Here is a 144179-nt window from a genome sequence, read left to right as displayed (position 1 = left end):
CAGATGCGCGGGCATGGCTATCCCCTGTGTCTGACATCAGACGCAGAGGGCGGGGCTATCGGGGCGCCCGCCGCGGCCGCACACAGGCTGTCGGCGGGCTAGATATGCCCCTGGTTTAAGCAACTTGAATCAAATTATGTAATTTCCTCTTTGGAACAGATAAGACAGTGTGATATACTTTGCTAGTGGTCTTTGGGGTCTGATTAGGTTTATAACCTGCATGGGCTCTCTCTGGCCCATTTCAGCTGAAACTGTCCTAGTATCAATAAAAGCAATTTAAGAAACTGCTGCTTGTGTTTCACTCCTCCTGTGTACCATTATGCTGCTTTAAACTTCGTTACTATCTTAAACTTTGGGATATCTATTATATTAGGGTTTTTTGATCCTACGGTCCAGTCTTGGCCACCATGGTCTAATGTCTCTACTGACTCTGTTTCTTCTTCTACTCTCTGTGCTCATAATTTAAAATTTTCTTCATCTGAGTCTTTGATGGATAAGCCCTCTAGTCCTGCATTGTCAGCCAATGCAGCTTCTTTTTTGCCATCTGGCACTGCTGAGTCACAAACATGTTCTGCTGTTGATTCCCTACCTTCTTCTTGTTCTGGTTTAGTATGCATTGATGCTTTTCTCACCAGATCATCTTGTCTGTAACAGATCATCTCCTGACTTTTCTGGTTCCATAGGTGTAGCATACATTGGACGAGGGGGTGCAAGTGTCCCTGGGCCTGGAGGGTCAAAGGGCCCACAAGGGCCCTGCTGCTCCGCCCGCTGCCATTTCCCCTCTATTTACCTGTGGTGGTGGCGGCGGGCAGGCTTCTCCCTCTGCCCCAGCCAGCACGTGGGCCCCCTGCCCTGGCCAGCCATTCCCTGGCTGACGCACTGGCTTCTCTCACGCCTGCGCAGTTTGAGTAGGGAGAATACCACATGCAGTGATGTCAAGTGACGCTCTCTCTACTCAAACTGTGCAGGTGTGAGAGAAGCCGCCATGCCGGCCAGGGAATGGGGAGGCCCAAGCGCCGGCTGGGAAAAGCCAGCTAGCCAGCCAGCCAGCCTGCTGCTGCCATGGGTAAATGGAAAGGGAAGCGCAGTGTGGCTAGGCTTTGAAGTAGGGGGCATGGTTTCAGCATGCAAAGCGCACACAAGGGAGCCCCCAAAACAACTTTGTCCCCCAGCTGCCGGGAGCCTCCCTACACCACTGTCTGGTTTGTCTATTTTTTCTGGTTATAAGTCACCTGGAACTGTTTTCCAGGGTGACCTTCACCCATTTCCCCCCTGCTTCATCTGTACCCTCCTATCTCTCTTCTGTGGCTTCTGGCTTGTCTCCTCCTACTTTTCTTTAATATCTTTTTTGTCAGTTGAGTTGAACCTGTATCTTATACTATATTTAGACTCTGTTTTTCAGTTATTATGCTTGTTCTCTGATTCCTATGTTTTTATTTTATTTTTTCCAATTTTTCTTATGTTCTTTTTAGTTTTCAGTTTTTAATTTCGTTTTTTGTCATCTAGGGCTCCCTGGCATGTAATTATTCCTGGAGATGGTTTTTCTGATGATGGGGGGATCGAGCAGCCTATTCTCACAGTGATGGGCTTTGGGGGGTATGGCGGGAGGAGGGGAGCTTGTCACCATAGAAGAAGGAATCCCTGCTGTCTTAGGCAGGCCATCTCTTCCATCCCCCCTCCCTCCATCTTGGGTCCAGGTGTTTGGATTGCTGGTGTTCATGGCCTTAGGATGCTGATGTTTAATGCCAGGTCAGCCTATAATAAGGCCTCCTCCATCTTTGATCTCTTGTTGGAGAAGCAGGCTGACCTGGCTTGCTTTACTAAGACCTGGTTGGGCCCAGATGGGGATGTTGCCCTATTGGTCAGGGGCACTGCCCCACAGATAATTGGTTGTGAATGCCTTCTTGGAACGCTGGGCCTAGGCGACAAGATTGGGCTTCTGTTGGTGTACCAGCCACCCCGCTGCCCAGCAATTGTCCTCTCCAAGCTTCTTAACCTCATGATGGGGCTGGTGGTTGAGACCCCTAGATTTGGGAGACTGAAACCTTCCAGCCCTCGGCGGGGCCTTGGTATTTGCTCTGGAGTTCATGGCCTCCATGACAACCATAGGCTTGTCACAGGTAGTCACGGGCCCGATTCGTGTGGGTGGACACATTTTAGACCTGGTCTTTGTCTCAGAGCAGTGGCGTCGTGATCTGAATACGTGGGATATAGCCATCTCTCCTTTGCCATGGTCCAATCACTCCATGATCTGTATGTAGATTACTGCTAATACCTTGCCTCCGCAGGGGCAGTGGACCTACTAGATGGTCCGCCCCAGGCACCTTATGGATCCTGATGGTTTCCAGAGGGCTCTTGGGGATATTCCCAGCAATCTGATGGGCATTTCTTCAGCACAGCTCATCGAGGACTGAAACATCAAGGCCACTGGATGAGATTGCCCCTAAGTGGCCTCTTAAGATTCGTGGATCTCAGCTTCCTTGGTTTACTCAGGAGCTTAGGGAGATGAAGTGCCTTAAGAGATGCCTGGAGCACTGCTGGAAGAAAATTAATGCTGAAGATGACTGAGCACAGTTACTCTCCTATCTTTGGGAGTATTCCGAGGTAATAAGGGCATCAAAGTTGGCTCACTTCTCCGGCCTTATTGCATCAGTTGATTCTTGTCCAGCAGCCGGCCCTTATTCTGGATCACCCGTTCCTTGCTTGGGGATGCAGATCCAGTGGAGGTTCCATCTAGCTGCTGTGATGACTTTGCTAGATTCTTCGCTGATAAAGTCGCTCGCCTTCGACGGGAGTTGGACTCCAATTGCACAGGATCTAATGAGATTATGGAGACTTTGTCTTGTGATATCATCTGGGATATTTTTGAGCTTGTCGAGGCCAAGGACATGAACAGGACTCTCTCTGGTATGGGTGCTGCAAGCTGTAGCCTGGAACCCTGCCCCTCCTGGCTTATTAGAGCAGCCAACAGGAACGTAAGATCCTGGCTTCGGGAGTAGTGAATTCTTCTCTTCGTGAGGGGTCTGTGCCAGCAGCCTTAAAAGAGGCTGTGGTGCGCCCTCTCTTGAAGAAGACTTCTCTCAGTTCTGAGGACTTTGATAATTATAGAACAATCTCCAATCAGAGAAAAGATTTGGAAGGTCTATATATCTACATGTATAAGGACTATGGGCATAATTGACCTTCAGCCACACTTTTTGGGGTCTAGAACACAGACAATTTCTTCAGTAATTGTGTGTTTCATTATATATGTTTAATTTATCCTTGTTTCATGAAAGTTGTGTGTGTGAATAGACTCTTATACATGGTATATATACTACCTAGTATATGTTTTGTTCTCTGGTCCATGTATCCTCCATTCTTTCACCTTTTAGATCTCTCAGCAGCTTTCAATACCATTGACCATGGTATCCTTCTGAAGTGCCTTTGAAAATGACCTGAAATCTTCAGTTTGTCCAGAATGCAGCAGCCTACCTGCTTATGAGTGCTAGAAGATATGATAATGTGACACCTCTCTTGCGGTCGCTGCAGTGGTTACCTATTTGCTTCAGGGTCCAATTCAAAGTGCTGGTTCTCACCTTTAAAACCCTTCAGGGCTTAGCTCCTGTTTAGCTTCAGGACCGCCTCTCCTGGCCAGTCCTGTCCCATCCTGTGAGATCTTCTCAGGTTGCCCTTCTTTTGGTTCCTGGTCTTAGAGAGGTCCATAGTACTAGGGCCCATGGAAGGGCTTTTTCTGTTGCTGCTCCCTACTCTGGAACTTAGGGGTGTGGACCGGACCGCGGACCTGCGGTTCGGCACTGGGGTGGGGGGTTCCATTAAGGGTGGGGGGGCTTTACTCACCCCTCCCGCGCTTTGCTGCTTTGGTGCCATAATTATTTTAAAAAATGCGCCGCAGAATCGCTCGCCGCCCGCTCGCCGCTCCGGGGGTCCTTCTTGTCTTCAAAATCGGGCGGCAGGATACTTCCCTGCCGCCCCCGAAGCCCCCTCAAGCCATTTTAGCTCTTTAAATCTCGCCCCGGACCGAGTGCTATAGCGCTCAGGCAGGCGGCGGGGAGATGTCCGTCCATCCGCCCGCCCCCTTCCCTGCCTTCTGCGAAGTGCAGGGAGCCTTCGCAGAAGGCAGGGAAGGGGGCAGGCGGACGGGCGGACATCTCCCCGCCGCCCGCCCGAGCGCTATAGCACTCGGTCCGGGGCGAGATTTAAAGAGCTAAAATGGCTTGAGGGGGCTTTGGGGGCGGCAGGGAAGTATCCTGCCGCCCGATTTTGAAGACAAGAAGGAGCCCCGGAGCGGCGAGCGGGCGGAGAGCGATTCTGCGGTGCATTTTTTAAACTAATTATGGCGCCAAAGCAGCAAAGCGCGGGAGGGGTGAGTAAAGCCCCCCCGCCCTTAATGGAACCCCCCACCCTAACCCTCCCGAACCAAAACCACCCCTTGCCCGGACCGGTTCGGAGGCCAGTAGAATGGCCTCCGAACCGATCCGTGCACACTACTACTGGAACTCTCTTCCCCCCCAGATTCGGTCTGCCTCCTCCCTTTCAGCCATTAAATCCTTATTGAAGACATTTCTTTTCTGCCAGGATTTGCCCTTTAATTTAAGTTAATAAATAAATAAACCTTGGATGCTGTTCTTGCTGTGTACACAACCCTGAGTCTGTGGATTGGGCAGTATATTAAATCTTTTATAAATGAATAATGAATAATAAATAAATATGCTGTTTTCAGGAGCACAATGAAAGCCTTGATTCCTAGTGCCAGCTTTGTAGGGGCAAACATAGAATCTATCTATCTATCTATCTATCTGGGATGTGCGGGACCAGTCCGGCAGTCCATGGTCCGATGGTTTGGTCCAGGGGTTCGTGATCGAACTGAACCCCCCCCCCACCCCACCGTTCCATCCGGACAGGAACTGAACCACCGGACTGGTCCAGCATAGGTCCTCGAACTTTAAAAATAAAATAAAATTAAAAGTAACTACCTGTAGCCCCTTCAGGGGGACTTACTGTAGCTGTGTGTGTGGGGGGGGGGGAGGTTCCGCAAGGGTTCCCTCTCCCCCCACTGGCCTCCCTCATCACTGCCGTGGCCAGGTAAAGGAAGTCTTTTTGGCCCTTTCGGCCCCCCTTAAACCGAGCGGTGGCCATTTTGGCCACCTCCACACATGCGCAAATGCCCTTGCTTTACAGAGGCCCGAAAGGGCCAAAAAGACTACTTTAACCTGGCTGCGGTGGTGATGACAGAGGCCGGTGGGGGGTGAGGGAACCCTCATGGACCCCCCCCCGTGGCTACAGCAAGCCCCCCGAAGGGGCTACAGGTAGTTACTTTTAATTTTAAATTGTAAGAAAAGGTTTTAGGACCTGTGCCAGACCAGACCGGGTGGGGGAGGCCGGACCGAACTGGCCTGGTTCCATTCGAGGTCAGTCCGGCCTTGAACCAAACTGGGCTAGATTGTTCCGTGCACACCCCATCTATCTATCTATCTATCTATCTATCTATCTATCTATCTATCTATCTATCGTATTTCAATACCGCCTGATAGACATATCTCTAGCCCAGTGTTTCTCGACCACTGGTCCACACACTGATGCCAGTCTGTGAGGCATTGGGTACTAGTCCGTGAGGAATCACTAATAAAAACCACACACCCCAAAACAATTTTGGGCTGATGGGGGCCACCACCGCCAGGAGCTCTCTGGTAGGGATGTGCACAAACTGGTGCTCAGCCAGTTCAGCAGTGCGGGGATTACCTTTAAGGAGCAGGGAGGGTGCTCACCCCCCCACACACTGTGTTTCCCCCACTGGTGCTGTCTCCAAAACCACTGGAACAGGGCATCAGCAAACCTCCTTGCCAACCTGGTCAGGGTTGGACCAGAAGTGGGCAGTGCGCATGCATAACATGTGCACGTGAACTGGCCAGTTCCAGTCCGACTCTGACCAGGAGACAGTACCGGCAGGGGAGACAGTGCCGGAGGGGGAAATGTGGGGGGGGGGAGATGAGCACCCTCCCTGCTCCTTAAAGGTAACCCCCTGCCACTGAAATGGCCCAAACTCCAGATCTCCGGACTGGTTTGTAAACATCCCTACTCTCTGGAGCTCATTTCCCGGAAGCGCTCACTACTGGAAAACGTTCATTTTGAGGAAGTGAAATGAACGTTATCCAGCAGCAAGGGCTGCCTGCATAGAAATGAGCTCTGGAAAGCTCGCCTGGGCTCTGTGGATTCTGGGCCCTGCCCGCTTTGCACATATCACATGCAGATGGGCAGGGCCCGGGCGAGCCATGGAGCCCGGGCGAGCTCTCCGGAGCTCATTTCTAGGCAGGCAGCCCTCGCTGCTGGATAATGTTCATTTTGCTTCCTCAAAATTTCTGCAGGGACGAGCACACATGGAACCAGTTCTGATTCAGACTCAAAGTCTATAATGTCCACTCTATTAAAAAACAAGAGATATGTTTATTCATAAATACAATGCAGATTACTTTTAGTATGGATTTATTTGCAGCCCTGGTTCTTCACATGTACCAAATGTACCAAATGTACATTTGTACCAAAACCTCATGTTCCACTGTATTATCTAATAAAGCAGTGAAACTTGGTCATTTAGAAACAAAGCACAAACCATTTGTGAACAAACCTAAATATTTTTTTTAAATAAGAAAAAGTAGAGTTATCACTACAAAAGCAAGTATTAGTTCGATGGTTTACTGTGGATCATTCATTGATGAAACCTTCTTATTTGGTTGCATTGCATATTGCGAAATCTAAAAAACCTTACAGCATCAGCGAGACTTTGATAAAGCCGACGTTTGTAATGATCTTCTAGGATCTTCTGCGTCAAAGAAAATTTAAGATTTGCCTTTATTGAATTATACAATGACCAGGAGAATTAACAAACTTTCATCTGATACTGAAGAACAAGCTATTGAAAAAGTTAAATTGTCAAAGGTATTTTCATTACAGCTGGATGAATTGACTGACATTTCAAACAAAGCCATATTATTGTGTACATAACATTACATAACATTAACTATGAAAGTAATACATAACATTAACTATGAAATTATATGGAAGAATTGTTATGTTGCTGCGAATTACCATCACATACAATGGGAAATGATATACTCAAAGCATTGAATGAGTACATGGAACAATTTCAACTTGTCTGGAAAAATTGCATTGCTATATGCACAGATGGTGCTGCAAGTATGATGGACAAATATTCGGGTGTTTTGGCAAAAATTAGGTCAGTCGCTTTCTGAAAACATGGTGCACACTCACTATTTTATTCATGGCGAGCACTTAGTGGCAAAGAAAATATGACCAGATGTGCATGAAGTATTGGCACAGTCAGTTAAAATCATTAATTTCATCAGGTGTAATGCTTTGAATTTGAGGTTGTTCACAATTTTGCGTGATGAAATGGGGTCTAAGCATACTCAATTAGTATTACACACAGAAGTATGCTGGCTATCTCAAGGAAAAGTTTTGATGAGGTTTTTTGAATTAACGAAAGAAATCAAAATGTTTTTGATACAAAAAAGGGGCAATAACAATTATATCACATGCATGTGAAATGTAGAATGGATTGCAAAAATTGCATATTTAACCAATATTTTTTAATTTGATAAATTCTCTTAATTTAAGCTTACAAGGCACACTGACAACAATTTTTACTATGGCTAATAAAATTAGTGCATTTAAAAAAATAGAATTGGGAATATATGAAGGAGGAAACATTTTTGTTTAGGAATATTCCTGAATAGAGGAAACATTGAGACATTTTTCTCTATCTAAGGAGCCCCTGGTGGCACAATGGTAAAACTGCCGCCCTGTAACCAGAAGGTTGCAAGTTCGATCCTGACCAGGGGCTCAAGGTTGACTCAGCCTTCCATCCTTCTGAGGTCGGTAAAATGAGTACCCAGAATGTTGGGGGCAATATGCTAAAAATAATTGTAAACCGCTTAGATAGCTCAGGCTATAGAGTGGTATATAAATGTAAGTGCTATTGCTATTGCTATCATTTCTTCTGACAAGTGTCTCAACTTTGATCATAATAGCAACAAGATTTTGATGCAGAATCATCTCAAATTATTACAGCAAAAGTTTCTGAAGTTGCAGGAGAGAGAAGAGGAGAGACAACATCTGCTCCCAGGTAGATCCCAGGGTGTGAGACTGGGTGCCTGCCTGTTTGCTTCTCCTGCAGCCCCCCTGTCTGCCCCCCAGGACTGGCTGCTGTGCTGAGGTGGGGCCTTGCAGGATTGGGGCAGGAGAGGAGGGTGACTTGGCAGTTTCCTGCATTCCATCTGCCTAGAGCTGCCTGCTCAGGGCTATATAGGCTTCTGCCAGTGGTGGCGGGGTCGTCACCGAAGGGGTGACACCAAAGGGGGTTGCCCCTTTGGGGGAGCCACTTTGGGGGACATGAGGGTGAGGGTGAGGGTGAGGGTGAGGGCCAGGTCTCTTGGCCTAAGTATTTGTATATGGGAGGGGATTTAATAGTGGAGCTTCTGTTTTAATTTGTCCTGGGTGAGACAATCTTAGAATGTGTCTGGGCTTAACTGGAGATGGGGAGACAGGGGGTGTGTCCACAGACTGTGGGGTGGCCATTCCGGTCATGATGGGAAACAGAAGAAGTAACGTTGGCAGGTCAGTGGGCCGTTACAGGGGAAGGGGACTTGGAAATCTAATAGCTGTTGCCCCTTCCGGCTGTCCTGCCAGCTTTTTGACCTTGGGGAGCAGTGCCGATCATCCTTGGAACCTCACCTTGCTTGTCTGTAATGCCAGGTCGGTCCAGAACAAATCAGAAACCATCCATGATTTGATTTTGGTTGAAGGTGCCGACCTCGTATGTATTACAGAGACCTGGCTGGGGGAGGCTGGGGGCGCAGTGTGGTCCCAGCTTCTTCCTCTAGGCTATTCTGTTGAGGAGTGGGTGAGGGACTGTGGGCGGGGACGTGGAGTGGCTGTTGTCTATAAGAATAATGTTTCCCTTACCAGGATCCCTGTTAGAGTGTCAGACCATATCGAAAGTGTGTACTTAAGTCTGGGGACCAGGGATAGACTGGGACTTCTGTTGGGCCCTGCTGCTCGACAGAGTCCCTAACCAAGCTGACGGACATGGTCTCGGACTTGGTGTTGGAGTCACCCAGACTTGTGGTGCTGGGGGACTTCAATGTTCACTGTGGGACTGATTTGTCCGGGGCGGCTTAGGAGTTCATAGCGACCATGACGGCTATGGGCCTATCCCAAGTGGTCTCGGGGCCGACACACATTGCTGGTCGCACGCTTGATCTGGTCTTTCACTCTGATCAGGGTGGTGTTCCGTGGGTGTGGGATCCTGTGATCTCCCCACTGTCATGGATGGACCACCATCTGGTTAAGGTCGGACTCACAATCACTTCCCACCTTCACAGGGGCAAGGGACCTATTAGGATGATCCGCCTGAAAAGGTTATTGGATCCAATAGGATTTCAAGAAGCCTTGGAGGGATTTAGTGTTGGCTCTGCTGGTGATCCTGTTGATGCCCTGGTGGAGAATTGGAACAGCAAACTCACTGGGGCAGTAGACATGATTGCTCTTAAGCGTCCTCTCCGACCCACTTCAAAATTGGCCCCTTGGTATACAGAAGAACTATGGGGGCTGAAGCGGCGAGGTAGACGACTGGAGCACAAGTGGAGAAAGACTTGGCTTGAATCCCACAGATTGCAACATAGAGCTCATTTGAAGGCCTATGCTCAGGCCATACACGCGGCAAAGAAGCGATTCTTTTCTGCCCGTATTGCATCCGCAAGTTCACGTCTGGTGGAGTTGTTCAGGGTTGTGAGAGGGCTAGTGAGTGCCCCTCCTCCCTTGAATCAGAATCTGGAATCATCGATTACCCGCTGTGATGTGTTTAATGAATTCTTTGTGGAAAAAATCTCTCTATTCAGGCTGACTTACACTCCGTCTCCACAATTACCTCAGTGTCTGATGTGGAGGTGTCCAGCGACTCCTCTTGTGTGGTTAGGTTGGATCAGTTCCAGTTTGTGACTCCTGAGGATGTGGACAAGCTAATTGGAATGGTGCGGCCTACCACTTGTTCTCTTGACCCTTGTCCGACATGGCTTATACTATCTGGCAGGGCGGTTGTTATAGAAGGCCTGGTAGGGATTATAAATGCGTCTGTTAGGGAAGGTGGGATGCTTCCTTGTCTTAAGGAGGTGATTATTAGACCGCTTCTGAAGAAGCCTACCCTGGATCCCTCAGACTTGAACAACTACAGGCCCGTCTCCAATCTTCCATGGCTGGGCAAAGTAACTGAGAGGGTGGTAGCCTCCCAGCTCCAGATAGTCTTGGATGAAACTGATTATCTTGACCCATTTCAAACTGGCTTCGGGCTGGCTATGGGGTGGAGAGTGCCTTGGTTGGCCTGATGGATGATCTCCAATTGACAGAGGAAGTGTGACTCTGTTGGTCCTTCTGGACCGCTTGGCGGTTTTCAGTACTATCGACCATAGTATCCTTCTAGAACATCTGAGGGGGTTGGGAGTTGGAGGCAATGCTTTGCAGAGGTTCCGCTCCTACCTCTTGGGCAGGTTCCAGATGGTGTCCCTTGGAGACTGCTGTTCTTCAAAATCTGAACTCTTGTATGGTGTGCCCCAGGGCTCCATATTGTCTCCAATGTTGTTTAATGTCCTATGTTCCTATGTCTACATGAGACTGCTGGGAGAGATCATCAGGAGATTTGGTGCAGGGTGCTATCAATATGCTGATGACACCCAAATCTATTTCTCCATGTCAGCATCATTGGGAAAGGCCTGCCTGGAGTCAGTGATGGGCTGGATGAGGGATAATAAACTGAGACTGAATCCGGCTAAGATGGAGGTACTCATTGTGCGAGGTCGGAACTCAAGAGATGATTTTGATCTGCCTGTTCTGGATGGGGTCACTTCCCCAGAAGGAACAGGTACGCAGTCTTGGGGTGCTTCTGGATCCGAGCCTCTCCCTGGTGTCCCAGGTTGAGGCGGTGGCCAGAAGTGCCTTCTATCAGCTTCGGCTGATACACCAGCTGCGTCCGTTTCTTGAGGTGAATGACCTCAAAACAGTGGTACATCTGCTGGTAACCTCCAGATTGGATTACTGTAATGCACTCTATGTAGAACTGCCCTTGTATGTAGTCTGGAAACTACAGCTGGTCCAGAATGCGGCAGCCAGGCTGGTCTCTGGGTCATCTTGGAGAGACCATATAACTCCTGTATTGAAGGAGCTACACTGGCTGATGATATGTTTCCGGGCCAAATACAAGGTGCTGGTTATAACCTATAAAGCCCTAAACAGTTTGGGCCCTGGGTATTTAAGGGAACGCCTTCTTCGGCATGAACCCCACCACCCACTGAGATCTGCTGGTGAGGTCCGTCTGCAGCTGCCACCGGCTCGTCTGGTGGCCACTCAGGGACAGACCTTCTCCGCTGCTGCCCCGAGGCTTTGGAATGCGCTCCCTAGTGAAATAAGAGCCTCCCCATCTCTGACAGCTTTTTTAAAGTCTTTAAAAACACATTTCTTCACCCAGGCTTTTAATTAATGTTGTTTTAATGGTTTTAATGCTGTTTTAAAATATTATTTTAAAATTTTTAAATTGTTGTAATGTCTGTGCCCCCCCCATTTTTGTCTTAATGAATGTTTTACTTTGTTTTTATTCTGTTGTAAACCGCCTAGAGACATAAGTTTTGGGTGGTATAAAAATGTTTTAATAAATAAATAAGTTTGAGGACTACTATCCACCAGGTGAGGATCAGCGAAAGGGAAATCTATGTGTGCAAGAACCATTTCTGACACATATCCAAAATAATTTGACCATTCAAGACTAAGAAATGTTGCTGGAGCTGTCATCAGATGCTGGTCTCCAGTCTGCCTTTCAATCAATACCCATAGCAAAGTTTTGGATAAAACTCAAGGATGAGTATGAGATTCTCCACAAAAAGGCAACGGAAATACTCCTCCTGTTTTCATCAATGTATTTATGTGAGGCTGGATTTTCAAGAATGAGTCTTATTAAAACTAAAACATGCAACCAAATTGATGTTAATAATTGTTTCCACTTGGGCCTGATGACCACCGCACCACAAATAGAGTGGCTGGTCAAAACTAAACAAGAGCAACTTTCACATTAATTTAATATCTTATGTGAATTTTTTAATGAGTATATAAGCAAAATACAGTTTATTAACTTAAACTTGAAACCCCTTTACTAATGCTGGTCCAGGAAACTGTGCATGAAGAATGTACTCCAAAAACATTGAGAAACACTGCTCTGGGCCGTGTACTGGTGATGAAAATGCACTCTCAGTACTGCTTTTCAGCATAAGCTTTGCTTTGGTATCTTCACCAATAAATAGCATATTCAGGTATTGGAAAATGGAATGGGGTGGCAGTCTGCAGTTGGTGAGGAATCCATGATAGCATTCCACACAATTAGACAAGGTTGAAAACTGAACTGACATATTATAAAGTCAAGGTGTTTAATGCTGCATGGAATAGTCAGGTAAAAATATCCTTCCCAGAGCAGACACAATTGTCGCTAAGAGTCGACACCGACTTGATGGCACTTAATCAATCAATCAATCAATCACTCCTGTCTGCTCCTTCTCCATGTTGGAGTATTTCCTAGTACCTTTTCCCTCTACTTGTGTCTCCCCTTCCCCGTGTTACTGAGTTATTGTTCCTGTCTGTGCTACCCCACCTCTCTTACATAGTTCCACATATATTGGTACAGTATTCACATTTTAAAGTTAATTCTAGTGTCTGTCAGAAATGTATGAAATCTAGAGGTACTATGCCATTCTCTTCCAAGCTTTGTATGTTATTTCTGATGGGCCCACTACTTAAGAATTAGCATAGGTGATTTAATGTATTTATTTTTTAGCTTTGGAATTATCTTCAATAGCAAAGGCCTTAGCATTTATGTTTAAAATATATTTCTCAGTTGCATTAGAAATTATACACAGTGGCCGACATCCTAACCAATGAAGGATGAAGCATTGGTGCTTCTGAAAAGTCCAACCCCTTTTGTTGTCAACCACAAGTGCTTCCCCACTTGTGCTGGTGCTTCCTTATTCAGAATGTCAGCCAGTGACTTGCAAAGTCAACCAAAACCAACATTAAAAAGTAAAAACAAAACACAAACCAGCACTCCCAAAACTACAGGCCTAACAAGCAGCAGTAAAATACTAAAGCAAGTCCATATATGATGCTGCAGAGGTAAACAACAACAAAACTTTATGAAGTACTTACTTACAAAGTATGATGCGTCCCAATATTTATATGGTATAAAATTGGCCACTGGATGGCAGCAGGTATTCATCATCATGATTATATGCAAAACCAGCCTGATTAAATTCATGTCAAATGTCCTTAAAACAAACACTTGTTTAAAAAATTGTTATTGGTATTATTGTTGTTCACTGCCTAGAGTCTTTGGAGGAGCCGGTATACAAGAAATTTTTAATAAACAAACACAGGTCCAGCATAACTGCAATGCCAGCTTTGTGCAACCCCAAATGGGTAAATTGTTGTTTTTTAAAAATAATAATCCACGCATCATGCTTATGAGACATAAACTTCTTTTCACATAAGATTATTTTCTACAAGGATTTTCCCTCCATGTAGGTGAAATGTATATATTCAACTAAAGACATTATCTGTCAAACATTGCACTCTACATACAGTTTTCCTACACAGAAACATCTGATGCATGATGTCATGTAGACTTGTGGATTGTGATGAATATGATGAATCTAGATGGTCCAAGTATGAATTCCTTCTAAGTTACCTGTTGCCTCTGCTTCTTATCCATCACATGCAGAGAACAGAAATGCACCTCATTTGGTGGCTGTGATGATAAATGACTGTTAGTCATCTTGAATAAATGGTTGTCAGGCATCTTGGATAACAATACTTGCTAATTGGCCTAGAGGCACCTTTAACACAGTGGCATTTGTATATTGAGTAGGAGGAGAGCAATTGTCCCAGTTCATTTCAGCATATAGCACCTATCCAGTGGGTGTTACCGCTAATGCCCGCTTTGTGTGTGTTTAGATTGTGAGCCCTTTTGGAGCAGGGAACAATGTTCTCATATCTTTTGCAATGCAAACCACTTCTGAACTGCTTTCTTGAACAGCAGTATATACACATCAATAAAAACAAAAGCATTCTGTTAATTGAAACTGTATCTATATGAGAACATTTTGTTTTCCTATTGAATTAGGACAGTTGCTGAGAAATTGAATCAAATCCTCTGAAGAAAACATTGAAAATGATACCTGAAGGATGAATCCCTGCCCTCCTACAAGCAATCAAATGATCTTCAAAAATGTTTTATGAAAACTAAAAACACATTATTTTAAATGTCTGGAATTAGAACTATTAAAAAGTTAAGAATCTGTTCCCTTGTCTGTGAGTAAAGGTATGCGCCCAGAACATTGAACATGCTCTCCGCAGACATGGAATATGGACATCTGTTATGTGAACACCTCCCACATCAAACAATGGACACCACGGTTGTTCAAAGAGAGGCAACAAATCTTGTACTAATAAAGGCAGTGATTGTTCCACCCTTTCCTCAACATTTCATTTCAAAACTGCCATTGAGACACAGTAAGCCTGTTCAATTTTAGTCAAAAGCAACTTAAGCAAGCAGAATTGTATTAACTCTTAACACAAAATAATGACCCACATGCGCAGGGTAATGCAGATAGTTCGGCACCACCTGCATCCCTGAATATGTCTGTTGCCCACCGTTCGGTGTAGCAAGAGGAGAGCGGTGTAGAAAGAGGAGAGCGGCTCATGTTCAAAACATGGACGGCCCTCCCACTTGCAGTGCACACTCAGGCGCGCATCCCCTCACTCCTCCCAGAAAGGGCCCACAGAGCTCCCTCCAGGACTCCCACAGCTGCTGCTGCTGCTGCCAGCCACCTTCTTCCACAGCTCACTGCACCCATTCTCCTTCCATTGGCAGCTCTGAAGGAGGCTGCTGGTGGCAGTGGCTGCTTGCCCAGCTACATTAATCCTCCTTTTATCGGTTGGGCATCCAGCCAATGGAAGGATGACGTGCGCAGCTAGGCAAGTGTGACCAAAGGAGGTGACTAGCTGCTATAGGAGGCTGAAGGTGGAGAGTGGAGAGGTTCTGCGGTTCCTCCCAGAGGCTTGGCGGCTCCTCAGTCAAGGGCTTTCTTTGAACCTGTGGGCACTATTACAGCTCTGCCCCTGCTGAGTTCTTTCACCTCTGATGTAGCAGGCACATCTGCTTTTAATGTTACTGTTGTGTCTAATTTGTTTTTGTCCAACACAGCATGCGACCTCTAGTACCTCTCTTTGCTGTGGCCTAGCCACACCCAGTCCCAGCCTTCTATGTAGGCATTAAGGATCCTCTCCCTGCATGCATTTTTCAGGCACTGAGCTGCTGATGGGACAGGAACAGTCTCTCCCACTGTATCTGAAGCAGGCAGCAACACTGGGATTTCACCTGGGTGCTTTCCAAATGGCAGCTTAAAATTGCTTTGCAATGTATAGGCTTGGTATGTGCATGTATGATCTAGCTGGTTTCGATTACGATCTTGCCCCTCACTCTGTCTCGTTCTCTTCCCCCCCCCCAACAACCCCACTACAACTCCCCCAGTGAGCCCCTGTGGTGCCCTTGTGCAACTTTACTCTTCTCTTCTTCCCTCGCCTCCCCCACTGCAACTCCCCAGCTTTGTAATCTTCCTCCCCAATTTGCCTCATGTGTGGGGGTTGTTTTCTCTACAGGTCCACTAAAAAAAAAAAAATCACAAACCACTTCTGAAACTCAGAATGCACTAGTAACAGCAGGGAGTCACTAGTAATTCAGCATTGGTGACAGTGGGAAGGTGTGGTGGACAGCGAGCCCCCAGAGGACTGGTTGTGCCCGTGTGCAAATATACTGCAGTGGAGGGGGAAGGTTAGTGGAAGGCCACAGCAGCTTCAAGGGTAAAAGCCATGGGATCTTACATCACTTCCTCCTGCAGTCTGGAAAGCAGCCTGGCCCAGTCACACAGGTAATTGGGGCAGAGAAACTGATAGGGATGAACCTGTTCGAGGTCGAACCAGTTCGGTTGGACCATTCAGGGTAGCACTGACCCCCCCCCCGCCAGTTCATTCTGATCTCAAAACGAAACACATCCCCCCCGACAGTTCAGGGGGTTCGCAATTTTTAAAAAATTAAAAAAAAAACACAACTTTTTTTACCTCTAGCCCCTTCGGGGGGGGGGGCTTCCTAAAGGCCATTTGCACATGCGCAGTGGCAGAAAAAATGGCCACTGTGCCGGTATACGAAGGTCTGAACAGGCCAGAAAGTGCGGCTGAACGGGCTGTGGCGGTGATTACCGAGGCCGGTGGGGTTGAGGGGGAACCTTCACAGAAACCCCCCCCATGGCCTTTAGGAATCCCCCCAAATAGGCTAGAGGAGGTGTGTGTGTGTGTGTGTGTGTGTGTGTGTGTGTGTGTGTGAAAGTATTCGCAAATGCCCCCAGACCAAACCAAACTGGGGGGGGCGGGGTTCGAAGTGGGGCTGGACCGAAGTGGTCCAGTCAGGTTTGAGTGAAGTTCGCACTCAAACTGACCTGGGCCAGCCATTTCTGGGCACACCCCTAGAAACTAATATAGTCTCCAGTTTCATGTTAGACCTGCAGTAATGTAATAAAGATTAAGAACAAAAAAGGTCCCTCCAGTGTAGAATACATTTTTAGAAATGGCAGTTGCTTTGGGGGGCAGGGGAAAGGGGGGGGCATTTTCAAATCTTGTACCAGGCCCCACTCCAATTTTGCTATATGTCTAGATCTCATTTTGTCAATATTTTCCCTGCTACTTAAGGTAGTCTTTTTTCTGGAGAGCATTCAGATATCTAGGAAATCCAAGCATCAACCTTTTTCAGATTAATAAAGAATAAATATTTGCACTGAGGAACAAACAAGGCTGTATCAGATGCACTAATAAATTTCCAAGTATTCTCAACAATTAATATAAAGAGTACTAGCTGACCTGGTGCAGAGCATCTGTGCCCCTAGATCTCCGTCTCTCCCCATATCCCTTCAGTCATCCCCCACTTTCAAACCCAGTTCATTCTCCTCCCTCCAGACCCAGTTCATTTTCATTCAGCAGCCAGTCTGGCCACTGCTTCCTCTTGCTGCTTGGCGGTCAGGCCGGCCACTGCTGTTGGAAAGTTAAAGGACTTTGCGCTGTCTCTTGCCTCAGACAGTGGAGGACAGACTAGTAAGTCAGAGGGCAAGAGGGTCAAGACATTTGTCATCACTTCTCCACTGCTCTGATGCTATCCCTTTGATGTGTAGATTGCTAATCTCAGGGGATTCAAACTTCCTTCCTCCTTCTCTCTCTTGCTACCTGCCCGCCTACCTTGCAACATGGCAAGTTCCTCTGACCTCTCCCTGCACCAAATGTGCAGAGAGGATGCAGAATCCATCTGTATCCAGCTAGATAGATAGATTACAGATCCTAAATCCTCACTTTCCTATCTAGAATGGAGTTCCTTAATAAATGCCTTTTATATTGATTTGAAACTATGAATTGGCTCCAAGTTACTTTACTCTCAGCACACACGCATGCCTAACTAATCTACTGCTGTGTTGTGCCTCTGTGCACTCTGCTATATTGAGAAAGGGATTCTCTCACCACAGAGAATTTCCAACAACTGCTTCCTGTCACCGCCTGGTGGCCAGGTCGGCCACCGCTTCCTCTAACTGTCCACTTGCCTTCCTCTCCCCCTCCCCTCACTTGTGAACTCTTGCGAGAGCTGCCACGCATGGGTTTAGCCACGGGTACATCTTAGCAAATTTATATATATAGATTTCCATCCTTAAAAGGTCAAATGTCGGAAGTTAGCAATGTATGATCTGTATATCATCATCATTCTTCTTTATTATTAAGGTCTTCAAAATTATAGCATAAAAAGGGAAAATAAAACAAATATCTAAGAGACTAAAATAAAACAATAGAACAAAATAGATAGTGACGTTAGCAACTGAATGTATGAACTTAGCCATTATTTGGCGACATCTGGGCGCTTTATTTAGTTATTGTTAAATTTATATACCACTGTTCATTAAAACAATCCCAAGGCAGTTTACACAAAAATTTAAAACAAGACTATAAAAATGACACAATTAAAATCTGCATACTTATTTCTTGTAGACAGGCCATGCGTGGCGACATGGTAGGAAGGAGGCAATTGGCTGAGTTTGCAAGCAGAAACACCTGATTGGGCAGTGGGGATTCCATATGCAGATAGGGAGAAGGAGCCTGTGAGAGCAGAAGCACCATGGTGATTTGGCAGTGGGGATTCCCTATGCAGATAAGGAGGAGGGGCCTGTGATGGTTAAGGTCAGTTGGAATGCAGCTGTTACTGGTTGGAAGATGTTCTTGATATAAAAGGATGGCAGACAGGGGTCTGCAAATAGACAGGTCATGAGGGAGGAAAGAGCCCCTTCAGGAGAAGGAGGATGTCGTTGTGTAAATGAACAAAATCTGTTAATTCAGGGAGAGAGAAGGAAGAGTGGAGAAGCGTGAGTGGAGGAGAGAGAAAGAGAAAAAGAAGGGAGGGGGAAGAGAGACAGAAGGAAGGGCAAGGGATGGACCTGAGCCTGTCAGCAGCCTGAGGGGACAGAGTGGCAATGGCAGCACTGGCAGCAAGGAAGGGTCCAGGCAACCACTGCTGCTGTTTGGTGCTACTGAGGCCATTGTAAGAGGGAGGCAGGCAGGCAAGGGATGGGCCCGGGCCTGTCAGAAGACTGAGGGGAACGAGCGGCCATGGTGGTGGCAGCAATGAGGAATGGCCCAGTCAACCACTGCTGCTGCTCCTGAAGAGAGGAGCAGGAGCGGGGTTCGGGCTCGGGTGGGGAGGTCTCTGGGGATAGGGGGCTGCAGCTTGGCCAATAGGCAGCAGCACTGCTGCATCCATGGCCAAGAAGGGTGAGGGGGATGGAAGCAACGGAACGGAGGAGGAGCAAGCATGCAGCTCAGGTGAGGGTGGGGAGATCTCTGAGGTGAGGGGAGCAATCAAGTACTAACGTGCAGATGCTCTAGAGTGTGCAAGAGTACCAGCATTGAAGCGGAGAGAAATAATGGCAGCGGTCAGGATGCAGAGATGGAGGGCCGGCAGGCGAAGCCCATCCGGCCAGAGGAGGTGGGTGGACAGCAGGTGAAGCCCTGCCCGCCAGGAAGAGGAGACGGTGGCAGGGAGAAATAATGGCAGCAGCAAGGAAGTGGGCAGACAGCAGGCAAAGCCCTAGCAGCCGAGAGGAGGAGGTGGGGGAGGTGGTGGGATGGCCTGGCCCTGGTCCGCCCAATGGGGAGAGCTGCGGGGGGGAGCAAGCGAGTGAGCTGCGGGGGGAGAGCGAGCTAGCGAGCTGCGGGGGGGAGAGCGAGCTAGCGAGCTGCGGGGGGGAGAGCGAGCTAGCGAGCTGCGGGGGGGAGAGCAAGCGAGCGAGCTGCGGGGGGAGAGCAAGCGAGCGAGCTGCGGGGGGAGAGCAAGCGAGCGAGCTGCGGGGGGAGAGCAAGCGAGCGAGCTGCGGGGGAGAGCAAGCGAGCGAGCTGCGGGGGGAGAGCAAGCGAGCGAGCTGCGGGGGGAGAGCAAGCGAGCGAGCTGCGGGGGGAGAGCAAGCGAGCGAGCTGCGGGGGGGAAGGCAAGCAAGCTGCGGGGGGGAGCGAGCTGCAGGGGATGTCACAGGCTCAGTACACAACTGCACAGATGCTCTGTGCGGGGTCAGCTAGTATTAAACTAAAATATAAAACAAATCTGACTAAAACAATTTAAAATACAAGCATAAAAACAGTACAAAATACAAAGAAGCCATTGTAGAGACAATCATATAAAAGCCTGAATAAAAAGTCAACATTTAACACGCTTTCTAAAAACTGTGATGGAGTCCGAGGAAGGAATGGCCACTGGGAGAGCATTCCAGAGTCTGGGGGCAGCAACAGAGAAGGCTCTGTCCCGCGTGCACGACAACCGAGCCTCCCTCATTGTCAGTACCCAGAGCAAAGCCCCCTCAGATGACCTCGTTGAGCGGGCAGCAACCCTTGGGTGCAGTCGTTCCCTCAAGTATCCTGGGCCCAAACCATTAAGGGCTTTAAAGGTCAAAACCAGAACTTTTAATTGGACCCGGAAACAAACTGGCAGCCATTGCAGCTCTTTCAAAATGGGTGTGATGTGATCCCAATGGGAAGCTCCAGATAAAACCCTAGCTGTCACATTTTGCACTAGCTGCAGTTTCCAAATATTTTTCAAGGACAGCCCCACATAGAGTGTATTACAGTAATCCAGCCATGACATGACTAAGGTGTGGGTAACTGTGGCCAGATCTGCTTTCTCAAGAAAGGGACACAGCTGGTGCACTAGCCGAAGCCGTGCAAAGGCACTCCTGGCCACCGTCTCAGCTTCCAAAAGCAGAGTCGGGTCCAGTAATACCCCCAAGCTGAGTACTTGCTCCTTCAAGGGGAGTGCAACCCCATCCAGAACCGGTAAAATCTCCTCATCCCGATTGGCTCTTCTACTGACCAACATTATCTCCATCTTGTCTGGATTCAGTCTCAGTTTATTAGCCCACATCCAACCCATCACAGCCTACAGCCTCCGATTCAGGACATCCACTGCCTCCCTAGGATCAGGTAACAAGGAAAGATAGAGCTGAGTGTCATCTGCATATTGCTGAAAACTCAGTACAAGACCCCAGATGACCTCTCCCAGCAGTTTCATGTAGATGTTAAACAGCATGGGGGACAAAACCGAACCCTGTGGGACTCCACAGGCCAGTGGCCATGGAGCCAAGCAATAGTCCCCCAGCACCATCTTCTGGACCCTCCCCCAAGAAAGGACTGGAGCCACTCCAACGCAGTACCTCCAATTCCCATACTCAAGAGGCAGTCCAGAAGGATACCATGGTAGATGTATCAAATGCTGCTGAGAGGTCAAGCGGAATGCTGAGAGGTTCAGCAGGATGCACTCCCCCTGTCTAGTTCCCGGCATAGCTCATTCACTAGAGTGATCAAGGCAGTTTCAGTTCCATATCCGGGGCGGAAGCAAGATTGAAAAGGTCCAGATAATCCGTATCATCCAAGACCTTCTGCATCTGGGACACCACCACACACTCTATCATCTTGCCCCAAAAGGGAAGGTTAGAGACCAGCCTATAGTTGTCTGGGTTGGAGGGATCAAGGGAGGGCTGTTTCAATAAGGGTCTTACCATCGCCTCCTTGTGGCACAATGGCATCCTGCCCTCCCTTAATGAAGCATTAATTAGTAATCAGATTAGTACAGGCAGATGGTTGGATTAGCTTTCCAGATTAGACCCTCCAATGGGGTCACATCGGATCTTGGAAGTGTGCATTCACACTTCCTGCATTATGACACCGCAGTCCCTACGTGGACAGCAGAATGCCATTCACATTGCTAATGCCTTGTCTCAAATTTAATCACTGCAATATAGAGCTCGGACATCGTATATCCGGTGCAAGGAAGTTGCTGTTTTTTCGAGTTGTAGTTGCTGCGCAGGGGCGTAACGTGGGTAGGGCAGGCAGGGCACGTGCCCTAGGCGCTGCCAGCTGAGGGGGCACAGAAGTGCCTGCCACAATGCATAAAATGTAAAAAAAAAATTAATTTTTTTTTTTAAATTCCAATCAGCCAGCGGGGGCGCCACACTGGGCAGGCCCACTGCTGCTCACTGTCACCGCTGCTGCCACAGCCACTGCCTCCTCTGGTTCCGGGAGGGCAGCACCGCAGGCCCCTCGCACTTGCACAGGCGCACGCACAGTGCTGTGCACTGGACTCGAAAAGCAAGAATCTCCAAGACTCCGACAGAGTCCGGGCAGGCGGTGGGGGTGGGGGCTCGCTGGTTCACTTCACTCAGCGCATGTCCCTGTGACCACGTGGGTGGATTGTTGAAGAGAGACTGTGCTGTTTGCAAACTCGTGCTGACTGCGTGTGCTGTGCTGTTAACTGTAGCCTGTGTACTGCCATTTTTGACCTGATTTTATTTTGCCCACCACTGCCCTGCTTCTGGCTGGCTGCATTCTTTGATTCTACTCCCTCCCCAGCCCCAAAGTAAGTAAACTGACTATATCTCTCTCTCTGACTCTTCTTCTGTGTCTCACTCCATGTGTGTGTCATGCCGTCTTCTTCAGCAACAGCAAATGACTGGGAAGAATGCAGGAGCTGCACAATTTTGGGGCAATGAGAAGTGATTGCAAAGAAGAGAAATGCTGCATTTGCCACTTTGCACCTTTCCTTTTCATGCTCTTTGTTTTGGGGGAGCTAGCCGGCCTGTGTGTGGCCGCGGAGGACGCCCCGATAGCCCCGCCCCCTGCGTCTGATGTCAGGCGCAGGGGATAGCCACGCCCCCGGGTCTGACGTGGTCTGGCTCCCAAACGGAGCCTTGAGGCTCCGTTCGGGAGAAGCAGCTTAACTGCTGAAGGGGCCATGCGGCCCCTTCAGCAGTTAAACAAAGGCTGGTGCTGTGTTTGCAGTGCAGCCCAGGAGCGGCTCTTCCCTGCAGGGAAGAGCTGCTTCTGGGCTGCGTTGCGAACGCAGCACCAGTCTTAGCTCCTGAAGGGGCCAGGTGGCCCCTTCAGGAGCTTGTTAGGCTGGTGCTGTGTTCGCAGCACCAGCCAGGAGCGACTCTTCCCTGCCTTTGCAGGGAAGAGCCGCTCTTGGCTGGCGCTGCGAACGCAGTGCCAGCAGCCCCCACTTTGGAGCTAAACTACCGCCCGCAAGTCTGACGTCAGATGCAGGGGGCGTGTCAGGGCCGCGAATGGCGGCTCCTGATTGGGCACGGCTCACGTTCTTTGAACCCGTTTGCCCAATTATAGCTACGCCCCTGGGGAGCGGGGCACAGATGGGGCGTGCACCCGCCTGCCTGCTTCTCCAGCGACAGCAAACGACTGGGAAGAATGCACGAGCTGCACAACTTGGGGCAATGAGAGGAGCGATTGCAAAGAAGATAAATGCTGCATTTGCTACTTTGTACCTTTCCTTTTCATGCTCTGTTTTTGGGGAGGGGGGCACAGATGGAAGATGGGGGAAGTGGTGCAAAATGTAATACCTATGTATTGCCTTTCTTCCATTCTCGTTAGGATGTGTAAAGCAAAAGAGTAAATCTTTCCGTTTTGTGCAGCACCTTTTCCTGCCTATGGATCCCAAGGTTATTTGTAGCCCGTCTGTAAAGGGCATTCTTTCAGAATAGAGTTTACTTGAAAGGAAGACGAGACCCAGCGAGCGGAGCAAAGAGCCCCACCAGGCAGTGCTGCCTCAGCAGCAGCATGCTTGTCTCGCTTGCCAGCTACTGCAATCCCCCCTTCAGGCTAAAGCCAAGTGGAAAGACAGAGAAAGAGCAGAGGGGGTGGGGGGAGGCGCGCCCAAAAGGCTGGATTGCTAAGAGCTCCGAAGGGGGCGGGGAAGGGCTATAAGAATGCCGCGAGACAGCCTGAAGCCAGCAGCCACCTAGTACGACGAGCTGGGCTGGCTCCCCTCCCCACTAAGGGAGAGTCTGCATTACTGAGCCCCGACAGAAGACCAGAGATACTGACAGCTTCCCCAGAGTCCAAACCGAAGAGCTCCTCTCAGCGAGAGGGGGGGAAGGCAGGGAGGAGGTGAGCTTGTTAAGTTAAAGATCAGTTAGCACCGCTCTGAAATGAAATATAGTTCAGAGAGTCACTAGTCTGTAAGAAGGGAAAGGCTTGATTGTTGATATTGACCATAATTCCTTGCAGAATTATGCAGAAAAGTAGTACTAGGAAGTTTATTCCTGGCTGTGAGGGTTTCTTCGCCTCAGATGCTTTACTGAAGGAAGTAACCCTTCAGACTTTGCTGATGTGCATAAGACTTTGCTGATGTGCATAAGCTGATGATTTGTAATATCTGCATTGTGGTGTTTTTTTTTAAGTATTGCCTTAGCAGTGGAGGACAGGAGGTGATGGTGGTGGGAATCACATAACAATAGGATTCCTTATAACGTTAGTTTCATAAGTCACAGGCCATTACACTCCTCCCCTCATGCCTTTCTTTCAAAGGTCATATTCAGAACAGGTCCCACAGCATGACAGGCTAACTTTGCTGAACCTAAGCAGGTCTGGGTGGGACTAAGTGTCTAGATGGAGATCACTTAGAAATCTTATCTATGATAAATTGTATCATGAGTCATGGAAGACAGAAGTGATATACATTGACTAGCTAACAACACTTCTTAAAATATAGCTTCTTTTGCAGCTTTCTAGATGAATAATCCAACTCTGACAGAACAACTTCTACATAAACAACAAACATTCACAGTAATATTCCCATTTTTTTTAATCCCAACCTCAAATGCGCTAAACTTTAAACATTTAGTTTAGAAATCAGTCCAGTGGTATCTGTTTATCAAGGGGTCACTTTGCATTAAGGACTGTCAGACCTCACAGACACCTATGTAATATGAAGAACATGTATTGTTTCAAGCATATCTAGAATTATGCCTATATATATGGAAGTCTCTGACAAGCAAAGCAGCAATTCATCTATCGAAAGCCCATAAAGCTTTCATATCTCATGTCTCAATAAATACCGATGCCTTTAAAAAAACACAGCCCCTAGTGTTTTTTTTTAAAGCCCCCACAGCAGCAGTCTGGGAACACAACGAAGCTTTATTCCTGCACAGAGAGGTTACTCTTAACTTAGCCAGAGCATCCCAAGTAGCAGGGCTTGTGTGCCTAGTGTGCTCTCTTCTCTATTGGTAAATGCTTTTTGCCTTCCAAAACTATATCCCTCATGGACATATTTTGGAAGGCAAAATCACAGAGGCAGGGGAGAGCAGCAGAAATTGTTTCCCCACCCAGGCACACAGATGCTGTTGCTGCTCAGGAAGGCTCTGGCTGAGTTAAGAGCAGCCCTCTCTGTGCAGGAATGCAGCTTCTCTGTGTCCCCAGACTGCTGTTCTGGATCTTGGCCACTATGGTAACGTTATCTGGAAGATGGGTGTCAGATGTCTGGATGGGGGGGGGCGCAATTTCAGTGCTTGCCCTAGGCGCTATTTTCCTCTGTGATTTTCCTCCAACGCCTCTGTTGCTGCGAGACTGCTCCCTCTGCTGTTTACATTTTCAGTGAGACTTGCCTGAACGGAGGCATTTTGCTGCTCTTGAGCAGCTAGTCTGGAAAGCGCCACAGTCTAGAATAATCTCTGTTCTTTACCTAATGAATTCATTCAGTGAGCACGAATGAAAAGAAATACCTTCAGTATGGAATAATGTGTGTAAATGCATCTAGGACTACAGCCTTCAAATAATTTAGAGCATATTTCTATTCCCGTTTGCCCCCCAAACCACTCACAAAAAGTAATAAAAGTTACAAGCGCTGTGCAAATTACAACAATCCAAAATGGCAAGATATCAATAATGTACGGCTCTTTCAAATTGTAATTTGAATTGTGCTGGTAACTTACAGTACATTGCATTCACCTTTATGAGCCACTCTGAGGGCCTTTTTGGCTATAAATTATTTCAAGGTTGCTGTTCCATGTGCACTTACACACATCACAGTGGTCTATCTCCTTCTCAGACTGGAAGATCAGATGAAGCCTTGCTTGTTTTGTTGTCTTGATGGAGTCAATAGTGTTGGAGATGCAGCTCCTGATGGCATCGAATCTTAGCACCAGCAACCCTATTGACTACTAGGGGCATTAGGGGTAGGGACAGCCAGTAAGCACATTCTCCCTCTAATCATCCTTTCTCCACACCAGTTCCCCTTTGTTAGACTGATAGTCTTGGGTTTCATTCTCTCACCTGAGAGAGAGACTTCCGTCTTCTCCCCTTCCTCACTTCTTGTATGAAGCTAGCAGCCGAGCATGTAGGTCTTACCTATCTCCCTGATGGATTTCCTAAATAAACTACTTTATTTGGAATTTTTACTCCATGTCTCCAGATAACATTAATTAGCAGTGTGCTTCCTGTGCACTGCTTCCAATTACCTGTGCACTTCCACTGTAACAGATAAAGAAATCTCCCCAACCCCAAGTTCTCAAACTAATAGTAATGTTACTTTGTTATTAGACCTCCAATACTTGATAATTAGAATTGTTTTGATTGTGTGTGTGAGAGACTTGTTCAAGATTTTCTGTATATTATGGTAAGCTAACTAATAAATCCTGATTTTTTAAAAAGAATATATTTCTCCTTTTTCTTTTCAAGCAAAAGTGTGGGCAAAACACCTTGATTAAAAGTTGTTAGCGCCACCAAAGACAAGACAAACATTGCTTTGAAAGCAGGTTTGGGTCAATGTGGAAGCAAGTCCATACTGATTTATTGCCAACCTACCCAGCTATTTCCAGTTTTGACCAGCAGCAAATGGTCAAAATATCCTTTCCTCCAGGAAATTGAAAATTCTATGCCCTGTCCCCAAGAATTGCTGGAGATCCAGCACCAGATGGCATGATCTTTTGCATCAATAACCCTAATGACCACTAGGGGCATTGGGACTAGAGATAGTCAGTTAAGGTCTCCTTCTCTTTCTTGTTCACCTCTCCCTCTGTGACCCCTCAATTGATAGAATGTACTTGGGAACTACGTAGCCTACCTATAAACTCTTACAAATTTGGGTGCCCCAGGCTCAAACTTTAAATATTACTTATATCCAACAAGAATCACCTGTTAGCATCCTAGACAACACTCACTTTTCCTGGAAGTATAGTGCTCTTCAGTCACTCACCATCTTTGCATTTAGCAAATGCCAGAGGGCTATAGGCCACCTCCAGTCGGAGAGGTGAAGGCTCTCGCCTTCAGGAGAGCCTTAAAGATCCATCTTTTTAGTCTGGCATTTAATGATATCTAGTCTTAATTTTGACTTAGTTTATTTTAATTTTTTCTATTATGTGTTTTTGATTAAAATATAATCTGCCCTAAGCCAGTTTAGGAAGGGTGGAATATAAATTGATTGATTGAATGAATGAATGAATGAATGTTATTATTAGCCTCACACAAGGTACCAAGCACCAGGAGTTGTTTAATGCATTTCAGATGGATGCTTTCCAGTCACTGCTTGCCATTTGCATACCTAATCTGTCTGGTTTAAGGAGGACAGATATTGGAATTGAATACTTGAGAGAGTCATCAACTAGCCAGTCGTTAGGCATCAAGGGGAGGATGTATTCTGCATTACTTGGAGTTGGAATTGCTGTTATTCCAAGACTGAAGATGGGCTCCCTCCACGTTCCAGTCACTTTTGGTTTCCGTTTTGCCAGGCCTTTGTATAACTTCCATTGCAGATCTTTAAGGCTATCGAAAGTTACATACACTCCTGTTTAGGAAAAAAGCAAACATTGGATGCACACACTGCATTGCACATTTTATTTTACTTAAAAACAAAAGAACGGCAAACACACAGGAAAACATGCTACATTTGATTAAAATTGTGGATGCCAGATACCCATTTGTATGGATGCTTGGGACTTGCTTTACTTTCTGGGAGCAATTGGAATTCTGCTGTCATTGTTCCCAGATTTCAAATGGGAACTGTAACAACCATTGCAATTAAACTGGTGCAATTATATTCTGTTGTAGAGTTTGGAACAGCCACCTAATGGCGCAGCGGGGAAATGACTTGATTATCAAGTCAGAGGTTGCCGGTTCGAATCCCCGCTGGTATGTTTCCCAGACTATGGGAAAGACCTATATCAGGCAGCAGCAATATAGGAAGATGCTGAAAGGCATCATCTCATACTGTGTGGGAGGAGGCAATGGTAAACCCCTCCTGTGTTCTACCAAAGAAAAACCCCAGGGCTCTGTGGGTGCCAGGAGTTGAAACCGACTCAATGGCACAGCACACTTTACCTTTACAGTTTGGAACTGCTTGGAGTAATCTTAAGAAAGAGACTCAATAAATTCATGACAGCTTGTGATAATTACTTTTTCTCAACTTGCATCTTAAGTGTAGGGCTGTCACCTGGTTAAGAAAACCATGGAGTGGATCCTATGCATATTTATTTAGAAGTAAGTTCCACTGTGTTCAATGGGACTTATTCTATAGTAAGTGTACTTAAGACAGCAGCCTTGATTGATTAAGTCTGTACATACTTTAGGAAGAAATAATAGTTCCAAAGCAAGAATTATAATATTTAGAGGAACACATGTGTTGTAACAAGCATCCTCTTAGAGCAGGCATTCTTTGTGAGAAAATGAGGAATGCCTTGTACCTACCTGCAGTTTTCATAAGCGTGTTTGTGCTTGTAATGCATGTGTGTGCATGCATGCACACATACACCAATTAATCAAGGGCTCCCTTAAAAGTGTTTAATTTATTGATATAACTGATTAATCAGTTCAACACTACAGATTAATCAGTTCAACACTACAGTCCTCCTTAAGGGCATATCACTTTGAAGATGCATGGAGGCTTCTTATTGATGGGGTGTAAACTAAGCAGACTGGCAGGGGCGTAACAAGGCTGGAGTGGGCCCAGAGACAAAATTTTAAAATGGGCCCCTCGCTGATACACACACACACACACACACACACACACACACACACACACACACACACACTTCACAATATATAGTCATGTGACTTGCCTCTGGGGGGGCCCTCGAGGCGTGGGGGCCCCTAGGCAGCCACCTCCCCTTGCCTAATAGTAGTTACGCCCCTGCAGACTGGCTTTAAACTACAACTTAGCGGGAAAGGAATGGATGCCATCCTTGAGTGTAACAGATAGGCATTCTAAGACTTGTATCAGTAGATGATCTATAGGGAAAAAGAGTGAAAGAGACCAAACCCCACCATCTCTATCCTTTATGTATGATGGTAATATCACAGCAGTGGTGTGCCTAAGATTGGGAAGCAGGAGCAGCTGCTCTGGATGCAACTTGGAAAGGGCCAGAAGCAGAATGAAATACCATGTAACTGATGGTCTTTGATGATATTGATACTATCAACATGCAATGTTTCCTTTTCACTATGGGATAATGCAAGTTTGTTTTCAAGATATCAGATTAAAGGACAGACAGCAGCTTGCTCAAAGGCTTAGCAAAGACAGCAAGCCTGACAAATTTTTACTGTTGCAGTTTTTAATAAGACCTGTGCCTGTAGCCTAATGCAGTAAATCACATTCAGTCATTAAATCTTGGTGGTGAGGAAAAGAAAACTGAAGACATGTGACACTTGACAGCAGCGCATGTTTTACAAAACTGCTCCCAAGTGCAAGCAGTCTGAGCAATAAGAGCTCTGAACTTCAGCAGCAGCAGTGATTATACAGGCATAGTGGTGCCTATAGCTAAGGCTAGAAGTAAAGAAGTGCATTCTGCCATTATACAACCTGGAAATTCTGTTGGTCCTAAAACCCAAAGCATTTATCCAATCCACCTGAAATTTGGCATGAAGTAACTTGGTTACAAGTGGCACCAAGCTTCCAAACTTGGTGTAGATCTGTTTATCATTGACTGAGATACACAAGTTTAAAAAGTGACCTCTGAGAAGCAAATTTGCAAATAAAAGTGCCCTATTTTATTACCTATATCCTGCCCTTTCAGCAAGCTCAAGAAAGCTATTTGCAGAATAGAGTAATACACCTCCCTCCCGCCCCATCTCTTTAAATGCATCCAAAAGTTCAGGTTAGTAGGAGGGTATGTACATTTGCCATTTTGAAAACAAACCAGTCAGTATTCCTCATGTTCTTAGCCTTTAATGTCACCATTATTGCAATGAATGGCAAAAGAGGGAATCAACATTTGTGTGACAAAATTCTTTTCTGCAAAGCAAGCTGGGGGGAGTTGCCTTCTCGGCTGAATGCAGAGGTGGCATTCTATTGATCATAAAATCCAAACCATGAGTACAATCCACCTGAAGTTCAGAATGGAGTAACTAAATGACAAGCACCACCGGCCCCTCAAAGTTTGTGCAGACATTTTGATAAAAGACCAAGAAAATTGCCCCCCCAATTGAAAAATGCATTTTTAAAATCCAGAGTATTTGCACAATGACAACATATGCTTCCAGCTCTTAAGATCACAAAAACAGTCCTGCTGGATCAGGCCCAAGGCCTATCTAGTCTAGCATTCTGTTTCACACAGTGACCCATCAGATATCCCTGAGAAGCCCACAGGCAAGAGATGAGGACATGCCCTCTCTCTTGCTGTTGCCACCCTGCAACTGGTATTGAGAGGTATCTTGCCTCTGAGGCTGGAGGTCTTCCTTCATTCCCCATTAAGTTTACTCCACAAGATCCAATAAGAGCTGCCCAGTCATGAATGGTTCTTTTCTATTTGTCTTACAGCCTGATCTTAAACATATTTACTCAGAAGTAGGTCTTTCTGATTTCAGAAAGGACTTGCTTCCTGGTCGTAAAAGAGTAAAATTTCAGTCTTTTAAGCTGTTACTCATGAACCACTTGCACCACAGTTCTTTCATTTAACCCCACCAAGTTTGCATCATGTGGTAGATTGTACCATATTTACCTGAATAGAAGACAACCCAGAATTTAAGACAACCGCCTTAAAAATAGAGGTTATGCCTATATTTACCCAAAAGGAGGACTCTGAATTTAAGACCAACACCCCCCCCCCATTTCTAACATCAAACAAGGTAATACAAATTAAACATCAAATTTAGGTAAATACAGTACTATCCCAAGCTTGCACATTGTGTCCTGTGCTTGCATGGTAGCACTCTTAATCATTCCTAATTGTATTTGAATACAAGTTTGCTAACCTTCAGTTGTTCGTGATTTAGCAATGGGTAGTTTTTGCGGTGCGGCCTGAGGTAGTAGTTTCTTCTTTCTGTGTATCAGTGTAAAGTACTGTATCCTGCATAATATCTTTCCTCTAAGACATTGGTTTTGGAGGACATCAATTGGCAAATGAATGCATTCATTAATTAAAACCAGATAAGGAAGCAAGTGTGTTGGTGGCAGTACTCCAAAGCCATGTTTTTGTTGCCGTCTAAACATATCACGTTTGCTTTTTGACACAGTCAGATGCTTGGAATGTACAGAAGTGCAGGTGTCTTTGTCTTCTTGCATATTTTTTGCTGAATCAGGACCTTTCTTTATGACATCATCATGTGGCACACTAAGGCAAATTTGATCAGATTTCTGGGACTCTGAGAGTGTGTTATCATGTTTTTCAGTCTTCTTGAAAGATTTTACTATGGAACAAATAATATGGAAAAGAGAGGCATGGGATTCCATAAAAGCCATCCCATCAAAGTGTTTCTCTTGCCCTTGTTTAATGTTTGCAAGGGCCAGCATCAGTTCCGACACCTGCACGGACAAAAAAGGAAAAAAAATCTTTGTTGCAATAAACTAATAATGTTTATATTCTACCTTTTAACATAAGGATACACAAGGTGGCTGACAATAATTAAAAGCTACAGTGCAGAATAAAAACAAAACTAGTAAAACTAATTAGGAGAGCAGCGGAAACCAGCATAGACAGCAAAACCTGATCCATCATCAGCTCCAGTCCAAAAGCTCCCTCAAAGAAAGTCAACTTTGCTTGGTGCCTAAAGGCCAGTAAAGCCAAAATGAGACAGACCATGAGAGTGGGAGTTCCACAGTGTTGGTACTATTATTGAAAAGGTCCTGTCTTTTGTGTGGTCACTATCATACATCTGATAATGAAGCAGTGGTGTAGCCACCAGTGGGAGGGGGGGTGTCAAATGTCCCTGGGCTATCAGGGTCAATGGGCCACCAAGGGACCCCCTGGTCCTCCTCCTACACTCAGCTATCAAAGTGCTTGCCAGCTGGAAGTGTGAGGAATGACCCCTCTCCTGCTCCTTCCCAGATGGTACTTTGTTTGCTGACTGTGTGCTTGCTTTCTCTCCCTCGCTCAGTGAGGGAAAGAAAACAAGCACCCACGTGGCAAAGTGCCAGCTGGGAAGGAGGAGGAGAGGAGCCACGCATCCTCTTGGTTTCTGGTCATGACCCCTGCATTGACATGCATCTGACATCGATGCAAGGGGTGTGGCTGGCACACGCACATGCATGGTAGAGGGGGCCACCGGCAAGCCCTCTAGGCCCCTGCAATGAAGGGCACATGGAAAAGTCTTCCAATGAAGATCTTAGCTGGGTCATGGGAAAGGTGGTTCTTAAGGTAGTCCTAGGTCATTTAGGCCTTGGTGTGTTATCTCCTTTAGTGGATTGGATTTAAACAGCAATAAATAAAAGAGCTTTTGACTAAAAAGAGTTCAGTTTTTTTAGCATATGACAGTCACATGGAACTTTTTTTTGAAAGTGTATTTGGCTTCCCATATATTTAGTGATTGCTGTATTTTAAAGACACATCCTTATAAGAAACAAAAAGGTTGGGAGTTTAGAAAGGATCCCTGGAAGAAAGGCAATGGAGCCAGAAGCAGGCTGGAAAAGCTTCAGCAGGGCACTTTCCAGATTAGACCTTGCAACGGGATCACATTGGATCTTGGAAGGGTGCTTCCACACTTCCTGTGTTGTGACATTGCAGTCCCTATGCGTACAGCAGGGTGCCGTTCACATTGCCAATGCCTTGTCTTGAATTTGATTGCTGCAATATAGAGCTAGTATGTCGTATATCCAGCGTAAGGAAGTTGCTGGTTTTTGGGGTTGTTAGTTGCTGTGAGACTGCTTCCTCCGCTGTTTACGTTTCAATGTGAATTGCCTGAATGGAGGCATTTTGCTGCTGTTGAGCAGCTAGCCTGGAAAGTGCCCAGGGGCTGGATTGAAGGTAAATGTGTTTAGCAATAAAACATTACATTTACTTCTTAATCACTATGCCTTTTATATAATGTATCACAATGCATTTCCTCAAATCAGTAGCAAACTTAAAAGAAGTTCCCATCTCATGCTGCTGTTATATCACATTGGTTCTGAGCTGAAAAAGCATAAAACACCAGTGTAAGACCAGTGTACCTCTGACAAACATGATTGCCATGTTTGTGAAGCACGGTTCCAGATCTAAGAAACATGGTGTTTCAGGGATGAGTTGGCTAGGAGGTATCTATTCTAGAAACTTCAGAACTAATTAGAAAGTTTGTGACTTTCTAATTTTTCCAATTGTGAGTTTCTAAAATTGTATGATAAATTTACAAACACCTATGCATAAGAGAGATAAAGAAAATACAGGAAGTGGAAAATACTGCAGAATTGCCTGTCACTCACTTTGCTGTGGCTTGTTGGTGGCTTGCCATCTTTCACTTGACTCATTGTGCTTACACTTTGGTGGAAAGGCAAAACAGCTCAGTTCTAGAAAAAAGAGAGCAAGATGTGAGGTTTTATAGGACAAATTAGGTTGTTGTAGTAAAAGCTTTCCTGTTCAAGAGCCTGTGTCATCATACAAATGAAGCAGACATGGGGATAATTATATGTTACATGCACACACAGGTTGTGGAGGTACATTGAAGGAAAAGCACATTAATATGATGAGGCCTAAAGACAACAGAAATGGAAAGAAGGAATCCTGATATCTGGAATGTTATTTGGTTACAAGGGGCAAACTGACAGATGTGCACCACATTTATACAATACATAATCTGATTTGCTGGAGCATCAGAGCATGAATACTGAACAAATTGGATGAAAAAATATTAAGAAATGACATGAAATAAGAAAATATGTGACAAAGTATGTAATAGAGCCATATACAGTGGGTATAGGAAAGAATCACCCCCTTTGATAGACCTTAAATTCTGGTTCCCTTACATCCTGAAATGAAAACACAAAGAAAATTCCCTTCACCAGCTGTACTTATCCAATGCAACCTATAACATCCAACTGAAAAACATCACAATTACAGTCCAGAAAATACTTCTCTATCAACCTTGCACATCTAGACGGAGCAATATTTGCCCACTCCTCCATACAGAACTGTTCAAGTTCGGTCACATTGGATGGTAGGTGTTGGTGGACTGCTATCTTCAAATCTCTCCACAGATTTCCTATGGGATTTAGGTCTGGGCTCTGACTGGGCCACATGAGGACGTTCACTTTTTTCTCCTTCAGCCACTGTGTGGTCAATTTTGCTGTGTGCTTCGGATCGTTGTCATGTTGAAAGGTGAAACTTCTGCCCATCCTCAACTGTCTGGCAGAGGGTAGCAGGTTTTCTTCCAGAATCTGACGGTATTTTGCCCCATCCATTTTTCTTTCTACCCTAACGAGAGCCCCAGTCCCTGAGGCAGAGAAACACCCCCACAACAGGATGCTGCCACCTCCATGCTTCACTGTAGGTATGGTGTGTTGTGGATGGTGAGCTGCGTTGGATTTACTCTAGGTGTACTTGTTTGGTGTTGAGGCCAAATAGTTCAATCTTGGTCTCATCTGACCATAAGACCTTTTTCCATTTGGCATCAGAATCTTCAAGGTGCCTTCTGGCAAAGCTCAAACGAGCTTTAATGTGGCCTTTCTTGAGAAGTGGCTTTCTCATTGCGACCTTCCCGAACAAGCCACATCTGTGGAATGCTCGTGAAATTGTTGTCACATGCACAGAACAACCACTCTTTGCCATGAAGTCCTTTAACTTCTTCAGAGTGGCCATTGGCCTCTTGGTAACCTCTCTTACCAGTTTCCTCCTTGCTCTTCCATCCAGTTTGGAGGGCCAACCGGATCCAGGGAGGATAGCAGTCCACCAACACCTACCATCCAATGTGACCGAACTTGAACAGTTCTGTATGGAGGAGTGGGCAAATATTGCTCCGTCTAGATGTGCAAGGTTGATAGAGAAGTATCCCAACAGACTCAAGGCTGTTATTAAAGCAAAAGGTGGTTCAACAAAATATTGACATTGGGGTGTGTGTGTGATCCTTTTTCAATCTCAGTAATTCTTGTTTTTTATTTCTGACACTTTTTCTGGACTGTAATTGTGATGTTTTTCAGTTGGATGTTATAGGTTGCATTGGATAAGTACAGCTGGTGAAGGGAATTTTCTTTGTGTTTTCATTTCAGGATGTAAGGGAACCAGAATTTAAGGTCTATCAAAGGGGGTGATTCTTTCCTATACCCACTGTATGTCCTTTCAGTGCAGCGTGTAGTAAGGGAATGCAAAGAGTGGCAGTCTTTTCCTCCTTCTGTTCCAAACAATAAGCAATTATTCCTTCAGAGCACTTATATCTCACATAAAACCCATTGGTTCTATATGTACTAGGTAAGTATGTTATGCTTGAGCAAGGGGGGCTTTGGACTATGCTTAATTCTAGGGATGTACAAATCAATTTGGATTTGAATCGATTCAATCCAAATCTGGTCAATTTGGTTGATGAGCTCAAAATGAATCTGCCCAGACACTCCTGGCCAAATTTGAGTTCGAATCCAATCACATCAGATCCAATTTGATTTGAGTTCCTCCTATTAATTTCCCCAGATTCCCAGCTTGCTTGCTTTTTTAAAAGCTGAGCTCTAGCCCTTATAGAAATTGAGTTCTGGAGCAAAATGTGCAGTCACTATTTTTCAAGTGTTTGGATTCTTTGATGTCTAATAACCTTTCCTCATAATGAACCCTATGAGGATTTATTGCACACATTCATTCTTCTATTCATTTTGACTATCTTTGGACAGTGCCAACTGTCAACTGCCATGTGCCAACTACACCCCACCCGCAAGGCAGTGGGGTACTACTCAGTTTATGTTCTAGGAATTTTTTCAAGTGTTTAGACTCTTTGATGTCTAATAACCTATCCTCATAATGAATCCCTATGAGGTTGCATTACACACCAAAGAGTCTAAACACCTCAAAAATCCCTAAAATATAAACTGAGTACCCAGTGGCTTGTGGGTTGCGGGGTAGTTGACACATGGGGTTCCACTAATTCCCCACCCCCCATGCAAAGCAATGGGGTCAAAATGAACAGAAGAAATGAAGATGTGTAATGAAGACACCAAAGAATCTAAACACTTCAAGAATGCCTAAAAAATAAACTGAGTACCCCAGTGTGTGTGTGTGTGTGTGTGTGTGTGTGTGTGTGTGTGTGTAGTTGACACATGGCACTTGGCAGTTTACACTGTCCAATGACAGGCAGAATGAACAGAAGAAATGAAGGTGTGCAATGAATCCTCATAGGGATTCATTATGAGGAAAAGTTATTATACACCAAAGAATCCAAACACTTGAAGAATAGTGACTGCACATTTTGCTCCATAACTCCACTTCTACAAGGGCTAGAGCTTAGCTTAAAAAAAAAAAAAGCTGGGGATCCATGTTAGGTCTAGGGCAACTTTGACTCCCCATTATTTCCTATGGTGAAAAAATACAAAACCAGTAAAAACTAAAAAGCAAATCATTAAAAATCAACCAAGAGCCCCACTGCTTTGAAATTTGAGTGGTAGGTGCCACCCATGGGGACCTACCAACCACCCAAATTTGGTGCCTCTAGGACCTTTAGAAGTGGGCCAAATCAATCTGAATCCAAATCAAATCCAACTAGAATCAAATCTGATTAATTAATTAATTAATTAGATTTATATACCACCCTTCCAAAAATGGCTCAGGGCAATTTACATCAAAGATTTGAGTTTGAATCAAATCTGGCTGATTTAATTTGACCTCGAATCACAAAAATAATTGATTCATGCACATCCCTACTTAATTCCCCTCCTAGAAATCTGAAAGGTGTCCTTTAAGTGCAAGACTATTTCTTCTAGTGTGGGGACACTTAAACCAATATGAACACAAGTTATAACACAGATTGTCTACTACAGCTGCTACTGTTATAACTCCAGTTCAGTGTTACGATATGACAACCACATAACCAAAACTCGTTATTGACAAAAGATGGGGACAGGTTGCAATAGGCAGCACATCTCACTTTAACTCATCTTGGAAGTTCATGAAATTGGGATACTATATCTGTCTGTTGACCAAATACAGTAGTGGAGCTGGTCCCTACATCTCTAAAAGGCAGAAGATCTCCATCTCTGCATTCTGATGACTATTGAAATGAACTAAAAGCAGAATCCTATGCATACTTACTCAGGAGCAGGGCTTTTAAAAAAGAAATTTCAGAACTGCACAATGGTATGTGACTGTAATTCATGGGTAGTATGTGCTGCTACAACATAGACCTCAACATTTTCCTTGTCTGTGCATACTTTGCTGACTAGTCACATTCCATGACATTAAGAAGTCTACATAGTGTGTGGGGGGGGGGGAGGGATCCTCAGAACTGAAAATTTGGCAGCACTATTGCAGAAGAGTGTTATATTATTGGTGAAGATTCTTTGAGAAATAGCAGTTGAATTTATGGACAGTGTCTTTGGCAGCAGAAAGAGAAATGGGTATGTCTGGGTTCTAGAGGAGCCTGGACTACTCACATAACATTTCTCATTGTTATCAGTCACTTTTTACATCATAACATACTGTAACTTTAGTATGACTTGAATTTTTGAGCATGCACAAATATTCTTTTAAAATGTCCCTTTTGGTTTTGGGAATGGCACCCGTTGTGTCTGTGTGCACATTTTTAAAAGCCCTGGTCAGAAGTGCGTTCCACATAGGTAAAAATGCATGAGATTATAGCCTATAAAGAGTTAATTCAGGACTGTTGCCATGGCGAATACTGGGGAGGGGCTCTTCCAATTGTCTCTACCCCTTTTACATGCACAAACAAAGGACATGCAGACAACACTCCACCCAATTGCTCAGAAAGAAAGAAACCAACTTTGACCTTTCTGTGTTCTGACCAATGAGTGAAAGTCATTGGGATAACTGACAAGCCGTAGGCACTTGTTTTTCAAATGCATACAACTGATGTTTGTTTTATTAATTTGCAATATAGTTAAACAAATCACATTAAGCTACCTATATTATGTTCTGGCTGTTCCACATTGATATTCTCTCCCCTTCACCCCCAATCTCAGGAATCCTCACAATAAATTTTGTAGCGATGAGCCCAAGTTAGCTACACCGAGTTTTTAGTGAGTACACACCCTACTCAGATTTTTTTTCCCCTATACAGCAGGAAGGACCTGAAAACCTGCCTTTTTGCCAAAGATGTTTTGTGTCTGTTCTCCGTTTAGCATCCCTCCAAACTGACAAAAGACTCACCGTGCAGTCTATGCAAAAAACAACTTCTTGGAGCATCTGATCTCGGAGCAATACCCAACAGGAAAGATGCATTCAGTTACTAGGAGAAAAGTATAGAAAGGGAGGGGAAAGCGAACAGCTTGCCAGTCCTGGAGACCTACCGTAGAACAACTTGCATAACAGGAAAGGGGCAAGAGGAATAGAGACACTGGCAGAGAGAGGAAATGTTTTTGCTACGAGAGAGAGAGAGAGAGAGAGAGAGAGAGAGAGAGAGAGAGAGAGAGAGAGAGAGAGAAGAGGCTAAGAAACCTAGTGGAAAACATGTGAAAATGAAAAGTTTAAAAGGGACAGAATGAGTTGGATGCTTTTCTGAGTTCAGAAGCAACTCGGCACCAAAAGCAAACTTTGTTGTCAAGAAGAGCCAGGAGCAGAGCCTCCACTGTGCAAATGGGTTCAAAGAACCCGCCCCTGCCCCACTACTTGAGCGAGGGCATGCCCAAGCTGTGTGCAGGCACCCCTCTTAAAGTCTCGGGCCGGTATAGTGACGTTCTTTCCTACCAAGTGGGTTCAGGCCTCACCAACTAAAGATAAATCGGCACAATCAGTACTGAAGCCACTAGTTGGACTTCTCACATGTTTTGGCTTTCCGGAACGCATCTTGACAGATCAAGAATCAGTGTTCAACAACCAGGTATTGGGCCATGAAGGTGGTAGTATGAGGATGAGGAGATCAGTTCCAAAACCGGAGCTGGAGGCTTGCCCCCTAAGCAGCAATCTTGACCAGGCAGCTGTAGGCAGTGTCACAACTATCCAAGCACAGGGCGGATCTCTGCGCACTGGAACCATGTAATTGTTGTTGAAGGGAACAATCTTTACACCAAAGTTACACAGAGCAATTTTCCATGCAGACGATATGAGGAAATGCTGCGTCATGTGTTGCGGATGGCTCAAATGAGGATGGCTCAAAGAAGAAGAGAAGCGCCTTGGTAAGACCAATGAACAGCAGTGTTATTTAAATGCTTTTTGGCAGGGGTAGTTGTGTCATTGTAGCTAAATACACAGGATAACAACGTTTGATATATCACCTGCCTTCCCCCCCAAAAAAACAATATATCTTCTCTAGCATTTAATCAAGGTCACTAGTGAATGTAGGAATGGGCAGCATTACTCCTAAATCAGGCCCTCAGTCAGGCCCTCCTATGGACTTTCTATGAAGTCCATAGAAAGGTGGACTTCTTAATCCATCTTAAGACATTTAGGAGTGCAGGTCTGGCATGGGTTTGGACGATGCTATTGTGCAGACAATGTAGACTGTCCCCCTATGAAAACTTCTTCTCCAAGCCTGTCTGTTCAGGAGTCACATTTGAGGACTGTGTTCAGGAGGTCTCATGCTTGCATGAGTGCAAAATGTTAGAAGTGCTTGTAATCCCGCCCCCCTCCTTGGCACCTTCTTAGTTCCAAGCTCCAGCAATAGCACACCCTACACAAAAATATGCAATGCTGCAGCATAGGTGCACGCAACACATATGTGATCTCTTCCTTGTTGAAGGTGGAATGTCCATTGGGGAATCACTACACACACAGTGGATGTGTGCCTGCAGGAGTGGCAGTCAATTGGAAAGGAAAGAAGGCTGAGTGTGGAACATGCAGGTGACCCAGCAAATCTGCAAGCAGTTTCTGCACCGCTGATGCCTTGTTTCTGTGCTCTCCCTACCTAGTGGAGTGGTGATGAGAATCAAGAATTTTACTATGAGATTAGTAAAAAAAACACCTTGTGTGTATATGTGACAAAACTCACTGATTTATTGAGTTCAATAGGAATGGGCAGTTGTGTGGTCACATGTCCAGCTTCCATATACTGCACAATAATGTCCAAACCACCAGCAAAGGACTAAGCCTTCGCAACCACTCAAAAGTAAAGAGTTCAGAATGTTTAATTGCCCGTGGTAGTGCAATATGACAGGGATGACTGACAGCAATTAAAGCACTTGTGTAAATCTCTTCTGTGTGTAATTCTAAATATTCCAAAGCAACAGCTGCCAGTTAAACATCATCCTACAGACACACACACCATGGCACATGCAGTATTTTTAACATGGTCCTTGAGTGCACAAACATTAACAAGTTAATATATCATGACAACACATTGGAGCCAAGCTTGGCCAAGCTAAGAAAAGCCAGCAGGGGTAGCCTCGTGCATCAGAGTGGAAACATGGTCTGATTGGAGTCCATTGCAGGACTAGAACGCAGGACCTGTGCGGGCAAACAGCAGTGCCTCTGTTGCAAACCCACACAACAAAAGCTCCTTGCCTGCTCATAAGGGGACCTGACAGTTGCAGTCAGCAAAGCTGCACGACTGATAATGAATCACATTGTTCAGGAAACCATTTCAAACATCTTAAATGTAATTTTTAAAATGTAGCTGAATTACCCATTTAATAACCAAACCTCGAATAGCTGCACCTGTGTCCAATAAATACGTTGGGGGTAGTGCAATCTGAAAGGGACAGGGAAAACTGTCAGCCTTGTGCGTCTTTGAAGAGCACCCTTCAGAAAAGCCCTCCTGGTTGAAATCTGTGGGGTTAGGTGCTGCTGAACACTGCTAGTCCTTCAGAAAAGAGCACCCAGCAAATCTGCTGGGTCCCAGCACAGGAGTGGGAGCATAATCCCTGGAAACTGACTAGAGTCCAGGACTGGAACCAGGAGATGTGCAACCTGACAGGGGAAACTGACAGCCTAGTGCATCAAAGATGAGGACTCTCAGAAAAGCCTGCCAGGGTGGTGCAATCTGACAGGGATAGGGAAAACTGACAGCCTCATGCATCAGAGAAGAGGACCTATCAGAAAAGCCTGTCTTGTTGAAATCTGTGGGGTTGGTGGAATAGGAGAGGGTGCTGAACACTGACAGTCCTTCAGAAAAGAGTACTCATTGAAGTTAAAAACAGGGGTGGGGGGAGTGGGACCTGCTGGGTCCCAGCCCAGGAGTGGAAGCATGGCCCCTAGAAACTGATGGGAGTCCAGGACTGGAACTCAGGATCTGTGTGTGCAAACAGCAGTGCCTCTGCTGCAATCCCACACAATGAAAGCTCTTCACCTGCTTATAAGGGGACGTGACAGATGCAGGCAGGAAAGTTGCACAATTGATTAGGCTTGCCTATTTTCCCAAAGCAACAATTTTAAAAAATGTTTTAAAGATAATGAATGGCATTGTTCAGAAAACCATTTCAAACTTCTCAAACATAATTTTTAACAATGTAGTTTAACTTTTCATTTAATTACCAAACCCCTAATAGCTGAATCTGTGCCCAAGACAAAACATCTTAAACATAATTGTTAAAAATATAATTTTTAATATTTTAAAGATAATGAATTGCATTGTTCAGGAAAAAAACATTCCAAAAATATTAAACATAACTTTTAACAATGTAATTCAATATGTCTCATGTTCATGGAATTTGTTCCAGGGTAAGAGTTTCTGATATTACAGGGCAAGAGTCTCTTCAAGGTATGGGCAACTGAGTGGCTACACACAGGAAGACTGAGCATGAACATACAACACGGAGGTTTATCAGGAATGGAGGAGGAAGTAGTGAAATCTGATGTGGTAGGGGAGAATAAAGCTAGATTGTCAGAAAACCATACAGAAAAGGGGTTGTTGAGAGGCAGGAGAAACCGTTGATACACCGGGCAGGGGCTGCTGCAGCTGCCCTAACCAGCAGGAGAAGATATCCGGCCACTGGAGATCCTTGCCTACACAATTTCCTGAACTGCATTGATGCTGAGTCCAGAAGACTCCAGCGAGTTGCTCTGAGGCAGGCTGAGCAGAGCAACTCTGTCGGAGAAGGGAAGGCAGGGGCTGCTGCGCCACTGCCAGGAGGGAGCAAGGGATGAGAACAAGCAACCGTGCAGCAGCTCAGCAGCTCACTCCAGCCTAGCTCTGACTCACTCAACTCTCTGTGTCAGAGGTCCTGGAGGAGCAGCAGAAGCTGGGTGGGGCCGAGGGAGGGAGAGAGGGAGCTCACTCAGCTAGTGTCATGCCCTTACTTTCGAATAGTGAGGAGGATGAGGAAGTTGGCAACCCTCCAACAGAGCAACAGGAAGAGAGTTCATCTGTTGGGCTGCAGGAAGAAACGGAGGCAGGCCAAGTTGAGGCTGCAGCTCCTGAGGGGCCATCAGAAACTGCACAGGAGAAGCGGGGTGGGTGCAGAGCCAAGTCCTGAGCCAGAGAGCACGCAAACAATAACACCCCAACTGCAGAGATATAAGCATTGCCAGTGACAGCTGGAAACACTCAGATGGAGCAAGCGGCTGCTTAACAAGCAAGATAAAAGCGGAATTGTTGGCAGCTGATTGGAGGAGGAACCTAATTAGTCAAAGCACTATAAATCAAGGCCAGCAGGCAGTGAATGCTGCTGGAAGCAACAAGTCTCTTTGAGCCTGCTACAGCTGAACTTCTGATTAAGAGGAAACCCCTGCTTTGTGTTGGCCTCTAGAGACCCAGGCTTTTCCTGCTGCTACTCTGCTAACCTGACCAAGTCCTGACAGCTGCTCTAGCTGTAACACCTCCCCCAGGAACACCTTGCACTCCTTTTGCTCTGGAACGGTGCTATCTGGTGAGCAGACTGAGTTTGTGGGGGAGACTGTCTGAAGCTGATACTTCCAGTAAAGTGTTCTCTTGTGTTTTCTTTGCAGACCAGGGAGGATTTCAAGGAGCTGTTTCTGACCTTGACTTGGATACCAGACAGACAGGCTCCTGACAGCTAGCTCATTTGGCTTTCCAGCAGCCTTCTGAGCTTCCCTTCACCAGCTCAGTGAGTTGCTCCTCTGACTGAGCAACTCTCTGTCTCAGTTGGAAGCAGATCTCCCGGGCTGGAATCAACCCCAACAACTTTTTTGCCCAAGTTGGGCAGGGTGGGACCAGGGAGAGAGCAGGAGGGAGAGCGAGGGAAACTGGATGTAGTTTGCAGGAAGGACATCCTGGGCTGGAGTCAACAATGCTGCTGTGATGGACTGGACTGGAGTGGATGAGGACAACTTAAGAATGCAGCCCAGCCAGCCTAGAGGGAAAATATTTTTTCATTCTCAAAAAGTTATGGTACCCAGCTTAATATCAGCACACTGTGCTCTGCATACTGGCTACTATATCTTTTTGTTGTTGAATGGGGAAGGAGTCCCTCCCAAAGGGAGTATCTGGTTTTTGTCTTTTGTACTCCAAAAGGTGGCTATTAGCTGTCTGTGTGTTTGGGGGAGGCATTATAAAGGAATTGGAACCCCTTGCTACGGTCCATTTCTGACCTCTTGCTGCCCGAGGCTCTTTGGCATCCTTGTGCCTGGTGGGTTGTGCATTTTGTGTGTGTGATATGCTGTGGGGGAACTAGCACCCGAATGCCATGAATGGATTGGCTCTTTCCATGCCTGGCACACATAGGGGCATTGGTGGCACATAGGGGCATGCCCCATGATTGGTGCAGACTAGTAGTGTTGCCATGGGTAGTGTTGCTATGGATGTTGAGAAAGTGACTGGTTGAGGCTACAACTTTCTGAATTGTTTTTTTAAAAACCACTTCCCCCTTCTTCTCCCATTTTGTCCTGGGAGTGCACAAGATCCTGAGTAAGTTACCCTGAAGGTTTATTAGTGTAAGTGGTAATCGGTATAACTGGGACTATAGAATTGCTCTGTAAGGACTGGAATGAAACATCTGAAGAAGAAGAAAAATTCCACCAGGGTCCTAAGAAATGAGTGTGGAACCTTTCATGACATCTCATAAGTCTTTTTTACCCCTGTGGTATACCTGAAAATAAGGGGATTGTTAGGTGTTTACTTGGAAGGAGGAAAGATCCCGGTGACCCTTCTCCACTTCCCAGTGGTGTGTTTAGTGTTTAAAACTGTCTGAACTGTGAAGATCTTTTTGATTGGGGTGGGGAAAAAATAATTTTTAAAAGAACAAAAACCCTTTGACCCTCTCCTACATCTGACCAGCAGAGGTGCCCCTAAAAAAAAAATTCACGGTTTACTCCACCCAAAACTTCCAATCCATGTTCCCAATAGCAGGTTTTTGAAGGTTTTTCCTTATTTAATTTATTTATTACATTTTTACCGCCTTTAACTAAAACAATCCCAAGACTATAAAAATTACACAATAAAAATATTAAAATGGAAATTTAAAATACCAATCTAATGAAAAGTTAACAGGTCTCTCAAATGCATGGTACAGATAGGAAGTGTACTGAAGTGCACTTGGTATTCCACATAACAGGTGAATAGCTATAACTGTACACTGTATACAAGAGTTTTTGTACAAGCATTAAAATGGTTATAAGAATAGGACACACTCATCAAAAATGTTAATGGTAAAATTTGGCAATATCAACATTCTGATTTCTTCATTTGAGTCCTGTTTCTCCCCCAAATAGCCCCACAATCCTGCCCTGCACTCTGAGTGTAGACAACCAAGTTCATCATACACCACCTACTCTAGGTTAGTAGCTAGTAGCAACCTGATTTGTGGTGATGGTAGTTCCTAACAGATCAAATCCTAACTGGGGTGTGTGGGTTAAAAATTACTTATAACTGCATACTAAACCCGGCCCTAGAAAGTGGATTTGCTTACTTGCATGAGCCATCTGGAACTTCTTGCTACTGCCTGGATATCCATATCCCCAGTCAGACAGATGCTTGCTGCTTCTTGCCCCTATAGCAAGAGGAGGTATTTGTGGGGGGAGGTTTCTTTTCCCTCTAACCCTCTTTCTCTTCTTTTATATGGCACCACAAAATAAGCAGGGGGGGCATCTTCAATTCCTGAACATGGGCCCCTTCAGGGCTTGCTGCACCCTTGAGAAGAGCGGAACCAAGCAGTAACTGCTCACATGCACCTTATCAATTGATGTAGGGAGACAACTGAGTTCTGGGGCTGGGAGGAGGGCGAGATGGAGATGTTCCTCAGGCCAATCAACATTTTCAAAATGTTTTCATTATCACATCACAGCTTCACCTTTAGCAATCTGCATTTATGAATGATACTTAGATGGATTTTTAAAAACCAGGCTAAACTTAGGACTTGATTTATCCAAAGCATCCTGGAGGAAATATTCACAAAATGGAAGACAGCAGAAATAAGGAAGGCTTGCTCGGGTTGCTGCCCACCTCCTACCTGAAGGCACAGGCCCGTGGATGAGGATCTCCAAAGATAACATCAAGGCATGGATCCCCACCCTTTCGCACTCATTTCCCACTTTAGTTTAGTTAGACTTGTTTTGAAAGCAGAAAGACATATGCTCTGCTGGTCAGTACCTTTGTTAGGTAATACAGTATGGGTCTGTAATGTCACAAAGAGTCCTATTTGCACTGTGAATTTTGATTCCTGCCACAGTTATTATCAGTTCCTGCTCTGAATTATGCTGCTATGTTTTGGGGCTTTTGACTTAGCCATTTGTGTTGGTTTTTATTTATTTTGTAATTGCTGATATTATGATTTTATGTTGTCTACAGCTTCTTTTCAAAGGCCAGAAGAAGGATGGTATAGAAAAGATTTAATAAGTAAATAAAATGAATGGCCATATAAAAAGGTGTTTTCTTTTATCGTTCCCCCAGTATTTGAGGTATTTGTAGCAGAAGGCACAAAGCAACTGGTCAATACAGCAATGAATATGCTTGATTAGCAAAATGCATAATATTCAAATTAGCCTGCCTCAACATAGATATATGTTCTATGCCTTTATGTGTTTGTTAATACACTTATATTTAGGATTAAAACTATCTGGAATCACAAATCTATATTCTTCATAAAAGGGAGGTAACTTATGATGTAAAAATAGTCTGAATAAAACCTGAATAAATCCAGATAAAATATCTACAAAGACAACAAACAAAATATACTCTCCATGGTTAAAAAAAGCCCATCAAATATATATAGAGAGAGATCTGCAAAGATATGAAGTATATATTAACAAATACAAAAGGGTGTTCCAATGGGAGTCCTAAGTTACATGGGAATTAACAAGCTTCTGTATCCATAGTGTAAAACAAACTCTTCTGCATGTCGCTTGTCCTCCCATGCTATGGCACAGCACAAGGAGGTACTTAATCCAATTTAATGTCTCCTACACCAAATGTGTTTTGACCTTTGCAGTCTTCATCAGTGGCATTGGTACTGAAGAACTACATTTCTTGTGGTCCCATTTATTTATTCATTCATCCATTCATTCATTATTAATTTAATAAATCTTTATACCACCCACTACCAAAGTCTCTAGGCAGTTTACAGCATAAACAAAACAAACCAAGAATGTAACAGTTAAAACATGATTCTACATTGCCACTCTTCGCCGCTTCATGCGATCGTGGGGTGGGGTTGTGCTTTCGGCCCCTTGAGGCAAGCATGGAGGCCACCATGTTTATAACCCATCACTTGATACGGGCCAGCCAATAAGGATGCTGGAGCAGCCACTCCAAATTAAGCTGATTTTGATTTCACAATGTGATGATATAAAATCACTTCATAAGTATAAAATGTCATTTGTACTTTTAAGCTCTAGTCTCTTCATGATTAAATCTAAAAGCTTATTTTGTTGCGCTACAAAAAAAATGAAGATTACTTGAGGTTTCTCCTCTTCCTGTGAGTTTACACACTTGCCACTTGTCTGCCAGATCTCATTGTGTCACTTTTGCAGCAGGAAAGTCAAGGGTGACCAGAATAGTCATTTATGGTGTTTCACATTTTGTATTCCAGTCTAAAGCAGAGCTTTTCAAACTTTTTTAGACCTTGCCTCCTTTGATCTGTCAAATTTTCCAAGCACTTCTCCTGTATCAAAACCTCTGATGGTGTGATATTTTACAAAAGTTAGCAAATTTAAAAATGAAATAATAGGTCAAAACCTACACACTCATTGTGTACATACTCAGAACTTAATAAATTTTGGGTAAAATAATAATAACTAGCTGACCGGGTGCAGAAGATATTGTCCTCCTTTTGTCCCTCAGTACTGGCTGCTATTAGTTTCTAGCTGTTCACTGTTATTCTCTTTATGTATTTCCTTGGTAACTGGTTATGTTATATATATTACTCCATGTTAGGTTTTTCCATTATCTTATGTTTTGGTTTGTTTCTGCTTTTTGAGCTTTATAGACGTTCACATTATTGAGGTGATTTGCCCCAGTTCTGCAGGTTTTTTTTTAGCTCTTTATGAATTTCATGGTTTTAATTTAGCTATTCCTTTGATGCTAGCCAGTCAGGGACAGTCAGCTTAGAGCCCTGCCGGCCTCATTTTGTTCTTTTGCAGCCCCACTTTTGTTTTGGTCAGTAGTATCTCCACAAGATTGTTTTGGCAATTATCATTTATGTTCCAGTATCAGTTGTCATCTATGATTTCTGTTTCTAGTTATCATTCTTCTCACCATTGTTTGATTGGTTATTAGTACATATTTTTAGCTGTTGTAATGAAATAAATGATCTCTTCATACATTTTTGTTCTAGTCACGGGTGGGTTTTTTCTCCTTCTGTTTTTACTCCTCAATCTGGCCATTTGCTGAATCTGAGTCTCTCCCTGGACGGGGTTGCGCTGTCCCTGAAGGAGGTGGTCCATGACTTGGGGGTCCTCTGGGACTCGCGGCTCCTGCTCAAGCAGCAGGTGGAGGCCGTGGCCAGAGATGCTTTTGCCCAGCTTCAGCTGGTCCACCAGTTGCGGCCCTATCTCAGCCAGTAGGCCCTGGCAACAGTAACTCATGCCCTCATCATCTCTCATCTGGATTACTGTAATGTGCTCTACCTGGGGTTGCCTTTGAAGATGACTCAGAAGCTTCAGTTGGTCCAGAATGTGGTGGCCCGCCTGCTTTATGGACGCTAGGAGATATTATAGTGTGACATCTCTCTTGCGGTCGCTGCATTGGTTACCTACTTGCTTCTGGGTTCAATTCAAAGTGCTGGTTCTCAGCTTTAAAACTCTTCAGAGCGTAGCACCTGTTTACCTTCAGGACTGCCTCTCCTGGCCAGTTCTGTCCCATCCTGTGAGATCTTCTCAGATTGCCCTTCTTTCGGTCCTTGGTCTCAGAGAGGTCCGTAGTACTAGGGCCTGTGGAAGGGCTTTCTCTGTTGCCGCCCCTTCACTTTGGAGGTCTCTCCCCCGCCCCGCCCCCGATTCAGTCTGCCTCCTCCCTTTCAGCCTTTAAGATTAAGATCTTATTGAAGAGGTTTCTTTTCCGCTAGGCGTTTGACCTTTAAATCTCTCTCTCTCTCTCCTTTTTAAAATCTTGGATGCTGTTCTTGCCTTGTACCCTCGCTGAGTCTGTGGATTGGGCAGTATATTAAATCTTTTAATAAAAAAATTAAAAAATTCCATGTCCAGGATCCTCTGTTTGGCTGTTTTCACCTTGTCACAGCCCATAGCAAGCAGGAGGGATGGGGAGAAGCCCAGTAGTGCCACTTGGTTGTATTTCCCAGGAGATTGGAAATTGTTCTGCAGGGTTAGTGGGACCAGGCCCCATGGGCAAAGGACTAGTTTGATCCTGTGGTTGAGAACAGTCATACAAACTTCAGCCTCAGCTTTTATCGAAACCAGTTTCCAAACAAAGAGCAGCATTGGAGACACAGCAAGACAACTCTTAGGACTTTAGATTGGACACGTTCCAGTGCAAGAAGATTGGAGGGGGATCCTGGGTGGGAGCCATATAGTAATTGTGCCAGAGGCTTGGCCACATATAGTTTGAGTGCTGCAGGTACATAATGGCTGCCCCTGGTCTTAAGGAACCTCAAGATGGCAGCAGAGATCCTCTGTGCTAAGGCAACGTGGTCACAGTGGGCCTTTCTTGAACCAGAGGCATGAAGGACCACCCCCAGGTATGTAAAACAGGTGAACTGCTCAATTCTGTGTCTGTCTATATTCCAGTGATGGGTCTTAGGTCTTCTGGCGAAGGCCATGACCTTAGTGTTTTGGTACTTTATTTCATGTTGCTCACTCTTGCAGTACTGTGACAATGTCTCCAGCACCCTTCTGAGGCCTCCTCCAAAGGACTGAAGCATCGTCTGCATAGAGTAGGATGGAGATGGTTCTTACAGCCAATTTGGAAGGGTGGGAGTCAGGGTTGTTAATTCAGGTCTCCATGGCATTGATGTAAAAGTTGTACAGAAGTGGGGCCAGGATACAACCCTGTATGACTCCCATCTGTGTTGATATGGGGTTCGTAAGGTGTCCTTGGGGGCTACATCTCACTCTGAGTGTTGTATCAGTGTGGAGGGCACAGATCAGATAAAGCAGACATCAATCAATCATGGTGAATAGGAGTATGTACCCACCTGCTGTCAAAATGATCTTTCTTTATTATCTGGACCCTTTTCAGTCTGGCTTCCGCCCTGGACATCAGACTGCCTTGGTTGTTCTAGTGGATGACCTATGCTGAGAACTAGGAGAGCCAGCATGGTAGTGGTTAGAGTGCTGGACTAGGACCGGGGAGACCCAAGTTCAAATCCCCATTCAGCCATGAAACTAGCTGGGTGACTCTGGGCCAGTCACTTCTCTCTCAGCCTAACCTACTTCACAGGATTGTTGTGAAAGAGACATCGCTCTGGGCTCCTTGGAGGAAGAGCGGGATATAAATGTAATAGTAATAATAATAATAGACAGGGGGAGTACATCCCTGTTCCTGGACCTCTCGGCGGCTTTCAATACTATAGACCATGGTATCCTTCTGGACCGCCTCTTGAGTATGTGAATTGGAGGTACTGCATTGAAGTGGTTCTGGTCCTTGGCGAGGAGGGTCCAGAAGGTGGTGCTGGGGGAACTACTGCTCGGCTCCGTGGCCACTGGCCCGTGGGGTCCCGCAGGGTTCGGTCTTGTCCCCCATGCTGTTTAACACTTACATGAAACCGCTGGGAGAGGTCATCCGGGGACTTGGACTGAGTTGTCAGCAATATGCGGATGACACTCAGCTCTATCTCTCCTTGTCACCTGATCCTAGGGAGGCGGTGGATGTCCTGAATCGGAGGCTGGAGGCCGTGATGGGTTGGATGTGGGCTAATAAACTGAAATTGAATCCAGATAAGACGGAGGTACTGTTGGTCAGTAGAAGAGCCAATTGGGATGAGGAGATTTTATTGGTTCTGGATGGGGTTGCACTCCCCTTGAAGGAGCAAGTACACAGCTTGGGGATACTACTGGACCCGGCTCTGCTTTTGGAAGCTCAGGTGGAGGCGGTGGCCAGGGGTGCCTTTGCATGGCTTCAGCTAGTGTGCCAGCTGTGTCTCTTTCTTGAGAAGGCAGATCGGGCCATGGTTACCCATGCCTTATTCACATCACGGCTGGATTACTGTAATGAGCTCTACGTGGGGCTGCCCTTGAAGAATATCCAGAAACTGCAGCTAGTGCAAAATGCAGCAGCTAGGGTTTTATCTGGAGCTTCCTGGTGGGAGCACATCACACCCATTCTGAAAGAGTTGCACTGGCTGCCAGTTCATTTCTGGGTCCAATTCAAGGTGCTGGTTTTGACCTTTAAAGCCCTTAACGGTTTGGGCCCGGGATACCTGAGGGACTGCCTGCTCCCAAAGGTTGCTGCCCGCTTGATAAGGTCATCTGAGGGGGCTCTGCTCTGGTTGCTGACAATGAGGGAGGCTAAGTTGTCATGCACTTAGGACAGGGCCTTTTCTGTTGCTGCCCCCAGACTCTGGAATGCTCTCCCGGTGGGTATCCGCTCCTCGGTCTCCATCACAGTTTTTAGAAAGCATGTTAAATCGTGGCTTTTTACCCATGCTTTTATATGATTGTCTCCACTGCTGGTTCTTGTATTTTGTACTGTTTTTATGCTAGTGTTTTAATCTAATTTTTAAAAATCAGATTTGTTTTTATATTTTTAGCTCAATATTTTAATATGTCTTTTTTATAATCTTGTTTTTAAATTTTATTGTGAGCCGCCTTGGGATTTTCTTAATGAAATCTAAACGCCTCCTCCCGGCACCAACGTCTCATCCACGCATTGAAACCCCTCAGCGCTGCCTGTCTCACTGTATCTGCATGTGGAACAGGCAGCATTTCTGAGAATGCTACCTTGTGGGTCCTGGACTTGAATAAGCTACCCATCAGCTGAAATTTGGCTTCCAGGTCCTCCCAGCTACATTTCCCCACATCGTTGGTGCAGACGTGCACTATGACAGCTGTCTCCTCCCCATCACTGCCTAACAGCCTATCTAGATGCTGTGTGATGTTCACAACCTTTGCACCAGGCACGCAAGTCACCGTGTGGTCAACACATGGGTCACAAACCCATCTCTCTGTACCTCTAATGATCGAATCCCCCAGTACAAGGAGGCCCCCACCCCCGGAGGAGTATCTTCTGTGCGAGAGGATATGGGCTCATCATCCACGGAAGGGGTCCCTTCTAAAGGAGCATTTCCCTCTTCCTCAGACCAATGTCCTCCTTCCCCGAGACCTTCATTATCTCTGAGAGCAGTGGAGGTATCAGCCCTGAAGTGGGATGCCTCTGCTATGTCCCTGAAGGTCTCATCTTCATGCCTCACTGTCTCTCTGAGCTTCTCCAGATCCGCCACCTTGGTCTCGAGGGAAAGAACTTGTTCCCTGAGAGCCAGGAGTTCCTTGCACTGAGCACACACCCATTATTTCTGCCTGTGGCGCAAATAGTCATAGATGTGGCACTCTGTGCAATACACTGGGAAGTGCCCCCTGCCCTGCTGGCTTTCTAGATTTGTACTTCCCTTATCTTAGGAACATAGGAAGCTGCCATATACTGAGTCAGACCATTGGTCTATCTAGCTCAGTATTGTCTTCACAGACTGGCAGCAGCTTCTCTAAGGTTGCAGGCAGGAATCTCTCTCAGCCCTATCTTGGAGAAGCCAGGGAGGGAACCGGAAACCTTCTGCTCTTCCCAGAGCAGCTTCGTCCCCTGAGGGAAATATCTTGCAGTGCTCACACATCAAGTCTCCCATTCATATGCAACCAGAGCAGACCCTGCTTAGCTATGGGGACAAGTCATGCTTGCTACCACAAGACCAGCTCTCCTCTCCCAGGCTCCTTGTGATCACAGGGGCTTGTTCCAGGCTCCCCCGCACACTTCCCACTAAACTCCTGCAAAACTCCAACATCCTGTTTGCTATCCCTGTTCGCTGTGTTCTCGGGCCTACACATCTTATGTAGAGAGTAGGCTTCCAACTGAGATACAGGATCAGGGTCAAAGGAATGTGACTTTTCATCTGCAGACCTTCCACCCAACACTTCCTTAGGCTAGAAGCTTATCAAATGCTGCATATGTCCCCCCAAACTTCATTCCCAATCACAGGTTGCATCTCTCCTTTTAGACCCTAATCCTGCATCCTAGCTATGTGCAAGGAACTGTCAGTTGCCAGAAGCCTTGTAGGGAGAAGGTGGCTTTAACATCTGCTTCCCAGAGACAGTGGCTGCCCAGTGGTGAGAGCCTGTGTGGTTGCTGTCTGCTGTTAGCTTGCCAGCCTGTGTGTGCCCCTAGCATGTGGGGCTGTGGCTGCCCTGCAGGTAAGTCAGCACACAGATCGGGGCCAGAGGGGGTGAGTCAGCAGTTCCTGAGGGTCAGCTACTCATATTAGCCATCTTTCTGGGCGTATGGAAGGACTGCTGCCATGTGGCGGTGGGCCCACCACCGGCAGGGTCGCCCCCTTGGGGGAGCCACCTCGGGGGGCAGTGAGACCCTGGTGATATTTTTTGGCTTCCGTTGTTTTTGGATCCTAGGTGTTTCAGATGTGTCTTGGTTTGTCTGGGGGTAGGGAGACGGGGAGAGGGGGTGGCCACTGACTCTGGTGTTGCTATTCCGGTGGTGGTGGGGAATAGAGGATGTAAAGTTCGCAGGTCAGCGTGTCATTACAGGGGAAGGGAAGTCAGAAATCTATTAGCTCTTTCCCCTTCCGGCTGCCCTGCCAGCTCTTTGACCTTGGGGAGCAGTGCAAACCTCCCACACATTCTCACCTTGCTTCTCTGTAATGCCAGGTCTGTCCAGAATAAGTCGGACACCCTCCATGATCTGATTCTGGATGAAGGGGCAGACCTGGTATGTATTACAAAGACTTGGTTGGGGGAGGCTGGTGGCCCAGTCTGGTCCCAGCTCCTCCCTCCAGGGTACTCTGTTGAGGAGTGGGTGCAGAGACATGGGCGGGGAGGTAGAGTGGCTGTGGTCTACAAGAACAACCTCTCCCTGACCATGATCCCTGTGGAAGTGTCTTGCCATATTGAATGTGTGTGCCTAAGTTTGGGGACCAGAGATACACTGAGACTTCTCTTGTTGTACCGATCGGCCCGCTGCCCAATGAAATCCCTAACTGAGCTGACGGACTTGGTCTCAGGTTTTGCGTTGGAGTATCCCAGGCTTGTGGTGCTGGGGGACTTCAATGCCCACCTTGGGACCAATTTGTCTGGGGTGGCTCAGGAGTTCCTAGCAGCCACGCCAACTATGGGCCTATCCCAAAGGGTCTCTGGACCGACGCACATTGCAGGTCACACGCTTGATTTGGTCTTTTACTCTGATCAGGGTGGTGTTCCATGGGTGGGGACTCCTGTGATTTCCCCATTGTCATGGACAGACCACCATATGGTTAAGGTTGGTCTCACAGTCACACCCCACCTTCAAAGGGGGAGTGGCTCATTAAAATGATCTGCCTGAGAAAGTTATTGGATACAATAGGTTTTTAAATGTTTTTTTCTGAACTGATGTTTAAGATTGTTAAAAATTGTGTTTAATATGTTTTATGTCCCCCCCCCCGAACAAAACATTAAAATATTTTGGTGCTTTGGGAACATGGGCAAGACTAATCAATGGTGGCGCTTTGCTGACTGCATATGTCACGTCCGTTTATGAGCAATGTAACTCATTATCTTCAAAACATTAAAAATTTCATTTTTGAGATTTAGGTGTAAGATGTTTCATCCTGGGCTAGATTCAGATATTAGCGGTTTGGTTATTAAATGAGAAATTAAACTACATTGTTAAAAATTATGTATAAGATTTTTGCAATGGATTTTTTTTTCTGAACAATGTCATTCATTATCTTCAAAACATTAAAATCATCTTGTGCTTTGGGAACATGGGCAAGCCTAATCAATTGTGCAGTTTTTGCTAGCTTCATCTGTCACATCCCCTTATGAGCGGGTGAGAAGCTTTCATTGCATGGGGTTGCAGCAGAGTCACTGCTGTTTGCACGCACAGGTCCTGAGTTCCAGTCCTGGACACCAGTCCAGATTGCACTGCCCCCAACATATTTTTGGGGACACAGGTTCAGCTATTAGAGGTGTGGCTCCACCTACCCCACAGATTTCAACCAGATGGGCTTTTCTGATGGGTCCACATCTCTGATTCACAAGGCTGTCCTGAGTTCCAGTCCTCCACTGGGATCCAATCAGTTTCCAGGCACCATGCTTCCACTCCTGGGCTGGGCCCCAGCAGATCGCACTCCCCCCCCCATCCCTTTACATCTTCAATGGGTATTTCTGTATGATGTCAGTGTTCAGCACCCTCTCATATTCCACCTACCCCATAGCATCATTCTGTGGTGTGTCTGTGTGTGCATGCACAGACAGTAAGTAGGTGGTGATGCTTAACAAGTTGGTGTATTGGGGTGGGGGTTGGAATTTTAGATCTCAGGGCCCCAGGGTTGATTGCCTCCTGAAACTCTTATGTCCCATAGCTTGCCACAATTTGCTGCCCTTAATGGGGCACGATAGCTCGGCAATTCATCCATGATTTAGGAGAGGAGAGCTGGTCTTTAGGAGAGGAGAGCTGGTCTTGTGCTAGCAAGCATGACTTGTCCCCATAGCTAAGCAGGGTCTGCCCTGGTTGCATACGACAGGGAGACTAGAAGTGTGAGCACTGTAAGATATTCCTCTCAGGGGATGGAACCGCTCTGGGAAGAGCAGAAGGTTCCAAGTTCCCTCCCTGGCATTTCCAAGAGAGGGCTGAGAGAGATTCCTGCCTGCAACCTTCGAGAAACCGCTGTCAGTCTGTGAAGACAATACTGAGCTAGATAGACCAATGGTCTGACTCAGTATATGGCTGTTTCCTATGTTCCTATTAGTTTCTGAATGCATGCTCACAAAAAGATCTTTTCCTGTCTGGGACATTTCTTTAAAATCCCAGAACGACTCAGACGTCTCATGACTGGAATCCTTTTATAAGTCTATGGGACATTTTGCAAGTTGCTTGCTTCTTGCTTCATCTGCTTAGGATTGGTAAGTATGACTTCTTAACATTTAATTTTCCCTTCCAAGAATGCTTAAAGATGTCAGGATGCATGCATTTCTGTACTAGAATATCTAGCAGATTTTATACTAGAATGGGGAAGGTCTATAGAAAAATTGCAAGGGGGACTCTTGCATGCTTATTTTTGTCCTCACAACAGCCCTGTGAGGTAGCTTAGGCTGGGAGATACATGACTGGCCTGGAGTGAACCAGTGCTTTGAGTTTCATGGATGAACGGTGAATCAAAATTAGGTCTCCCCGGTCCTAGTCCAACACTCTAAGCACTACATTTAGGCAGTGTTGGCTAGGAGAGGAGAGCTGGTCTTGTGGTAGCAAGCATGACTTGTCCCCTTAGTTAAGCAGGGTCTGCCCTGGTTGCATGTGGATGGGAGACTACATGTGTGAGCACTGCAAGGTATTTACTTTAGGGAATGGAGCTGCTCTGGGAAGAGCAGAAGGTTTCAAGCACCTTCCATGGCAGCTTATTCAAGATTGGGCTGAGAGAGATTCCTGCGTGCAACCTTTTTGGAGAAGCTGCTGCCATCCAGTGTAGACAATACTGAGCTAAATGGACCTATGGTATCATTCACTATATGGCAGTTTATGCATCTCCAACCTTTTCCCCATAGGGAAAGCAGCCTTGTAACTCTGCTTGGGAGGTAACAGCCTGGCCCATAGTGGGTTGTGCTGGGTGGCAATGCCCAATGGGTGGCAGGAATCTGTCACCAAGATTTCAAATAAATTGGGCAAGGATGATTTTTATTGAAAAGGTTGAAGTTTACACGTCTTTAATCTTTTCTCCATAGGAAACAATGGGAACTTCATCAGCCCCATAACTCAACTTGCGAGGCCCCAGGGTGGGCCGGAGCAGGTTGTGGTGTAGTGCACATAGGGTGCCACCCACTCACAATCCCAGGGCGCACTGGGGTTTGTTGTTGCAATGTCTGAGGTGTTCTTCTGAGAGTGGATTCAATGGTAGGGAGTGAGTGAGAGTGGACTCTCACTCATAGTAGGGAATCAGTGAGACTACATCTATTTGTTCAGATTATTTTCATCACAGAGATCAGCACAAAGAGGCAGCAGCAATGGATCCATCCCCTGTCTGCGGCTTCACAAAGACCTCTGGTGAGTTTTTAATTTTTCTTATGCTTATCCTGGAAACGTGTATTGTGAGTGAAGTAGGGCAGAAATAACAGATAGTTTCTTGTCTGATGTAAGCATACTATCTTCATCCTCATCACACTATCTACAGCTACTAGCAATATGTTCCTTATAACTTAAATCATTGCATGATTCCATGACAATCTGAATTATTTGCATTGAGTCTGCAAGCATAAGTAACACCTTTTTTACAGTCATTCACCTCTATAAATGGACGTAGCTGATTTATCAACCCAAGCAGATAAAAAGCCCTACTGGCCACGGCCTCAGTTGGAGAAACCAGGGAGAGCTTTTGGTCTAGGAAAACTCCCAAGCTAAGTACCTGATCTTTCAGGGGGAGTGTAACCCCATCTGGAGCAGGCAGATCGGTTGGCTAAGAGAATTATTACTATAGATTGTTAATAAAAATGGCTGACTGTCCCCGAAGGTATAAAGATCTAAAAAGAAACACAGGATAGACATCAGCAGCAGTCAGTAGGGATGTGCATAAAACCGGTTTGCCCGGTTAGGTTTGAATTCGAACCGGGTTCGAACCAGGAGGGGGTGGTTCGGTTTTGGTTTTGCTCGAACTCCCCTCTGGTTCGGTTTGAATTCAAACTGTTTCAAACCTGTTCAAACTGGTTCAAACCTCCAAAAGTGGGTGGGGTGGTAGCTGGCACCCATGGGTACCTGCCACCCAAACTCCAAAGCAATCGGACTCTCATACAATTTTTTATGAATTTTTGAATTTTATTTTATTTTTTCTCATAGGGTATAATGGGACTTGAACCAGACCATTATTCCCTATTGTGGAGCACCCAGGGGTGCCAACAACCACCCAAACCCCGAAGCATTTGGACACCCCTATGATTTTTTTATGAATATTTGAAATATTTTAATTGTTTTTCTCATAAGGTATAATGGGAACCAAATCACCCCATATCCCCTATTTTGGAGCACCTAGGGGCACAAAATTGGGGTGGGTGGTAGGAACCCAGCGGTGCCTACCCACCCACAAAACCCCAAGGCAATCGGACACTCCTCTGATTATTGGTGGATTTTAAAAGTATTTTTGAATTCCTCATAGAGAATAATGAGGATTGCAGCAAATGTATAGCTTCACGTCGGAGGGAAAGGGGTGGCCTAGAGCTGAGTGTGGTCGGTGGTAGTTTCCAAGGGGGGCAAGGAAGCTACCAGAATTATTTGAAAGGAATTGGGCAAAGTGCTGATTTTAAAGTGACTTTTGAAGTTTATGTGTCTTTAAGGTTAGCAATGAGAGTGGATTCATGGTTTGTCATTGAAAATCTTATATGCTACCAAAGAATCTACACTCACAACACTTCAGAAACAACAAAACCCACTACCCCATGGGTTAGCAACCCATGGGGGTGGTTAGCACCCTCTGTGTACTCTGGGCCACCCCAGCTCCCCACAAGTGGCTTTAAGGTTTTTCTCCATAGGGAAGAATGGAGGCTTCAGCAGCCACGTAACTGCACTTGGGGAGGGGGTGCTGGGGTGGCCCACAGTGAGGGTGCCAACCGCCCATGGGTTAGCAACCCATGGGGCACTGGGTTTTGTTGTTTCTGAAGTGTTCTGTGTATAGATTCTTTAGTAGCTTATAAGATTTTCTCTCTCTTGCAAATGCACTATGCCGGGGGTGTCAAACTAAAAGTTGGTGGTGTGCAAGATTAGATTCTGACACACTTCTGGTGGGCCACACCTAGCCTTGTGCCCACCTCAAAACACCTACCTTCCATCTCCTCTCTGCTCTTTCTCTCATTCCTTTTCTCTCCCCCGCCCTTAAAGTTGCTCAATTCACTACTTTCTACTCTCTTAAAAAAAAAAATCAGGTAAATAATATTTTGTTTTACTTTTAGAAGAAATTTGGGACATACCTGCTAATACCTACGCCCACAGCTAAGTAAGAACCTGTGTGGTGTAGTGATTAGAGTGTCAGGACTAGGATTGGGGGACTTGTGTCCTCCATTCAGTCATGAAACACACTGTGGAACTTTAGCTGAGACACACTCTCTCTCTCTCCCCTCCAAACCTGCCTCACGGGATAGCTGTGAGGACAGTGGAGGCTCTTCTCTTAGGGCAGGGTGGGCAATGCCCACCCGCCAAAAATGTCCAAAGAGACTAATAAAAATGGTCCAAAATCAGTAATAATTGTCAGCCATTCCATCCTCTGCCACCATTTTAGGTCTGACTGACTCAGTCACTGCAGCCCTGCACTTCCCTGCATGTAGCTTGAAAGCCTGCAGTGCGGACATATAGTGGGCGTTGGTAGTAAAATTCCTTAGACACCTATAAGAGCACACAAAACAGTTTCAAATAACAGTGTTCACTAGCTGAACCTACACAGAGCATCTGTGTGGTAGTTTACTTCCTTTTAGGGGTTTAGTTGGGAGAATTTGATTGGTTGGTTGTTTCTTTTACACTTCCCCCCGCCTCCTGCCCCAGTCTCTCTTCCTGCCCTCCCTCCACCTACCTCCTGCCCCCTCTCCCTGCCTCCTGCCCCAGTCTCTCTTCCTGCCCTCCCTGCACCTACCTCCTGCCCCCTCCTCTCACCTCCCGCTCCAGTATTTCTTCCTGCCCCTCCCCCACCACCTGCCCCAGTCTCTCTTCCTGCCTTCCCTCCACCCACCTCCTGCTCCCTCCTTCCACTTCCTGCCCTAGTCTCTCTTCCTGCCCTCCCTCCACCTAGCTCCTGCCCCCTCCTCCTGCCCCAGTCTCTCTTCCTGTCCCCTACCCCCACTTCCTTCCCCCTCCCCCACCTCCTGCCACAGTCTCTCTCTACCTGCCCTCCCTCCCGTCTCTCTTCCTGCCCCCCTACCCCCACCTCCTTCCCCCTCCCCCACCTGCTGCCCCAGTCTCTCTTCCTGCCCTCCCTCCTCTGCAAGCACTGTCAATCTTGGCTTATGGGAAATTTGCACGGAGCATTGTCGTCCTGTGAGATGGCTCAGTCAGAAGTCTGGTCATGATGGGCAGGCTGAGCCTGGGAACCAGGTGGTGGTGGTTGACTTGCAGCTGTTCATCAAATTAAAAAACTTTTTTGCTTAATATGTGCAGCAAAAGTGATCATGGAGCGTAAGGAAGAAGACAGACTGGAAGCAGTTGTGCACTCCACAACACTATATGTGTCATCTCTTCATGGACTGGGTCAGCATGGATAGCTTGGGGATGAGGCAAGTTCATATAACCAAATGTCAGTACTCCTCAGTTTATGAAGCATGTATGTTCTGTCTGAGAATTAATGAGTGAACATGTGCTTGCCTCAACGACAGGTGATCGATGCCTACCTGGCCTGCATCACAAGAAAGTTGGGCAAGAAGGTATGCAATGATGCGTTTTGAGCTGCAAGTATGTCTCCTATCGCAGCAGCAACGTCTAGTGTATTCTTAACATGCATTATATGTGCTACATAAATTAATGTCGGGATCATCTGCTAAAGGAACTGTAACCAGTTTTGATTAAGGATGCACAATCATGCCATTCCGAATTACACCTCTGTAATGTTATGATTGATACATTGCAAGACTTATGATTGCAATGGTATGCTGTCTTCAACAGGTCTTGGCAGTGAATGCTGTGGCAGCCACAGAAGATAAGGTAGTAACAGCTGATCTATCTTGTTTTCCCAGTGTAACAATTCTGCAACTGCTGTGAAGGAAGAGTGCCAGAGCACAATGTTCCACCCATGCAGCCAGCCGTGGTCATGGGCAGATCAACTTATCCACTGTCTTAAATTTTAAACTGGACTACTTTGCTGCTCCATGTGGTCCACACAGGAACATAGGAAGCTGCTATATACCAATTTAGACCAGCATTCTGACTTGGTATATGGCAGCTTCCCATGTTGCTATGTTCCTATGGACCTGTCCAGCAGGGTGCCTAGAGAGAACGCTGTTGTTCCACTGGAGAACTTTATCTGGATGTCCCAGTTTTCTGATTGCTGCTGATTTATGTATTTTAAGGTTGGACTTCTAGAACGTGATAAGGTCGTGATGCCGTACAACAGTGGAGGACACTGAATTGCCGTGGTAAGAGGTGGATTCTTCTCGGCAAGCATATGAAATTAGGTGCAAAGTGGCATCTGTAGCCATCCATGAGCAATGTGTTCATGAAGCTGCTGAACAGTTTTGTCTGATGACCATGTGTGCACCAAGCCATTTTGTATGTATTTTTAGGAGGATTAAGCAATTCTCATTCCTACAAAGTTTTCTGTTTTACTTGCAGATGATACATCCTAGTCTTGGCAAAATAGTCATAATAGACCCACTTGGAAATGAAAAGAAATTTGAGAACAAAATTCTGAAGAATTAGAGGTGAGGACAAAGTGAAGGTTGCAAGATTGCCGGTGAATATAAGGGGGATTTAGTCACAGAAACTCAACCTAACGCTTCTAAATCACCACTTTTCTTCTTCAGCCCTTCTAACCAACACTTCCTTAGCCTAGAAGCTTATCAAATGCTGCACACATCCCCCCAAACGGCATTTATTTATTTATTTATTTACCATATTTTTATACCGCCCAAGACTTACGTCTCTGGGCAGTTGTATTCTGAATCACAGGTTGCATCTTTCCTTCCAGACCCTAATCCCGCATCCTAGCTATGTACAAGGAACTGTCAAAGGCCAGATTGAAATACTGCATCCTAGTTATGTGCAAATCAAAACGAGATCTGAACCAACATATCCTGGTTAGGGGCCAAGCACAGCAGTCTGTTGAAGATTCAGGAATGGTTTGAACACTTGGTTGCTCTTTGTTTATACTCTCCCATTGATCTTGCAATAATTTCAGCTATGAATGGCAAAATGAAGCGATGGGTGGGTTTGCTGAAATATGTTGACATCCGCCCGAATGATCACCTGACAGTGCAAACTCATAATTTCACGAATGGTATCAATATCTCCAGACTTCTCTATGTGCAGAATCATCCTGAGGGCTGAGCAGATTGAAGAAACGGTAGGGTGGCAAACCAGTTATTTGAGTCACAGTGTTCAGAACGATGATCACAACTGCGGCCCCCTGATTCTAAAGGTAAACAAAACATGGCAGGAAACCTAGTATCCAGAGGACCCATAGTGTGGGCGCAACATGGTAACTTTTCTTCTGTCTGAAATATTTGCTTAGTTTGCAGAATCTTACCTTCAGAGTGAGGAAATCTCATCTGTACAAACCAATGTGGACCGCATGGTGCAGTTCAGGAAGGAAATAGCAATGAGGTTACTTCAAGAGTCAGGTAAAAAGCATTTTTGAAGGAACATGCTGTAGTTTCAAAGTGAACTTCTGATTGCAACCTTGGAAGTATATCTGAGTATAATTGTTCACTGCTCACTGCTCCTGTTACTACAGCAACTACTTCAACACTTCTCTTCTACCTGAGTTCTGAAAGTGGATTGCAAATTATACATGAATAATAGAATCCACTGTTGCCAAAGGGCTCAAGAACTTTGCAAAAGTTCTTCCACTTAGCCATTGCAAGAAAACATAGTGCAAGGAGGATCACACACACTGGAGAAAGTACTGTGGTAGAGTTGGGACATTAAGGTGGTAGTATGAGGATGAGGAGAACAGCTCCAACACCGGAGCTGTAAGCTTGCCCCCTAAGCAGCAATCTTGACCAGGCAGCTGTGGGCAGTGTCACAACTATCCAAGCACAGGGCAGATTTATGTGCACTGGAACCATGTCGTTGTTAATGGGAGCAATCATTGCACCACAGTTACATAAAGCAATTTTTCATGCAGATGATATAAGGAAATACTGCGTCATGTGTGGCAACAAAAGCAATGAGGATGGCTCAAAGAATAGCAATAGCAATAGCACTTACATTTATATACCGCTCTATAGCCAGAGCTCTCTAAGCGGTTTACAATGATTTAGCATATTGCCCCCAACATTCTGGGTACTCATTTTACCGACCTCGGAAGGATGGAAGGCTGAGTCAACCTTGAGCCCCTGGTCAGGATTGAACTTGTAACCTTCTGGTTACAGGGCGGCAGTTTTACCACTGCGCCACCAGGGGCTCTTCACCAGAAGAGAAGCACCTTGGTAAGACCAATGAACAGCAGTGTTATCAGAGCTCCTGAATGTAAATGCTGGTTGGCAGGGGCAGTTGTGTCATTGTTCTTGAAAACACAGGATACCAGCATTAGATATATTAACTGCCTCCCCCGCCCAAGGCAATACAATTTTTGCTAGCATTTAATCAAGGTCACTAGTGACTATAGGAATGGGCAGCACTACTCCTAAATCAGGCCCTCCAATCAGGTCCTCCTATGGACTTTCTATTGAGTGCATAGAAAGAAGGACTTCATAATCCATCTTAAGACATTCAGGAGTGCAGGTCTAGCATGGGTTTGGACGATGATGATGTGCAGACAATGTAGACTATCCCTCTATTAAAAATCCCTCTCCAAGCTTGTCTATTCATGAGTCACATCTGAGGACTGTATTCTGGAGGCCTTATGCTTGCATGAATGCAACAGATTAGAAGTGCTTGGAATCCCGTCCCCTCTCCTTGACACATTCTTAGCTCCAAGCACCAGCAATAGCACACTCTACACAGAAAATATGAAATGCTGAAGCATAGGTGCACATAATACATATGCTATCTCTTCTGTTTTGAAGCTAGAATGCCCATCGTGCAATCTCTACACACACAGTGGATGTGTGCCTGCAGGAGTGGAAGTCAATTGGAAAGATAAGAAGGCTGAGTGTGGAACATGCAGGTGACCCAGCAAATCTGCAAGCAGTTTCTGCACCGCTAATGCCTTGTTTCTGTGCTCTCTCTACCTAGTGCAGTGGTGATGACAATCAGTAATAAAGAACTATGTGATTATTAAACGTGTGTGTGCGTGCATGTAACAAAAATCACAGGATTGCGTAGGCTGTATAACAGAAGAATGGGACACAGGTGTTACTGTCCCTATGTATAGGAATGGTCAGCACTCCAATCAATCTAATTATTGCCCAAAAAGATTGTTGAGCATAGTTAGGAAAGTGTATGCTAGGGCAGAGCAAGATAACATCCTTCGAGACTAACATGCTGGCTTTCGTGACTCAGCCCTCGCAGCACACAAAGGTAAGGAGTTCAAAATGTTTAATTGACTGTGGTAGTGAAATCTGACAACACTGTCAGGGAAAACTGACTGCCTTGTGGATCAGAGATGAGGACCCATCAGAAAAGGCCGCCTGGGTGGAACAATCTGACAGGAATGCGGATGGGGTGGGGTGGGGGTAGTGGGATTTGCTGCGTCCCAGCCCAGGAGTGCAATCTGGACTGGCATCCAGGACTGAAACTCAGGACCTATGCGTGCAAACAGCACACGATAGCTGCTCATAAGGGGACATGACAAATGCAGTTAGCAAAGCTGCACAGTTGATTAGGCTTGTGCGTGTTTCCACAGCATCAAAGATTTTCTCCCCCTTTCCAGGTTACTAAACATCTGTGCTGTGAGTAACCACACCTCTAATTTCTGAACCTGTGTCCATGAAATATGTTGGGGGTAGTGCAATCAGACAGGGACAGGGAAAACTGACAGCCTTGTGCATCGGAAATATGGACCCATCAGAAAAGCCTGCCTGGTTGAAATTGGTGGGGTTGGTGGAATATGAGAGGGTGCTGAACACTGAGAGTCCTCCAGAAAAGAACACCCATTGGAGATGTAAAGAGACGGGGGAAGTGGGATCTGCTGTGTCCCAGCCCAGGAGTGGAAGCATAGTCCTTGGAAACTGACTGGAGCCTAGTGGAGGACTGGAACTCAAGACAGCCTTGTGCATCCAAGATGAGGGCCCCTTTAAAAAGCCCACCTGTGTGGTACAATCCGACAGGGACAGGGGTAGTGGGATCTACTGGGTCCTAGCCCAGGAGTGGAAGCATGGCCCCTGGAAACTGACTTGATCCCAGTGGAGGACTGGAACTCAGGATAGCCTACACATCAGAAGAGCCCACCTGGTTGGTGCAATCTGACAAGGGAAACTGACAGCCTACTGCATCAGAAATCCAGACCCATCAGAAAAGCCTGTCTGGTTGTAATCTGTTGGGTAGGTGGAACAACACCTCTAATAGCTGAACCTCTGTCTGAAAAATCTGTTGGGGACAGTACAATCTGTTGAAATATGGGGTGTTGGTGGAATATGAGAGCATGCTGGACACTGACAGTGTTTCAGAAAAAAACACCCATCCATGTAAAGGAGTGCAATCTGAGAGGGACAGGGAAAACTGACAGCCTAGTGCATCAGAGATGTGGACCCATCAGAAAAGGCTGCCTGGGTGGCACAATCTGACAGGGATATGGGGCCGGGTAGTGGGATCTGCTAGGTCACAGACCAGGAGTGGAAGCATGGTGCCTGGAAACTGATTGGATCCCAGTGGAGGACTGGAACTCAGGACAGCCTTGTGCATCAGAGATGTGGACCCATCAGAAAAGCCCATCTGGTTGAAATCTGTGGGGTAGGTGGAGCCACACCTCTAATAGCTGAACCTGTGTCCCCAAAAATATGTTGGGGGCAGTGCAATCTGGACTGGTGTCCAGGACTGGAACTCAGGACCTGTGCGTGCAAACAGCAGTGACTCTGCTGCAACCCCATGCAATGAAAGCTTCTCACCCGCTCATAAGGGGATGTGACAGATGAAGCTAGCAAAAACTGCACAATTGATTAGGCTTGCCCATGTTCCCAAAGCACAAGATGATTTTAATGTTTTGAAGATAATGAATGACATTGTTCAGAAAAAAAAATCCATTGCAAAAATCTTATACATAATTTTTAACAATGTAGTTTAATTTCTCATTTAATACCAAACCTCTAATATCTGAATCTAGCCCAGGATGAAACATCTTACACCTAAATCTCAAAAATGAAATTTTTAATGTTTTGAAGATAATGAGTTACATTGCTCATAAACGGACGTGACATATACAGTCAGCAAAGCTCCACCGTTGATTAGTCTTGCCCATGTTCCCAAAGCACCAAAATATTTTAATGTTCTGTTCAGAAAAAAAACTCATTTAAAACCTCTTAAACATAATTTTTAACCATCTTAAATCAGTTTTTAAAAAGATAATGCATTACATTGCTGCAAGTCTCTTCAAGGTATGGGCAGCCGAGTGGCTACAAACGGGGACTGAGCATGAGCAGAGACACGGAAGTTTATCAGGAAAAGAAGGAGGAAGTAGTGGCAGGGATAAAAACGCACTAGTGTGTCAGAAAACCCAACTGGGCAGGGCTCGTTGATGGGCAGGGGAAAAATACTGCTACACCGGGCAGGGCTCGTCGAGGGGCAGGGTAAAGTGCTGCTACACCTGACGAATGCCCGGGACGGGCGGAATAGAGCGAGAGAAAGGGGCGGGCATTTCACTCCCGCCTTTTAGAATCGGCTGAGGTTTAGGTAGTGCCCAAATTAGAACTGTTATGGAATGACAGCCCGCCGCATACTGCCGTCCCCGTCACCCCTGCTGCTTTCTTTCCTCCTCCGCCCGCTCGTTTGCCTGCCCTTCTCGATCCCCCTCGGCCGTGAGACCACCGCCAGCCCACCCCTTCTGTCTCTGGACTCCTCTCTCGCATCCTCCGGCCGGAACGCCAGGGAATTTTCCCCTTTCTGCCACGTCCCCAGCATCTCTCCCGTCTTGGAGAATTAATTAGATAGAAGAATAGATAGAATAAAGATAGCGCCATGGGGCGGGGAAATGAGGAAATAAACGCCAAGTAAACCTATTATTATTCCCAGGCCCTCCTACAATGCCTTAAGCGTTTTTAAAAAAACAATAATAAATCACTATAAATCATTTCGAAATACTCAAAGAGGTCACTAAGAGCATGGTAAAAATCACAAGCAATAAACGAAAGGAGAGATTTAAAAATAAATATAGCTATTTAAAACCGTACACCCGGCAGTATCACCACCCAATTATTTCCCATCTACCGGCACCTTCCCAGGGTCAGCCGCTGCCGCACGCAAGCGTCCTCACGCTGGTTAGAAATAGCACAGCCGCTGCCCTCACGCTGGTTAGAAATAGCACAGCCGCACGTGGTGATTGCGTCTCTCGCGAGACATCCGGGTTCTTACCGGAGTCTATTTCTCCGCTTCCTCCTTCCCCTCCTCCCCTCGGTAGTGTCACGGCATCGCTGCTCCCGGGTGTCCTTCCTGCTCTGCTGCTGGGTGGGAGCAGCGGAGGAATCGGTAACAGCCAGCCGAGAAGAGTCCCGGTGAGTCGCTCTTTATTGTGGCGTGTCATGGCAGCGCGGGAAGGAGACGCAGGAATTGTGCTGCCGTTGGGAGGAAGCGCGGGGGGGAGGGAAGAGAGGAGTAATCAACAGCCTGCAGTGTCTGGCGGCCCGGAAGACTGGACGGGGGTACACGGGAGCGCCGGGCAGCGCCGCTTGCCCACAAAAAAATAATCTCCCGCTTTTCCTTAGTTCGGAGTGAGGCTGGTCGTTGCTGAGTGAGGATGTGGGATGCTGGCTGTGTCCAGACACACCGACACCCTTCAAAGGCGCTCTTGAAGGCAGCAGTGATCCCGGGACGTCTGCTCCCCGCCCGTTTGTATAAATATGTATGGGATGTGACTTTAGTAAACCTACTTGGAACAATCAGTTGTTTCCTAAACTTTGTTCTGCCTGGTGATACAAGGGTGTCTTCTAGTCTCATGCTCTGTATTTAAAATCTCGTTTATGGAAGGTTCGAAAGGCCTGATGATGGGCTGCTGCGTGTATTGTGTGTATTGACATACTTCAAACATGTGAAGTCTCTTTGTCCATAAAAGCTGAGAGGTAATGGCTTGCCCAAGGCTTCTTGAATGGCAATCTAAATCTCCTTTCCATACTCCATGTTACACTATCTATGGTCCCATTTTGAAAACGTATTTCTTTCCCTCATTTCACAGGGAAAGAGCAAGCAACTATTATGATGGGAGATGCTTCGAAATCCTGCTTTGTGAGGCATAATAAAGAGCGGGGAATTTTAAATGACGATGATTTCCAGAAAGGTGCTTTAAGTCACGATTACCAAGTAATGGATGACTATGGAAATGGACATGGACACAGCAAGACAGACACAGGTCTTGAGAAGAGAAAAGGAGCACTAGGTCACTATGGAACAAGTCCTAGACGGGGAGCACATGGTTCTTTGAGTAGTCCAAATTCTTCTAAAAACATTGCTTACAGCCAAGGGACAAAAATAAGTGATGCCTCCAAAGACCAAATTAAGAAATGGGTATCTGACAACCATTGTACTACTTTAGACAGCTGGCGAGAGTACAAATCTACAGCCCGGATTCCTGTGCTTATCAGGACAAGGAAGGATTCTTCTCATGAATGTGAAAGCCTAGGAAGCAGAAATGTAAGGAGACAGCTTCAGAAAGACATGACAAATGAAGATTTGTTGGATAGGAAAGGACATTCTGGTAATGTACACATTTTAGATGCTTCTCTTTCCAGTTAACTGTTCTGTGTTGTTGGTGAATGCTGTCTTAGAGTTTTTCCCAGTTAACTTTTAACCTTGGAAGATATGAAGAATATGATGCTACAACATTTCAAGTAGTAATACTTGGTTATAAAATATGAATTAAGGTAAAACTGTCATAGAAAAGTTGGATTGATTAGTGACACTCCTGGTCTGCTCTAGATACTATAGCAAAAACTGGGATCCCCCACTCCCTTAGCAGTTAGAGCAGTATCCTCTGTGAAATAAGTGGGTTCAAAAATTGTACAGTTATGCTCCACATAACTCTATTAAACACTCTAGCCAAGGTTGGAAAAGGATTTCAAAATCATAGGTACAAGTCTTATAATACTACGAATGGCATTAGCTTTGTAAGGTTGCCTTTCTTGTAAGATGCAGAACATTGTGCAAAAGTCCAGCAAACATCTGTGGGCATGGTGCTGTGTGGGAAGTTCTCTTGCACCATCCCCACCTAAATGACGATGTACAAGATCATGAAGGTAGGAGTATCATTCACCTGCTGTCCGTTTCCACATTCTGTAGAAACTGGTTCAGAGGCAATGAAAAGAAATCACATGCAATTAAACACTATTGCATATAAATCAATTTGAACAAATTATGCACACTGATTAAAAACACTAGACCTCAATTTCTTCAGAAGGTAGTGATTCACAAGGTAGAAGCAACTCAAAACAAAAGTAGTAGTCTCACATGATTTTGTAATCCAAAAAAGATTACAAAAGTTTTTGTTAAAGAAACAAAGACTTTTCTGCAGTTGTCAGAACTCAGTCTCCTGATGCTGGCCCTACAACTGACTGAATGATGTTTGAGAGTAGAAGGCTGCTAGTTTTTGCCATTTCTCAGATCTCCTTGTCTGTTAAGAGACATCAAAATGTTAAAAGGAAGCAGGCCAGCCCCATCTCACAGGGAACGGAATCCTGCCTGCAGGAGACCACCACCAAGAAGGCCCTTTCCCACGTGTCTCTGCCAGATGGAGGCAACACAAATAAGAGGCCCTCTGCAAGTTCTTATGGGCAAAGCAGATTCAAATGGAAAAAGCTAGTCGCTTAGGTACATTGGCCCTAAACTCTTTAGGGCTTTAAAAGTCATTGCAGGCACCTTGAAACATACCTGAAAACAAACTGGTAACCCATGCAGCTGACACAGGGATAGTATAAGATAGTATAAGGAATGTTGGGGGCAATATGCTAAATCATTGTAAACCGCTTAGAGAGCTCCGGCTATAGAGCGGTATATAAATGTAAGTGCTATTGCTGTTGCTATTGCTATAATGTGTTTCATAAGTCTGGAACCAGTCAAGATACTTGCTGCCCACATTCTTGCCACCACATTCTTTAGGGGCTGCTTGGTTTTCTTTTTCTAGTTTTATGACTGTACATTAATATAGTATGATAATGACATGCTTTATGTTCATATAGTCCACAAATGTACCATTTCTGAAGACACAAATGTTAAGAGATACAAGCTTGAAGATAACTATTTGTTCCTTAAGGTGCTTCAAATGAGCAGTATTAAAAATAATGTAGTGCACATATATTTAAAAAGGGAAAAAATGGGGCTCTTTCATATGAAACTAAGCAAAACAGGGATAGCTGTTACTCTGAGCGTATGGGTTGGCATGTACATTAATTCTAACTTGTCTACCGCTCTATCATCTATTTCCACTCCATTAATAATTTTTTTAAAGTCCAAACAGATGTTTGAAAGAAGATAAGAACTGTCTGATACTGACACTTCCAGGCTGTAAAATGATGCATACTTATTAGTGAGTATGTTGTGCTGAATGCAGTAGGGTATCTGAGGAAACGTGCATAGGATTGTGCCGTGCATTTATTCTGGGTGGCTCATGTTGGTGCTGTACTTTCTCTGGTTGGACTGCAATCCCAGAGTTTTTGAGTCAGGCCTGTAGATTCCTTCTGAAGTTTCAGTGCTTTATCACTTGTGGTTATTCAGCAGGGGTTTACTTAGGTGTGGAATTGCGCTAAGCGAATAAAGAGTTCTGTTAATTTTTGCAATGTACTTAAAGCAACTTTGTTCTTAAAACTGCTGAAAAGAAATGAAGAAACATAGGAAGCCAAGGCGATCAAGAAGGATGAGAAAAGAAGATAATGACCAAGAAGATGATATGGATGGACCTGTTATAGATGAGTCTTTGCTGACAGAAAAAGAACTGCTAGGGTTGCAGCAGGCTGAAGAACGGCTTAAGCGAGACTGCATTTATCGGCTGAGGAAGGTAGCTATTTTTGCAATATGTTTTGTGGAATATGTAAATTGAGATTGGAGTTGTTGTTAGGAATTTCTCTTTCCTTAGCCTTTCAACATATTTAGTGGAGAAGATCAACCAAAATGGTGTAAGATTTAGGAAAGCATAAGAGTAGAATACTGAGAATGTTTGAATGTGGCTTGTGATCCTCATTTGCTGGTAAACTGTTGTTCAACCCATAATTGCTGGGTTGAACAAAGCAAACTGTGGTTTGCTGCAAATTAGGACTGGAGATCACATGAGTCCTAGGGTTGTACCTGATCATTCTCATAGTTTGCCATCAAACCATGGTTTGCCATCATGTCTGGATCTTTTAAAGTTCCAGTCTGACAGTGAAGCTGATAAAATATAGCTTATGCATTGAAGAGAATATGAAATGTCTAGCTAAATTTGTTAACAAGATTCTCAACATAATGACAGATATTGTCTTGGATGTGATTACTGCTGCTTTGAAATACTTTACAGGTGGAAAATGGCTTAAATTGCTGACATAAATACACTGGAAAGCTCTAATTTAGGTAAAATAGGAGAGCATGTGAAAATATTTTCAAAATGAGAACAAAGGACTATAGTATTTGAAAGGGACAGGATCCTAGGCCATTTTTATAGTGAAGATAACTATGTAATTGCAGCTATATTTCAACACTTGCATCAGGCTCTCATAGCAAAAGGCCAGACCATTGGAGGCAAATGGAAATAGGATTTTGACCACTTCAGTGGTGGTACAAGACTGCCGCTTTTCATATTTGGTAGGTTTAGGCTGCCAGTTGTCAGTTGTATTTAAATAACCCACAATATTCTCCTGAGTAAATGGCTTAAGTAAATTACCTTGTCAAAACATATTTTTTAACAATAAATCTCAATTTGTTGTCCTCTTCTTAGCGACTTCGAAGCTACCCAACTGCCAAATATACTTGCAAATTATGTGATGCTTTGATTGAGTCAGTGGCATTTGCTCATAAGCATATAAAAGAAAAAAGACACAAGAAAAACATAAAGGTGAGTTAATAAATCAAAGCTGTAATAGCGTTAAAGTTCTTGTACCATGTAAAGATCAAGAAAGAACATTCAAAATATCTGTTGCTAAAAAAAACTGTAACAGATCTGGATTGTGATCCATTGTAACCATAAGGAACGGGTTCTGCGCCTGCACGACCTTTCTGGGCATGGCACTTGCTCTACCTAAGACTGTTCATGGCTGTGGCACTGTTCCCTGCAGCATCAGCACGCACATGGCCATCACATGCCACGTGAGTGCCGATGCTGTGCACAGTCTACAGGGAACAGCACCACAGCTGCGCGCAGCCTTTGGTAGAGCAAGCGCTGTGCCCGGAAAAGCGGCGGGGCGACAATGGAGCAGGTAAGGACCTGCTTATCTCATGCTCCCCACCCTGCCCGCGGCTGCCCGAGCCCGTTGGGGCACATCCCTATTTGGTATGAAGTTTCTAAAAATTCCCATGTAGCTCATGTTGCACTTGACAGTCTTTGAGAACAAAGGTACATGAATGATTGCTAGAAAATGTGAGTTAGGCAAAAGAAGTAGAAACTTTACTAGTCAAATGTAATTGGTGAAAGGTGTGGTCAACTACTGTTACCATTTATGTATACAGTTATAGCAAATAATCCAGGCTGTAAATCTGAGATATAAGAATCTTTGTGGAAAATGCTGGTAAGAGTGGCTTTCTTTTCAGAGATGGATTCACTCACCTTGACTCTGTGCTATAATTAGCTGGCTCCAGTGTGGACTGAGTGCTACTTGTTTCCCACTTCAGCTGCTTCTGGTTCTGTGTTTATTGGGGGCCTATGTAGATGGAGTTATGAATTACTGTGCTGGTGGTCAACCTAATGTTTCACAGATTGTCAGGGACCAGGTCTCAAAGATTACTATTGCAATTGATCCAGTTATAAACAAAGATGATAATAACTTTTCATCTTCTGAAATCTATGCTATTATAGTTTTGGATTGAATGTATAAAACATAACTAGGAAGGACTGATAAGTATTGATCATAGGAAAAGTATGACTGGATTCTGGAAACGGTCTAATAAATATTTTTACATTTCAATGCTAGCGATACTCAGTTTTACTGCAAGAATGTCCTCCTAGCTGCTGCTTCACATATTAAATCGCTTGTCAAGGCATGTCTCTTCTCGCTGTATAACCCTGCAAATATACACTCCCCCACCGCGCTCTCTGTCTCTTTGTGGAAACCCTAATTTGAGATTGGTCATTTCCCCTACCTTGATTAGTATAACTTTCTCATGTCTGACTAATTCACCATTCAACCTCTGACCAGATCTCTGTTACTAAAATCATTAATCTCTTGTTGCTTCCCTAAGTCCCTAAACTTACTTCCTGACTGCTTCTACATCTAGCACAACTTTATGGCTTTGCCCCTATCTCTTTGCTCTTGTACCCTGAACCCTGCCTATGAACGTCACTTGCCCAGCTCCACTACTCTATGCTATCTGAAGGTCTCCTGTTCCCTTAATTTTGTTCATTCTTGCTGCCTCTTATGCCTGGAAATGGCTCTTAGAGCACCTATGAGATACTGCCTGCCAGTCTCCATATCTCCAAAATCCATCTCTTCTGTGAAGCCTTTGGCTTAAACCTTTATTCCTCATCCCCTACTGAAACAGAATCAGATTATATGTAACTGAACATTTCCCGAATGTTTAAGCTTCCTCACCAATATCCGATTCTATATTGTGAATTCCTACTTCCTTCAGGTGTGGACCTGTCGTCTTGTTCTGTCTCTAGTACAGAAGGATAGATAAAAGTCTTTTTGCTTGTAAGTAGTGTGTGCCAGAGTGCATTTTTGTGACTTTACTGGCTCTGAAGAACATTGAGATGTTCTTGCAAATTGTCTTTAAAGGAAAAACAAGAAGAGCAACTACTGACTGCCCTACCTCCACCAGAACCTTTGCAGATCCAAGCGATTGGTGTTGCTATTGAGAGAGTAGTGCAAGAGTTTGGTTTAAACAATGAAGACTTGGAACAAAGGCTTGGTATTAAAATGGTCATGGAAAATGTATTGCATCCAAAATTGCCAGGTAATAATTTGCTGTTAATTTTGACAAACATATTTCAAAAGTAGAGTTTGTTTACGGGATTGTATATATTAATACTTTTTATAAGCTATGGCTCACTGTATTTAGCTATCTGTTGTGAAATATGGCCCTAAACTTGTAAAACAGATGAACCACTAAAGGAGGAATCAACACAGTAGCTGATAATATGCAGAGCATAAGAAGCCCTAAACTTTGTTACACTGGTCTCTTGTCCCTTATCACTCTGATAGGACATAGAAATATAATAAAGCAGGGTTTGGGAGATAGAGGCTCTTGTTCCTGGATGAGTTCTAGGCAAGGCTCTGCTACTGTAACAAGAAGTGGCTGGTTCTCTTCTGAATTGCCATTTTCTTCCACTTATAGATTGCTCGCTAAGACTGTATGGCTCTTCCTATAGCAGATTTGGATTCAAAAATTCTGATGTAAACCTAGATATTCAGTTCCCAGCCAATGTAAGTATGATTATGTTAGGAACTATTACATAAAGTTGGCTCCAGCAGTTTTAATGCAGCGTATTAAGTGGGGAGATTAGATGGTTTGTAGCAGCCATAATGGTACTGTGAGCACCAGCACCCCCGATGGCAGATTTTGGAAATTTGAAGAATTTCCAAAAGCACAAAAGGTCTTAAATGTAACTGGTATACAAACGGAACATCAAAAACTATAATTAATGCTGTAAAGTGGTGAAATATTAAATTAAGTAAATAACGAATGTCAAAGTACTGTTGCTTCTGTTCTACTATATTTCACAGATGTCCCAACCAGATGTTCTGTTACTTGTACAAGAAAGCCTGATGAACAGTGGTAAGGCATATTCATAACTGTAGCTTTCATTGCAAAGTAAATAATAGTTGTTGTGGGAGTCTAGATCAGGACTGTGGCAAAAGCAAAGGAATAAATCCATCCTCTACTATTTAGGATACACAAACTATTACCTGTACTAATGTAAAGTTTGGCCAAGTTGTGCACAAAATATTGAGAGCAGGTGATGATTAGGAAGGGATCACTAATGGTTGGTACAGTTGTCCATTTCTGCACATATCAGGAGGAGTAGGCACTACCCATGAGTAGTGTTGCACTCTAACCATGTAGATGGGCGCAGTGGTGGCTGGCTTATTTTGTCATGCCATGGCAAAGGTCTGTTAGCGGTGAGAATGGCATGGTCCCCTGGAGTATGTGGCTGTCGCTTGGCCATAGACAGCTCCACCCCATCACCTTTGAACATTTTATTCAGATATATCAGGATATATGAGAGAGACTAAAAGGGATAGGTTATAGAAGCAGAATGAAGAACGAGGGTGATCTGATGACTTAAGAAGAAAGAACAGCTTTTCCAAAACTTTGAGTTCTGAAGTGGCTGCTTGTCCTGCTTAGTGAGCTATAATCTGCTGCAATAAGAAGCAGGCATATTAGTTTTAGTTAGCAAGAACAAAATCCTACCCTTGGGTTCTAATTTGATTAAACTGGAGCTTGCATTACCTGCTGATTCCATTCTCAAAAATGCAGATTAAACTGCAATTGTACCTGTCAATATGCATTGAGACAGTGGGAAAATATCTACTGTAGCATTTTTTCTTAAAAAAAAAAAAAATTCTGAGTAGGGCCGATTAGCTGATGAATGTCAAGGGCTAAATAAAGTAAGCTATATTGAAGTGACCTTGAACATGAATCCATAGGGCCTGAAAGGACCAGGATGTCATCCAGTCCTTTTCCCTTAGGGCAGGTTGACGTGTCAACTCTGAATGTGTTTTGTGAACTGGCATACACCAACATATGGTGATGACCTAGCCAAGTCTTCTGGTGAGTCAACCTGTGAATTGCTGATTCACACTTTTTTCTGTGAATACAAGCACAAAAATGACTCCCGAATCTTTGCTCACCTTACTTTTCTGCAAACACAATCACTTGTGAACTAGATTCCTTTCTAGATAAATGCATTAATTTGCATGCTTTCTTCACATGCATAAAAACAATTAGCTGGCTGTTCTCTCTCCCAAGACTTTTTGAACTATAATAGGACCTAGCTGCTGAAAGAAGAAAAATATTATGCATGAACTGGATAGAAACTTGAGGACAGTTGCTTCTGAAGATTACATAGAGCAGAATCCAGACTAATGTAGTGCTAGGATATTGTTTGTTTTGCTAATGTAAGCATGTTGCACAGAGAAAGTAACCCAGACTAGTTCTTGCTCTAGCAGAAGATGATGTACTGCCTATAGCACAATGTGGAACACTAGCTAATTGTTATATAGCACACCGCAAATCTTGTATATGTTCTAGAAAAGGGTTTTCAGTGGGACTGTGCAGTATTGCAGAGCAACGTAGCTACTTAGGCATCTGGTGGGCTACTGTGTGAAACAGGATGCTGGACTGGATGGGCCTTGGGGCTGATCCAGCAGGGCATGTTCTTAGGCTTTTATTTCCTCGCATTACACAACACTGGTCCAGATCATGCCCCTAGCATATGGTGCACTTTGGTTTGGTTGCCACTGTGCCAAATAAACTTTGTTAACACAGCTCTTCAAAACAGAACATGCAAAAGCAGGCCTTGCCCAATTTGCATTTGGACATGGTAAATATAAATCTTTGGTTTATGCGGTTGGGCAGGGTAAGGATGGTAGGGGTTCTTTTGTTTTTTTGTAATTCACTTTTTTTATTTTCACTGGGAAGACATGGGGAATAGAGGGCTTTATGTGTGAAAGATTATGCAAATTTGTTTTAGTATCATAATTAATGTGGCTTTCTCTTCCCCTCTCACAGAATTTTTTATTGATATTGATGCCGATTTCCATGCTAGAGTGCCTGTGGTAGTGTGCAAAGAAAAACAAAGGTCTGGGCAAATGTGTTCTTATAGCATATAGCAGTGTAAATGACACAATTGTGAAAAGATGGTTTCCATGCTAAGTGACTTCAAACATTTTGGCACAGAATAGTAATATGAGCAGATTATTTTTAGTCCAGAATTTGAGAGTAAGGACCACACTTTCCACACTCCTCAGTTCTGTGCACATTCTGTACACATTACTTCAGTTTTGCAGCTTTGCCTTTAATTGGCATGTTCACTTTGTTTCTTTCCGTACAGTGTGGACTTGTAGTCTTCACCCAACCATGTTTATCTGCACTACTTTACTAGAATTTATTTCCTAGTAAATATGTTAAGAATTGGCGCAGCTGCCATCTTCATTGGGAAGGTCTGTGGTGTGCTGCACACTGGCCATCTGATTTGGTGTTGCTTGGATTTGATAGGGAGCTCACCTTCCTTGAGTCTAGAATGAGGCAAAATGGTTTTAGGATCAAGGAAAAGTATACTTTTTAAACCTTTCCTTGGCATTGCCTGCTTTCAGCTATTGGGTCTGTCTTGTTGTTCTCAAAGAATGAAGACAAATGTAATTATCTGAATGAGTGTGGTTTTTAATAAGGAATGTGGTATAGTGAAAATAGTTTGGGTTTATTGCAATAACAGTATTTTAGAACATTCACCAAGTGAAGTAAATTGACTATTAAAAACAAAACAAATGTTGAGAGGAATTCAAATTTTATTTTGTATTAGAACTAGTATTAAGAGGAAAGGAGTTTCACCATGAAAGATAACACACACTACTGTATATCAAATGATATGAAGTAATAATATATATACATATGCTATAGTCTTGATGCAGACATTTACAATTCACTCAGAATTTCTTAGCATCTTCCATAAGCTTGTCAGTCCACAAGCCTTCTCTGGTACACATCTTTCTAATTAAGATTAATCATGATGTACAAATAAGGTAATTGTAAGCAGTATTTCATCATACCCAGGTATTGCTGCTTCTGTGATGGCTCATGTGGAACTTTAAATAGAATGTTTATCTAGCTGTCTGATTCCACTATAGGTAGAAAAATGTCACTCTTTCAAACTGATCTTGTACTTGTTTAACAGTAGTCACTCTGAGCACCTAAGTTGGAGGGGGAAAGCAGATTATAAATTTTTATATAAAACAATCCAATTAAAGTCAGGATGGCGCTATCAAACTATTACTTTTAAAAAATGAATAGTTCTACCCAGTACTTTATGTGAAATGGATGGCTCCTTTTCTCTCCATTGGTAGTCCATAGCATAAAAAATGAGATGCTCGAACACATGCACCATGGTACACATATATTCTATGCATCTTTACTAGATGTTACCAGAGAGCAGGAAAAAAATGCAGAGCTTGTTTTCAGTAAGTCAGTCCTCGCCAGTCACATATAGTTGTGCCTCAGTTTTTATTCCAGTGGGATAAAATAGTTCTAAGTTTGTGTCTTTATCATTTTAGTGGCCTTGTTTGCAGAGTAAGTGCAGGGAATGAAAATGCTTGCCTGACAACTAATCATTTGGCTACACTAGGAAAACTTGAACCTCCTCTTGTATCTCTAGTTGTTGCCTTCAGATACTGGGCTAAGGTACGTTTCATTTAGTTGCATGTGAGTATGTATGTTGCTTTTAAATATAACCAAATGTTTAACAGATATTTTCTCTCATAATCATGGCAATATATACTCTGACCTTCCACAAATATGTGATATGCAAATTTGCCTGTTTCTTGTTTTTGTGCCTCTCTGTCATAGAGAAACAAAGTTTTTCTCCTCTGCTCCTTACATTTTTTTAATGGCTATCTGAAAATGTCTCTTAATAGATAAAAGGAGAAAGGTCTATTATTATTTTTTAAAGAAAAGATTGACAACTGGAGCTACCATATACCAAGTCAGACCATTGGCCCATCTAGCTCATTAGCTATACTGACTGGCTGTGGCATTCCATGATTTCAGTCAGGGATCTTTCCCAATTGTAGCTGGAGATGCCATGGAGTGAACCTGGCATCTTCTGTATACAGAGCAAATGTTCTGCTGCTGAACTTCAGCCCCTTCTCTAGGCAACAATCTAAACTTCGTTGAGCAATTATAGAGTATTTATTACTTAGGAAACATTATGTGTTTACTGCTCTCATATGCTGCCTTTTTGTCAAGGTGTTCAAGGTGGTTTAAAGTTTAATACTGCTAAATCTGCAACAAAGTTGTAAAACGAAAAACAGAGTTGACTTTGGTCAGTGCCTGGTACCTCCAGGAGATGATGGTGTGAGCTGCCTGGCCAGGGCTTTTCTTCTGCCTTCCCTTCAGGGCACACAAGTCTTAAGTAGCTATGGAAGTTAGAGGAGGAACTGGTCCTGTAAACTATCCCATTTTGTAGCTAATAATGTCAATGTTATTTTTGGCCTTGCATCTTCGCAAACAATGGTTTTGCAACCTTTGATCGAGTTAAGCATGATTAGTGAAAATGCTGGTACAGACATCATGCACCATTGTTGGCTCTAAAATCAAAGGGAGGAGATAATTTGCATGAGAGTGGAGAGAGTAGTAGTAAGTGAATCACCCAAGCTACAGTACTATGAATCACACTAAGGAAGTGCTCTCAACTTTCTTTTTGTCAATATAGTTTGGAAATTGGGCAGTGTTGCATATAGTGCAGCTCCGTATGTGAAGTGATTTATAATCCCAGCTCATAATGTTAGTTCTTGTATCACTTTCCTAAAAATAATATAGCAAGAGTTGATCCTAATGGTGGTGATCTTCTGTCAAGGGCCTGTAAGCCAGTAGTTGAAAAATGAAAAATCTTTATGTAATATGATGTTGTTGTTAATTTGGGTCTACGAGAATCTAGCTTGGTGGCTAAACAGTATTCATGAAACTGCACTTTTGTGACTGAGTTCGCAAGAACTATGCCCTTCATTTGTCCTGTGAATGCTCTGCTTTGCAATGGAACATAATATTTTATGAAAGGGGCTAGCATTGCTGTCAGCAGAACTCTGGTACTGACATAGTAATGCATCCACAGAGTTGAATAATAATGGTGTTTTTTGGTTTTAAAAATATAAATGAAGCACAGGTTCCATGGATCTGTTGCAGTTACCTAGTACAGAGTGCTGCTTTAGTTGTGGAAGCATCTTCTATTTTTGAATCACTGCTGCTAAAGTAGCAGTGATTCATGCTGTCTATTTCCTCAGTGGTAACTCCAGTTCTTGTTTACTGGTGCAGGGCTAGTTGTGAAGAAACCTATTAACTATTTTAAAATGGCTGGCAAAGGAATATTTTAATTGATTTTTCCAATCTGTTTATAGCTGTGTTGTATGGATCGTCCAGAGGAAGGCGGCTTACCACCTTATGTGTTTGCTTTGATGGTCATTTTCTTTCTGCAACAGAGGAAGGAACCCTTTCTGCCAGTGTATTTGGGATCATGGGTATGTCTTAAATATTTGTAAAATGTTTTGAATTGACATTTTTCCTTGAGTATCAATAATTCACTATTGTGTGTTACCTCTTTCCCCCCACCAGGAAACTAGTATCACTAGTCTCATGTGTTAATTTCTCCAAATCCATTACATTCATTCCCAAAGCATAAAATAAGGAAAATAGAAAATCCTTCCAATATTGTTGCTTTGGAAGCCCTCATCTGATCTGGGCTAGAAAACCCACATCTGACTTCCCATTTCCCATAGCAAGTGGAAAAGATGGTGGCTTGGGCAAGGATAAATTAGCAGGTTCTTTTATGGAACTGTTAAACAGCAATTTAGTAGAGGATAGAAATACAGTGAAAGAAGGAAAACAGTGGAGTCTCGCAGTGACATTTATTGACACTGGTAATATTTACTTTCCTAGTAAATTTATCTGGTGGGGGTCAGCAGTGAACAGTGAAGTTTACATATCCTGAATCAAATTATTCAGAATGGTGAAATCTCAAGTTCAGCTAGTATTGAGCACAGCAGTTAGGTTACTGATGGGGACGTTGACATGACCATATTGCCAGTTCTTGAGCACAATTCAGCATGCTGAGAGCCCTAGGGATTTGGGGATGATGGAAAGATACAATCTACTCATCAGTTATGAGCCAGAAATGAGATTGTCTGTGCTGGCCTTTGAAGGTTGGCTACAGAAGATAAGGCCTTTTCTTGTGGCGGGACTCTCGATGTCAGATTCTCTCCCCAGGCAAATCTGCCTGGCACAGTTATTACTGTTGTAGTGAACGGCACCTCCCTCCCCTAAAGAGTGAACCAGAAGTGAACCTTGTCTTGACTGACAGACAGTGACCTCTAGGGATCAGCTGCTCGGCACATGGTGGGCAGGACCTAGAGGACTTTGCGGCAGGAAGAGAAGGGTTTCTTTGTTCTCAGTTGGAGCCAGGCTGGGGTAACAAGTTGGCTGGCCAGGCCAATGGCTTCAACCAGGAGGACTGCAATCCTGGGAAGTTAGGACTGCAGGGGCCTAAAGTATCAACCAAGGATTTGGTGAGTTCAGGAAGGAAGCCAGGGCTTTGACTTCGGGGAAAGATTTAGCCAGGGAACAGTTTGTTAGCTCGTATTAGACTTCTTATTTGCTTTGGTGTGCTTTGCAAAACTTTACAACTGTTGTATTGTGGTTTTTCTGTAACAAGCGAAGAGAAACTGACCCAGCGCCATTCCAGCAGGGCGCTGCAAAAGTCTGTGTAAACTCTTAAAGGGGGCTTTTTGTATTTTCTTATATCTATGTTCTTTTCAACTGAGTAACCATGATTTTTAAAGTATGCTGCCCCAATATCATCTGAGGGTGCCTTTTGAAGTATTTTTGTAATAGTTGAGTGTTCCTTTTACCTGTATCTAAAAGCTGAGAGAGCCTCAGACATAAACAGTCGGTAGTATTTTAAATAAAGTTTATTTTCCATTTGTCTTTTGCAATTTTTGTGTGGATTTTGAGCCTTTTTGAGTTAATTTTTAACTCGAGAAAGAGGGGCTGGAAAGGGGTTATTGTCTGTCATGCAACACATGTCTCAATTTGATTGCTCAGCAACTCTACCAAGTTTTCTCATCACGTGTAGGCTTGCACATGGAAGATTTTGTGTACTTTTCCAACAGTAAAGAGAAGGAGAGTTCTCTGGAATTTCGCCCACATCAGGGGGGATTAAACAGTTAAAAAGTGGGAGTAGTGGCAGCGATTGAGCTACTAAAGGAATAGTTTAAGTTTAAAGGAACAGCCTTTTTGGGAAAGAATATGTTGGCGATCTTAAAAATGATGAATGCTGTACAGAGACTGAACAGAACTTTGTCTCCCTTTCTTAATACTAGTACTTGCTACCTAGCACAATGTATTACTGTGTTCATCATGTCCTCCTTGCAAGCTTCTGGAAGGCTCTCTCTAGCTATTGTTAGAATGCTGGACTAGAAGGTCTCATCTAGCAAGGTGGTTCTTATTTCTTAAGATACATTTTAATGACTGTCTAGCATAGTCTAGTACTGTGTATTCTTTCCTTAACGGAAGAAAATCCAGGAGTGTTGCTGTTTATAACAACATTGTTTATCTCTACCTCTCTTGTTAGATTGGAGGATTTTCATTGACTAACTTAGTAAACTTTAATCTGAAAGAAGTTGAAAATGACATTGTAGTCTGGGAGCAAAATCCTGCTGTCAGTGATAGTTCTTCAAAAGAAACTTCTCCTAAGAGGGGCAAGGTATGTTAATGTATTCATTTTAGAAGGGGTAATGTTTGAGAGAGATTTAAATGCGTATCCTTAGTTGGGCATTTTATGAAGTAGGTTGAAATAAACCAGCACATACCCCTGCTAACTGGGCAAAGAGGCACCTTTCCAGAGTGGTGACTCTCTTTATATTCTGCAGAGAGAGAGCAACTGCGCTTATTCTATTCCAGCACAGTCTTCCTCCAGTAGTTGTTGTCAGTATTTCCTTTGTGGTTGAGGAGGTTGCTTTGTGGTTGAGGGAACTACTTCTTTTTTTCCTATTGAAAAGCAGTATATAAACAAAATTCTTCATAGAAATCATGGAGCAGTTCCATTGATGGCAATGAAATGTTTGAGGCTAGATAGTTTTCATTGACTTCAGTGGGACACTAGCTACCATGATTTAAACCAGTTATATGGTGTATGCATGCAGGATTAAAGAACTCCAGGATCAAGCTATCCAGTTTCTAGCAATAAGCATTTATGTATTTACTAAAGCACCAATAACTTGGTAAAAGTGTAATATAAAGTAAACATGTGAGTTTAATTACCGTACTTTAAAATACATTATATAACTGTTAAGAGTTTGGAGCTGAATATGCATAAAAGCATATAAGACTGTAATATGATTAAAAAGGAAGGATGATCAACTGAAATACCCCCAATTCCTGCAATTGTCTGCCAAATTAATTTGGTTCCATTCAATAATTTAAGATTATAAACTTGAACAATCTAGATCAGGACTGCACAACTTTGGCCTTCCAACTGTTTTTGGACTACAGCTCTCATCATCCTCAGCCACAGTGGCTAATAGTAAGGGATGATGGGATTTGTAGTCCAATGTCTACAGGAGGGCCAAAATTGTACAGTCCTGATCTAGACTAAAATACATCATTGTGCTACCCAAGCACTTGTTGGCAGTACTGTATATGTTATACATATTGAAATCTTGAAAAGATTATAGAACTTGGTTTTTGTAACAACTTAGTTACAAAATATCTTAACTTTGTGTGTAATATTGAGCAGAGCACAATATTATTGAGCTCTCCTATTGTCTTGAATCATTAAAACTGCTTTGGGTGTGGGTTAATAAAGTATGAATTTCACTCTTGGTAAACATGATGATTCAACCTCTTCTTTAATTACAAGGTTCCTTTAGTGTTTGATTCAGATCATCAGTCTTCAGTTCCAGTTGGACAGTTCTGGGTTGAACTATTTCGTTTTTATGCCCTGGAATTTAATTTGGCTGACTTAGTCATCAGCATACGCCTCAAAGAAAAAGTGTCTCGTGAATCTAAGGACTGGCCTAAAAAGCGGATTGCTGTGGAAGGTACCTGAAATTTTAGTGTTATTGCAGAGGAATCCAGTTATATTGACTACTGACAAAGTATATATGCTGTAGTTCTTGATTATGTGTTGGGCCTCCAGAAGAAAGCTAGGGAAGATGTAAGCTTCATTTCACAATGGAAGAGACCTTGAGGACTGATCTCTCGGCTCCCCTCCCCACTTTGCTTGTCTGAAGTTGAAAGGTAGAGTGTAACACAAAAAAGTTGTGTGTTATGCAATCATTTTGCTTGTCTGAGGAACTGAGCAGCTCCCCCACCCCATTTACCCTTTGATATCCCTCTTAAATGGGTAAACTTAAACTCTGCATTCCTCTCTTGTCGTCATAGGTCTCAGTACATTAAAACATAACAACCCCCGCTTTAGAGTAGTTGCACATGAAACAACGGCTAGATTGAGGCTATTTTAAATTGGTCCCCATGATGATTTCCAATTGCAAGACTTGGGTGTGCGGGTGTTTGCTTGCATGCATACGTACATACGTATATACGTATATGTACCTGTTGGCCAAATAACCAAGGTGATTTACGCATGTGCGGATGCCATCTTGAGTGCTCAGTGATCTGAGTCGTGATCCATCGATACTTTTAGAGTGGGTTCTGCGCCTGCTCGGAAGCCTCTTGGTATCGAGTTCTATAGCTCCTCTATGGCGCCTGCACCCCGCCCCACGTGACTACGTGGCTATTTAAGGCAGGAAGTGCAGGCACTTCAGTTCCTTTTTGACCGCTGTAGGGATCGCTCGCGATTTCTGCGGCTCCTTCGTTTTCCATTTCTGATGCTGGAATATTGAATTGACCTCGGACTGTTTTCTGGATTTCCGTTGTATACCATTTTCAACCGTTGAAAAATCGGACTGATTCTGGCATTTTGACCACGGCTTGTCCCACGGAGTGAGTACAATGGAAACCCCTAAAGGCAAAAAGACTTTTAAGCGCTTCGCAGAGTGTAAAGCAAAATTGCCCTCTCAAGATGACCACAGTTTGTGCCTATTATGTTTGGGAGAGGCCCATCTAACTTCCACCTGTAAAGTCTGCCAGTCGTTTTCTAAGCAGAGGAGGAGGAATAGGGAACTTCGTCTACGCGCAGCTTTATATGACGATGCCTTAACTGCGCCCTCCACTTCGCTGAAATCTCCTCAAGGCGTGAGGGCCCTGGGTTTGGCCCAGTCTAAAACCTCCATGCCCGCCAAGAAAGCCCCTAAGCCCTTGAAAAGGCAGGGTGATAAAATGGTGTCCGCCAAAAAACCCGCGAAAAAAGCAAAGAAACTATCCTCCTCCAGTTCAACGCCATCACCAAGAACGGCTCAGGAAATGGATGTTGTTTCGGTGTCGACGTCTCAATCGATATTGAGGAAATCAGTTCTGTCGAGACCGGAAACTCCATACCTCTCGATATCGAAGTTGATACCGAGGGAGACCTCTCCATCGAAGACGCCGGAATGCTCGGCATTGACATTGAGGCGGAGACAACTGTTGACACCGAGAGCACAGAGTCATATGACATCGGTGTCTGCATCGATGCCAAATGACACATCAACATCGACTTTGATGCCGAAGGAGACATTTCAAGAAAGCGCACCGAGTCATACGACATCACCTTCGGCATCGATACTGAATGGCACATCGACATCCATGCCACAGGAGATGTTACAGAAGGGCACCATATCGACGTCGATAGAAAAAACTAAAATGATTGCATCGACATCGATGCCCACAATCCCGTCAGCCCGTGATCTGGGGCTCGCACTGACTCCAGTTAGTTTCCCCTCAACGTCGAGAGATGGAGATCAATTGTCGACACTAAATACGCTTGCTAACATCACTACTGTGACTCCTCGGTTCCGTGCTCCAATGACATTCTCTGTAGAGGAGGAAGATCTCTCTGATGCGGAGCCTGCTTCTCTGGACCCCCTTCTGAAGATGCTTGATTCGACTGCTACCACACCTTCAACTTTTCAGGGTTTTCCACACTCTGATGATGGTCGGGCACCTATCTCAACCCTGGCTCCTACACTACTGACTTCCACGCAGCTCGCCACGCCTACTCCATGGCACACTTGCGGGTTCAGCCATGCTATGTCACCATCGAGGTAAATGGCCCTTCCAGGTACCTCCTCACTGGGGGTATCATATGACTTCCAGGAGGACCATGCGTGGAGTCCTACGAGCTCTGCCGTTTGGCATCAAGATGTATCACTTCTTCGACAACCTGATGTGAGTGCTACACCACTCCATATACATCCGTTATCAGCAGGAGATGCTCCAGCTATGCCTATTAGAGTGCAAAAAGCAGCTTCCACTCAAACTCCTTGACCTCTTATTTCCAAAAGGGGCTCCCAAATGACGGTTCGCACGTTTACCACCTTGGCGTTACAAACCGAACCCTTAGCAACTTTGCCTCGTCCACCACCTGCTTCTCCATGGGCACCTCCTTCGAGTCAAACCCATTCTGAAGATGGCTCGGGAGATAGTCACCATGGCTCCTCCGACTTTTAGTTGGATACGGAAACGGTAGAGGTGGACCCTTCTCCAGATGTGGCTACTCCAGCCCATGTCTCACCAACAGAAGAACTTAAAGCCTACCACTCTCATGTAAAGTAGATGGCGTCGGCACTGGGTCTGGATCTGTCTTCTCAACTAAAGACCATAGACGATCCAGTCTGTAATTTCATGCAGCGATCTCAGTCGGCCCAACCCGTTACTTTACCACTACTACCCATAATATCTAAAGCAGCTCAATGCTCTTGGCAAGTGCCACACACTTCTACTCCTATGTCTAAGCACTTAGAGGGCCTCTACCGGGTGCAGGAGCAAGATAACATGTACCTGTTTAAACATCCAATTCCGAACTCCTTAATCATAGATTGCACAACCACTTCCAGATCAGGAAGGAGGCACACCACTCTGGCAGATAAAGAAGGAAGGAAATTGGATGTTATGGGGAGAAAGCTATATTCTACATCATGTCTTTCGGTGAAAGTGGCAAATTACTTGGCTTGCATGGCAAAATATAGTTATTGCATTTGGGAAGATCTGGAAAAGGATTTGGATGCACTATCTCCAGAAGAATTCAAGCTTAGATTCCGCAAGACTTTGCAAAAAGCAGCGGACCTCACCTGCCAACAACTGAGTATGGCCAAAAACCTGGCAGAATCGGAATCCAGATCCATCACGACTGCGATAACTCTGAGACGCCATGCATGGCTTCGCTCTGCCTCCCTCCAACAGGATATGAAATTAAAAAAGAGGGATTGCCATTTGATGGCAAGGGCCTTTTCTCCGAGGAAACGGATACCACCATGGAGAAAATGAAAAAATCAAAATTTACAGCCAAGACTTTTACAACCTCGGCATCCACCTCAACATCATATGGGGGAAGGCAGAGATCCTTCTATCGCCTGCATTCTTCATATAGACAACAGGACCGCCGGGACTACTGCAAGTCATACCATCCTTACAACGTACTAACCAACAGAAGGGCAAATTTCAGTCCAACCAATGAAAACAGATGGAAGAAAACAAGCAGCGACTTTGAAAATCAGGACAGCCCATTGCATTACCTTCTACCGCAGCTCTGCTCACCTCCCCAGAACATCGGGGACAACAAGGAACCGGCATACAACACCCAGCTGTACCCGATAGCCACCAAAACCATCAGGTTGGCAAGTCATGCGCAAGCATGGTGCCATATAACATCAGATCGCTGGGTACTGAAGATTATCAAACATGGTTACGCAATAGAGTTCAAAGCTCACCCTTGTTCTCGGGGCATTCGCTTCACAAAGACACCGGCCTTATACCAAGAGGTGCAGGAGCTCTTGCGCAAAAAATCTGTTGTGCCAGTGTGATGGGCACAAAGACGGGAAGGGTTCTATTCCCGTTATTTTCAAATTCTGAAGAAGGATGGGGGGGATAAGGCCTATCATGGACCTGAGACATCTAAACGAGTATGTCCGAGTAAAGAAATACCGTATGACAACGTTACAGGATATCCTGCTGCTCCTACTCCAAGAGCGGTGGCTGGTGATGTTAGACTTGAAGGACGCTTACTTTCATATAGGAATCCATCCATCCTACCGGAAATACCTACGGTTCACTGTAGGAAATGCAATTTACCAGTACCAAGTATTACCATTCGGACTTTGCACTGCCTCTCGTGTCTTTACAAAGTGCATGGCAGTGGTGGTAGCCCACCTGAGAACGAAAGGACTAAAACTGTATCCGTACCTCAACAATTGGCTCTTGTTGTCACACGACAAAAGCGAGTTACTTTCGCAGATAGATTATATGTTGAGCCTTCTCCAGGACCTCGGAATACATATCAACTGGAAGAAGTCCAACCTCACACCGGTACCTGCCACGACGTACATTGGAGCTGTGTTGAATGCTACCCTGGGGAGAGCGTTTCTTCCAAAGGATCGTTGCCAAGCCATCGCCACCCTGGTACACCAATTTCAGGGCAACCCTTCACAACCAGCTCGTCAAATACAACGTCTGTTGGGCCTAATGGCCTCTTGCAAGTTGACAGTACGTTACACCCAGCTGAAGATGAGGAAGTTACAGATGTGGTTCCTCTCTTCATTCAACCTGCTGAGGGACAGCCCACTAAAGCGCCTTCTGGTTCCCACACCATTCTTACGCATGTTGTCCTTGTGGACTCGGAAGACCAACCTGCTCAGAGGAGGACCCTTCCAGTCACAACCTCTGTCAGTTTGGGTCACGATGGATGCTTCCCTATGAGGGTGGGGCGGTCATTGCAATGCCACCATGACTCAAGGCCTCTGGACACGCGCACAGAGCCAACTACATATAAACTTTCTAGAGCTTCTAGCAGTCTTCCTTTCAATGAAGGCCTTCCTACCAATGCTACGGGGCAGGGTTGTACAATTACAGCTGGACAACACAACAGCAATAGCCTACCTGAACAGACAAGGAGGAACAGTCTCAAGATCTCTGTGTGCCCTGAGCCTACAGATTTGGCATTGCTGCATCAGGAACAGTATTATGCTACTGGCCATCCACATCAAGGGAACAGATAACATAATAGCAGATGGCCTCAGTCGTTCGTTCTCGACAGAAACTCAGCACAAGTGGGAACTGAATGACACTTACCTAAGTCAGATATTCTGCCTTTGGGGTCACCCAGAGATCGATTTATTTGCTACGCGGCAGAACACAAAATGCAAGCTATTCTGCTCGAGAGTGGGTCACGACCCTCGGTCCTTGGGAGACGTCTTCCAGCTGGACTGGTTGGAAAATTGGAGCTATATGTTCCCCCCCTACCACTTGTAGGCAGAGTTGTAGCACGCCTGCTGATGGGCCATGTGAAGTGCATCCTGATCACACCGTGGTGGCCCCGCCAAGCATGGTTTCCGCATTTACTCAGACTGACTTCGAACAACTTTCGGAGACTTCCCAACCAGCCAGACCTCCTGATTCAGGAAAATGGGTGCCTGTTACATCCAGGGGTTCTAACCCTACAACTGACAGCGTGGAGGGTCGACTCCTGAAGCGGATCATGCTGAATCAGCGCAAACTGTCTACGAGACGGAATTATGCTAGCAAGTGGAGGAGGTTCAGTGTCTACGCTTCTCGTCACGCATTTTGCCCCAAGGAAGCCTCAGTCCATGAGCTTCTACTTTATATGACCTCTCTTAAAAAGGCAAAACTCTCAAATGTATCTATTAAAGTCCACCTAGTGGCTTTATCATCTAGACATCCAGGGTGGGATGGCAGGACGGTGATCTCCCATTCCTCCTGCAAAAGTTTCTTGAAGGGCCTGGCTAACTTGTACCCTCCTGTCTGCAAACTGCTTGAACAGTGGAGTATCTCACTGGTCCTCTCCGCTCTCACTGAGCCCCCATTCGAACCCATGCATTCTATGTCACTGAAGCTAACATTGTTAAAAGCTGTCTTCCTAGTAGCGATCACCACTGCACGTAGGGTGAGTGAGCTTACGGCTCTCTGGATGGATGTCCCCTACGCACGTTTCTACTCAAAGTTCTCCTTTGACCTGATATCTCCTTCTTACCTAAAATTGTGTCGGACTTCCACATCAACCAGGATGTAGTGTTGCCCACTTTCTTTAAATCTCCAACCACACCGCTGGAAAAGGCTCTGCATTCTTTGGATGTTCGCAGGGCTCTTCTTTACTACCTCTCTAAGACTAAGTTTTTTCCGGTCATCAAAAAGACTGTTCATCTCCTATAAAGGGAAGAACAAGGGACAGACATTATCAAGATAGAGACTGTCACACTGGCTGGTAGAGACTATCCATCTGGCATACTCTCTACAAAAGATACAGCCCCCAAAGACCGTCAGGGCACATTCCACGAGGGCATATGGCGCTTCAGCTGCTCACCTGGCTGGCATATCCTTTCAGGATATTTGCAAGGCTGCTACTTGATCACCTGAGCAGCCATTTATAAAGCACTGCGCCATAGACTTGCAGTCTGCTGCGGAGGTGAATTTTGGGAGAGCTGTCCTAAAAAGGGTGTTGCAATGTCTGTAACTGATGATCTGGTAGGGATCTGTTGATATCCACTAGACCCTCCCAAACCTTTCCTCCGCAGTAGTACTTACCTCACTACAAGTAGAACTTACCTGCTTATTTGACTGTTTTGTCGGTCTACAAGGAACTGAGGTGCCTGCACTTCCTCCCGCCTTAAATAGCCATGTGGTCACTTGGGGCGGGGCGCAGGCGCTGTAGAAGAGCTGTAGAACTCGATATCGAGAGGCTTCTGCGCGGGCGCAGAACCCACTCTAATGGATATCAACGGATCACTACCAGATCATCAGTTACAGGTAAGCAACCTGTTTTTGCTGACCCCTCAAGATGGTGTCCGCACATGTTCAGTTGCCATTTCCTGCTGGAAACAAGGAACTTCCTGTTCCTATGCAAATGCAACTGGTAAACAGAGAGCCTGGCTGCTTCATGAAAACAGTGCCGGGGTGGGTAGGGGGCAGTGCAGCTGCAACGGAAGGGCAGGTAAGATATACCTTTCTCCTTTTAGAGTGCCCACTTTCCCCCAGTCGAAAGCAATTTGGCTGGGGCAGCTCAAAACCTTTCAGCACCTAGAAATAGAGGTGCCGAAATGCTTCGAGCACATCCCTACTTAAAATGGCCTACATATCAATGATGTGATAAACAAGCCAATTGGCTTTTGTTTAATTAAGTATTGAAAGTGTTACTGAGGCCCTTCTTTATGCTCTGCCCTTTATTTGGGTAATCGTACAAAGCGTACACAGCGGGGTGTTTTCTGTTGTGAAAACCCATCTTTTGTAATGGCTTTTTGAGGAAGTTTAGGATACCCATCCTATATAGTTTGCTTCCAGATTGTTTTCTCATGTGTTAGCTGGTCGCAGTTAAGCATGGTGATTTCTATGGACCCACTACATCTTTCTGGTCTGTTTTGATCTTGAATTTGGCTGTAATGTTTTTATTCTTGCCTTTTTATTCTCACATAGAGCATCTTTGAGTTGAAAAGGTGACAAAAATGCCATTAAACAAGTTAAACGATAATAATTAAACCTCTCATGACTTTTCTAGGAATATGTACTTCATTTAGAACATTTACATATTTCTTTGTTTACATTTGTTTTCCTCAGATCCTTACTCAGTGAAGAGGAATGTGGCAAGGACTCTTAATAGTCAACTGGTATATGAGTATATCCTTCACTGCTTACGGGCAACTTACAAGTATTTTGCCTTGCCCCACAAACAGAGTACAAAACACAACCAAAAGAAAAGTCTGGACTCCTTAGTTCTATTAGAGCCTGAAAAGAATGCCTTTAGACATGACTTCATTGATGTACAAAGTGCACATAAGGAGGCAAGGCAGACAAACAGCAGTATAACTACAATCAAGACAAGTTCATGTGTTCCTCAGGATCATACATCTGATCCCTCTCAGGTGTTTAGTCCCAAAAGCTTTGTGGAAGAACAGCTGGCAGATGAGATAGAGCATTTAGAAATTGCTCATGAGGACTCAGACTGCATCATTGAAGAACTTATTTCTGGTGACAATGAGGAATTTAAACCAAGCTGTGAAGAGACAGAGAGTGGAAATGAAGAAGAGGAGGAGGAAGGTCATGAGCCTGTCAAAAAATGGCAGGAACACTTGGGTATTCATCAGGATTTGGATGAAGATAGTGAAAGTGGAGATCTTGCTGTTCCCACTAGCGAGCAGGATATTGAAACGGATAGCATTTCTGATTTGGAAAGTTTTCAAAATGCTGCAGCGACTCTTGATGAGTTTGGCTTAGAATGCAGTGATGTGCTAAATGATAAGATTGATGGTGATGAAGAGAGCACAGAAGGTACTGATGAACTGGATGATCCTGTTATCAAATTGGAACCACAAGCTCAGGGACAGGTGTTTGAAATGGATAACTCTGAGGAGGGTGATGATGAAGAAGAAGAACAGAGTATCATAAACAAGAGACAACATGGTAATGTTATGAATACTGAAGATGAACTGGACAACACGTACACTGGATCTGGTGATGAAGAGGCTTTGTCTGAAGAGGACTTGTTCATATCTGTTAAATATGAAGACACTGAGCTCAGGAAGAATGTAGATGAAGTTCCAAGAGTAGATTTGAACAAAGAAACTATTTCTGAAAAAGGAGAGCCTTCTGAAGGCAAAATACCCATAGACCAATGTAGCAAATCTGAATTCTTTTATGAGTTTAATAAATCTGTTTTCACAAAAGGCAAGGTAATAACATTTAAGTGTCAAAAACGTATTATTTATCGTGTAGTGCTTTAACAGCTGTCCCCGATTATCAGAGCTCACCAGCTTCCCTAGCAATTGAGATATGGTTCCCATGGGAATTAAAAATGTGTTTCCTCATCTCTAGCTGTCCTTTACCCACTAAGGATGTGCACAGAACTGCGGCAGGGAGGCTCAAAGGCATTGGGAGTCTCTCTTTAAGAGCAGGGGAGGGTGCACTTACCCCTCCTGACGCTTCCCCCCCACCAGAATCCATGTTTTTGCAAAGCCAGTCAAGGTGGCTGCGTACCTCCCTGCTGCCCCAATTTCCCTCGTCTTCCGGATATGACCTGAGTCTGGTCATAATCCGGAAGACGAGGGCAATGGGGTGACAGGGAGGTATGCTGCCGCCCTGATTGGCTTTGCAAAACATGGACACTGGCGGGGGTGGGTGGGTGGCAGGAGGGGTAAGTGCTCAGACCCCCGCCGCCTTCGAACCGGCAGAACCACTGGTTCTGTGCACATCCTTATTACCTACTTCAAAGCATAGTATTACTTTTTCACCTGCTGTAAACTAGAGATGGTAAGCTGAATCTCACCATCATGAATCTGGTATGCAAGCCCTACCAATTGTGGTTTGTCACTAATTATTTATTAAACACATTTCCATAAAACACCATTCAATTTTAATCAAGATCTAGTAAAAAAATTGATTTTTTTTAATACCACCCAGATATATCTAGTTGTACATACAAAGTCCTCTCAGCTAGGTAACCCCAACTTTAATTGACTATCCATGAGGGTATCAGCTTTGTGTAAGGTTAGAGTTTGGCGAATATGATATTTTACGGTAATGCAAGCTGTTCTCAGACTTCTTTAAAAATAACTACTGTGTACAGCATCCCAAGGGTGTGTCTACAAGTCCTACTCCAGCGCTGATACACTCGGAATCCTCACCCCTGCACTGAACACTTGCAGAGACAAATGCTATAAGCATGTTCAGTGTGGGGGTGGAGCTTTTAAGTGTGTCAGGGTTTGCAGGTACACTCATGGGATGCTGTATGCATGTACTTCATCCTTTTTTGTTAGTTTAAACTTCTGAAGAGGTCTACAGAATTTGATCATTCTTGATGGAGACAAATGTATCTTGTCCCCATGCATGTCCCAGTGCTGTGTGACAGCTCTCCTACTGGATATTTCTCTTCGGTTCTGTAGTTTATGAAGCTAGAGGTTGTACTTGAGCCCTGAGAAGACAAACTTTTTACGTAGTTTCCTTTCTCTTGATATAGTCTCCTACAGTTGTATGCAGCTTGTGTAAGCGAGAAGGTCACCTAAAGCGAGATTGTCCAGAAGACTTCAAAAAAATTGAGCTAGATCCTTTGCCACCATTAACACCCAAGTTTTCCAATATTTTGGATCAAGTGTGCATCCAGTGTTATAGTAAGTTGGCAAAGTTTTATTTATATTTTCAAGTTTTCTGAAATTATTTACCAAAAAAACCCTGTATTTACAAAATTTTTCTTAGTATTTCTCAAAGTGAATAATTGAAAATATTATTCAAAGTAGGACTGTCTTTCCTCTGCAGTCATCTCTCTCAGCCCGGAGTTCCAAGCGTTTCTGCGCCATGTCACAGAGAATGAGTTTTCAGGAGGAAAGCAGTGAACAGGTGTTAATCACACCTTCCTGTCCTCTATTTCTCTCTTGCAAATGATTGCATGCACATGCACACCCTGCCTTGCAGCTATTAGGCAATCTGAGTTTCCAGACTATTGTCCATCACTGACTATCTGGAATACATGTGTGCAGCTTTAAAAAAAAGGCACTGGCAAGTGCCTTTTAATACATCCATAGAAAGATTTGTATGTTGCTACTAGTGATATTAACTTTACATAAAAAATTAATTGTTTAGTTTTGTATTGCCTGCTTGCCACAAGACAAGATACAACCTAATATCAAGTAACTAGGGAGTTTGGCTGACACTGGTTCTACTCCTTCAGGATATCAGCTGTTGCACACTGCTTCACAGATCTTGTATTCCTCCTCTTACTCGTATAGTGCCTCAGATTATTTAGTTTTCTAAATCGAGCAAGATTTTCAGGTAGTTAAGGTGAGGTGCAATATTAAATTTTTGTTTTTTATTTTATGCATCTCTTACTTGCTGTCATGATCCTGTTTCTAAACAAAGTGTGTATTCTCAACAGAGGACTTTGCTCCAAATATTATAGAGGACCAGGCTCGTGAATATATACGGCAAAATCTTGAAAGCTTCATCCGCCAAGAATTTTCAGGTGTTTCTTTTGACTTTTTAAAACCTGTCATTTTAAATTTTTATTCACCTTTAAATATGAGAGTTTTTAAATGATTTTTATCATGTCCTTCATTCACGTTGCTAAATCTAGTAACTACGGAAGGGGTTACTGTAAATGCCTGTGCCATATTTTCTCCAGTAGAAACTGTTAGTATATTTGACAATTCAGATCCTTTATACTCTTTAGTGTGCTCTATTTATACAGTATTAAATATTAGCAAATACTGGTTGACACATAGATTAATGTTGTGCTGGCATGTGATGGGGGAAAGATGATTTTAAACTATCTCCCCTTCCCTCTACAACTGCTTGTGCCACCCAAAAATGTGTGTCTGAGGGTCACACACCCTTGGGGATATTATTTTGAGAAGCACAGAAGGCTTCGGAAGGAAGGGGAAGTCACTGAAAATTGCCCCTTCCCCTCATGCACAAATGCAGCATTAATCTGGATCTTGGCCGCCATTGCACCAGCGCTTCATTAGTTTGGATGTCAGCCACTAATAATCATGTATAAATATGTCTCTGAAATGTCTTCCTCTACAGGTACCAAATTAAACTTGTTTGGCTCTTCAAAGAATGGATTTGGCTTCAAGCAAAGTGATCTCGATATCTGTATGACAGTTGATGGTCTGGAAACTGCTGAGGTAGCCTTTTCAATATGGATCACTGGACAAACTTGGATACATGTGTTGTTTCAAACATGATATAACTTTAACAAAATGCCACCTTTCTGACAATCTTTAGTATTCTTAATCTTCTTGGTGTCTTTCAGCCTTCAGTGGAACCTCTAATATTCCACTTGTTCACACACAAACATATCTGATTCATTCACTGTGTGAAAAACAGACAATAAATTCACCCTTCTAGTATTCAGAAAATCTGTGGCTGACATCCAGACTAATGAAGGACTAGTGCTTCTGAACAGTTCCAGCTTAAAGTTGCACCAGTGCTTGCATCAGGTATGGGGTGTATGTGTGAAATTTTGACAATCTTCCCTTCCACAGGTAACACTCTGTGCCTCTCAAATACATGTCCTTGAGGGCTACACAGTCCTCAGGATCATATTTTTGGATGACACCGTGCTTTCCAGGGGGAAGGGGAAATTGTTAAAATTCCCCCACCCCGCTGCATTAGTTAAACTCTTCTGAAGAGTTTAACTAATGCTTCTTGCATAGCACCAGTTTAACTGGTGCTTCTCGCATAGCACCAGTGCCTCGTTAGTGTGGATGTCAGCCTGTGTGTTTATATCAAAATGCATAGTCAACAATCACTTATACTCATGTAATTTTAATGTTTTCTTTGAAATCTATTATTAAAAACAGTTAACGATCCACTCAAATGCTACAGAAGTAGTGTCATAACACTGGGACTGTCCTTGTTGGTTTTTAATTGCAGAAACCTATATTGGCAACTGCTTGCCATGACTTTTACAAATCTTGTAGCATAGGCCAGCTATTATGAACAAGGGGGAAAATGAGTGCTTGCTGCCTGCTCTTTCTCCTTCCATAATACAGTTGTAACTAGTATTATGAGCAGTATAAAATCCAAAAAGCCTGCACTAAATTTGAGCTGGTATCCAGACAGCTGGTCAAAGCTGTGAGTTACTTCCCTTCTCCATCACTGATTGCTCTATGGAAAGATGAATAGAACAGCAAGCATACACTGGCAAGTGCCTGAATTGAAAATGGGAAAAATACAAACCCTAGTACCAAGGCATACACTACAGCACACTTTGAACATAATTTCAACAATATTGAAAACTTCATGCACTGTAAACAACATGGGTTGACCTGTTGCACAGTTGATCTCCAAGTCTTTCCACTGGCAGCAAAAAATGTAACAGAAAAAAACCCATTCTTTTTTCCTTTGAGACAGACTTTGTCAATTCATTGGAGTTCTTTTTGTATCACAGGGACTTGATTGCATAAGAATTATTGAAGAACTTGCAAGAGTGCTCAAGAAACATTCAGGTAAACGTGTTTTTTACAAAACCATTTTCAGCATATGAATTATGTGAGACTGTTTATGAAAGTAATAAGCAGATATAATCAATGTCATTAAGAACACAGAGCAAACTCATTCAGCAAACATTAAACACTGAGTTGGCTTGTGAAAGGAGTTAAAGTTAAAGGAGTTGTTGATAGTGTCCTGAAAGTGTATCAGACAAGCTATTGGAGCCAGTGTGGTATTTTAAAGCCACTTTCATGAATTTTGATTTGCATGTTTTTAATGTGGTAGGATATTTAAATGTGTTGAATTTGCTATCAGTCTTCAGTCATTTCCCCACAAGTATACATTCCTAATGCCTCCTATTTGAATGTATGACTCTTGGTATCAAACTGTTTCTTCCCATCCCCTACAGTAAAACAATCAAAATACAGGCATTACACTAAAGCAGGGCTGCACAAATTTGGCCCTCCAGCTGTGATTGGACTACAACTCCCATCATTCCCAGCCAGTAGTCAGGAATGATTGGAGTTGTAGTTCAGCCTCTGCAGGAGGGCCAACATTGTGCAGTCCTGCGCTGAAGTATGCAAACTTATTTCTCATGTTCATGCCATGACAGCTTTCAAAAAACAATGCAGTGTGTATAATCTTCAGTTTAATGAACCATGTACTGTATTGCAAAGTTTTACATCAGTGTTAATACAGCATGACTTACAAGATTTATTAGCTTTTAATTGTTGTTTTCAAACAGTATTTATGGTAAGAAAAATAGAACAGTAAATGTAGTCTTAATTTTCATATATATAAGCATAACTTCTGTAGACATGAAATTAAGGGAATGGTGAAGTTAGGAACAAAATTTGGAAGGATTGGTGAAGAATAATAGTAGATCTAAGAGGTAAAAGTTCTAGAAATCTTGAAGCTTTGGAAAAAAACATATTTTGGGTAAACTGAAATATATACGATAGTTACTTTTGTATCATATTTATACTTTAACATTTTAAATTCATAAACTATGTACGTCTTAGTACTTAAGATCTTTGTTTAAAAAATAAATAAAACTGAGGTATTTATACTTGTAAAATGTAATAAGTATATTGAAGAATAATAGTGCTTGATATTGACCTGCAAGTTGCTACTATCTGATGTGTCTGAACAAGTCTTGTGTTTTTCCAGTTGAAAATTAGAAAGGGGGAATTATAGAAACACTGTAATAAATAAAAGGTAACTTTCATTGTCTGAAATGGGAAAGACCTCTCAGTCCACATCTAGACTAAAAACAGAAGAAACAGTATTTTCTGATCTCTCTATTAACAATATTGTAAATATTACTTTAATAATATTTCTGTATAGTAAACAATTGGAGACAGTGGCTGACATCCTAACTAACGAAGCATATGGATAAGGAGGGGCTGTGGAGATGAGACAGGAGTCTGTTGCAATTCCCCCAGTCCCTCTAGCTACATGCTGTTGTGCAAGTGGGTGAAATGTCCATGTTTTGTCCGCACTCTGGAACCAGTGTGTAAGAGAGGAAGTGCATCACTGAGGGTCAGCAGTGTCATTCCTCTGTTACACACCTCTTCCAGAGTGTAGGCAAAGCAAGGGCGTTTCATCCATTTGTGCAACAGTGCACCCACAGAAGGGGCTAGGGAAGTTGCACATGAGCTTTTGTTGTGTCTCACAGTCCTCCTTCACTTGTGCACTTCAGTAGTTAAGATGTCAGCCAGTGTCCTCTACAAATTTTTCCATTTTTTTTTCTTTGCAGACTTTTAACATTTCTCGCTCTATAGCCCAATAACTAACATGTGAGAACTACTCTCCAAGCTATATATAAACATGCTTTGCCTACTTGTATAGATTCCAGTTGGGATATTTTGAAAGAACTTGTAACAAGGTTAATTGCACTTAGTAGAAGTAATAAAGTAGGTTCATTGATAACTTTTAATTGCAGCTTTCTAACTGAGGGTTATCCACTAAAACAGTGGAAATCAACCTTAATAACTTCAAGGAACCATTTCCATCTTGACTTTTCTGCCAAAAAGTAGGCAGAAAATACAAATTTTCAGCATTGTATATTGTTGGCGTGTATGTCCATTCAGGCAGTGTGCCATAGGCCTCTTGGGCCTCACCATCACTCCATGTGAACTGAAAGTGTGCCCTTCAGTATTCTCCTGTAGCTGTAAGAAAAGATTGGTAGTGATGGGAGAGCTGTCTTAATGATTTTCTCATTGAGGCACCCCCGATAAGCTTCCAAAGACTCCTGGGGTTCCCAAGAACACACTTTGAAAACAGCTGCTCTAAAATAAAACAACATAGCTTGAAATCAGTGGGACTTGCTTCCAAGGAAGTGTGCATAAGGTTGCAGCCTTGGTCCTATTTTGCACACAGCTATGTTGGTTGCAATCATCATATTGCCATTGAATTAAATTGGTGTAAATCAGTATTTTTGTACTTTTCTCAGGTCTAAGAAATATCTTACCCATAACAACTGCTAAAGTGCCGATTGTCAAATTCTTTCATGTTCGAAGTGGTCTTGAAGTAGACATCAGTTTGTATAATACATTGGTAAGACTATATCCCAACTTGAAATAAAAGTACAACTTCCAAACTCACTGTGAGGATTTTATAAACAAGAACATTTAACCGATTCACATTTGTGCAGAAATCCGTCCTCCAGACTACTTTGAGGAAATTTTCTTGTTACTTTAGAAAATAAAGTTTACTTTGCACAATACTCTTGATGAAAATTGCTTCTTAATTCATGTGATCCTACTGAACAAAACTAGGGTTGTAAAGCATCAAGAGAACCAATACTGAGTTTGGGAAGCCAAAAAATAAAGATACCATGGTTGTTGGTGCCGTGTGTCCACCATGTATTGCAGAAATCTTTAAACATGCCAGGCAAAGATCTGTTTGATCCCAAGTGTATTTTTGTAAATTATGCATTCTAGTAGCTTACTTTCTAGATTTCTTTGACTTAGTAGTTGCTAGATGATCAGAATCTAAATAATTTAAGTGTGTGTGGTATATGTACATGTTGCACACTCAAAATTTGATTTTGAGTCTGTCTGAAACATGCTAATCTTCTGGCAGTGAAAATATTTGAAAGAGCTTTCTAAACCACAGGCTTAGACTATTTTTCCCGTTTGCATTAATGTCTCACATTTAACTTATTTCTTTACAGGCCCTGCATAATACAAGGCTTTTGTCTTGTTATGCAGCTATTGATCCCAGAGTAAAATATCTCTGTTATACAATGAAAGTTTTCACAAAGGTAAGCCAATATTCTAGGGACTGTAGAAGAAAGTATGCTACCAGCTGAGTTCTATAACTTATTTTTTTGTCCCCTCTTTTCAGATGTGTGACATCGGTGATGCTTCTAGAGGTAGCCTGTCCTCCTATGCGTATACTCTTATGGTACTTTATTTCCTTCAGCAGAGAAGTCCACCTGTCATTCCTGTTCTTCAAGAGGTACAATCTATATATATAATTCTCCTGGGTGTGCCCAGGGAAAATGCGTCCCGGCAGCCCAGCTGATTGGCTGAGCTGCGGGGGCGCCTGATTGGCTGGCACACCCAGGAGAACAGTGGCGGCGGCGGCCATGGCCGCTGGCGGGCCCAGCCTGGCAGCGACGGGGACAGGCCGAGGTGGCGGGCCTGGCCGGGTGAGGCGAGGAGGAAGTGGGGGAAGCCGGGTGAGGCGGCAGCGGGCCCGGCTGGAGGAGGCGGCGGCGGGAGCCGGGCGAGGCGGCGGCGGGCCCGGCCGGAGCCCAACTAGAGGCACAGATGCTCTGTGCCCGGACCCACTAGTACATATTTAATTTTTGATACACTTGCTTGCTGACTTAATATGCTTTGCTGACAATATAATATTTCTGTGATCCTAGATCTATAAAGAGCCAAAGAAGCCTGAAATTCTAGTTGATGGCTGGAATGTCTATTTTTTTGACAAAATAGATGAATTGGTGAGTCTTTTTTCATCTTAGCAAATCTCATGTGTGCATATATCTACATATGGACACATGATGAGAAGATCCCATCATTTAATGAGAACATCCCAGACGGCTTCCCCTTTGATTCTGCTCTGTTCACCTAAATCTAGACATTGGCTGGTTTCTGTGGAATCCTCCAAAGACAGAGTGAGGAAGCTGTTGGGAAGCTTTTGCTGGCTTGCTTGTGTGATTTCCATAGAAACCAGGTGATAGCCAAGACTTTGTCAAGTGGGTGAGGAGGAAAATGTAACTCTGGGATCATCTCCTTATAGCAGCCAAACTGTAAGGATTGGAGAAGTATTCAAAGTGGTAGGTAGCTCCATAGGTGGCTGGCTCAGTGCCATTGTGGTTTGTTGTGAGCCAGTGGTTTCAAACTGCACAGACTGAAGGTGAACTCATGCACACTCTCTCTGTTGCAAATTTAACTTACAGTTAGGGTAAACTAGTGAAATATTTTCCAGACAGACTGTTGTTAGTTAAAATATTCTGTGCAAGGTAGGTCAGAGGCACGGATCCCAAATGTAAAGTAACATTCTTGCTAATATTGCATTAACTACTTAATAAGTGCATGTTCTCTGCTGGTGTAGGAGGTCACCCATCGTGGGTTATCCCCACCCACATGCTCCAGGAGGCAGGATTGAAAACTGACTGGAAGAAATGTTAAATTTCTTTTACTCTTTGCTCCTCCTATTTGACTTCTCTTATTTGCTCTTTTAAAAAAAATACTTTTCTGTTAATAACTCTCTCGTTCTTTCCTGTCTTCCTACACTCCCTGCTCTGCTAATTCTTGCCTCTCCTCCACTGTCTGCCCTCCAGCCTGATGTCTGCCAAAAGGCAGACAGTGAGTGTGCTGGCTTTACAGGCCAAGCACACTGTGCAACAGTGCAACAAGTTTTCCCGCCAAAACAGCAGGACCTACTACGGAGGCCTGCGGTCTTAGGAGAAGCAAGCGGGAGCTCTGCTGGTGCCATTGGGCCACAGCTGCTCTTCTCCCATCCTACGCTGGCTGCGCAGGGCAAAGACCTTTATTCCAGATGCAATTCCAGCCACTGGAGCTCGCTCCAGTGCTGAGGAAAGAGAAAGCACACCCAGTCCAAGGACAGGCAGCATGTTTCCTCAGTGGAGGGGAATGGTGCTGGCAAGTGCAAGGTACCATCAGAGATGAGATCCCCACCCCGTTGGGCAGTGCTCCAACCTGTCTTCACAGTCAACAGCCCTGGTGCAGCAGCTACTTTCATAACAGGCTGTGTGGGCAGACCACACGGTGAGCGACCTGGCAGGCAGCAACCCTCCTGACAACGCTGGTGGTTTCCTTCCTGCAGACTCTTACTCGGGCAGTGCAGATGATGATGGCCATTTTGTGAGCAAGGGGGACTGACGGGAGCAGGGAAGCTAGCAGTGCTGGTGAGATCTCTCCTTCCCCTGGGGGCTTGATACTGAAACACCAAATTTCCCCCCTCTTCCACCATCTGCCATTGAGGCCCCTTCACCCAGGCACTCCCTAGGGGCCTACTCACCCCCCTGATCAGCAGGTTTGAGTCAAGGAGATAATTCAACAGTCCATTAGGGAGAGCCACAAATCTCTTAAGGGGCATAAAGGGTGCAAGAGATAAAGGAGTAGTTCTTCTTCCTCTGTTGATTTATAACCTGAGAAAAAATAAGAAATCCATGGGGCGGGGGGGAGCTCCTCCAGCCCACTGCTCTTCAGATGACTCGGGATGCGGCGGGGGTGGGGGGGGGAGTGGGAGATCACCTGATTTCTTGCATCCAGTTGGGCCCCAAGACTCTGCTGTCCCACCAGATTCTACCCTTGACCATTCATCCTCCGGAGAGGTGGAAATATCTGATGACATTCCCTCCTATCTCCAACCAACGTCTATTCTTAGAGGAGGACTTTCAACCTCTTAACACATGTGATATCTGCCTTCGGTCTCAAAGCTGAGCATCCAGACATGGAGCCTCTGTGCTAGGGGTCACTCGTACTTTCTAAGCCTATGACTCCACACAGACTAGGGCGCCAATGCGCAAGGGCTTTCTTTTAGCTATAAAGAAGGAATTGAATAGACCTTCCACATCTAAGTGTGCGAATGTGTTAGCCAATAAGCTTTACCACTCACCTTAGGTGGTCCTCCAGTCACACCGAACAAGTCAAGAAGTCAACTTACACCAACCGGCACTCACCACCAACAAACATACAAGGATGACAACCCTACGAATAAATGCAGTGAGAAGTAGGTGGGAAAAAGGCCACACCAGAGCCAGAGTGTTAAATGTCTTAGGTGTTTAGGGCTGTTTTTTCTGGGCTAGAGCTGTCATTCGAACTGGAAGGAACTGCCCACAAGTGGCCTATTTAAAGTTTCTTCAGTTTTCTTAATCCTGTCTCTTGGAGCATGTGGGTGGGGATAACCCACGAAGGGTGACCCCTGTAATACCAGCAAGAAGAAACCTTCACAGTAAGTACCGACGTTCCTTTCTGCAGCTTCCAAACACTAGTTTTAGCTCAATGTTTTTAGCCTCTGGAGAACTTAAAAGAATTAGACTGTGAAATCATAGAGGTATCTGTCAGTGAAACAGTAGTTGTTCAGTACTCCATTGAGGATTGAATTACTGCATATAAAAGCAACCCTCCCTCCTTTCTTCCCCATTTCCAGCCAGAAGTTTGGCCAGAATTTGGTAAAAATAATGAATCCATTGGAGAGTTATGGCTAGGACTTCTGAGGTTTTATACTGAAGAATTTGATTTTAAAGAACATGTTATCTGCATCAGGAGAAGAAATTTGCTTACAACATTCAAGAAGCAGTGGACATCAAAGTACATAGTTATTGAAGGTATTCTACTGTCTATATTTTAACAAATACAGGAGTTCCCCAACTTACAAATAACTCAATTGTGTTTCAGTAATTCTGTAATTTGGATGTTCATAACTTGGAACGCACACAGTTCCCAAGAGAGAGAGCTTGTTTGTATGTGCAGATTGCAAGTTGGTGACTTCATTAATATTTTATAGATCTTTGTAAGTATGGGTGTTTGTAAGTCAGATGTTTGTAACTTGGGGAGTGCCTGTATATTACATTGGACTGCAAGTGCCAAGTTGGATTCCCCCCTAATTCGGGGGGACAGGCGGCAGCTGCAGTAGGTCTGGCATGACAGAATCAATTTTTAAAAGGTAAATCTCTGCTTCCAAGCAATTTGGAATAGAACCCACTAATCCTAAAAGCAATTGTGCTATCCGTGTTAAGAATGGGACCTAACAGTTGCTGCACTTGCATAGTACTATATCATAGCCTGTATCATTGCATAGTTATTGCAAGCTGACTGTGGGCATTACATTAGCAGAGGGTTGTGGAGCCCAAAGGAGAGAAAGCAGGAGACAACCAAAAATAGATTAAAATCAACGTATAAATGAAGATTCAGATTTTGCACGTATTTTATAGTGTAATCTCACTAGATGGCAAACCTGCTTCAAGTCCTCTTTCTTGTCTGCCTCGTGAAGCATCCAATAAAATGGCTACAGTGAACACTTGTTGACATTATGACAGTAGCCTCTTCCAACTTCCTTGTATACCTTGCCCACTGAATTGTTTTCCCTATAATTGCCCCTTATGCAGACACAGTCCCTCAGTCTTTCTGCCATGCTTTTAGGGAGTTGATGGTGGTAACTTTCCCAGTGTCTTCTGTCACTGCAAGGTTACCTGCATTGCCCCTGTCTCTCCATCCCTAATGAGCTACTCACTGTAGATTCTCAGGCAACCTTTCATAAGAACAGCTCTGCTGGATCAAGCCCAAGGCTTATCTAATCCAGTATCCTGTTTGACCCAATGGCCCACCAGATGCCTCTGGAAAGCCCACAGGCAATTGCTGAGGACATGTCCTCTCTCCTGCTGCTGCTCCCCTGGAACTGGTATTTAGAGGCATCTTGCCTCTTCTGCTGGAGGTGGCCTATAGCCCTCAGACTAGTAGCCACCAGATTCCAGGCTGGTGGCTGTCGCCACATCTTGTGGCAGAGAATTCCATAGGTTAATTAGGCATTGTGTGAAAAGGTACTTCCTTTTGTTGGTCCTACATTTCTTAGCAATCAGTTTCATGGGATGACCCCTGGTTCTAGAGTTATGCAAGATGGAGAAGAAATTCTCTCTCTCCACACCATGCATGATTCTATAGGTCTCTCTCATGTCTCCCCTAGTTAATTAACTAGGAAATATATTTATAACTGTTTTCATTACTTAAACATAAGCCTTTAATAGTCTTTTTTTGCCAGAAAATTTCTGAACTTATTTTAACTATTATTGAGATCATTGAGTGTTAAAACTCTGCTGGGAACAATAATTTAAAATATCATATTCAGAATTTTTAAGTAATGAAAATTGCTATAAATATATTTCCTAGTTAATTGAAGGTTTTTGTACTGTATGTGATCTAGTTATTCCAGATCTCATATACTGAGGGAATCTAGCACTATTCCCTGAGAACGATCAAATTTTGATAAGTGGCAGAGAAGATAATAAGAGTGTAACAAGCAGGAGCCTAATGCACAGGACAAAACGAATCACTATATCAAGAAGACACTACTTTCAGAAAAGCTCAGATAGAATAAATTTTGTCGTTATGGAATTTTAAGAGCTTGGCTTCAAACCAAAAGTTAGCAAACTTAGTTTGGCGCTATAAATCCCAATGTTATAAATACAATATTTTAGAAATAGAATAGAATTGTAAAATACACTTCTTTCATTCAGTATTTGTGTGTGTGTGTGTGTGTGTGTTGTATCTATAGTGGGATGTATTAATAAATATGTGCCCACACCTCCTTGATAACTGCCACCCAGAACCAACCTCATCCCGCTCACTGAAGAAGAAAAATTAGAGGGAACACTGCCTGGGTGCCACTCAGGATTAACGTCCTGAGATCATCTTCTCGCTTTTTGGTTCCATGACCAACTATTCTAGGGCACAGAAAGTTATCTCGAAATTTGGCCACTTTGTCATTACTTGAATGTGAGTTTAATTAGTCTGTGTGGATAATTGAAGACATCCACTATTACAGCTCTGTATCTCTTTGACGCCTCCCTGATTTCCTTCTGCAGCTCCCAGTCACTGTCAGTGTTTTGATCAGGAGGGCGATGGCATGTTTCTAGTAGCTAATTCCCTTCAGGCCTTGTATTGTTACCCACAGGGTTTCTGTGGAGGACTCCAGACTTCCTAGGTTCTCCGACTTGTTAGATTCTATGCCTTCTTTATCATACAGTGCTACTCTACCCTAGGGATGTGCACAAACCAAGGTTTGTGCAGAGGTTTGGAGCCGCCGAGGGTGGTGGAGTGGCAAGTGGGACCTTTAGAAAGGAGTAGAGCAGGTCCTATCAGCTCTCAGCCACCCCATGCAGCTTCCTGCTGTGATGGCACATACATGGCTTCCGTGTGCGGCTTCTTGGAGGGAGTATCGTTGCAGCAGGAAGCTGCATGGGGTGACAGACAGCAGGTAAACTGTACTTCTTTTTAAAGGTCCCGCTTGCCGCTCCCCCAGCAGTGCTGAAACGGTTCGGACCTCTCGAATCCACTTCAGCGCCAAACCTGTGCATGAACCTTTATTCACGCACATCCCTACTCCACCCCCAATTCATCACTCCCTGTCCTTTCTATAGAGTTTATATCCAGAAATAGCAGTGTCCCACTGATTTTCACTGATCCACCATGTTTCAATTATGCCCACTATACCTTTGTTTTTATTAGCAACCAAGCTCTTCAACTTGTTCATCTTGGCTCAGAAGCTTCTGGAATTGGCATATAAGCACCTATATGCTGAATCTGTTAGCTGGTGTGTGCTGTCTGTCTTATGACCGTTTGATCTTTGACCAGCTAGCACATCCTTCTGTCTGCTCTTTACCTGATTCCATTCTGTCCCCTTCTGGGTTGCCTTGAAGCATTTATACCCTCACACCTTAAGGGGTGGCATTTGCAAAACGATACTGCCCAGGTCCAGTGGGCTATCCTTGAGACATTATTTTAAAAGCTGTTCTGTAACCTTTTTGATTTTAAGTGCCAGCAGTCTGGTTCTATTTTGGTCCAGCTTTCCTGATGGTCCTTCCTACATTTTCCTTACTTAAAAGATGGTTATACAAGAACTATCCTTCCCCTTATTGAGTCCTGCAGTTCTCAGGATTGTCCCATTCTTTCATTTAAAGCTGCACATCTTCAAAAATCTATTCTGATCAGTTGCTTTTCTCTTGTACGTGAAGAAAAAAAGATGAGAGAACAATCAATTTAAGAATATAGATTCTCCATTAAAAGTATAATTTCCATTGGATTTCAATTCTTCGGACTCCATTGGCTCATATGTTTCTATATGGATTTTGCTAAATTTGTTATTTCTCTTGCAGATCCTTTTGATTTAAATCATAATCTTGGAGCAGGATTATCGAGAAAAAGTAAGATACAGTTTTAAGCATGTTGTACGAAAATGTTTTGTATTTTTTCCATTTAGACAATGTATTGTTCTTCTTTGATTATTCTAGTGACAAACTTTATAATGAAGGCTTTTATAAATGGCAGGCGGGTATTTGGTACGCCAATAAGGGGATTTCCTAAAGAATATCCTTCGAAAATGGTGAGTGTATTAGGATAATAACATGAATGTGTAAAAGTTTATTATGAGGGTTATCCCGCAATCAGTATGGAAACAATTGCACTCTTAAGGACTTGCTGGTAAAAAAGAGAAAGAGAGAATAACTAGTGTGTATCTTAGAAAAAAGGATCATGTGCATTGTCTAAATGTTTGCATTCTGTACACAGATTTTGCAAATAAATAAATTGTGGCAAAGTTTCTCTCTACTAACATCACTGTATATCTGCGGCATACAAGTTATTTCTGAAGTGAGTGCAGACACAACATAGTTCTGGAAGGTTTCTGAAAGCTCATGCCCAAAATTGCATTACATGGCTCTGCTATATCCAAGTGGCTGAGAGTTAAGCTCTGACTTAATATTGCAGTTTCAGCCCATTGAATGTAATAGTTTGAGAGCTGGGATGTTGCCTTTGTATACAAGGCTTTTTTATTTTTATGTATTTTATTTATACTCCCAGTTGCGGGTCCCTTCTTATATCTTTGCCCTTATAATTACATTGATACCACATGAGTTTCTGGATTTGTCTCCTTTACTGTGCAGGGTTTTGATCCAATGTAAGCCATTTGGAGGTTAACTAATTGCAACACCCAGCAGATGCATCCTTGAATACATCTTTCTGGGAGCGCATATCTGCAAAATCTTCCTGCAAAAGATACCTGCAGTTGGGCAGTTACCATATACTTGTCTGAATGAAGTGGGGAGAACATGGCTTTTGTTAGATTTGGAGTAGGTCCAAAATTATAATACTGAAATTCTGTTAGTTGCATCTCTTGGTGTCCTTTCTAAAATTAAAAAAAAAAAGCTAAACAAAGCATTAGCAGCACCATAATCAGCCAGTGGTGTTTGCATTAGGTGGAAAACTTTGCGCTTATGGCCAGATGTTAATGTTTTGTAATAACTTGTTTTAGGAATATTTTTTTGACCCAGAAGTGCTGACAGAAGGAGAACTGGCCCCAAATGACAGATGTTGCAGAATTTGTGGGAAAATTGGGCATTTCATGAAAGACTGTCCCATGCGGAGAAAGTAAGTGCTTTTCCTTTCATCCAAGGATAACTGGCCTCTGCTAATGACATAACTTTTACCAGACCAATGCAGGCAAAATGTTCCTAATTTTCTAATCATTATCAGATCAGAAATATAATGTGTGTGTAAGACATTGGTTTAATTATTCTAAAGCAGGGCTGCACAGCTTCAGCCCTCATCTCCTCAGTCACAGTGGCCAGTAGTCAGGGATGATGGGAGTTGTAGTCCAACAGCTGGAGGGCCAAAGTTGTGCACTTATACCCCTAAAGTATAGTGCCCTGAACACACAAATTTTCATATTTTTCTAGTTCCTTTGGAAGAGATAATATTGCTATTTCATACTAATGAAAAGGACAGATTATTAAATCAATCTTACATATTCGTCTTAAAATACAAGTGGACCTCAGTATTCTTGGGGGTTCCGTTCTCTGCAATTCCTGTGGATAGCGAAACTGTGAATACCAGATCATTAAAGTCTGTAGTTTGGGGGGTTAGGTTCCTGGAGCACAGAAAATGTTAAAGAAAATGGCAAAAAGCGATAAGTGCCCTACCGTTCTCCATGGGCTTCCAGCAATGCTATCATGAGTCTGAATTTTGCCATTATCCTGCAATTTTTCACAAGGAAAACGTTTTTTAATTGAATAGTGGTGGCTGAAAATGTCCACCACCACCCCCAACCCACAGATGTGCAAATTCAACCCTTTTTTCTGCGTATGTCGAGGTTGGGTGCCAGTTCCCCAACCGCGGATACGTGAAACCGCAGATGCTGGATCTGCAGGTAACGAGGTATGCCTGTACACTAAAATGACTCTCCATGTCATTCTGAATAGATTAATATTGGTAAGTTCATGGAAACATCTGGCTTCTTAAATATCTTCCATTGATAGAATTCCAGATTCCTCTTGAGTGTTACTGAATTATGTTTCTACCAACAAGGCATCACAATGAGACTTTGACTTGGGTCCAGAATACCACAAGTGGAGGTCCATTCACGCAATAGGGCTTTCCTGCTTCTCCTCCCCCTCTGCAACCTCTGAAAAGTCACTCTGCTTTTTCCCTGGAAGTTGAGACCCTCTGAAACAGCATGGGATGTGGTGAGGAGGAAATCGGCAGCAGTGCTTTGCCATAAGAATACCTAATGACACAAAAGGAATATACTTCCTGAATATATATATTTTACTAATGTTAATAATGACTTTGCAATATGAACACACTAAAATAACAACAGGGGAACCATTTTGGCAGAAGAAATTGCTTCAAGGTAAAAGGACTGCAGTCTAGAGGGGTGAAAACTCAGAAGTGAATACATTTAAAATGGCCAGGGAGCGGGGAGTTGTATATCCAATTTCAGTCATGACTTAATATAATGCACTTTGCCAGTTCAAAAACATCCAAGATAAGAGTGTGTGTCATTTGAGGCATTTAGCACATCTCAAGGTTTTGGTCACTGCCCTCTGTTTTTCATACTTAAGCCATCTTAAGGAAGAGTTGACTGTACTTCATGCTTTCATAGACTGAGAAGACGGCATGATAATGAAGATCCTAGAAGCCAAAGACATACAGAAAACAAAGAAAAAAGAATTAAAGAGGACAGAGAGATCCCGGTTAAAACAACAGAAAGAGAAGTTTCATTAAAAGATGGGAAATTGCAGATATGTGCACCTAATAAAAAACTGAGCAGGGGAACAGTGGAGGCTGGAAAAGAGAAGTCTCCAAAGCAGTCAGCAGAAAAATGGAAACGACAGGAAGATAGAGATCTAAGAGAAAAGCGTTGCTTTATTTGTGGAAGGGAAGGACACATTAAAAAAGAGTGCCCACAACACAAAGGAGCTGCAGGTATGAAACCTATATAGTTCTGTACTAATATACAGTGACTAGAAGATGTAATCTTTTATTTTTTCAGCTGTCATACTGAAATACTTTTCAGTAGAGAAAGAAATGCTTTAAATGTTTTATTTAGTTCATAGGAGTGACTCAGTTTTTTTAACCCTTTCCCCTTGTGCAGTTTTCTTGCTGGAAACCCCTGCCCCCCGGAGAAAAGATGCAAGTACTTGTGTCTTCTCTATTGGGGGTGGCTTTGGATGGGCATGGTTTATACTTGAGAAAACAGAACATGAGAAGTTTAAGTCCCTCTCCATGCTAGTCTTTTCCTTCAAACTGTAGCCTCAACAGTTGCCTTCTATAAAATTTTATAGGGGTTCCATTCTGGGAATACCTGACGAATTTGCACCTGGAGAGCAATAGAAATACATTGGAAATGGGGTTAGGGGAACTGCGGTCGGGAAAAGACCGAAAAATACAATTAAAAATAGAAAAAAATCACCCCAAGCTCCGGAAATTGCAAACAACAACCACCACCACCCAACCCACCACAAATTGCCCAAAACTCTCTCCAAACCGCAGATACTCTGGTTGCGGTTGGTGAGACCTGCCACAATTTCCCAGTTGTGAATACTTAAAATCATGATTGGGAAACCCACAGTTGGCAAAGGAGGACCGTATGTGGTTCTGCCCTAGGGAAGCAAAGAAAGTTTGATTCTTTAGAACAGTGATTCTCAAACTTGGGTCCTCAGGTGTTATTGGACTTCAACTCCCATAATCCCCAACCAAAGGCCACTGAGGCTGGGGATTATGGGAGTTGAAGTCCAATAACACCTGAGGACCCAAGTTTGAGAATCCCTGCTTTAGAATGTTTGTTTTTATATCTCATAGACACAAAGTTCCATTTTAAAAATTCATGGACTTGTAATTTTTGCCAGACTCCCTATAAATAGGCTACTTTAAAGACTGGAGTGGAAATACAAATATAATTTTCTTTTTGCTCTTAGGAGTGTCGAAGTCTGAAAGTCCATGTGGCTCCCCTTTATCCAGTGCTGTTAAACACTCTATTCGATTAAATCAGGTAAATACTGTATCTTTTAAAACAGCTTTTGTCTTCTAAGTAGATCTGACACTATTTGTTTTATATAACTATATCAAACAAAACAATAAGTTATATATATTTCAAGTCTTGTGCTGTTTTTGCTAGTTGATGAAATGTTAAATTAACATTAAATTGAAATTAAAATGTTCACCACATGTTATCTGTTTTTAAGGGACTGCTTCTCCAGGAAGAAAAAAAGAAACAGAAAGGGAAAATCTTCTTGAGTCCCCAATCAGGTTAGTAAAACTTGGCTTTTTCCAATACAAATGTTATCTTAAAAAGTACACACACATAAACTATTTTCCAGCTTACAACTGGCCTGTTAAAATAGTTTTAAAAAGTGGTATCAATTTGGTGGGGTGTGGGGGACTAAGTGGTGGTGGACTAATTTTACAGAAGATGGTCCAGTCTGTAAAAGGATAACATGAGTGTCACATGTCTGCCTGCCTGCCGGCAGATGATGTGGACATGTGCTCAGTACAATAACATCCCTGCTTTTGGAACAAATTCATTTGAAAGCCCCATGTCACGTACGTTGGCTGATAAAGAGAAGCTTGTAGATGAGACCTTCAGGTATATGGTAGAGAGATCCTGTTCCTATAATTACAGCTTATCAGCGGTTGCAGTACTAGAGATCTTGCTTACCTGCTTTTTAAATGAACCAATCCCCACCCCGCCGAACTGGTTCGAATGCAGGCGCCCAAGCCAGTTTGGCAGTTCCCTAAGGAGGCGCCGAACCTGTTTGGGCACATTCCTAGTGCTAATGGAATGCTTGTAGTAGTAGAATGCTTTGCAGAATGGAATGCTTGTAGTAGTAGAATGCTTTGCAGAATGGCTCTGATCATTCTAAACTAAAAATGCTTATTAATGAAAAGTTATGCATGTTGCTTGCTTTATGACTTCACCTTCAATTATGCCTTTTCTCCCCATACACAGGCAGCCTTTCCAGTAAATATATGACTCAGGGAAAAGCTTCACAGAAGAGGCCCCATCAAGATTCATGAGACTGAAACAGTCTTCTAAGTTGCAATACAAGGCCGTCCATTTCCTTAAGAATTGTTTATTTTCTCTATAGCCTTTGGGTTCACAAAACAGCAGCACAGTCTTCAATTTATGTTTAAAAAAACCATTTATTTTAATTGAATTGCTAAAGATGAAAAAGCAATTAATTTTAATGTTAATACCGCAAATTCCTGCTCGTAATAGATATGAGCATTTTAATAGAAAACCATGATGTTTGTATTTACTAGGTAAAACATGTAGATCAGGGAAGTCCCCAGCGCAAATCCACTTCTAAGTTTCTACATTCAGCCTGAGTGTTTGAGTGCACTTAAGTGGTGCGCAAGCCAAATAGAGTGTCTCCTTCAAAATATTATTTTTGAAGGATAAAAAGGATATTTATTAATGATGAACACTTAACTGATTTCTTGTGTAAAAGTGTTTGAAATGTTTTGGGACTGCTACTGCCGTATTTACAAATATTTTAATCTGTGGAGGTTAAAACATGGACATTAAGTAAACTTTTATGTAAAATCTCTGTGAAAAAGCAGTGCCATTGAGTGAGTTCTTCCCTCTGTTGTTTTAAGATAATTGATATGCTGCTGTGCTTGTGTATGGAGAGACTGAGAAGCCAGCTAGTTGTTTGCTGCTGCTATATTTCCCCATTGTATACAGCACAAAAAAAATCAAAATTCTTCTGTGGACACAAATATGTTCTGGCAGTTAAAAGAAAATGTCTGTGTGCTTTATTGAGAAGAAGATCCAAGTGCTGGTCAAGGATTACTATTGTCACTGAGGCTTAATGTCAACATTTTCAAGACATGGTACAATATACTCTTGCCAAGAAGAGTACCCAGGAAAAAATTAAGCCACTGTTATTTATGACCTTGAAATAAAATAGCCATGTGAAAACTTAATTTTTGCTTTCCTCTTGTATTGCATGACTAGCTAACAGAGTTCTTTCCTTTTTTAAAAGATGGTACAGAGATTTGCTGCAGTTTTATGCTATAAGGTTAATATTCCAGCCAGTTATTAACCTAACATTTTAAGAGTTAGTAAATAGAAAGGCTTGGATTTTCAAATAGTGGATAGTTGACCAGTAGGGGTGTGCATGGAACCACCAAACTGCGGTCCAGCACTGGGGTGGGGGGTTGCTTTAAGAGCGGGGGAAGGGGTTGCTTTAAGAGCGGGGGAAGGGTTTACTTACCCTCCTGCTGCTTTCCCCCTCCGTCGTCTGTAGTTTTTCTAGTAATTGGGGCGGCAGGATACCTCCCTGCCTCCCCTTCCCCCATTTCACTTGAAAAGGCTCAGACTCAGAAGTCTTCTGCGTGTGCGCACGTTGCCCCTAGTTTTTCTAGTAATTGGGGCGGCAGGATACCTCCCTGCTGTCCCTTCCCCCATTTCACCTGAAAAGGCTCACAGACTCAGAAGTCTTCTGCACGCACACACATTGCCCGTAGTTTTTCTAGTAATTGAGGCGTCAGGATACCTCCCTGCCTCCCCTTCCCCCGTTTCACTTGAAAAGGCAACCAGAAGTCTTCTGTGCACGTGCACATCGTGAGCGCGCTTCACGTCTCCGGGACATGCATGCGTGCAGAAGACTTCTGGGAGCCTTTTCAAGTGAAACGGGGGAAGGGGCGGCAGGGAGGTATCCTGACACCCCAATTACTAGAAAAACTACGGGCGATGGAGGGGGAAAGCAGCGGGAGGGGGTAAGTAAACCCTCCCCCCGCTCTTAAAGCAACCCCTCCCCCCGCTCTTAAAGCAACCCCCCACCCGAATCTTCTGAACCCCATACCGCCCAGGTCCGCACCGTTCCGGAGGCCTTTAGAATGGCCTCCGGACCGGTCCGAGCACATCACTATTGACCAGTTTCCCTGGAAAACTTTCACTGCAGTCCACAGATCTGCAAATGTAAATCTACCCGTATGGCATTCTTTTCAGTGAGATGTAATTTGGGGGTACATTCATTTAAAGTAGTGCAGTGGAGGTAGCATGCTGCTGAATTTGGCTCCACATCAGACTTTTCTTTCTGTCCCTGATACATGCCCAGAGGCCCACTTCAATATGCTAATCTTATCTGGAGCACAGTGCTTGCATATATTTTCAATATATATTTGGTCACTTTGCCATGTGTAAAATAATTCAAAATACAAAATATTCCTCCTGGATTGTTCGGTAATTGCATATATTCCCAAATAATATGTCATCATTCTTATCAAATTTTAGTTTTGCTCAAATTTTCTGCCACAGAAGTGTAAATGAGAAATTTCTATAAATTTGCCTGTGGAGGCACAGCAGAAGTAGATGCAAATGATATGTTTGCATAACTTTTCAGTGGTACTCTTAAATGATGATCTCAAACAGGCAGTCTTCTATAAGCTTGGCTTTCTTCTAGAGAAAGTACCCCACCAGGATAGCTGAAGGAAAATATAAGCAAACATGTTAACATAAAGAAATCGGCCATCTGCGATGGGGTGGACAGACTTCAGGCTTGTGGGATCCAGTTTTCTATTTGAAGTCAACCAACCAGTGCCAGACATACAGTGGGGCTCAAGGACAGATGTACACTAAAAAGTAAGGAACAGAGTGTCTCTGAACCAAATGCTCAGCCCAGGAATTTGAGGCTGTATCAGTATCGGAACTAGGTGCTCTTTCCTCCTACATACAAACCCACTACTGGTTTCATCTCAAGCATTTCAGAAACCTAACTTAGTTTGGGTGTGGGGAGCCATTTTGTTGGCTAGTTATTAAAAACGGAAAGTCAAAAATGCTTGCCAGTTTACTAGAAATCACCTACTAGATAGTAGATCCTATCTAGCTTTTAACTGCCCTGATCTATGCTATCCTCTCAGCCTCATCAGGATGCTATAGAATTTAGACTGAGTGGTGATTTGTTGGTGTAGAAAGACTGAGGGCATCTTTCATGTAGCAACTGGGAATGGAAAGGAAATCTAGTAAAATCTACAGTGCTAGAGAGTGAACATAAAAAAGAAATTGTAGTGTCACAAAAATTCTGGTTAGGATAATTTCTGATTTGACAGGAATGTGAATGCAGGCATAGGAATGGCTTGGAAAAGTACAGTACTAGAAGCAAAGTTCAAATGGGTTAGCATTAGCAAGCACTGCATCACACAAGAAGTTTAAACATGCCTTGATAGTTTCACACTCTGGTTTGCAGTATGCCTACCTATTGGAGACTGTTTGCATATTGCTGAGTCACTGGAGAAGTTGGTGCTTTGCTCCAATCAACTAGGAGAAAACAGCCAAATTGATGGAAGGCTGTCATTCTAATTGTATTTGTGGGCCAGGAAAAGATTGAGCCATGTGTTAATGTGCAGCAATTTCAGACCACAAGAGAGAATGTCTTGTGCCATAATGTTGGGCATTGGAATTCTAAGTTCTTTCGTAGAATACAGGAGGGGTTTACCATTGTCATCTCCCACGCAGTGTGAGATGATGCCTTTCAGCACCTTCCTATATCGCTGCTGCCCGACATAGGCGTTTCCCATAGTCTGGGAAACATATTCAGCAACCTCTTGCTATACAAGTCATTTCCTCGCTGCACCATTCGGTGACTTATTTTTTAATTAGACCCTTCGAACTCGCATAAAGCCTGCTGTGTGAAAAACGAGCACTGGAGGGTGCAAGGTTTAATAAGGGACTGTGGTCACTAAGAGTTTTGGTATAATTTACTTTACGGAATAATAATTAGAAGGAAATGACTAGAACACAAAAAAGGCAGCAGCCTGGGCCATCTCCGCTGAGAGCCAGAATCTCATTCTTCCCGCCCTACTGAGTGCATTGCTTTCTGCTGATTGGTTGGCTATTCTCGAACGGGCCTAGGACGCCGAACGGCAAACAATACGCTACTATCCAATAGCAATGAAGGATGCTCGAGAACCCGCCCTTCGTGCGTGACGCTAGCACTGCGCCGCGACGTTGCGCTCTGCGTCATTCTGTCCGCTGCTGTGTCCATGGACAACATCAGAGGACAGGGCTGAAGGCGGGGAGGGGGACGGGAGAGGAGAAGAGATGGCCTCTTCCATGGTCAGAGCCACAGTCCGGGCCGTGAGCAAGAGGAAGATTCAGGCCACCAGAGCGGCTCTTACTCTGGTCAGTATTTAAGGAGGTACAGTGGGGCACGCGCCCTTCTTAGCCCCTCTCTATCGCACAGTGAGGATGGGTCTTCATGGTTCGCTAGTAGTTGGTAAACAAGCGTGTTGCGCAGTCGCAGATGAGGCTGACGTCTCTTTCCTAGTGGGGGTCGGAGGAGCTGCTGGTGTTGTCTCCTTTAGGGCGAGTGCAAAGTTCTTCTGAGGCTACTGCCGAGGATGCCTTAGCTTCGCTTTTGAATTTGTTGTTGTTGTTATTGCTTCTTTTAGTGGCCCTGTGTATTTAACAAATATGTAATCAGATGAAATTAACCAAGTTAAATAAAAGCTTCCATGCGGTAGCATGTTAGACTTGCAGCAAAACCCACAAAGGGACTTGAAGACGCTACAGCAGTCTTGCAGGTCGTGTTTTCTGCGGCTGCATGCCTATCAATCTCCTATTGTAGCTCTTAAAGGTACAGGAGCTCCACCAGAATATATATTAAACATCAAGCAGACCCTGTTGCCCTGAAATCTTCCAAATCTTTGTTTATTGTACCTATCGAATACACAAGTTTTTAAGCATACTCCTGGTCATTGCTTGGTTTGATGTGTATATTGCCTATAAAAAAAATTACTATTGTAATTAACTAGATGCTATATAATAGCCATAGACTTGTTTAGATCTCCTAAATGTAAATGTTTGCAGAGCGGGTGGACAGCAACGTAGGAAAATTATTGGGTGTTGATTTTTAAAGAAAATGCACTTATGCTCTGTGTATTATATATCTTGCCTGTATAGGACTGTCTTTTCAGTGCATAGGATAGGATAAAACTATGTTCTGGGGCCCCAGATGTTCCTCATGAGAGAATCAATAACTGGAGGAAACAAGATGGGAGGCCGTTGTTCACCACTGTTGATCTTTCCATTGCTGCAGTAGAGAGTATGGGTGTGTTCTAGAACAGGGCTTCTCAACCAGTGGTACTCCCAGTGTTGCTCCCATTATCTGCAGCGGCTGGGCATTATGGTAGTTGTAGATCATCAACATCTAGAGTACCACCAGTTGAGAAACTCTGTTTTAGGGTGTACACTTAATTCACAGGCAAAGGGGAAGTTCAACAGGCTTGCCAAATATTCCATATAAATTGAATGTACACCCTAGAATGCAGAGTCCTTTACTGGTATTCTGTGGCAAACGTGCAGATGTTATAACAAATTCATGAGGAAGAGGTTCACTGTAGGTAGAAAGTCTATAAACAGCTAGTATAGAGAAGTTAGCTGCTGTTCAAATATCACAGACATAAACTTTGGTCTGGAAAGCAGCCTGGCATGGGGCTAATTTGATGTCATGTGAATTCAGTAAACACAAAATGTCTGGTGCTTCATAGTATATTGCATACACACATAACACACACACACTGATTGCTCTCTTGCCCGTGTTTTTTAAAATTTTTATTTATTCGATTTCTATACCACTCTTCCAAAAATGGCTCGGGGTGGTTTAACACAGAGAAATAATAGATAGATAGATAGGATGGATCCCTGTCCCTAAAGGGCTCACAATCTAAAAGAAACATGATAGACACCAGCAACAGTCACTGGAGGTACTATGCTGGGGGTGAATAGGGTCAGTTACTCTCCCCCTGCTAAATAAAGAGAATCACCACCTTAAAAGGTGCCTCTTTGCCAAGTTAGCAGGGGTTACTGCTAACTTGGCAAAGTTAGCAGTAACTTTGCCAAGTTACATAAACTCAGGGTTTATGGAATTTACTTGGACAAGTCATTCAATCTCAGTTAAGATTACCAGATGCAATGGAACAGAGGGCTTTTGAGGAAAACTGCACCTGCTGAAAATCTCTTGCACAACTCCAGAATGTTACTTTCGTCCTCATTTGCTTGCCCTAACTCCTTCTCTGTGGAAAATTATTTGAACATAGTTTTGTGGTTCCATATAAACTGTATTTCAGACATCATTTTGTGTCTGTACAGGTGTCTATACAGACACCTGTACATTTTGGTAAATGACTGTATATGCATTCATTTTAAAGGTAAACCCAGATAGAGGCCCCCTAAAAGCAGCATATAGATAAATATACTGCTGAACATGGATTGAACAAAATGTCTAATAATCTTATGTTTGTACAGAGTTGTACATATGGTACACTGTACACAAATTGTGCCTGCATGGAACGTAACATATGAATAGGGATGCAGTTGCATCACCCTCTTCTCTGTTGTGAGCATCTTTGGGACATTTTCTAATTCTTTTTGCTATGTAAACTGCATTGAAACTTCTTTTGTTGAAAAGCATTATACATATTTCTACAAATAATAACTGATTAGAGTAGCATACATCCATGTGCGGTAAAGCTTTTGAAATGGTGTAGTGGTGGCTCTTGATACAGATCAAGGCTGAGTTGCAATGTGAAATGAGTTTGGGGTTCTGTAGCACAAAAAGTGGCTATCCATGACATGTAACAGAAACCATAAAAAGAAACGGTTGCTTCTATTCTTTGAACTGCCTGATTTTACTACAAATTGAACAATAAAATTAGAATATTTTATGGGCTGTTTAAAAGAAGTGTTTGAAAACTAAATGGAAATTGCTCATAGTAAATACTATTTAGTATGAAGATGTTAATATTCATGTTAATAGTGTGAAGATGTAATAGTCTTCAGCATGATCCCCACTTCACTTTAAGGTCATCAAGAAAGGTCCGACTCTGGCTTCTGCCAGCTCGACTCTGGCTTCTGCCAGCTTGCCTGCTGCCGACGGGATCAAACCTTCTCTGTAGCTGCTTCTGGGCTGTGCAATACACTCCCTGTAGATATTTGAGGCTTAGAATCTTTACCAGCCTTTAAAAACCCTAAAATTGCACTTTTCAAGGCCTAGCCTTCAGTGGTTTTTAAATGGTCCTAGTTTTTAATTCTTTTAATGGGTTATTTATCTTGTGTTTATATGAACCGTCGACAGCCACCTTGGTTTGGGCAGTATAAAAACACAATAAATAAATATTTGCTCCCAAAGTTGTTGTTTGGCACAGATTATAATCAAGCTGATGTGTACCTCACTCCCTAGTACCTTGAACACTGCAGTGGCAGTAGCCTCTAGGCAAGGAGCCCTGAAACATGTAGTTTTCAGAGCTCCTGATATTCATACCAAGGCCTTGAGTGCTTCGGGGGTGGAAACTGCATTTCCAAAGATGCTTGGGTCACTGCCTTGCTGCATGCAGGGTGCCAGGGAGAAAATGTACCGCTTTCTTGAAAGGCGGTAGAGGAGGAGGAATGGAGAACTCTCATAGAAGTCTCTAGTAAGGCCACCCTGCTGCTACGTCTATTGCTACGTCTGCCATCACCAGGTTGGATCAGTTGGAAGGGGACAGGTTTAATACATTGGTTTGCGATCCCTAATTCCATACTGAGTCAAGGAGAGTTTACCTATCACTACCTAATTGCATAGTGGGGAAATGACTTGATTAGCAAGCTAGATGTTGCCGGTTTAAATCCCCACCAGTATGCTTCCCAAACTATGGGAAACACCTATATTGGGCAGCAGCAATATAGGAAGATGCTGAAAGGCATCATCTTATACTGTGTGGGAGATGGCAATGGTAAACCCCTCCTGTATTCTACCAAAGACAACCATAGGGTTCTGTGGTTGCCAGGAGTTGACACTGACTTGATGGCACACTTTACCTTTTAATAAGAAACTAATTTTTTTTAAATTGAAAAAATTAGTTTGCTCTTGCTATTCATTTCTGCATTGACACTGTAAGTCATTGATTGTGGTATATGAAAGTTTGCATCGAAACTACTGTGAAAGCAGTGAAGGTGAAATAACATGATTTGGTGTAACTGATTACACGAGCGTTCATCTACTACAGAACTTTTAATGAAAATCTCTTTCAGACCCCATCTGCTGTAAATAAGATAAAACAGCTGCTTAAAGACAAACCTGACCATGTAAGTACTGGTGAAATCTATTTTTGACATTATTTATCACTTAATAGTAGCTAGCAACATGCTACTTATTAGCATAATGCTGATAGTTACTATTATGAAATATATAACTTAATTCAGTGCATCTTAAAGTAGAGTAAATATCATGTTGATACAAACAAGTGTATATTTGCAAGTTGCTTTATAAAATTAGTACAATTGATTGAGCCTCATAAATACCACACAATGACTTTTGGAGTAGTGACTATTACTAATTTCCAGCTTGTTCTTGGGAATGAACAGCTTGGTCATTTGGGATGATTTTCATTTATTCTTAGCAAGCTTAGCATTAAAAGTTTAATTTTGCATACTTGATTATTGGAAGAGCCAAACTAAATAGAATGGGTCTTTCGTTGGAGAGTTTTCTGGATCTTATGCCCTTCTTAGTTGCTCTGTGCCTTCTGTTTACATAGTTTTAAGTCAGTGCAAATCCAGCAAAAGTTAGTCATCCTTAAATCCCATTGAAATGAATTGGAGTTGAAGTCTAACTTGTGCCTTTGATTTCAAGAAGATTTGAGCAGAGTTAACTTGCTTTAGATTGGGGAGATCAGAGAATATCTGAAGTATATCTTTCCTTGGAGTTATGACATTTTAAAAAATTGAATTGACCTTTGCTCTTTGGAGTGAGGCAATGGTAAACCCCTCCTGTATTCTACCAAAGAAAACCACAGGGCTCTGTGGGCACCAGGAGTCGAAATTGATTGACAGCACACTTTCCCTAACCTTTGGAGTTGCATTCTTCCTGAGTTAACGTTAATTATGCCTTTTTAAAAGGAAAAGATGGATGTAAACACCTAAATAGCAATGCAGCAGTCATAATTACTGATTTGTACTAAGAAGAACTTTATACTAAGTTTAGTGAGTTTAAGAATATTGGAAATTGTTTACATTCCTGCTGGCAGGAACTTCTGAATCTTCATGCAAAAATGTTTCCTAAATGTTAAAATTTATGTTTCAGGTCGGGGTTAAAGTTGGTGTCCGAACAAGAGGTTGTAATGGACTTTCTTACACACTAGAATATACAAAATCAAAAGGAGACTCTGATGAAGAAGTAGTACAGGATGGTAAATATGCTTTATAGGTTCTTTTGTACTTATTCTTTAATCTATGTCTAATATGAATTCACCACAGCCTTGTTGCTTTGCAAGTCACTAATGAAATGAGTGGGAGCCTGTAAAGTAGAATGTAATCCTAACCTACTTCCTTGAGAAGTCTTTCCTTCAAGCAGATATGATATGCCAACCCTGTAAATTGAACTACTTCCACAATAACTGAATTTTCTGACTTATGAAGAAGTCCCACATACTTGAGCAGCACACCTGAGTGTGTGCATTTAGTCTCATTATTTATATACTGCCGTTTTGTTGAAAAGTGGTATATAAATAATAGTAATCATGGTTGTAGATACTGACTGACATCTAGACTAAATTATTGATGAGTAGTTCTGTTGAAATAAATAGTCATGACTAAGTTGTCTCATTAATTTTAGTGTAATTGCTCCTGAGTAACTTAGTCTGGATGTTAGCTACTGGCTACATCCAGACTGACGATGCACATACTGAATAATGTTTCACATGCACAGCAGTGGTTTTTCCTCTGCAGCCCTCTCTGCCTCCCTAAAATATGTTCTTGTGGTCTGCGAGATCCTTAGAGACATATTTTGGGGAGGCACCGAGGGCCACAAAAGGAATGTAGGATCAGTAAAAATTACCCCTTCCCTCTTACATGCACAAAATGTTAATCTGAATGTCAACCATTGGGTGGGGGGGAAGCCCCATCAGAATATATATTTTTGAGACTTTTTAAGGAGTTAAAAAAGCACATCACAAATAGAATATAACAGATGGTGACTAATGTTCCCTGCTGAGTTATAAGTGAAGAAAGCATCTTGTTTCTTGTCTGCAGTGGATCGGGCATCCACACATGGCTCTACAAAGCAAAGTAATATAGAGCCTGAGAACTTCCCCTCAAGTTCTGTGGAGGGGAATTCCCTTAAACTGTAGTGCAGTCAGGCTTGCTGCTTGCCCCTGGGTGAAATATTCAATCTCTGGTGTTACATCAAGCTTGCTAGTACAAGGCTTAGCTATTAAAGTCATTTGGCCGTTTTGTATAAAGCAAATAAATGCAGAATATACAAAGTCTTTTCCATCTCATTGTATTTTTTCTCTCTCTTTAAGGTGTTAGAGTGTTTATTGAAAAGAAAGCACAGCTCACGCTACTAGGAACTGAAATGGACTATATAGAAGACAAACTGTCCAGCGAATTTGTCTTTAATAACCCAAACATCAAAGGAACGTGTGGTTGTGGAGAAAGCTTTAACATTTGAAATCGAAGGACTGTTTCCATGACTTAGCATCACAAAACTCTGCTCTCAAGTAATCACTTTGTGTGTCGTCTTCAGGTCCTTTGGCTTTGTAAAATATGGTTGCCTTTCCAGGAAAATAAAGTTCCTGCATTTAAAAAATGAGATCTGTGTGTTAAATTCCAGCCCTTGCATATTTTCAAAGTTTGAAAGAGTGGAGGGAATTTGTCTGCAAAACCTAAGAACACTGAGAGGTACAGTAACAAGATCCTAATTGCACCTGTGGGAAATCTTCCTTTTAGTAATCTCTCTTCTGCAGCATCCCACAGTTCTTCACATGGCACACCCCAAAAAACACAGTAATGTTTCATTGTTTCATTTTGGACTATAAAGAATTCAGAGTTCTTCATATATTATAAATTCTAAAGATTGCCAATTATACTCTAAAACAACAAAAATGATTATGTATGAGAAATTCCTCTGAATAATTATTATGTATGAGAAATTCCTCTGGTTACTCTGAACATAATTCTGGGGGGGATGGGGGGGGGAAGCTCACAGGCTGATGATGCATCTTGAGATGAGTTAACCTACAGTTCAAATTGCATATATTTGAGATATCCTGCCCTCCCCCGCCCCCAATCTTCAGTGTTCTTGTAAGAAGGGATAAATCCTTTGTTGTCACTAGGGAAATTTCCAGTATTTTAAAGGACAATTTAGCATTCCTGACCACTATTACTTTCGAATGTAGGGTCCTTGTTTTGTTTTTTCCTTCACATCCTTTGTTTCGATCAGTCAATAAACATTTTGTGAAGCTGTTTCTGAATGCAAATTCTCTCAACAGTTAATAAAACTAGATCTTTTTAGAATGTTTGGTTATGTAGCAAAAGAATCTGATTTCCTGGGCAACATAATCTTGTTACCTGTGGTCTGAATAATATTTTTTCTTCAAGCTTGAACTGAATAAGAAAAGGATAACTTGCTTGCAGAGCAACTTGAATTTTGGTAATAGCTGTTCCAGGCAGGCAGGAGTCATAAAAATAAATAAATCTTTACTGTTGTATTTTTAACAATACTGTGGTTAATATCATATATGAAAGAGTTTTTACAGGCTTGTTTGCATGAACTTACAACTAAGTTGTACATTGCACATTTAAAGGCTATAGTTGCTCTTCTCGTCTAGTTAAGATAAAACAGCACCATTTTCTCACTTGAAATGTTTTTCTCAAAGTAGCATATACTGATGTTCTTTACTGGTACTGTTATCTTATCTAGGCAGACATGCATACTAGCCTTAGTATGAGAGGAAAATGTATGACTACAGGGATATCATGTGTTGCAGTACAACTGGTAATACTAATCAGTTGCCACAATTCTGCTCAGTCCAGCCCTTGCATTTAAGTTAAAACACTGGAAAAATCACCTGAGAGAACACTCCAGCAGTAGAGCAAACTGCCTAGTTGAGCTACGAAATCACCTATTTTGCAGTTCTGTAAGATGACTTGGGCAGGTGATAGGCTCAAGTACAAGTAGAAAACATCCTCCTGGAGAAGAAAAAGTTAAGAGATGATTTTGTACAATTTTACCATGTTGAGTTTCCAGCTATCAGAAAAGATCTGTTGTTTTATAGTTACGGAGAGTATGTACAAGACCGTTGTAACAATTACTAATTATGAAAGCGTAATATAACTGTGCTTTCATCCTGCTAAATGTTGGGCTAATACAGTCTAAAACTCCATATTGAGAACAGCTCTGGTGTTCACTGCTTCTTGGTGGATGTGAAGAGAACTATGAATGTAATATACAAGAATGATATTGATGTACTCAATCTTTATTATTTTCAGAGATGTACTTGTGTTTTGGCATACAGGCCTTGTGAATGCACTTCGATACTATGAAAAAATTCTTATTTAAATGACTAACGCACAATCTGAAGTACATTTTTGTTATGTAGGAGTGTAACTACTATTAATCATTTATATTGTGTGCAATACTATAATGTAGATTTAAATTACAATAAATAAGATTGCCTTTTGGTAAACTTAAAATACAGACATTTGTATTGGTGTTTTGCTTTGTGTGGAAACCAGTCCTAAATTAGAATTCTGTTTTGCTCTCATAATTGTCATAAAGATTATTACCCCAGAAATTAGGAATGTTCTGGTAGTTAAAGAGGCTATCCTGTTATCAAGAGAACCCCTTTTCTTACCTGACTGTAATTAAAATATAGACAGCTTCCGTGGCTTTTATGAATGAAAAAGGCCCAAATGACTGCAGCAAATGATTCCCTCTGTGACATGCATGAATGGGGGAAGCAGTACAATATCACTGAGGAATAGTTCCTTTCAAGTTGCTCATAAGAGTGGACTATGACACAATTTTTCATCAACTAATATAGTACAATAATAAAAATAGTTGCTTCAAAAATACTCATTTATATCTGCTGCAATATTTTCCTTCATCACACACCCTGTTGTGTAAAAGTTATGATTTCTAATATATTTTTTAAAAATATCCTTATTCTGAAAGCTTCTGGTGCTCTGCACATGACTGTGCAGGGGGAGAGAAGGGAGGGTTCAACCACTTGCAGTCCCAGAAGCATGCAAGCCATGCACCCACACGACAAGCGCTGCTGGGAGCAACACAGATGAATTTCCACACTGCTCCCAGCATCACAGGTAAACAGAAAGCAGGACTTGTCCCAGCCTCTGGGAATCCCACAATGCACCAAAGACACACATAATGGATTGGGGGATTGCCCCAAGCGTTGAGTGCCCATCTCTGTGCTGCCAGGCCGAAAGCAAGTTAGCCACAGATTTTAAAGGGAGAAATTTAAGCATGTGCTTAAATGTGGCATCTCCCAACATGTCCCCCCCCCACTTTCCATTGATACATGGTACATCCAACTTTTCTATTGAAATCATCAATTTAATATCCTCTGTTACCAGAGATTGATTTCCCAAAAGGCTCGATAGTCCCAGACCTTTGGGCACTATGCTCTGGAGAGGCACAAGAGAAGTCAGTTTTCTCCAAAACTGGACTTTTAGACTGAAAGGCAGGACAGTTAGAGTTGGTGGATTCAGGAAACATGGGGTGCGTATTGAGAGGTGTCAAACCAAGGCACTCCTGGGGGGTAAATGTGTGGTTGTACATTACCAGTACTAATTGTTTCATCAATAAGGCTTGTTCAAATTTGTTCCAGAATCAATTCACCATGTCGTGCTGTCCTGACATCTTATGTGATCATAGTGCTACACTCAGTTGCACACACCCCACCTTTTATGTAGCCACACTGGATTAATGAAATTCAGTAATTAAAAAACCTTTAGTTTAAGATGAGCCCTGTTCCTGAACTGGGCTTCTCGAGGACGGAGGCTAAAGAACCGAGTCAGATAGAGGTGACGAGATGATGTTCTAAACTGTCTGGAAAAATTAAAAACTCGCAAATTGCCAGGGCCAGAGGGCATCTATCTAAGGTGTGTGGATAAAGCTGATCCAGTTGACATAGTATACCTGGACTTCCAAATAGTTTTTGATAACGTTCCTCCTCAAAGACTCTTGGGAAAAAAAACTGAGCAGTCATGGGACAAGGGGACAAGTACATGTGTGGATTGCTAACTGGTTGAAGGACAGGAAACAGAGGATAGGTATAAATGAAAAGTTTTCACAATGGAGGAAAGTAAGAAGTGGGGTCCCCCAGGGATCTGTACGGGGACCAGTATTCCCTCTAAGGCGTGCGCACATGCCTGCACTCACAAGTTATTTTTATGTCTGCTCAGTTAATTTTAGATCCTGCTCAGGTTGAATCAGGAAGGCCCCATTCTGAATGCATGTTTGCACTGTTGGGAATTCTCTCTGGTAAGAGAAACCCTCTTTCATTACAGCAGAGACAGAGGCACAACACAGCGGAGTCTGCCCAGGCATGCGTGTATGCTAAGAGTAAAATAACTTGGAGCCAGTTCATAGTTTCATATCAATATAAGGAGTATTTATTAGTGAACTCTATTCTAGATAGTAAAGTGGAGAGATAGGATCTCTAATCTAGCTAGCTAGCAGGATGCACATGGATGTATCTTTGCACAAATGATGCAGGGAGGGAGAAGCTTGCATGTTGCAAGGGAGAAGAAAGGAAAGAGAGAAGGAAGAGGTTAGTGGCCAGGCAGGCAGGAAGGAAGTCCCTAAGAATTGCAATCTACATACCAAAGGGATAGTGTAAGAGCAGTAGAGAAGGGATGACCAATGTCTTGACCTCTCTAGCCCTCTGACTCACTAGTCTGTCCCCCTCTGTCATTGAGACATGAGCAGGAGTGTAACTATAATAGGGCAAGGAGAGACAGTTGTCTGGGGGCCCACTGCCTCCCCCCCCCGAGGAGGTCAAATGACTGACTCCCCCAGCCACGCACCCACCCAGTCTTCCTTCAGTTGTATTCATCCTCCGAAATTGATGTGAGTGTTAAGACCTGGAGCTACCAGAACAGCATGTCTTTCTCTAGTACCATTAAATGGCTTGCATCGTTCACAATTTACAAAACCTTTTAAAAAAATAATTTAGGATGACGTTCTATGGTGGCACATAGGATATAGATATAGATATAGATTAGTATGCTTTTTGTTTCCACTATTCAGACTCATTTAAGATTTATTTACTTCATGAGCTGAGCTTCAGTGAGTGGGGGCCCATTTTAAAATCTTGTCTCTGAGCCCACTTCAACCTTGCTACACCCCTGGACATGAGACAGCGCAAAGTCCTTCACTTCCAACATGCACTAGGGTTGTGCACAAATTGATTCTTTTTATTCAATTAGTGCCCAAATTGAATCACCCCTGATTTGTTTTGTGTCCAATTCCACCTCCCCTCCCGGCCAAATCACCCCAGATTTCATTTGGATTTGATTTGATTCAGATTCGGATCACTTATAAAAGTCCTAGGTGCACCAAATTTTGGCGGTGGGTAGGTCCCCATGGGTGCCACCTACTACCCAAATTTCAAGGCAGTGGGGCACTTGATTGATTTTTAATTATTTGTTTTAGGCTTTACTGATTTTGTATATTTCTGCCATTGGAAATAATGGGGATTTGAAGTCGCCCTATCCTAACCCTAACATGGATCCCCAGTTTTCATTTAAAAAAATAAATAAAACTCTAGCCCTTGTAGAAGTGGAGTTACGGAGCAAAATGTGCACTCACTGTTTTTCAAGTGTTTGGATTCTTTGGCATATAATAACTTTTCCTCATAATGGATCCCTATTAGGATTCATTATACGCATTCATGTCTTCTGTTCGTTTTGACCCCACTGCTTTGTGGGTGGGGGTGGGGATTTAGTGGCATCCCATATGCCAACTACCCCCCAACCTGCAAGCCACTGGGTACTAGGTTTGCATTTTAAGAATTTTTGAGGTGTTTAGACTCTTTGTTGTGTAATGAATCCTCATAATTAATTATTCATTCGATTTCTTTACCACCCTTCCAAAAATGGCTCAGGGAGGTTTACACAGAGAAATAATAGATAAATAAAATGGATCCCTGTCCCCAAAGGGCTCACAATCTAAAAAGAAACATAAGATAGACACCAGCAACAGTCACTGGAGGTACTGTGCTGGGGTGGAAAGATTATTAGACAACAAAGAGTCAAAACACTTAAAAAATTTCCGAGAACATAAACTGAATAGTACCCCACGGCCTTGTGGGTGGGGGTGTGTAGTTGGCACATGGCAGTTGACAATTGGCACTGTCCAATGACAGTCAAAATGAATAGAAGAAATGAAGGTGTGTAATGAATCCTCATAGGGGTTTATTGACGAAAAGTTATTATACACCAAAGAATCCAAACACTTGAAAAATAGTGACCACACTTCTACAAGGGCTTGAATTTAGCTTAAAAAAAAAACAAAAAACATGAAACCTGAGAATCTGGGGAAATTAACTGGAGAAATCCAAATCTTGAATCAATTTGAATCGAATCTGGTGCAATCTCCTGCTAACTTGGCAAAGAGGCACATTTTAATGTGGTAATTCTCTTCTATTTAGCCGGGCGAGAGTAACTGGCCCTATCCACCTCTAGCACAGTACTTCCAGTGACTGTTGCTGGTGTCTATCTTATGTTTCTTTTTAGATTGTGAGCCCTTTGGGGACAGGGATCCATTTTATTTATCTATTATTTCTCTGTGTAAACCTCCCTGAGCCATTTTGGCTCAAGGGTGGTAAACAAACTGAATAAATACAAAATACAAATACAATCCAATTTGGACCTGAATCTTGCCAATAGACACCAGGGGTGATTTGTTCTGTCTCCAAATAACCCAAATCAGCTAGATTTGGGTACAAATTGATTTGCACATTCCTAGTGTGCACACACTTCTTGATACTCCTGCCCAGAACAAAACTCATTCCGTACACAGATGGGGAAAAAATTAGAGAGAACACTGACTTGGACCGGTGCTATTTGATTTATTCATAAATGATCTTGAAGTTGGGGTAAGCAGTGCGGTGGCCAAATTTGCAGATGGCACCAGACTATTTAGGGTAGTGAAATCCAAACTATTTAGGGTAGTGAAATCCAAGACAGATTGTGAGGAGCTCCAAAAGGATCTCCAAACTGAGTGAATCGGTGACAAAATGGCAAATGTGGTTCAATGTTGGCGAGTGTAAAGTGATGCATATTGAGGCGAAAAACTTCATGCAACTTCATGCTGATGGGATCTGAGCTGTGACTGACCAGGAGAGGGATCTTGGGGTCGTGGTGGACAGCTTGTTGAAAGTGTCGACTCAATGTGCAGCAGTTGTGAAAAAGTCCAGTTCTACGCTAGGGATCATTAGGAAGAGGACTGAAAATCAAATTGCTAATATTATAATGCCCTTATACAAAACTATGGTGTGGCCACATTTGAAGTATTGCATACAATTCTAGGAACATAGGAAACTGCCATTTACTGAGTCAGACCATTGGTCTATCTAGCTCAGTATTGTCTTCACAGACTGGCAGCGGCTTCTCCAAGGTTGCAGGCTGGAATCTCTCTCAGCCCTATCTTGGAGAAGCCAGGGAGGGAACATGAAACCTTCTGCTCTTCCCAGAGTGGCTGCATCCCCTGAGGGGAATATCTTGCAGTGCTCACACATCAAGTCTCCCATTCAGATGCAACCAAGGCAGACCCTGCTTAGCTATGGGGACAAGTCATGCTTGCTACCACAAGACCAGCTCTCCTCTCCAAAATTAAATTCGAATCACTATACCTAAAGAAGGACATTGTAGAAGTGGAAAAGGTTCAGAAGAGGGCAACCAAGATGATCACGGGCCTAGAGCACCTTTCTTATGAGGCAAGGCTACAACACCTGGGGCTTTTTAGTTTAGAAAAAAGGTGACTCTGACGATCTAGAAAATCATGCATGGTTTGGAGAAAGTGGATAGAGAGAAATGTTTCTCCCTTTCACATAACACTAGAACCAAGGGTCATCTCATGATATTGATTGCCAAGAAATTTAAAGTAAAGTGTGCTGTCAAGTCGGTGTCGACTCCTGGCGACCACAGAGCTCTGTGGTTGTATTTGGTAGAATACAGGAGGGGTTTACCATTGCCATCTCCCATGCAGTATGAGATGATGCCTTTCAGCATCTTCTTATATCGCTTCTGCCCGATGTTGGTGTTTCCCATAATCTGGGAAACATACCAGTAGGGATTTGAACTGGAAATTACGGGGGGGGGGGAGGGAGATTGTGATTTGTAAATTTAATTGATTCACTTTCTCCCCTCTGAGCAAATCTGATCTAGAACAGCAATGTGTAATGATTTGCTATTTGTTCTCACTAGATGGCAGCACATTCAAAATAATTTATCAGAAGAACCAGTACTATACTTAAACATATTCCGAAAATCAAACTCAACAAAATTCCTATTCAGGAGTCACTTCCATACAGGAATTTCCATTAATCTATGTATTTCCATCCTATATGTCTTTAAAGGGCTCTTCTTACACATGATGAAAAGTCATACTCTGCCTCACTTTTCCAGCGTGTGTATACCCAGCAATTTACCTGCAATGCATAATTCATACCCGTGGCTACACCCAGCAGTTATTTCAATGTAGGATTTTCTTCATATGTGGGCCCTATCCACCCCCAGCACAGTACCTCCAGTGACTGTTGCTGGTGTCTATCTTAGGTTTCTTTTCGATTGTGAGCCCTTTGGGGACAGGGATCCATCTTATTTCTTTATTATTTCTATGTGTTAACCGCCCTGAGCCATTTTTGGAAGGGTGGTATAGAAATTGAATGAATGAATGAAATGTCTTTTTTCCAGTGAGAGGGTTGATTTTTGTGAATGGAAAAGAAATAAAAGTAATGGGCAAGCTGATCCTATAGTCCCACTGCACTGACAGGGCTGACCCAATCTTATGCACTCCTAGCAACAAAGACAAAGCCACAATAATAGCTGCAGAAACAAGGGTCAGCATGGCGATACCAGTGCTGATTCTGACAATGCCACCCTCAGGAAGCAGTGCCATGAGCTGCCAAGCAAAAGCTCATTTGGGTGCTTTCCAGACTAGACCCTACAATGGGGTCAGGACGAATCTCGGAAGTATGCTTCCACACGTCCTGTGTCGTGACAACGCAGCCCCTACGCGGACAGCAGGGTGCCGTTCACATTTCCAATGCCTTGTTGCAAATTTAATCGCTGTGACATAGAGCAAGGACGTCGCATATCCGGCCGTGAAAAAGTTGCTGGTTTTTTTCAGGTTGTTAGTTGCTGTGAGACTGCTCGCCCTGCTCTTTATGGGTGGAATGCGACTTGCCCAAATGGAGGCATTTTGCTGCTAATGAGCAGCTAGTCTGGAAAGCGCCTTGGAAAGAGCAAGGCAATGGGAAAGAGATGATGTGATGTTCAGTCCATCCCTGGGAGACTGTGTGATAACTGTTATCTCCATGCTGTTGCTGTTGCAACAGTTATATTGCTGCCTACCCATCTCCCTGGAAAGAAACGGGAGGCGTAGGGAGTGGGAGTTGGAAGAAGGTGGAGGAACAGCTGGCTGCCCACTCATTGTGTCAACAGCTGGCTGCTCACTCACTGCTCACTTATTGCTCTCACACACAATTGCACATTACATTAAGCATGTGGTTAACGCTGGTATGCTGGTAAATAACAGCCAGATCTGAACCCCCAAGGATTGGTACTGAGGTGTATATGATAGAGATAGATTTTAGCACGTAGAGGGGGTGAAGATGGAATGCGATGATTCCTGACTGTGGCAGTGTGGTTTCAGTTCCAACAGTAGAATGAATTCTGTAGTAACATGACCATTAAAGAATTAAATAGGGAACTCTTCCGATATGGACCTGAGTTAGATATCATCCTTGGACTTTTATTTCATTGTTCCTTCCAAAGTTAGCCTTCTGTCCAACAAGAGAGACACATGTTTGTTTGACTGTTAATAAAAGTAAGGACCAAACAACACGTGACATTAATTTTTTCTTTAAAAGATTGGCTTAATGAGAAAGTGGACTTGAAGTGGGCCTGTTATCTTTAAAAATTAGCTGTGAGGCCCCCTGATCAAGCCCAGGAATGTGGTGCATGGTGAAGAGATGATTAAAACTTTTCACTTTCAACATTTTCACCCTGAAAATCCTCCCCAAGTGGCAATGTGACTCTGAAGCAGTGATTTGCTGCAAATCAGCACTTTAGAGGCAATTGCCACTTCAGGCATGATATTCAGAGTGAATATGGTGAAGGGGGAAAGTATTAAATTCCTCCACACAATGCATCACGCAACCAGGCCAGATCAGGACCCTGTGGCTAATTTTTAAATATTAAAAAAGGGCCACTTCTGCATTAAGCCTTTTTTCTAAAGATGAATTATCATACTGTGTAATTTGGCTGTAACAATTTAATTCTTGGCACACAGATCCCTACAGAAAAGAATTCAAACAGATTTTTCAAGATATGCATTTATTATCCCATAAAACCTGCTTCTCCTTTTCTTACAGCAGCTAGTACATTTATGGAAAGTTGCAGCTGTTATGGAAAAGATTAAGTAATAATTCCATCCACCCATCTGACTCAAGCACATATGTCTAAACTAGATGAAATAGTTTATTACTGTTATATTTTGCTAGACAGTTTTACAACCCTGGGATTTTTTTGCCAGTTGCCACGTTATCTGATTTCTCTAAAAATATGGCAAATTAGTCAGAAGACATGAAAAATACATTAGAGTTTGTCTGACACTTTTTCCCCCATAAAAGGTATTTTATTGAAATAAAAGAGGTAATTAAACATCAATTTCCACTGCTTATACAAGACCAATGTTAATGGATGCTTCTAGAAACTGATGGTATGAGTTTACCTAGGCCAAGAATCTATCCTAGCCCATTGTTTATTAGCCTTGTGCTCCTGTCATGAGTAAGTGTATCATGTCATGAGTAAATGTATAATTAGTTACTTGAAAGGTACATATCAGTTCATAGTAGAACATTTTGACCTTGATCCTGATCCTTACATGTGGTCATGACTAAGTTCCACTGGCCAACCTGATTGTGTAGTAGTATATCAATGTAGGACGGTTTGCAGGTCCACAAGGAACCTCCAGTGACTCCCCACAGCAACAGCTCGTGTATCTAAGTGGGTATGGAGGGTGAGGGAAGAGCAATTTTCACTTCTCTCCCCCTCCTTTCCATTTGCAGGAATATGTTTCTTATGGCTATGCAAGCCTCCTCGCCCATGCACCCACTCAGCTGCACAAGATGCCATCAATGCAAGGATGCTGGAGGCTCCCTGTGGACCCATAGCCCTTCTTATGCCAACCTACTGCTGTGCATCATGTCGGCCAACGAAACCAAAAGGACAATAACAAGGCCTGAAACATTTATTTTTGAAAGCATCAAGGATACTTGCTTCCAAATAAGTGATTATGAACTAGGGCAGGGCTCAGGGACATACCAAGGTTGTAGTGGGCCCAGAAACAAAATTTTAAAATGCCCCGCCCCCCCTCACTGAAGCTCAGCTCATGGTTTTGTAAATTGTGGATGATGCAAGTCATTTAATGGTATTAGAGACAGACATGCTGTTCTGATAACTCCAGGTCTTAACACTCACATCAATTTTGGAGGATGAATACAACTGAAGGAAGCCCAGGTGGGTGCGTGGCTGGGGAAGTCAGTCCTGTGACGTGCCTCTGGGCCCCCCCAAGGCAGTGGGCCCCCAGACAACTGTTTCCCCTTGCACTATTTTAGTTACACCCCTGGCAGGGCTGCTCAACTTTGGCCCTTCTGCAGATGTTGGCCTACAACTCCCAGAATCCCTGACTATTGGCTATTGTGGCTGGGGATTGTAGGAGTTGTAGTCCAAAAACAGTTGGGGGACCTAAGTTGAACAGGCCTGATCTAGGGTGACCAGATGCAAAATATACCTTTAATCTTTTCTATAAACAAAGGACTTTTGCCAGCTGCAGCTGATCATATATATTCATGCATAAAGCTGCTTTTACTACATTTCCCACTCTGTCACTGTTAAAGGGTCAGAATCCACATCCTCCTTTGCCTCTGGTTGCCATGTTAGGATTACAATCAGAACTAAGCCCCACCACTTTTAGAATTACTATTGCAAAGACATAAACACTGAGAAATGTTGTCAGGTCTGGTCATCATGTGGCTTTTCCAAGAATGGTCAATGAGATTAAATCACTACAGTTCCTGGCCACAATTGTTGAATGATGGCTAAAGGAAGGGGAAAGAGAGGGCTTCTGAATTTCAGTCCTGTTACAGCCAGGAACAGGAGTGAGGAGGCAGATCTAGTTCACATATTGTCGGTGTTGGCACACTCGGCTTATACAAGAACGTAGCATCACTAGGGACAAAATACTTAATCTCTGAATACCGACTGCATATTGTGGATTGAATTTGATGCACAGGGAAGTTTGAAGATCACCTGGGAGTAACTCTCTCACATATCAGGTAGCCCAGATCGAGAAGATGCAGCCAGATACCACTTGCAGTGTGCAAAACAGCTGTCTTTCTTTGGTTGCTGCTTGATAGAAGCAGCTGGGAATAACAATGTGCATTACCATAGAGGTCACTGCTGGAGAGCTGCTTCTTACAGATGTCTCCTGGAAAATCCATGTGGATGATAAATTAGTTACAGTGTGTTCCACATCTTTGTCTCCATAGAAATCTGTCCAAAAGTGCTCTCATGGAGGAAAATGTTTCATTGGAAGAGGTCCAATGCCCTAACACTCTGTAAATCACCTGGGAGTAACCACCTCACTCTTAAAATCTTGCAGCAGTGCTCCATTTGGAAGATATGTATTGTTAAGCACCTTCTCCCCACTTCTCCAAGTGGTGAGAAATTCCAGGGGTGCAGTACTACTCAGAAACTGGCTTCCTGTAGAGGAGAGCTCACTAATATGGCACCTTTGTAATATTTGGCTTATTTACAAATATACACATTAGACAGGAGTTAACATAGAAGAACATTCCTACAAGCAGCAACAGTTTACACCAGATCCCTAAAGAGCAAACCTTGCAGCCAAAGGTGCTTGCTTGGGCCTCTCCCCAACCCAGTCTGTTCCCCTCCTTGTCTCCCACCTAGCCTGAAACTATTAATCCTTATTGTGACCTGTGCTGCTGTATTCACATTTCATGGGTTCAATGCCTACTCAGTAGCCTCTTGGGGAAGATTTCAAGTTCTTCGTGGCACTTCAGCTCTGCCTCTTGCAGTTTGTTTCTCTCCCTGAGGGCTCACACCTAGCCTGAAACTACTGTTTCTTTTTCACTGGCCACACATACACATGCATTTGGCTAGTGGTGAGGGAATGAAGGATGAGTCACCTTACTTTCTTATAACAGCACCTAAGATCAGGTGGGAGTCTATATGCGATGTTTCAACTCTTCTGGCTTCCCTCTCCAGGGTAATTTCTCAGCCATGAGCTCACCTTAAGAAACATACAGTGGCTTCCTGAGCTATTAGGTAATGATCTGCCGAACAAAAAAATAGACCAGCTAGCTGTCATGACTGCAAACTTGTTACTGTATTAACAGACTAGTACTGGTACAACTTGTGACCTACCAAGCCAAAGTCAGCTGGCCAACTATACACAACACTAGTCCATCAGGACTTCAATAAGCCATTTTATTTATTTATATCTATGTAAGCAAGCCACCTTAAATAGTGCCGCGGGAAAATGCTTGACTAACAAGCAGAAGGTTGCTGGTTCGAATCCTTACTGGTACTATATTGGGCAGCAGTGATATAGGAAGATGCTGAAAGGCATTATCTCATAATGCGCAGGAGGAGGCAATGTTGAACCCCTCCTGTATTCTACCAAAGAAAACCCACAGGGCTCTGTGGGCACCTGGAGTCGGAACCAACTCGATGGCACACCTTACCTAAACTGCTTTGGGAAGCCACCTAATGGCGCAGCGGGGAAATGACCTGACTAGCAAGCCAGAGATTTGCTATCGGGCAGCCAGCGCTGCCTGAAATAACAAACAGAGAGTTCGCTCGGGCTCTCGGTAGCCCAGGCAGGAGGGGGGAGTTCACTATGGGCTCATCCAGACCCTGAGCCATGCCCCCATGCATGTGACATCACATGCATGGGTGTATCTGGAGGGGGCCGCCGAGCGGGGCTGGACCCAGGATGCTGTTCGGCTGGCGCTGTAGCTGTCAGTGTCTAATTCTCTTCTACTTCCACTACATCCTTTCTTTGTTCCTATATTCTCCCTAAAACTAAAGTGTGCCATTGAGTCAGTCTCGACTCCTGGCGACCACAGAGCCCTGTGGTTGTCTTTGGTAGAATACAGGAGGGGTTTACCATTGCCTCCTCCTGTGCAGTATGAGATGATGCCTTTCAGCATCTTTCCTATATCACTGCTGCCTGATATAGGTGTTTCCCATAGTCTGGGAAACATACCAGCAGGGATTCGAACCGGCAACCTCTGGCTTGCTAATCAAGTCATTTCCCCACTTTGCCATTAGAGCCCTTTGAAAGAGAGTGTGAGGCCACCCTGCATTGGCCATTATAAACATCAAATCTAGGTTTGGGTTGCTTTCTACGGCTTCCATTGCACTATGAGACAACAAAGGTGTTCCAAGAAGAAATAGAGGCATGAGCTGGAGACAGTAGACCATGTTTCTGTTAGTGGAGACCTAAGAGGAGATGAATTGGGTGAATAAGAGTGAGAATGGAAGAGGGAATTGGGAGATCAAATCTTTTCCTTTTTTCTTTTCTTTTCTTTGGCTGCATGCATATTTCTAGCCCACATTCTCTCTTGTGTGCAATTTGACATGAGGAAATTTGAGTTTGATTCCAAGGACTATTAAGCACATAAAATTGGAATTCAATGAAACTTTAACACCTCCGTTTGATGCTTTTCCAACTGTTGAAGGTGCACAGCCACTCTGCCCAAATGCAGCAACGTCTGTATTAAAGCAGCACATCTTTGAAAAAGAAAAGGTGTGCATAAAAAGGAAAGCTGTTTCTGAGGGGCTCCAGTGCCATGGGTCTCCATGGTGAAAACACAGAGACAATTAACATAACTGAGAGTTTTTGGAAACTGAAGCTCAGATAATGAAGTTTCTATTTTATTTTCAAAGCACTATGTTATCTGCCTCATGGGTTGACAGCAACCTTGGATTTGGACTGAAGAATGAGAAAGTAAGTGTTAAAGGGATATTTAGCCAGAAGCTTTTACACTGTTTTCAATGGTAATGGCTGATCTGAGATGACTGATTGATTGATTGATCAATTACTTCAGTATTTTATTTTATTTTTATTTTTACATCCTGCAGTTCCTCCAAGAAGTCCAGAGCAGTGTACATGGCCATACTCATCCACACAACAACCCTGTGCAGCATTGGACCCTTCCATTGTGCATCATTTTGCATGGTGATTTTGCATATAATAACCTCACAGATGATAAAGATAATAGGTTTGTCAGAGTGTTGAAAGTTTTTAAAAAAGTGTTGAAAGTGGTTGCCAACTGCTTACAGTCATTGTATGCAGCTTCTAGTGAACAGGTTTCTGTAATGTCTCAAACCTTGCTTGATTAGACAGCAGCAGAACAAAACAAATGTGTCTACACCAAGGGGAATGATTCCCATATCATACAACACTGAATTCTGATTGTACCAAATTAAATATTCCATATAGCTGCACTATTCTTTTTCAAGATTGATTTTTAGTCTACTTTTCAGTAGGAAGAAGGCTTATGAGATCACCATGTCTTGGGTGACGTGTGTCCCTGTGTATGTTTGTGTCCCCATGTATGTGTGCGTCCTCTTATTTTGCAACAACTTTTGCATTTGCAGTCCAACAGAAAACAAATTCACAGCACATGGGGGGGGGGGGTGTCTTAGAGGACCAGCTACTCAGAGTAGAGGCAACATGCCTTTGTAACCCATGCACTTTGTAACCCATGACAGTCAAATACAAACCCATTTCACAGCACATGGGGGAGGTGTCTTAGGTAAGAGTCACCATGTTAAAAGAAGTGGAAAGTAGGCTCAATTAGTTCTGCTTAGAATCAGTAGCAGAGCCAGGCCAGCGGCGGCCTGTGTCTGGCCACCGTGGCAGCCCTGCTCGCCCCGGCCCCTATGTCAGACATCAGACGAGGGGGTTAACCACACCACTGCATCTGACGTCAGACACAGGGGTGTGTGTGTTGTCTGGCTCCCAGACGGGACCACATGGCCCCATTCAGGAGTTAGATCCAGGCCAGCACTGCATTCGCAGCATGGCCAGGAGCAGCTCTCCCTGCCTTAAAGGCTGAGAAAGTCTCTCCTAGTCATGCTGCGAATGCAGTGCTGGCCATCTAACTCCCGAATGGGGCCGCATGGCCCCAATCAGGAGCTAGATTGGGGCCAGCACTGCAAATGCAGCGCTGGCCCTTTAAATCTTGAACGGGGCAACGTTCAAGCAGGAGCTAAGCCAGCCCTCTTGCATCTGACATCAGACGTGGGGTGTGTGTCAAGGCCATGAGGCGTGGCCCCTGAAGGGTGGTGGCCCAGGTTGTTTGAACCCGGTCGCCCAATAGTGGCTACGCCCCTGCTTAGAATGACTTGTTTGCCAAACACATTATGCACTATTCTGGGGAAGAAAAAAAGACTACCATTGACCAAATATACATCATCAACAAGTGAAATAGCTTTTTAGAGGTCCATTTTCAAACTGCTGTATCTTTGATCATTTCTCATCCAATCTGCACAAAATTTAGAGTTGCTTGTTTATCCAAGGAAAAACATTGAGGAGAGGATTGGGAAGGGCCATTTAACCCTTTCCACCAGCACTTAACCCTTTCAGTTAACTGTTTTGTCTGCTAGCAGTCGTGCCCCAAGTGCTTTTCCATCTATGACCATAGCAGAAAAGATTAGGGATTTGCCCGAACTGGCTCAGGCGGGTGGGGTGGGGATCAGTTTCTTTAAAAACTAGGTAAGCAAGTCTGTACCTGCTCCTCTGCCACCTCGTTGCTTTTCCAGGCATGGCACTCACTGTCCAAAAGGCCTCACATGGCTACAGCACTGCTCCCAGCAGCCTGCATGAAGTTGGCATGCACATGCCTTCCGTGCATGCATGGCAGCCATGTACGTGGCCAGCATGGTGTTGCTGACCACATAAATGGCCATCAGGCATGAGTGGAGGCCATCTGTGTGCTGACACTGCACACAGACTGCTGGGAGCAGAGTTGCAGCCATGCATGACCTTTTGGACAGCAAGAGCCATGCCTGGAAAAGTGGTGGGGCAGCAGAAGAGCAGGTGAGGACCTGCTTACCTGGTTTTTAAAGGAACCAATCCCTGCTGAACCAGTTAGAATGTGGACGCTCAAGCCAGTTTGGCACGTCCTTAAGGAGGTGCCAAACTGGTTCATGCACACCCCTAGATAAAATACACGGATTGTCTTTCTTCAGTTTGGGGACTCTTTCAGATGCTGATATATTCCAATATCAGTGCAAATCCAGTGAAAATAAAGACATCATGCTAAAGACATCATGCTAAGAAGAATGATGTCTTGTAGCACTCTGTGAAACAACTGGGAAACAACCATCTCTTTTCATGTACCTTTTAGTCTAACTTGAAAAAAGACAGTTGTTTCAACAATTGCCATAAGTTAACAGCAGATGGTACTAAGAATATAATGCAGCATCTTACTTAGTGTGGATTTCCTGCTTTATTTGCAGTGGTAATTTGCACTGAAGTTGGAATATATCAGTCTGAAAGAGCCCTTAGATTACTGTTTCCACAATCGCTACTCTTAAATTTAGACCACTAGAGGGTGCAGCCCACACATGGAACTCTCCCCACCTCTCACCACATATTAAAAAGATGGAACTCTGCACAGTCTTCTTGAAAAGCTGACTTAATGGTTGCATTTCATGTTTCAGATTACAGCGGAATGATTGTAAAGTCTATGAGAGAGAAAACCTCCTAGATTAAAAAGGAGATACTCAAACATCCCTAAGAGAGAATATCTTTGATTAACCTAGCCAGGGAAGAACAGAAGACAAAGAATAGAGGCTGTTCTCACAAGCAGCCAAGACCGGACTAAGGTAGCCAAGCCCAGGATGCCTGTCCGTGAGAACTGCCGGGAGGCACACAGTTCCTGGTGGCACCTCGGCAGCAAACTGGCCTAGGGAGCCCGCCTCTTAGATGAACTGAAGGGAACAAGTGCTCCCTTAACCCCATTTACCTGACCGTGTGTCAGTGCTGGCTGCTTTCAGCTGGCCCTGCAACACTGACAGACACCTGCCCGTCACTGGCAACTTGTGTGGTGCATTGTGGGATTTCTGGGGGCTGGGACAATGAGTCTCAGCCTCAAAGTAATCTGTCCTGCTCCGTGCTGCATAGTGCAGGGCTGATCGTGTTGGAGTGTGGAGCAAACTCCCAACAAGTAGACAAGGATTGTCTGGGGCGAAGGCAAGGCTTGAGAAGACTTCCCTCCACCCGCCTGCCCGGTAGGTCGTGTGAATGGCCCCAAAGTGTCAGACTTTGATCAGGATGACTTGTGTTCAAATCCTCATTCAAGGCAGGTTCAGATGAGCATCCTTCTTTGCACGTGAAGAGGATGGGGCAGCAGTGAGAACGTCAGTCAAGGATGTGCCCATGCAATCTTGGCATCTCCTGTAATCACATTTGAGGCATGATCATCTGAATTGCTCTTTTACATGCACTCTAAAACTCTGTTTAAACACCCTCGAGTGTAGAGGAAGAGGTCCATCTGAATCCACCCTCAGCCATAAAGCTCACTGGGCGAGCTTGTGCCAGTCACCAGTTCTCTTTGCCTGTCAAGCAAGGTCACATCTGCAGACAACAATAACAGGTTATTTTATTGCTTGCAAGCCTAACCGGGAAGCTGTTGCAGAGGTCAGGGGATAACACTTAACCCACACTGGCCAATCAGTTCAAGGAGACTGTCTTGGCTATGAAGGTTGTTCCCTGACATTCCTGAGCTACACATTCATGGCTTCATATCCTTCAGGTCACTGGTTCAAGATGCCCTGTGGATTGAGTTCTGACAAACCCTAAGCTTCTTCACAGGGTTACTGTGAAGTTAAAATGAGTCAGTTCAAATGTACACTGCCACAGGATTGGCTACAGGTTTTTCTGGGTTCTTGGACACAATGCCCATGGCCATTCCTCCCTATCCATTTCCCCCTCTCCATCATGGCTCTCCCTCCCCACCACCACCACACTGCTGCTCCCTCCCTCCCTCCCTCCATCCCATCCCATCCCATTAGGGTTCATTACATGATGTAGGAAACTGCCTTATACTGAGTCAGACCACTGGTCAATCTAGCTCAGTATTGTCTACAGTACCTCCAGTGACTGTTGCTGGTTTCTATCTTAAGTTTCTTTTTAGACTGTGAGCCCTTTGGGGACAGGGATCCATCTTATTTATTTATTATTTCTCTGTGTAAACCGCCCTGAGCCATCTTGGGAAGGGTGGTATAGAAATATAAACAAACAAACAAACAAACAAACAAATAATACAATGATTGACAGCAGCTCTATGGATAATTTCCATCCCTAACTGAAGATGTCAGGGATTGAACCTGGGACCTTCAGGCAAAGCAGATACGCTGCCACTGAGCTCTGATAGTTTCCCAGATGCAGATGGAGAGAACACAGCAATAACTCCTGCATGTTCCTTTTAGCCCTGTTAGTACAAATGAAGCTTTAAAAAGCATGTCAAAGAGTCACACCCTCTGGCCTCCTCCAGGTGTTCCTCTCTTCAGGAAATGGGAGATCACCCCAGATAGGGCTGGCTCCAGTGAATGTCTTCCCACTTGGTAGAGGGAGGCATTGTAGTGATTATTCATGCATAGGCTGAGCTGCAAAACTTACCTCAGAGAGCAGAAGTCCTCCTTCTTCTGGCAACTGGTAGCAGACTTTTTCTCCTCAGCAGCCCTCTCTGTTCAATACTAGGCCATGTTGAATTGTCACACATAGGTGGCCTCTGGATGGTAAGAGGCAGGGAGGCGGGGAGGCAGCTGTTGAGAAGAGATGTTGTGTTACTTTTGCCACAAAATAAAGGTGGCAGGGGAGAAAAATATGAGAAGGGTGGTGTGATTTCAGAGAATTCCACCGCCTGGCAAGAATTCCACCGCCCAGCTTAACCTTAGCATCATCACAAGGACCTCTGACATGAGGTTTCCTTCCCTTCCCTTTAAAAACAAAAACAAAAACGAGAAAGGTGCCTGGAGGCCACGGAGCACAATTTTTCTAGCTTCTTAGAACACGACTCCCCTCCCCTCCCCTGAAGCACTGCGCTCACCATTGATAATCACCCCAGAAATCCATGAGGTACTGCAGGGGCCTCTGCGCAGTCTCCCATTTCTTCATGGGCGAACTATCTGAAGACACTAGTGCAACCCCTTCATCGTCCAAAGAGCTGATAGGCCTCAAAGAGTACGAGAGAGTTGGGGATGGGGCAGTAGAGCATCTGCTTTGAAGGGCCTGGGTAAGGATATAGCTAGAATTGAACATGGTGGGACAAATGCCCCTTGGTCCCTGAAGGAGGGTCCCCTCTTTGCTCTCCCCCTCCCACCTCCCCTACTTACTGGTATGCTGTTAGGTCCTGATCAAAGGACTCATTCCTGTGGAATACTGGGGGGGGGGGAGATGACCGTAAACAGGTGAATAAGAAACACAGAAGCATTGCTGATGTCTGAATATATGAGGCAATTGCAATAGATATATGTTCAAAGTGTTTCTGAGTCAGGGACATATGTGCACATGAGTGTGTGTGTGTGCGCGCGTGTGTAAGTGTCAGTGTGTGGGGGAGTGTTTGGTATTTATTATGTGCATAGGAGTGAGAGAAAGGACATGATGAGAACATTTGGTTTTTTATGAATATGAATCCAATGAATATTTATATGTTACTTTTCAACAAAAGTTTCCAAAGCGGTTTACACACACACACACACACACACACACACACACACACACACACAGAGACAGGCTCCTTGTCTCCAAAGGGCTCACAAACTAAAAGAAAAAGAAAAAGAAACATAAGACAGACCACAGCAACAGCCACTGTTACTATGTCCTTGCAGTTTTTCTGCAGCTACAACATGTGGGGAGAAGAAGAGGCCAGGGGCCTGTCCAGTTCTTGTCCTAGGTCCCACTTCAACCTTGCTATACACCTGGTCCCAAGTGCCACCTCTGTCATCTCCAGGTAGAGACTCTTGCCTAAAACCCTGGAGAACTGCCACCAGTCAGTGTAGATAGTACTGCACTAGGGTGCTTTCCAGATTTCAGCTACTGCCGCTGTAAAATGCTTCAGCTTGGGGGAATCGAATTCACAACATAATTAAAGGGTGTTGTGCAAATCCACCAGCAGAGGGGAGCAGTCTTTTCGAGTTTGCCCAAAACTTCCTAAAATGGAAAAATACAGCTATTTTTAAAAACAACGTTGTAGGACTAAAATGCAAGGATAAAATCTGAAACAAGGCATCAGAAATGTGAATGGCACCTTGTTGACAGCGCAGGGACTGCAGTGTCGATACACAGGCAATACGGAAGCACACTTTGCAGATCCATAGCAACACTGTGGTAAGGGTTAATCTGGAAAGCACCTAGATGGACCAACTGTCTGACTTGGCAGCTTCCTATGATCCTTTGTTCCTCTGTTTTCTCCATTCCTTCCAGCTCACCCTACACACTGAAACCATAGATTTTCACAGGGACCTCTAGGGTGATCTCCCCTTTTTTGGTGGAAGAGGGTAGAGCATGATTGAATTCTGCTGCTTCCAGGCTCTTCTCACAATGAGAAATGGGAGTCTGGGCCCTCTGCTGACTGTTTGTCTTGGCAGGTGCCTGAGCATGCTGGTCCCTGATATGTTGCCATGAGCTCTATGGAGGTAATTTGGAATACAAATATGGTTTTAAAAATGAATCTGAGAATGTGATGCTCTACACAACTGCTATCAGGTGTACTAGCAAGCAGTTAATCTATTGATAATAAATGCAAATGTACTTGCAGCAATATATTACAATATATATTTAGCTTTCAATATTTTCCTTTGTTTCTGTTTCTAATTTGGTAGCCAAAGAGGCAATGACACCTGTGTTGAGACATTTTAATAAGGCAAAGGAAAATCTATAAAAATCGAATTTGTCCCCAAAGTCTTATTAAGTGTAATTGCCACTTAATGAACAGCTGTATTGCGGAATCCTGTACTCCTTTCCCTCTGTTGCCCACTTCCCACATTAAATGCTTGCTTTGGGGGACTGGGAGTTAGACTGAGGCTTGAGCATTAGCTTTCTTGCATAAATTAAAGAACAGCATCAATAGCTCACGACTGCATTGATTCAGAAAATGCATTGGGTGGGGTGTGTGACAGATGCGACTCCCTGTGAGCTACAGACAGAGATGAAAGATAGCTCTGCTATCTGCCCGCCCTTGGGCAGATCTTACGCTGTAATGGAAAAGGCAGGAAGTCTGGTTGGCTTTGGCCTGTGTGAACAAGACTGAATCCATGTGCTGCATTTCTGTGTCAGTCAGTGATGTGTCAGGTCTGGCTAATGTGAAGGAACACCCATGATTTAATACAGTTTGTTTCCAAAGCACATTTTGCAAAACAGAAGAGACAGAAATTATCCGAGGCAGAAACAAAACTAACCAAAGTCCTTTGAGAAGTGCTTTGCATTCATGCTGGTGTGGTTTGGATGAAAATTCAGCCATTTTTGGCTGCAATCCTATGCACACATACTTGGGACTAAGTCTCACTCAGCTCAGAGGGGCTTACTTCAGAGTAAACCTACATAGGACTGCACTGCTAGATGCCATCAACACTTAACTTTC

General features: G+C 43.7%; 3 protein-coding genes across 15 annotated transcripts; 2 read left to right on the top strand and 1 right to left on the bottom strand.

Annotated features, from left to right (window-relative positions):
* Positions 1-26895: 26895 nt before the first annotated feature.
* LOC128345002 (uncharacterized) lies at positions 26896-66669 on the bottom strand. Of its 10 annotated transcripts, none has more exons than XM_053296218.1 (5): positions 45137-45216; positions 44597-44677; positions 33134-33217; positions 30712-31261; positions 26896-27310 (listed from the first exon to the last, which is right to left on the bottom strand). In XM_053296218.1, the coding sequence occupies exons 3-5, from the start codon at positions 33176-33178 to the stop codon at positions 27027-27029; spliced, it is 879 nt and encodes a 292-aa protein (XP_053152193.1). In that variant the 5' UTR covers positions 33179-33217; positions 44597-44677; positions 45137-45216; the 3' UTR covers positions 26896-27026. The 10 variants fall into 10 exon arrangements, with proteins under 10 accessions (XP_053152193.1, XP_053152196.1, XP_053152194.1 ...); XM_053296221.1 differs by having other exon boundaries at positions 45130-45206; XM_053296219.1 differs by lacking the exons at positions 44597-44677; positions 45137-45216 and adding an exon at positions 66400-66669.
* On the top strand, positions 66387-112415 carry TUT7 (terminal uridylyl transferase 7). Of its 4 annotated transcripts, XM_053296213.1 has the most exons (30): positions 66387-66539; positions 66750-66886; positions 67217-67735; positions 69849-70027; positions 70940-71056; positions 72933-73110; positions 73492-73580; positions 73881-73932; positions 75889-75958; positions 77427-77553; positions 79266-79385; positions 81494-81625; positions 82781-82961; positions 90583-91694; positions 92978-93128; positions 93890-93976; positions 94540-94640; positions 95909-95966; positions 98405-98508; positions 99128-99217; positions 99301-99414; positions 99830-99907; positions 102586-102763; positions 106307-106354; positions 106442-106533; positions 107461-107576; positions 109090-109412; positions 110405-110478; positions 110672-110735; positions 111436-112415. In XM_053296213.1, exons 3-30 carry the CDS (start codon positions 67237-67239, stop codon positions 111501-111503), a joined length of 4602 nt encoding a protein of 1533 aa, XP_053152188.1. In that variant the 5' UTR covers positions 66387-66539; positions 66750-66886; positions 67217-67236; the 3' UTR covers positions 111504-112415. The 4 variants fall into 4 exon arrangements, with proteins under 4 accessions (XP_053152188.1, XP_053152187.1, XP_053152190.1 ...); XM_053296212.1 differs by lacking the exon at positions 66750-66886; XM_053296214.1 differs by lacking the exons at positions 66387-66539; positions 66750-66886 and adding an exon at positions 66964-67103.
* A 3028-nt stretch (positions 112416-115443) lies between these two features.
* Positions 115444-123946, top strand: ISCA1 (iron-sulfur cluster assembly 1). Its single transcript, XM_053300234.1, has 4 exons — positions 115444-115614; positions 119503-119556; positions 120551-120656; positions 121770-123946. Exons 1-4 carry the CDS (start codon positions 115534-115536, stop codon positions 121916-121918), a joined length of 390 nt encoding a protein of 129 aa, XP_053156209.1. The 5' UTR covers positions 115444-115533; the 3' UTR covers positions 121919-123946.
* The last annotated feature ends 20233 nt before the right edge of the window (positions 123947-144179 follow it).

This window comes from Hemicordylus capensis, chromosome 2, assembly GCF_027244095.1.
Source record: "Hemicordylus capensis ecotype Gifberg chromosome 2, rHemCap1.1.pri, whole genome shotgun sequence".
NCBI classification, from domain to species: Eukaryota; Metazoa; Chordata; class Lepidosauria; order Squamata; family Cordylidae; genus Hemicordylus; species Hemicordylus capensis.
The sequence above is the reverse complement of the archived record's forward strand: the minus strand, read 5'-3'. Positions and strand labels throughout refer to the sequence as shown.

Excerpts from the sequence above, each read along its gene's own strand:
- LOC128345002 (XM_053296219.1), bottom strand. The coding sequence starts at position 33,178 with ATGAGTCAAGTGAAAGATGGCAAGCCACCAACAAGCCACAGCAAA. Across the intron at positions 31,262-33,133 it reads CACCAACAAGCCACAGCAAA|GTGTCGGAACTGATGCTGGC; the intron begins GTGAGTGACAGG and ends TTGTCCGTGCAG. Across the intron at positions 27,311-30,711 it reads TAAATCACGAACAACTGAAG|GAGTGTATGTAACTTTCGAT; the intron begins GTTAGCAAACTT and ends TTTCCTAAACAG.
- TUT7 (XM_053296212.1), top strand. The coding sequence starts at position 67,237 with ATGATGGGAGATGCTTCGAAATCCTGCTTTGTGAGGCATAATAAAGAG. Across the intron at positions 79,386-81,493 it reads CAGTGTATTTGGGATCATGG|ATTGGAGGATTTTCATTGAC; the intron begins GTATGTCTTAAA and ends CTCTCTTGTTAG. Across the intron at positions 99,908-102,585 it reads TTGACAAAATAGATGAATTG|CCAGAAGTTTGGCCAGAATT; the intron begins GTGAGTCTTTTT and ends CCCCATTTCCAG.
- ISCA1 (XM_053300234.1), top strand. The coding sequence starts at position 115,534 with ATGGCCTCTTCCATGGTCAGAGCCACAGTCCGGGCCGTGAGCAAGAGG. Across the intron at positions 115,615-119,502 it reads CCAGAGCGGCTCTTACTCTG|ACCCCATCTGCTGTAAATAA; the intron begins GTCAGTATTTAA and ends AATCTCTTTCAG. Across the intron at positions 119,557-120,550 it reads TTAAAGACAAACCTGACCAT|GTCGGGGTTAAAGTTGGTGT; the intron begins GTAAGTACTGGT and ends TTTATGTTTCAG.